This window comes from Channa argus, chromosome 11, assembly GCF_033026475.1.
Source record: "Channa argus isolate prfri chromosome 11, Channa argus male v1.0, whole genome shotgun sequence".
Classification (NCBI taxonomy): Eukaryota; Metazoa; Chordata; class Actinopteri; order Anabantiformes; family Channidae; genus Channa; species Channa argus.
Window position 1 is genome coordinate 26227814 of NC_090207.1, and position 113567 is coordinate 26341380.

Genomic DNA, 113567 nt, shown 5'->3' on the forward strand with positions numbered 1-113567 from the left:
ACAGTTTTACTTTACTATAAGCAAATCATTCCAGCAAAACAGCAACACCAAATGAGCAACCAAAATGATAAGAGAGGAGGGGTTGGTGCTGTTTGAGTCGTGTTAATCATTTGATACAGTTAATAGTGATGTTCTTATTTCGAAACTGTCTAAATTTAAGTTTTCACTGAGATGGATGGCTTCATATTATTGGAATAGTGTGTGTTAAATGAATTGTACTATGAGGGTTCCTCAAGGATCAATGTTAGGCCCTCAGCTATTTAAACATTATGATCTTCCACAACATTGTGGTGGGGTTGACTTTTTGGATGTGTGCTGATGACACTTTTGTATCTGCACATGTGAAAACACTTGAGCTACCAGCTAAAAAGTTAAAGTGCCGTGGACAGGACCATAAAATGGCTTGATGAATTTTTGATGTGACCTGCCGGGGGGACTGCAGATGAAAATTGGCTTTAGGCTAACTTTTGTGCAGTAACTTCCATCCAATCATCCATTATCTGTCACTGATTATCCTGTTTAGGGTCACGGGGAGCTGGAGCCTATCCCAGCTGTCATTGGGGGAGAGGCGGGGTCCAACCCTGACAGGTCTCAAGTCTATCTCAGGCCAAAGAGTGACACACACACACACAGCTAGACAACCATTCACACTCAAATTCACACCTACAGGCAATTTAGATTGACCTCTCAACCCAACGTGCATGTCTTTGGACAAGAAGAACATACAAACTCCACAAAGAAAGGTGACAGTTGGGGAAGTGAACCTGCAACCCTCTTATTTATTTTTGACTGAAAAATTCAAAAAAATCTATAAGAGAGGCAAATCAACTTCTTTCAAAAAAAGAAAGCACACACTGGTGAGCTTGGGAACATCAAAGGCTGGACAACGATGGAAAGAAGACTTCCTCTTGTGCATCAGTTTTCAGATTTCACATGTTAACCCGCTGCGATGTTCACGGCAGGACGACATGGACAACCTTCACTGACAGCTTTAAAACAACATCTTTAATATCACGCCGTGTCATTCCTGTGTTCGCAGGAGTCACAGTCTGGATCATGGATGGTGCATTCATGTCACATGGGGAAAACGGGAGAGAAGACTTTCCAAGTTACAAATGCTATTTAAATCAAGTTAATCAAGTTATCAAATCATCCCAAAATCTGTAGTTTTCTGTACATCAGCCACCAACAACCAAACAACAAAGATTTGTATAAAAAAAAAAAATTTCCATTATCTAAACCTTCGGTTTGTTTACACATTAGTTACTTTATTACATTAGGATTTATTACATTTTGAAATGTCTAGGTCATGTTTCAGTAATAGTCTGTGTTAATAAAACACAATGTAAACTTATTTAATGAAAGAATGATGATAACAACATGATTATTAAACCCCTAATGTTAACCAAAATGTATTTCTTATTGGTGCACCTCCACAGATCGTAGACGACAATGACCTTGTCAGACATCTTATGCTTGAGAAGACTGCTATCAGCAATCTCATTGGTTGGTACTACAAAATGTTGCACGCTGCACCTTCAAGTAAAAGAAAATTAAGAATGATCACATTAGTACCTGTGATAACAATCAATGCCTTCTAATAAACAATTTGGTCTGATCTAAAAAGTAAAAATAACTACATATAAATACTCAAATATTTAAAAAGATAGTTTCATATGGAGAAATTAGTTGGTGTAGACAAAAATGATGAGCGATTAAATCCTCTATTTTAAATTAAAACACACTGAACAATTAGCAATAAACATTGAAAGAGAATTAAAATTAAGATTAAATGAGTTTGCAGAACTCTGCAGTGACTCCTTTATGGGGAAGCCGAAGTCCAGCGTGTAGAGGCTGAGTGAATGTGGTCTGGACTCTGTGGAGGAGAGTCATGCTTTCAGAGATGCTGTAGAAGGAAAGAAGACCTGCACTGTGATCCAGGTACACTCCAACTCTGGAGGACTGAGGACCTGAGACAGGAGTAGGGATACTGTTGGACCAAAATTGATAAGTGTTCTTGTAACAATCTAATGCCCACGATTTGTTATTGTGTCCAAATCTCCAGTCAGTTCCTCGTCCTGCTCTGCTGAAACTCTTATATGAAACTGCTACATAACCTCCTACACCTGTCCACTCCACCTCCCAGTAACAACGTCCAGTCACACTCTCTCTGCTCAGGACCTGACAACAATCAGTGAATCTGTCTGGATGACTTGAATAAGACTGTTGTTGATCCATTAATGTTGCTTTTCTGTTCCCCTCAGATAAAAACAGATGAGTGTTTGCTGTGTTTGGATCCAGTGTGATTTCACGTGAATATTTGAAGAACCCAGCTCTGGTCTTAGGTTCTCCTTGTGACAGTAAAACCTCCACTTCACTGACTGTCAGTGAGATGTTAGTCAACATCTTTCTCAGAACATCCTGCATTTGATCTCTGAGCTCTGACACAGCTGCTGTCACATCCTCAAAGTATCTCAGAGGACGTATGTTGATGCTGGATGAGTCTGTAGGTTCACTGAGTGCTGACAGTGAGGGGTAGCTGTGCAGAAACTGAATGTGATCCTCTGTGAGTGAGAGCTGCTCCAGTGAAGCGTCCTTCCTCTTCAGCTCAGTGATCTCCTGCTCCAGCTTCTCCTGAAGCTCTTTGACTTGACTCACTTCAGTCCCCTGCTGGGATCTGATCTGCCGCTTCACATCAGACCTTCTTTTCTCCATGAGACGGATCAGTTCAGTGAAGTTCTTCTCACTGTCCTCAACTGCTTTATCAGCAGAGAGACTGATGGCCTCAACCTCCTGTTGAAGCAGCTTCACGTCTTTCTCTCTCTCCTGGATTCTCTGCTGGAGTTTTTGTCGGCTCCCCTCGAGCTCTCTATGCCTCTCAGTCCTCTCTGCTGCAGTTGACACTGTGTTGTGGCCTTTATGTTCGTCCATGAAGCAGAGATAACAGATGCACTGCTGATCCGTACAGCAGAAAATCTTAATCACCTCATCATGAAGTGGGCAGATGTTCTCTTGCGGCTTCTTGCAGGGGTCGGCCAGTTTATGTTTCTTTAAGGGGGCAACATCGTAATGAGGCTGGAGGTGATTCTCACAGTAAGAAGCCAGACACACCAGACAGGACTTAAAGGCTTTTCTCTTGCTCCCAGTACAGAAATCACAGGCCACATCATCAGCCCCGGCATAGCAGTGATCAGCAGGAGTTGCTTGGAGTCCAGTCTTCTTCAGCTCCTCCTCTAAATCTGCTAACACCGTGCTTTTCACCAGGACAGGTCTCGATGTGAAGGTCTGTCTACACTGAGGGCAGCTGTGACTATTCTTGCCGTCTTCTTTATCCCAAAGACTGTTAATACAGTTCATGCAGTAGCTGTGTCCACAGGGAATAGTCACAGGATCCTTCAGTAGATCCAGACAGATCAAACAAGAGAACGTTTTCTGGTCCAAATTAACTCCTTTCTGCGCCATTTTACCCCTCAGTGGAAATGGCTGAGTTTCACTTGTTTACCGAAACTGGAGATGTAAAGGGGAGGGATCATGTAGATAGGGTGAAGCTTCCTGTTTTTGAGAACATGAAGAAGAAGGAGGGGTTTCACAAATGAATGCTCCTTTGTTATCGATCTCCTTCAGTAACTTTTCAGTCTGAGTGAATGAGTAAAGCAAATACACTACAATCCACATTTTCTAATATTGTGGGATCCTTGCACAAAAAAATCAAATGGTGGAAGAGAAAATCTTTCAATGTAAACTGCTGTACATGACTTTCATTAACACCTTTAAGAGCTCAGTAACACTACCTTCCCCAATAATATGAGAATATAGTGATGCAGCTAATTCGCTGTTGCTTCAGTATCAACAAACATCATTACATTTTTAGCTACAGTAGGTATCAATGTCATATACAGGTTTTGTTCATAAAACATGTATTTAAGCCAAGGAACACGCAGAGAGATGGGCTTTGAAATCTATCATCGACAGAACAATAAACAGGAATGGAATGTAGTCAATAAATCAAAATATAAAGTAGTTAGTAGTTACAGTAGTAGATAGTTTTGATAAGGTAAAGTTTCGATATTTGCCAATTATTATTCTGATAAACTCAAATTCCAGTCAGTTAATATTAAATTCTGGGATCTTATAAATATGAAGTAATGAAAATATCCTTGCTGTGCCAATGATACCTGTCTTAAATAGTAATATCCTCCTTATTCTCTCCGCTTTGTTACAAATACAAACAAATCAATAATATCCACATCTCACATGTTAACTTACTAGCCAGGCCAACTTTATTTATAACTTTGTTTCTAAAGCACTTGTGTGTGTGTCTACACATATAAATATATATACGTATATATATATGTATGTACATACACACACACACACACATATATATATAATAATAAAGGATAAAAAGAATAGAAATATAATAAAATAGTACAGTCACCTACTCATACTGGGTCAAAAAGCCAGGGAGAAAAAGTAAGTGCAGAGTCAGTGAATTCCACAAATTGGGGCCTGCAACAGCAAATACTCTGTCTCGGCTGAGCTTCCGCCGTGTCCTAGGCACGTCCAGAAGCAGCTGGTCAGCTGACCTCAGCGACCTGGAGGGGGAATGCACATATAGTAACTCAGACAGTTAGGGTGGAGCAAGACCATTTAAAGACTTAAAAACAAATAAAATTATTTTAAAATGAACTCTAAGATTGACAGGCAGCCAGTTCAGCAAGAATGGAGCCAAGGGGAGCAGATAGTGGGAAAAAAGCAGAGGGCCAAGAATTGAGCCCTGCAGAACCCCGTATAACAGAGGAACAGAAGAGGACTGGACATTATCAATTTTTACGCAAAAAGTTCTCCGTGCCAAGTCTGACCTAAATCATTTCAGAGCAGTTCCACTGATGCCTATCCACTGGTCTAAACGAGAAACCAAAATGCTATGATCTACTGTGTCAAAGGCAGCAGTAAGATCCAGTAGCACCAAGACCACAGAGTCCCCGGCGTCTGTAGCTAAGAGGATGTCGTTAAAACCTCTCAGCAGTGCCGATTCAGTGCTGTGGAGCGATTTAAAGCCAGACTGGAAAACCTCAAGAATGCTGTTTTCCTCTAAAAACTCCTTCAATTGGACATATACATCTTTCTCCAGAATTATTGACAGTAAGGCAAGTTTAGAAATGGGCATAAAATTGGACAACACAGAGGCCTGGGATCCAGGCCTGGCTTTTTAATCAGTGGCTGCACTGTAGCATGTTTGCAGTGACTTGGGAAGACACCGGAGCCAAGGCTGCTGTTAATAACACCAAGCACAGAAGGCCCCAGAGTAGTGATAACCTCTTTAAAAAACTGTGGTGGAACCACATCAGTGGGGGAACCTGACGGCTTCAGATGTCTAATAGTCTCATATGAAAAAAGACAAAGTCACAGGCTCAAACTGGTAAAACGTTACAGGGCGCAACAGAGACACTGAAGGGTCAGAAGCAGGTGGTGATATGGGAGCCCTCACCATGTCAAGTTTAACATGCTGCCAGGGAAGGTTCAACACAAACAGTCCTCGGGGCATTAAGAACAACATCTAGTGCTGGTCAAATAATTAGAATATCTTCACAAAGTTGATGTATTTCACTAATTCCATTCAAGAAGTGAAACTTGTATAATGTATACAATCATTCCACACAGACCGATGTATTTCAAGTGTTTATTTCTTTTAATTTTGACGATTATAACTGACAACTAATGAAAACCCCAAATTCAGTATCTCAGAAAATTTGAATATTACTTAACACCAATAAAAAGAAAGGATTTTTCCACACTCTAATTAGCTAATTAACACAAAACATCTGCGAAGGCCTTTAACTGTACTCTCAGTCTAGTTCTGTAGGCTACACAATCATGGGGAAGACTGCTGATTTGACAGTTGTCCAAGAGACGACCATTGACACCTTGCGCAAGGAGGGCGAGACACAAAAGTCATTGCAAAAGAGGCTGGCTGTTCACAGAGCTCTGTGTCCAAGCACATTGATAGAGAGGCGAACGGAAGTTAAAGATGTGGTAGAAAAAAGTGTACAAGCTACAGAATTTTGAAACGAAACACATTCAACAATGTGGGGGAGATTCACAAAGAGTGGACTGCAGCTGGAGCCAGTGCTTCAAGAACCACTACGCACAGACGTATGCAAGACCTGGGTTTCAGCTGTCGCATTCCGTGAGTCAAGCCACTCTTGAACAACGGACAGCGTCAGAAGCGTCTCGCCTGGGCTAAAGACAAAAAGGACTGGACTGCTGCTGAGTGGTCCAAAGTTATGTCCTCTGGTGAAAGTAAATTTTGCATTTCCTTTGGAAATCTGGGTCCCAGAGTCTGGAGGAAGAGAGGAGAAGCACAGAATCCAGTGTAAAGTTTCCACAGTCAGTGATGGTTTGGTGCCATGTCATTTGCTGGTGTCGCCCCACTGTGTTTTCTGAGGTCAAAGGTCAACGCAGCTGTGTACCAGGACGTTTTAGAGCAGTTCATGCTTCCTGCTGCTGACCAACTTTCACGGAGATGCAGATTTCATTTTCCCACAGGACTTGGCACCTGCACACAGTGCCAAATCTACCAGTACCTGGTTTAAGGACCATGACATCCCTCTTCTTGATTGGCCAGCAAACTCGCCTGACCTTAACCCCAAATTTGGGGTTTTCATTAGTTGTAATCATCAAAATTAAAAGAAATAAACACTTGAAATATATCAGTCAGTGTGGAATGAATGTATACAAGCTACAAGGTTCACTTCTTGAATGGAATTAGTGAAATACATCAACTTAGTGAAGATATTCTAATTATTTGACCAGCACCTGTATAGTGTATAGAAAATTTAAAGAGTCAATAAGGCTTAAAAAGTCCTTGGACATTGTTTTGTTCAGACAGCACACATGCACATTAAAATCTCAAACGATAAGGACTCGATCATACTTAGGCAAGATTTCAGCCAAAAATTCAGAAAATTCATTAAGAAATTCCTTACTGTATTTGGGTGGACGATAGATAACTGCACACAGCACAAGTACTACAGAGAGAGTGTTTTCTATAAGACATGTAGGTGAAAAAGCAACATGTCATATACTCCTGATAAGGTTCAACCTTTGACCAACACCAGATCCTCTATTGAAACTTATCAACGTAACTGTGACTGATGGACACTTGGAAGGACAGAATACAGATGCTATTATGTATTATTGTATCCGGGGACCTTTTACCTACCCCACCATGTGCTGCCCTGTTTACTCAAAGACAATTCAATAATAACACTGTACAAGTTTCTTTTCTTTCTTATAACAGATAACTGTTACTGTGTACGAACATTTATTATCTTCCTTACAACAAAAATAACTCAATCTCAAATACCAAGCCGAGAACCCTCAAAATTATCCACTACACCAGGCTGAGTGTTTGACTCTTGTCTGTTTGACTTGGATGGCGAGAGGAGGGGAAATGAAAAAAGGATTTTATTAACGAACACAACACAAACCAAAACTCACTCCAAACCAAGGACAGTAAAAACACTAAGAGAGGTAACAATAATCGACAAACTATGGTGTAACAAGTTTAACCTTGAATATGAGATAAGAAATGAGAAAACTAATCTCTAACAGATTTGTTGTGTATTACGGATAGAAATGTTTCTGATCAATTTTTTTACCCAACAAGTTTGAAGCAGCCGATGGTTTAGAGAGAAAGCGAAAGCTTGACCAACAGCGTTATAAATGTTTTTTTGTGTTGTTTCCTGAATATTTTAAACCAACTTCATAATCATTTGATTGGACCCATTACATAGAGAGGATTTGATTTTGGAATAATATCATGTAACGTACACTTAAAAGGTGTTTTCGCCAATAGCCTCCTTTTTTATTTATTTTTTTTTTACTATAGTACAAACTACTTTTATTGCCATCTAAGCCCCTCCCCACTATATGCAAAACTCCTAGAGTTTGAATGAAAAACATTCATTGTGCTCAAATAAGCTGTTATAGTCTGTTTTTTTATTAATAGTTTTGACACTTTGTCTAAAATCTATCAAAGTTACGGTCTTGTCTGAATTCTGTCAGTCTTGTATGTGTACACGCTGTTTGTTTGAATAGCTGTCCTGTCTGTCGTTTACCCTGTACGTGTCCAGTCTGTCGTTTTATTACCTTCTGTTCTGTAAGTTTATTAGCTTCCTCGTGGAGTAATTTTTAGTTGTGTTAACTCCTCCAGTGTCTTTATAAATAAATACCCCTTTTCTTTGTACCTCTTCTTGCTGTCATCTTACTTGCTAAATTACTTTACAAACCGTAATATTACGAACTGGCCACAAAAGGACCCAGAAACGTGCAAGAGTTTTTGTTTTTTTTCTCTCCCTTTCCCCATGGATGCCACAGAGGCCTTTTTGGGGTCTTTAGATTCCCTCATGAACAGGCATCAGCCTCTGAACTGCGCAAACAACTCCCTGTAATCATAGACCTGCTCATACCTCTGGGACTCCTGTATGCGTGCTACTTGGCCAAGGCCAGGCAGGTAAAGCAAGTGGTCAGCTTGTGACCCTGGTTGTGTAGCCCGCCTGGTGCCCCGGAGTTGTTGGAGATGCTGGGCATCTATAGAGGTAAGGGGAGACAGTCACTCCTGCACTGGCTCAGCCGCACCTTCCCCGGCTCCCAGCCTGATCGCCTACAGCTGTTGGAAGGGGCTCGCCCAGGTCGACGCTGCTATCTTGGTTCTGCTTCCAGTGGGGGTCGACTCCGCCAGCGGTTTGGAGAGGTTCGCCCAGGTTGGCGCCGCAACCTTGGTTCTGCTTCCAGTGGGGGTCAACACCGCCTGCGGTTTGGAGAAGTTTTGGTCCAGCTTCCTGGGAGAGTGGACACAGCCTCTGGGGATCCTGCTCTGGCTCACCCAAACCCGACCTCAGCTCCTTCTCCGGCTCCAGCTTCTGCTCCTGCTCCGACACCGAGGTCCACTGCCTGCCCTGTCGGCGGTGTGGCTGGCGTCCCACCCGCTCCTAAGCGGGCTCTACGTACTCTGGCCTCCGGAGGGGTTCCGCTATCGCCGGTCCGTCCCCCGGAGGGGTTCAGCCTCCGCAGGCGGCCTCCAGCCCGTCCCCGGAGGGCTTCTGCCGCTGGCTTGCCGCCAGTCCGCTCCCCTGAGGGATTCAGCCGCTTCTGCCGGCTTCCTGCTCTGGGCTCTGAATGTACTGTTTGCCTATGGGCTCTTGGACCTAGACCCCCGCGGGTCCTCTGCTTTGGACTTGCACGTTTCGGATTCATGTCATGGTTTTGCTCTGTGGTTTGGTTATTCCTTGTTACGTTTTCCATTAGTTTATCCTCCACCTGTTTGTTTTATCCTGCTCCTTGTGTTAGTTTCAACTATTTAGCTCAGTTCTTTTGTTCCTGTTAATTTATCCCTTTACCTGTGTGTTAATATTAGTTACAGTCTTGTCTGAATTCTGTCTGTCTTGTAAGTGTACACCCCATTTGTTTGAATAGCTGTCCTGTCTGTCATTTACTCTGTACGTGTACAGTCTGTCATTTGTTACCTTTTGTTCTGTAGGTTTATTACCCTACACCGGATGCCCTTCCGGACACAACCCTCTGCATTTATCCAGACTTGGGACTGGCACAACAAGACACTGGCTTGTGGCCCCTTTGTGGTTGCATTAGACCTTTTGCTTACATACGGCATTTAAACTGATAATTTAAAAGTATTTGCTTATAATTCTCTTTTTGTCTGAACATTTTCTAATAACATTTAAATTTACAATATTGGACTATACAGCAGTTATGGAAAAATTCCACTGCAGCAGGTGCTTAAGTAAAAATGCTGTGAATTTCTGAGCGGCTGTGAAACGAATTTATGCCCCACTAACTCCCTAAAGAGCCTGCAATTAATCCAAAATGCTGCAGCAAGAGTGCTGACTGGAACTAGCAAGAGAGATCATATTTCACCTTCACTAGCTTCTCTCCATTGGCTTCCCATTAAATTTAGAATAGAATTTAAAACCCTGCTTCTTACATATAAAGCTCTGAATGGTCAGGCTCCATCATATATAGAAGACCTCATAGCACCATATCATCCCAGTAGACCACTTCGCTCTCAGAATGCAGGCCTACTTGTGGTTCCCAGAATTTCCAAAAGTAGAATGGGAGCCAGAGCCTTTAGCTATCAAGCTCCTCTCCTGTGGAACCAGCTCCCAGGTCAGATTCGGGAAGCAGACACCCTCTCTACTTTTAAGTCTAAGCTTAAAACCTTCCTCTTTAATAAAGCATATAGTTAGTTATAGTTATGCTGCCATAGGCTTAGACTGCTGGGGGACCCACCCCCCAATGCACTGAGCTCCTTTCCTCCTCTTGACCATCTCTCCTCTCCTCTCACCCCGCAATTCTCACCACTGTATGTCATTAACTCTGTGTGCTCTCTCCCGTAGTTGTCTTTGTCTTCCTCTGTCCCCCTCTCTCTGTCCCTTTCTGCAGGTGTCCCCCGGCTTTGAAGCTGTGTGTCTTCCAGCGTGCAGCTACTGGTCCTACCAATCTGCCCGATGTTTTGTTGTTGCTTTTTGTTGCTCTGTTCTTTTCTCTCTCCCCTTTCCACTCACCCCAACCGGTCGAGGCAGATGGCCGTCCACCCTGAGCCTGGTTCTGCTGGAGGTTTCTTCTGTTAAAGGGAGTTTTTCCTCTCCACTGTTGCCTATGGCTTGCTCCAGGGGGAATTGTTGGGTTCTCTTTATATATCTTTATAATCTTGACTTTATTCTGTAAAGTGCCCTGAGATGACTTTGTTGTGAATTGGCGCTATATAAATAAAGTTGAATTGAATTGAATTGAATTGAATTTAAAGAAATATTTCTTTCATAATTTGCTTCGCCATGTTTTAATACAATAGAGAGTAGCCACCTTAACTTTACTCCTGTACAAGTTGATTATCTTGTTAATAATTCTGCACCCTCACTACGTACAATACCTGATAGTGTTGCCCCTCTGAAAAAGAAGGCAGTAAACCAGAAGAGGCGAACTCCATTTGATATAGTTCATAAACCTCGCAACTTAAAACAGGCAACACGAAAGTTAGAAAGGGGACTGTAGCCAGGCCAAAAGCCATAGTTCTGTTGAGCCTAGTATTTCCTTAATTCTGAGCAGCAATGACTTTCCTTATGAATGAAATTGTAGCTATTAGAGAAAGAATTCACCAGATCCTCCCTCCAAATATGACAGATCTCCATGTACAACAGTGCTACAATCATTAATAAGGCCCTTTTCCCTCTTAGACTGCATTTTACCCATAGATCTCACTTAGCTAACTTCAACTAATATCTATCTGTCATCTAAACTAACAACCTGACTGCTAGATCCTATTCCAACTACGCTGCTCAAGGAAGCTTTACCCTTAATAAATATGTTTGTACTTGATATCATCAATCTATCTTTAGAAACAGGCTATGTACCACAGGCCTATAAGGTACTGTCACTACGTACAATACTCGATCACTTCATACAATACTCGATAGTGTTGCCCCTCTGAAAAAGAATGCAGTAAACCAGAAGAGGTGATCTCCATGGTATAGTTCACAAACACGCAACTTAAAACAGGAAACACGAAAGTTGGAAAGGAAGTGTTGTTCCAGAAATTTAGATCAATCTCATTTAGCCTGGAAAAATAGTTTAAAAATGTACAAAAAAGCTCTCAGTGATGCCAGAACAGCATATTATTCATCATTAATAGAAGAAAACAAGAACAACCCCCAGTTTCTGTTCAGCACTGTAGCCAGGCTGACTAAGAGCCATAGTTCTGTTGAGCCTAGTTTTCCCTTAACTCTGAACAACAATGACTTCATGACTTTCTTTATGAATAAAATTGTAGCTATTAGAGAAAGAATTCACCAGATCCTCCCCCCAAATATTACAGATAGTTCTTCACATACAGAAGTGCTAGAATAATCGATAAGGCCCCAATCCCTGTTAGACTGCTTTTTACCCATAGATCTCTCTGAGCTAACTTCAATTATTACCTCATCTAAACCAACAACCTGTCTGCTAGACCCTATTCCAACTACAATGCTCAAGGAAGCTTTATCCTTAGTAGATACATTCATATTAGATATCATAAATCTATCTTTAGAAACAGGCTATGTACCACAGGCCTATAAGGTAGCTGTAATTAAACCATTACTTAAAAAACCCTGTCTTGACCCCGGTATTTTAGCCAATTACAGACCAAAATTTAATCTCCCCTTTATTTCTAAAATAATTGAAAAAGTAGTTGCAAAACAATTATGTGATCACCTTCATAGGATTAATTTGTATGAAGACTTTCAGTCAGGATTTAGAGTTCATCATAGTACAGAAACAGCACTGGTAAAAGTCACCAACGATCTTCTCATGGCCTCAGATAATGGACTCGTCTCTATACTTGTTCTGTTAGATCTTAGTGCTGCATTTGATACCATTGATCATAACATTTTATTACAGAGACTGGAACATGAAATTGGGATTAAACAAACTGCACTAAGTTGGCTTAAATCTTATCTATCTGATAGATTTCAATTTGTTCATGTTAATGATGAATCCTCCATGCACACAAAGGTTAGCTATGGAGTTCCACAAGGCTCTGTGTTAGGACCAATACTTTTTACTTTGTATATGTCTCCTTTAGGAAACATTATTAGAAAACACTCCATAAATTTCCTCTGTTATGCTGATGATACCCAGCTGTATCAAAGCTCTGTCTCTTGCCTACAGAGCAGTCAACTCAACAGCTCGTGCTTACCTCAACTCTTTCATTCGTGTCTACAATCCTTCCCGTCCACTGTGATCTCCCAACGAACAACGTGTGGTGGTTCCAGCAAAACTCTTCAGCTCAGTGATCGATGATAACAAGCTACCAAACTCTACACGATTATCAACGTCACTCCCAATATTCATAAAACTGCTTACAACTCTTTCGCACCTTCATATAAACTCAATCTTAAAAAAAAAAAAAAAAAAACAAACTAACTTCCTTTCAGATCAGAATGATTAGCTGTACTGTTGCTGCAGATAGCAGGTATTCTTGAGGATGAGGAAGCTGAGTCCATCCCTCCAATCTTTCTGCAGATGAAGAAGAAGAGAATAAGGGTGAGTTCTGTGAGCGATAATGAAGACACTGCTCTAAATCTTTGTTGGATTCTGGTTATAAGTCCATCTCATCAGAGGTAAATGAGGATGATCATGAAGGGGAGGGTGGTAATGGTGATGAAGAGTCAGAGCGAGGAGTGAGGTTTGTTCTTTATGTTGACAACCTTGAACCTGCAGAATTTGTCATCCAGATGGCATCTCATCCCCACATTGACCACAGCAGCAGCTGGAACTTGGTGAAGAAGATAACATGGGATGGAACTTCTTGTTGTCTGATGTCAACCCTGATTCCCTCTACTTGTGACCCTACCACCTCCACCAAAAGGAGCAATGAGGAGCCACATCCTGTAAAGAGGCAGAGAAAAAATAAGCAAAACCCCAGAGAGGAGCACACTCCCTCAACCTCCAGCCTCGGCATCTCCCCCAAGAGGAGCAGGGATGGATGGTGGAAAGAACCTGCAAAAAGACAACAGTTCTCTGATGACAGTGACTCAGATTAGGACCAGTAGCTCTTCATAATTCAGAACTGAGTATCCATCTGCAAACATTGTACTTGGTGGCTGGCAGCTAGTATTTATAAATCTGACAGCTGGCTCTGCGACTTGTAGGCTTGAAAATGCCTTAGATAGTTTTTTTTTTTTTTATGAGAATAGCAAGATTGGGATTGTCGTTAACCTCAAGGTTGATGGTTAGCTCCACCCACCCATCATATGTGACTGGTTGTCGGTTTGCACCACAAAGGTCATGGCTTTCTCCTGGTTCTAAAAGCTCTTGTAATGGTTTCACTGTGTGGTTGGGGATAAAAGTCTCTCTCCATGACCTGTCAATGTGGTGGTGATAGGTGTTGTTTTGGCTTATAGATGTTGTGATGTACGCTAGATTTTGAGTTACTTATAGCCTTAAAGTATTGTGACTTCTAACGTGGCTGATCATGATTATGGTAAACTGGACTGCACGTTGGCCTGTAGTGTTGATGTCTGTGATGAGGCTATAGCACTGTTGTGTTTGCGTTCTGGTATGGCAGGCACTGGGGTAGTGGATGTTTTAGAAAGTGTTACTAATGTGTCTGGGTTTGCTGATGGTTGTGTAGTGTGAAGCGATTTCTTAACTCGTAAAGTGAGCGCAAGTGTGTCCTGCATTTGTGTTACCCCATCTGCAACAACTGTGGTACGGTTTTCAATGACACTAAGGACCAGGTAATTTAATGCTAACAACTGACTCATTCCTTCATCTTCAGATTTTCATAAGGTGCATGTAACAGAGCATATAGTCCACACAAGTTTCCTCATCAGTTGGGTCCAAGTCCTCTGCCCTTGACTGTCTATTGCAATTTCTTTTGCAAGCTGGTAAGCTTGAAGGTTTGTTCTTTTTGATGTACCAAACAAGTTCTTTGTGTTTGGTTTGGACATGTTCTGAGAAAGAAATTGTGAATATATCGGTAGAAGGATGCTGAAGTTGGAGCTGCCAGGCAGGAGGTCTAGAGGAAGACCAAAGAGGAGATTTATGGATGTAGTGTGAGAGGACATGAAGTTAGTTGGTGTGAGTGAAGAGGATGCAGAGGACAGGCTTAGATGGAGACATATGATTCGCTGTGGCGACCCCTGAAAGGGAACAAGTTCTTTGCGTGGCTTGTTGATGACTCACTCGATCCAATGATGCAGCAGTGTTGTTCCTTTGGTGGAATAAAGAACCGTGTATACCAGCACCAGTAAGCAGATTATCACTCATTTGTACTTTGTGCATCTCTAAACAGGTCATTTAGCTTAACAAGATACAATAAACAGTGGTCACACAATTTTGACTGTGCCACTCTACGACAGTAACTATAGTGACAAAATGTTGTGATGAGCTAAATTTGACATTAGATGCTGTCATGATCCGAGACTCCCGTTACACTTCCTCCCTTTGGACTTTTATTTTGTAGCCCCCTTTTCCCCACTTCCGGTTCCTAGTCCTGTTCTTCAGCTTTACCCTTCGTTTTCCCTCTTTATTGTTTGCACCTGTTCCCCTCAGTATTTAGGTCATCATCATCTTTCCCCTTGTCTACACACTGAACTCTTGGTTTGCCTGACCCGAGTAATCCTGGCTCTCCTGAATCGGACTCTAGTCTCAAGCAGCTTTTGTTCTGAGGTTTGGTGTGTTTCTGTTTTTAGTTTCCTTAGTTTTATCCCATGTGTTCATTCTGATTCAGTATATGTTTCTCACCCATGTCGTATTTTATTTGGTGTGTTCCTGTTGTTAGGTTCCTTAGTCTTTTCCAGTGTGTTTGCTTTTTGGTTTTAGCAGTTTATGTTTCACATCCTTGTTTTATTTTATTTCTCAGCAGTTTTTGCTAGTGTTATTTTGGTTAACTATTTTTCTCTCCGGTTGTCGACGTTTAGTTAATTTCCCTAGTTTTAGTCGAGTTGATAGTTTATGTTTAGCCTTTGTTCAGCGTTCACTGTCTGCCATTTGCCTTTTTCTTGTACCCTCCTGCTTTGTTTAGTCAATCCCTCTCGCAGTCTCCTCACTTGGGTCCACCTTTGCCATAATTGTGATAGATGCCTTATATTGCTGATAACTGTGTACTAAATGTTGATGACTTATTTGCTGATGTCAAAACAGGACTGGGATGGCTGAGAGAGGACACAGAGCAAATGACTGGTCCTTCCAGACCCCAATCCAGCAGATGATGGAACCAGTCAAGAATAGACATTTTCACACTTCTGCATAAACTGCCTAAATCGGGCTGCTTAACTTCCTGTGTAAGTTATTACATATGGGCAATTGCATATTCTAAAAAATGTAAGCTTTTGTAATGTACCCGAAGGTTCGTGTTCGGTGCGAAAACAGCCATCCTCTATAGTTCACCCATTGCCAAAAGATCCACAACTTAGTGAAAGGGGAAAAGCGTGACCTTTGTCACAGTGTCTGTGTTTGTAGAGGTGAAGTGCTTTTTAAACAGCTTCTCCAGTTAAACAGCAGCTGTTGCACAAAACCAGATTAGCTGGTTGCCCAGGATTTATTCAGCCTTTGTTTGAAGCCTCACTTCAGGTTAAATCCATGTACTAACCTCTGCAGCACGACTGACCTGCTTCAGAGCAGATTAGCTTCAGAGGATCAGGAACATTAATAAACCTGTCAGCCCTCCAAGTACTGACCAATCAGATATTCTCACCTACAGGATCCTGAAAATGACAAATAAGTTTCCAATACAGTAACAAATCATAAAGATTAACGTTTTATTTGCAAAGGTACAGCAGTAAATGTGCATGCACAGATCTTTCAGTCCAATTTTGAAAGTCTGGATATAAAGCACAAATTGTGCATAACAATATAAAAGAAATAACAGATAAGAATACAACTTATCAGGTCTTGCACCCAGTAATATATGAATATACAGTATCCTGCTTATTGAACCTGGATGGGCAATTTAAGGTAATTTAAGTATTAGACATTTTTAAAATTTTGGTATTTAGTAAAAGGTAATGATTTCTTTCTATTGTTTCCTAAACATTGTTTTTTTATGCAATATTTACTACATTTAACACATATCCAGCAGCTATGAAACTTAAATTTTGAAGTTTAAAGTTTATCGACAGCCAGATATGAAAACCTCGCCAGAGCCAGCGGATAAAAAGCTTTGTGCTACTGATTACACCGGGATGTCAGTGTTATGCTTAATAAGAGTCAGACTAAGCTGAAATGCCTTTGTAGTACCTCCTTGTAGTAAATCCACCATAGTCAAATTTGAGCAGCTCTTGGATTTTCAGCAAGTCTGAGTATCGATCACATATCCCCGGGATTTATGATCTCACTGATAATGGCTTCAGCACTGGAAACACTACGGCATGTACAGTTGTGTGCAAACATTTAGGAACCAATGGACAATGTCCATATTTTTCATTTATAAAAATTTGGCTGTTTGGATCAGCAATTTCATTTTGATCTATCAAATAACTGAAGGACACAGTAATATTTCAGCAGTGAAATGAGGTTTATTGGATTAACAGAAAATGTGCAATATGCATCAAAACGAAATTAGACAGGTGCATAATTTTGGACACCCCAACAGAAAAATCATATCAATATTTAGTAGAGCCTCCTTTAGCAGAAATAACAGCCTCTAGATGCTTCCTATAGCCTGTAATGACTGTCTGGATTCGGGATGAATGTATTTTGAACCATTACTCCTTACAAAACATCTCCAGTTCAGTTAGATTTGATGGTTGACGAGCATGGACAGCCCGCTTCAAATCACCCCACAGATGGTCACATTTGTATTTCTTCAAGAATCCCAGCTCCCTTTGCTCAAAGCTCTTGACAGCATTTATTAACTGATCTTCAGTCTAATATTTAAATGTTATGTTCTGCACTTAAATAGCACTTTTCTACCTATTGGCACTCAAAGCACTTTACACTGCTTATCCATTCACACTCACAATCTCACACACCGATGGGGGAGCTGCTATGCAGCTTGCCAACACTCACCAGGAACAACTAAGTTGGGGTTCAGTGTCTTGCTCAAGGACACTTCGACATGTGACCAGAGGAGCCAGGGATTGAACCAACAACTATGAGATTGGTGGACAACCGCTCTACCTTCCTGCACCACAGTCGCCCCCATTTAGAGTTTTCAGTTGTTCAAGATCTAATTTTATTTACAAAACAGGGCAGTGGATAAATGTAATAAACAGATAAATGCATGTAAAATAAAACATGAATTGCTGATTTATTTATTTTTTTTTTACCTATTTACTGGGAAAATGCGTTGCAGGTATTGGTGCCCAAAAGGAACACAGAACAGTCGGAAAGGCAAACAAACAAATAAATGTGATTAATTATAAATAAATAAAAATCTTTTGAAAACTGCCCAATAAAATAAATAAATGTGCTTTATTTATATGTATTCATGTATTTCTGAATTAAGCATTTGTTTAATTTCCATATTTGACTTACTTCGTCCCCGACCAGCTAAAAGGGCGACATCTGCTGGTACATCATAGGTATAACATCAATAACTGGTAGACTTGTAATAAATATCAAAGGCCAACCAAGTGTTTTTATACTTTGCATGCTGTTATATTACAGAAGCGAACATCTTGTGGAGTGACTGTAGTATTTTGCATTTGAAATCATTTGAGAGTGACAGGCGAAGTCACATGTTGATTCGGCGAATCAGGCCTTCTCCACGCAAGTCACGTGACCCTTGTGGCCATAACATCTACCAGCTGATGTCGAGTCCTCTGCTTAGAGTCGAACATCACCACCAAACAGATACGCACAACATGGATTTCAACGTAAAGAAACTAGCATCGGGTGCTGGACTGTTTTTCACACGAGCTGTTCAGGTGATGAAGTAGCTGTGCTAATAACGCTCACGTAACGTTAACGTTACAAGTGGCTCTGCTGACGCTTCCTTTCTTTTTGACAGCCAGCTTAAAGGTTAGCTAACTGTTAACCAGTTAACTGTTACTAACCTTCAAGTTTAGCGTCGATGTTCGTAGTGCTGCATTGCTTGGCGAACGTAAAGATGTAAATTAGCAGCAGACACTCGACTTATTATTCTGCTGCGCCCTGATGGGAGTTAAGGCCTAACCGAGCTCGCGTCACATCGAAGTTGAACACAGCGCTGTCCAAATGCTAGTACTGAAAGTGGTGGTAGCCACTAACGGTGTCGTTTTACCGTAACGTTATCTCAGAGGGGAAGCTAGGTTACGAGTAACGGGTAAATAATAGTCAATTCTATTTAATATATGTATTACCTTTTTATTAATTTGTGTAACTTTGAGGGTATCAAGGGAGAGGATAATCGAGCTAGAACAGGTCGTGAACTGGACCCCGCATGACGTCACGACATGGCGGCGCTTTATCCAAGAATTGAGGGAAGCGCCGAGACAGTAGTTCACCTGTGCGGAGTTTGACTGGTGTGTTTGCTCTGCCTCAGTACACAGAGGAGAAGCTGGGCCAGGCGGAAAAGACTGAGTTGGACGCTCATTTCGAGAACCTCATGAGCCGTGCAGACTGCACCAAAACCTGGACTGAGAAAATCTACAGACAGACTGAGGTCCTGCTGCAGCCCAACCCAAGTATGACATCAGTGTAGCAATCCTTTAATAAGATGTGGGAAGAGTATTCTAGGGTAGATATTATCTTCATCTGCTACTTAGCTGATTTTTACTTAATTATAAGATGGGGAACTGTTGGGCTATTGTTTTTAGCATGGAGTTAATGTTAATAAGGAACCAAAATATAACAACAAAGTAACGCTGGACTTGGCACACTGGTGGAAAAATGGTTAATTCAGAGAACTTATTAGCATCAGATTTATATATATCTGTCATACTGGAGAATAGGGAGCTCTAACATGTGACTTTTTGATTCTCCATGCTACAGTTGACCATACTGGTGAGTATTCTGCCTCTCAAATTTTAGTGCCCTGCTGTGGAAAGCTTTAATAAATGTAAAATATTAGTACATAGAGTTAGTGAACATCAGCACCAAATCAGCACCTAATTCTTTAATATTGAGACCAGATCTGGCTGTAAGACTTTGTGTTCTGCTCAGACTCCAAGCATGAGTGTGACTATGAGGGCTGAGATGACTAAGGGTAAATCCTAAAATGGCCCACAAATGATTGTGAGTCAGCACAATCATTTGCAAATGATAGTTTGTGCAAAATGGGTGATACATTGAGATACAAACTCTTGCCCTCCTGTATAATTTAATGTTAACCTCTGTGCAACTGGCCTCGGCCAGTGTGTTTTGTGTATTAGGGTGGGGATCTTGATTAAGCTTGTCTTCACCTGGCTATTAACTGAAGAATTATATTTTGGTTTTCTGTCCATATTTAAGCATAGAATGTTGAGCTCTACCCAAGGTTGTCTTTCCTGTATCAAGATATCTCACTTAGATCATCATCATCACAGGAGATGATAATGACCACTATAAAAACTTTTAAGTAATAACTTTACACTCAGAATTGCGACTTTAAATTCAGAATTATCGCTTTTCTTTTCTCAGAAGTAAGTCAGTCAGATGTTTAAAGTCAGTGCTCAGTTTTCTTTCTCAGTTCTCTTAAGTTTTTTTGTTTTGTCAAGTTGGCTTTAGTTCATTGACAAAATTACAGCTAAAAAATATCATTTTATAGGGCTTAAAATGGAAGATTGCACAAAGAAATCTGAAATTATAACCTCTTTAAAATCAACACTTAATACAATATACCAGAAATAATTATTGTCACATCACCTCTCGAACTAAGTACCTTTTTAATGATTTCCTATTGTAGACAAAGGGCAAGGCCCCTACAAAGGGCAATTCAAGGTAGCACTAGCATGAGGCTTGAAATCAATCAATCTCTACCCAGCCTTCCCTCTGCATGCTACAATTCAGTCACATCCTGCTACACGTCCAGGCATTAGTCATTATTAAATTATATAACAGTGAGCCTCTATCTAAAAGTTTTCCACTGCTGTCTGAATCTGACTGAGGGTTGTTGATTTGCACTAAACAATATTTTGAAAATGTTACATCTAATAATGCTAGGGCTTTACTTAAAATTGTGACAGATTAAAAATGTTACAGTAAGTTTCAGTTTTGAAGCCATATGCAGTTGCTAGTACAATATTTGCAAAGCTCCAAAAGCACTTCCACACTTCCCATTAAGGTAGTGTCTTTTTAAAATCCTTTTTAATGATTGTACATTCAAGATTGATTGTATTGAAGGACGTAGTATATGGACAGAAAACCACACTATAATTTTTAACCTTACAGAAGGTCTGATAAAAGAAGCCCTTTATGAGCGATTTACCTAAGGTGTGAAGAGCAGAACCTAATTCTGAAACAGGTCAGGATTTACTCTGTAACCCTGGGACTATAGCTACCCATATTTCTACTCTTTATATTTTTATTTTTTGTCAAGTCTCTTCACCTCATCTCCTACTATTTGAACATCTTATCCTCATTACTTCATATAGCAATCTGCCATCATGTCTGTGTTGGTGGAACATTGAAACCATACTTAGCTATTACTACTACTTTCTGTACGTAGCATGCATGATGTATATTTCTGTTGTTTTAAGAGATTTTCACGAGTACAATAGGACCACGTGTTAGTACATTAGTATTTAATTAACAGTAGATTTTAGTTTGTAATGTTACCAAAAAAAAAACAAAACCTACAATTTGGTACATAAGGACAGTTTGCTTATTGCCAAGCCTGTTAGCAATAGCTGTAGGGATGATGTATTTTTGCAGGCCATCCTGGAAATTACCCTTTTTTTTATCACCTTTTTTTTTTTTTAATTGTCATTTTGCCACTTACCAAGTGCATAGAATTAAATGTGAAAATCCCTTAAACATGTTATCCATAGGCCCTATTTAAAGTATCTAACCATTTTAGGTATCTAACCAAAGGCCCATTCTCGAGATCCAGAAGTGAAAAATGCTAACTGATTTCCAAGTCCATTTTTAAATGATCTAATTCACTTAACTTTACAAAAATCAAACTGGTACTACACACACTGGTAGCACAACTGACCTTTTGGGTCCAGACCACACAGTAGTTGTGCAGTTTGATGAGGAAATACTACAAAGTACTGTGATTCAAGTTTTACATGCTAAAAAAAGTAAAACTACAGGAATAAAACCAGTAGCTTTTATCGGTTTATAAAAGCTGCATACAGAAGAAAAAACTGCCCTCTGTACCAGTTCTCTCTGGTACACTTGCACACAGTTTTTTCAAGGTTTTGTCCCAAATCTGTGAATTTATTCTTTCTCAGTTTCTTCAGTCTCGTCATGTAATTCCACACCAGGTTTTTTTTGACTCAGAATTGGTATGAAGTGGAATCAAAGTCCTGATCATATACACAGTCATACATACATGTGTAACATGCCTTTTTTAAAGTTTCTTTAGCAAACAATTTTTGTAAGAGAGAAAATAAAAATTAAATCTATTCACAATCACATTCACTTTTGTACTTGGATTTTAAATAATTTTACAGTTACAATATGGCAGCAATTAATTATTGGAATTTTCCATCCAGGCCTCATTCTACCTTCATAATATTAGGTAGGTAAATAATGATAGAACTAAACTAAATAAATGTTTAAGAGTTTTGCATAGCAGCCTACTTTGTGTTTTAATGACTTGGCGAAAACCAAAAAAGGCATCATATTAAAACTTAGTTTGTTTACTCTGGTCTAAATGGGTAAACTGGAAAACTTGGTCTGTTTTCCCTTTTGGTTTGGTTTCCAAAAATCCAAGCAAACCAAAACGCTTCCAAGAAGTCACATAAGATTTTACTTGTTCCCCCTTTTAGTAAATGGATTTGGGCCAAGAACACAAAAGTAAATGCAGGTCCTAGCCTGTCCTGTTGTGAACTGGTGAATATTCCAATGAATTAAAAATTGCAGATTTGAAGACAAGCTGTCACCTGGGTGTTGAGCTCAAACTTCCTGTTTTGGGGCCTTCCAGGTTATGACATGTTTTCCCCACAAACAAACCATTACAGAGTTGGTTTATGACATCACTGAGACCCTATTAAATAAAGCGTGCTGCACAAATATTAAAGTGGAAAATGAACCACAGTTGATTTAACTGGGTGTAAAAACACCATTAATTAATCCTCCTCAAGGAAATGTTTTTGCCAAAGATGCTCAGTATACACAGTAAAAACAACTACGCTGTATATGGAAAGTTAAACGGCAGAAGAAATGTTGAATTAATGTGTTTAAACATTAACAGCCCACTGACTTTAGCACATCTTGTTCGTCACTAGTTTCTTACTCACAGTCCTAAAGGATCTGGTTCAGCGCTAAATATTGTTCTGATTAATTAATTTATTAGTGAGTAGAAAAACCCTTTTCACTAAATGGTGAAATGTGAGATCAGCTGATGGTTTTACTAGATAAGTAATTTGAGATAATGAGATTTTCCATTAGTGTTAAATATTGATACCTTTTGGCATCACAAATGATGATAATCTATGGTCTCTTGGACAAAAGTGGGGTTGAAGTGTTTTTCCCCAATGAAAGCAGACACATGAACATAAAGTTTAATTTTGTCCTTGCATTACTTTAATTCAGTAAATAAATAGGACAGATGAACAGACATTAGCATTGTTGACATTAACTTGCAACAGCAATGATGAACACCAGCTAAGAACTGGAAGCTGGCAGCTGAAAGTTTTAATTATCACACTGCTTTGCTAAGAGGAGGAGAAGTTCCTAATGCCACTAGTCTGTAAAATTTAGCAAAACATATCCATGATGTAATGCTCGCACAGCACACAGGTGAAGCTGATGTATGTTGCCACTGAACCTCGAATAAGAAGAAGGAAGTAGTTGGAAACTTGGATTTTCGAAAGGGAGCTTAAAATTTGATGTAGGTGATTGCCTGACAATTCTCTGTGCAGGAAAATCCCTGCAGACTGACCCCATGATTTTAAAAACCGGTGTGTCCCTGGTGGTATTGCGTGACTGATAAGAATCAAGTGTCTAAACTTGCACAGTACTTTATATTTTAGATAATATTTTAGTAATAAACCAAAGATGCCACCCAAGCCTAAGCATCACACTCATCTACACAGACTCATACACCAATGCTGCTATGCAGCTGGCCACCGCTCACTGGGAACAACTAAGTTGGGGTTCAGTGTCTTGCTCAAGGACACTTCAACATGTGACCGGATCAGCCGGGGATTGAACAAACAGCTGCGACATTGGTGGACAACGACTCTACCTTCCTGCACAACTCATTGTGTGGTGTTCATGAAATCATTGGATTACAGACAGTAGAATAGTCTGTAAAAAGTGTAGAAGTAATGAGTCAACTAGTTCTAGTTCCTTTTTTGTCATTTTTGCAAGTTATTATGTCCTTGAGTGAATGTGTTCTTTTGACCATTATCAAAAACAGCAGTACAATCCACCCTGATGTATTGTAAGATATTTGTGTTTTTTCCCCCAGTGTTTTGCTTGGTAACATTTTATTTACAGACACAACAGTTGGGTCCCTCATGTACTGACTACATGAAAACTACATCTAAAATGATTTTCATTCTCTTATTACATCATAACTTAAATGTCCTCAAAGTTTTCTCTTACGTGCCCTAGAAGATAAGAAAAACTACATGAAATAAATACCAACCATACAGCTTAATACGTGTTGAATTGGGTTTTGGATCAATTCTCAGTTGCCAATAAATTTGCTGTTTATAGACTAATTGAAAAGTCATTGCTATAGAGCATGTTATTATTTTTGAGTCTAGTTTTCATTTAATCAGTACCAGGAGTCGAATCAAAGGTATCCAAATGTTTTTTGGTTCTGAGTTATGTCATAAGTGAAACACTTTTTGACTATTCTTGCAGGTGCTAGAATTGAAGAGTTTCTCTATGAAAAGTTGGACAGGAAGGCACCATCCAGAATTACCAATGCAGAGCTGCTGGGTCAGTATATGCAGGATGCTGCAAAGGAATTTGGTCTAGGAAGTCCATATGGTGAGTATGTTCTCACTCAATAACAACCTTTTTAAGAGATGAATCCTTAGGTGACACTGACTCCATTTGCAATCTTTATTAACACATGAAGTGATTTTTGAATCTTATATAGTGTTAATGCATGTACTGGCAGTTGAAATACTAGTACATTGACCAGACCACATCTGGAGATGACCACAGTAGTCTGTGCATGTGACCATATTTTCCCAACATTTTTGAAAACTTCCTGTATGGGGGTGGATCAGTGGGTAGAGAATCGGTGTTGGAATCCCAACCTGGGTTCGGATGCAGAAGGCTGTGGGATTGAATCCCTCCCCACCGGGTGTGGCCCCTCCCAGCCATTAAGGGCCACCTTGGTGCCAGTCCTGAGCCCGGATAAAATGGGAGGGGATGGGAGGAATGATAACTTTTCATGTTTTAAGGCCTGGCAAATGTGGAATTTGTAATGGAGAATCTGGCAAATGGATGTAATGTGTTTCTTCTCAGGGAATACTTTGATGAAGGTGGGGGAATCTGAAAAAAGATTAGGTGCAGTAGAGAAGGAGTTCCTCCAGACATCAGCCATCAGCTTCCTTACTCCTCTCAGGAACTTTCTGGAAGGAGACTGGAGGACCATTTCAGTGAGTCTAAATCTACTGCTACCACTGTCCTGATATCACTAGAAAGGCTATTCACTGTAGTCATTTCAATGTTTGAATTTCAAGGAGAAATATTTAGTAGGAAGTCTATTCATCATAATTCAGGCAATGTACAAAGCTGGGTCATGCTCATGTCTGGCAGCGGTTAATAGTTAAGTTTTTCCAAGCCATACAGTTGTATGTAAAAGTTTTTGAAATAAATTCTTTTAAATTTAAAAGTTGCAAACCCGACTTCTGTAGGACATGGATCATGAAACACAGTTTTCACCAAATATTAATTTGTTAATTAAAGTTGTTTAATGTCTTAAATTGAAAAACATTATTATGGTATCTGCAAAGGTACGTGCACATGTTCGTATTAAGTCTACAATTGGGAATTCGGACACATTCCATGCATGCTCAATGCAAAACATGATGGCAATTGTGGTCAGCAGCAACAATGAGAAGAAATGCTCCGTTGTTTGTTGTGCGTGAACAACGTGAAAAAGTAAACGCGAACTCACTGTCATCTGAAACATGTCAGGGATATAAAAATAACCATCTGTTATTCCTGTGAGTAACCGATTTTCTCCAGAATTAAGTTTTTGTATTAAAAGTAAAAAATAACTAAGAGATTCAATGTGATATCAGTATTTTTAAATATATAAATAACTATCCCCATCGAGAGCCATGCGGTGCTGGTCATAAGCCTGGTAGAAATTAGGAAGGGTTGGGTCAGGAAGAGCATCTGACGTAAGAACCGTGCCAACATGCAGACAAATGATCCACTGTCCACAGAAAGAAGTAGTTCTACAGTACAATAAGCATTAGGATGACTAACCGCTAACTTATCATTTCCCCCAAAAAAAACGTAAATAGATTTTGAAATGTGCAGAATGTTTCTGTTTATCTGTATTTTAAAATATCTCACAAATTTTATTGTGAGTTCCATTTTGTAGTTGGATTCCTGTCTCTTCTCTTCACTTCGAGATAATGTTATTAAATGTCTGTTAACTAAAGCAGTGAGAATGTGACTGAAACTGAAATGACAATACACCAAAGCCATCTTAATGTTACTATCATGCTAACATGCTAATTAGCATTATAACCATCAAAAACTCCACGGAATTAGTACAAAATTACAAACATACACATGTAGTTACCCTATGGCCTAAACTAGGTAGTATTACTTTAAAATGATCACACGGTGTTAACGTAACTTTCCCAATGCAGACTGACATACCAGGAGAAGTACTGCAGTGTTATTGTAAAGTATAAAGACTGCTACTAAAGTATAAGCTGCGAAAAAATCCGGGAATACGATGAATAGCAGAAAAAAAATAACACGTTGATTAAATGTGCATTCGGCATATTGATATAAAACCTGTCTGACTTCACAGGTTATATTTACCAAGCGAATTGATCCAAATACTGAAGACCTTATTCACAATTATGCATCTTAAAACATTAACATAACATCACTACGGCGTCTGTAAGTAATTTATAATAAGATGCATACGGGCACGAGTGTGATTCCACCTTTTTACTACATCTTAATTAATGGAGCAGCTTCCATTTACCTGGAGTTACCAGGTTACAGTCTTTCTCAGGAAAGCTGATTTCTTAAGTGTCATGTGAACAGGAAAGCTGGTTTCCCAAATAGGAGCAGGGGATTAGAGACACCTGGTTTCCCCAGATATACATGTATTTCTGTCAGAGAACGCGTATTACTCTGCCATGTATGCACATCACCAGGTCTTTCAATCTGCTTTCTTCAACTGTGCGTGTGTATAACAAAAGGCTGCAATCAGCAAGTGACATGCAGCTTAGTCAAAAAATTAATGAAAGGAGAGGTTGTTAATGGTAGAAGTCTAAATGAGTAACTTTACCCCATGGATTTTAGAATTTAGATTCAGAATTTCACATAACCACGTTCCTTAAGTGTGTGTAAACACTGTTCCTCTTCTCCTTCCTTTCCTTTGGGCTGTTCCCTTTCAGGGGTCACCTCATGTGCCTCCATCTAACCCTGTCCTCTGCATCCTCTTCAATCACAGCAACTAACTTCATGTCCTCCCTCACTACATCCATAAATCTCCTCTTTGGTCTTCCTCTAGACCTCCTGCCTGGAAGCTCCAACCTCAGCATCCTTCTACCGATATATTCACAGTCTGTCCTCTGAACATGTCCAAAGCCCCTCAATCTGGCCTCTTTGACTTTATCTCAAACACATCTAACATGAGCTGTTCCTCTGATGGAATCATTCCTGATCCTGTCCATCCTTTTTAATTCAACTTTATTTATATAGTGCCAATTCACAAAAAGGTATCTCAAGGTACTTTACAGAATAAAGTCAAGACTACAAAGATGTATAGAGAGAAACCAACAGTTCCCCCTTGAGCAAGCCTTAAGCAACAGTGGAGAGGAAAACCTCCCTTTAACGGAAAAACCTCCAGCAGAACCAGGCTCCGAGTGGGCAGCCATCTGCCTTGACCGGTTGGGGTAAGTTGAAGGTGAAGAGAGAAAATAAATAGAGCAACAAAAGCTGCTCTCTGCTCTCACTACAAATCACAATGTCATCTGCAAACATCATAGTCCATGGAGATTCCTGTCTAACCTCATCTGTCAGACTGTCCATCACCAGAGCAAACAAGAAGGGGCTCAGAGCTGATCCTTGATGCAGACCCACCTCCACCTTGAACTCCTCTGTCCCACCTACAGCACCTCACCACGGTCTTACTCTCATACATGTCCTGCACCACTCTATGATACTTCTCTGCCGCTCCAGACGTCCTCATATAATACCACAGCTCCTCTCTCTGCACCCTGTCATACGCTTTTTTCTAAATCTACAAATGAATTAGCTGATATGAATCTAAGATACAATACAACTATAATACAATACAATACCCTATGACCCTCTGAGCAGCAATATGGCATGAAACCATATTGCTGCTCACAAATGCTCACTTCTGCTCTTAGCTTCCACTACTCTTTCCCACAACTTCATTCTTGAAATGATGAAATTTCAGTTTTCATGATGGTGATAGTATCTTTACCTTGATACAGTATCAGATCACCTACATTTTATCTCTTACAATTGTACAAAAACAGATGGTTTTAATTAAAGAAAATAATTCCTATTATTATGTTACATATCCCTTGTTTTATATGAAGCATGTGATGACACCACTAAATTGTTGGTTTCGCTTTTCTATATAATTTTATGAGCTGTTGTTGCAGCCCTTGTTCAGGTGTTGTATATTGGGAGATTTCTCTTTTCAGTCTCCTGCATGTACAAATGGGTTAAGATCTGGTGATTGATTTGGCCAGTTAATCACGATAAAATAGTACAAATTTTAAGTCTCTTGTTGAACAGATCTTCCACCACACTTTTGCCTTTTCATCAGTTTGGTGAAGTGTGGTGCAGGAAGGTAGAGCGGTCGTCCACCAATCCCGCAGTTGTTGGTTCGATCCCCGGCTCCTCTGTCACATGTTGAAGTATACTTGGGCAAGACCCTGAACCCCAACTTACTTGCTCCTGGTGAGCGTTGGCCCCCCATCAGTGTGTGATTGTGAGTGCAAATGGGGGATTAAGAAGCCGTGTAAAGAGCTTTGAGTGCCAATAGGTAGAAAAGCATTTACCGCAGAAGACCATATACCATTCCAGAACTTTTATGGCTCATCTCTGCTTTCCAGGCTAAATCCAGCCTGGCTTTTCAATATGGTACTACTGGAGATGGATCTGCATCTTGTGGCATCTGTATTTCTACTTATAAAGTTTTCCCCAATGGTGGATTGTAAAACTTTCACCCCTGCTTTTGTAATGAGTAGTTGTAGTATTGTTTGGTTGCCATATTCTATGTATGTTGCTTATTACACCAGCTGTATTACTTTCTTTCTAAGGACATTGGTTCAAAACCACCGTGACTGAAAGAATGAAGAAATTTAGTATAGATACATACAGTATGTTTGTTTGTTTGTCCTTTCGGCTTATCCCGTGGGTTCAGGGTCGCCACAGCGGATCATTGTCCGCATGTTGATTTGGCACAGTTTTTACGCCGGATGCCCGTCCTGACGCAACCCTCCCCAATTTCTACCGGACCGGCACTGCTGGGGGAGGGTAATGGGCTGTTATGGGTTCAGTGTCTTGCCCAGGGACACTTTGACATATAGCCAGGGCCAGGGATCAAACCACTCACCCTGTGGTCCGTGGACTTTAACAACTGAGCTACAGCCGCCCCTATAGATACATACAGTATGCGAAGTATAAATCCAGTTTAAGAGATTTAATAGAAAATATAAGAAAACATAACCTACATTATTTTTAAGTCTGTATCTTTGAGACATGTACCTAACCACTAGAGGTCAGCATGGTTGTTTACAGTTTGGCAACACCTTATAGTGAAGTTTGCAATGCCAATAGCATAGCTTGAATGGTTGCGGTTGCTTACAGACTAACTAACCCACGCCTTCATTGTCTTTGCATGTATGTACTGTAGAAAGAACGCCGTCTTCTGGAGAATCTTCGCCTCGACTTGGATGCCTGTAAAGCACGTCTGAAGAAAGCCAAGGTGGCTGAAGCTAAAGCTGCTGTGAGTATTGTAGTGCCTCCCAAACCACAGCCTGCATCCCCACAGTTCTTCCATAAATAACTACTGCAGGAAAACTTGTGCTGCATGTGTTAACCATGACTAACTGTCTGTGTATTCACATGCTTTGCAGTGCGAGGGCGAAGTGAGTATTAAAGACGTTTCTAAAAACTTGCAGAAAGGTGCATTCTGGTTATTATTCCTGTGTTACTTGCTCTGTAGGTTTTTCTGTGCCAGTCCGTCATCGGTGGCCAGAAACTATAAAGCAAAGCTTTCTTGTCTTCAGTAACAAATCATGAGGATTTTGGGAAAAAAAAAAAAAAACATCTTCGACCTGAAGGTGACTCTTTGCAGAGTAAGCTTGATATGAATGTTTTGTCTGTATGACACAAGTACCCAAGAATAGTTACAAATGGGTAATGTGTCTGGGAATGTAGTTAACTACAGACTGACGTGGTTAAAATTATAGTTCTCCATGCATTAGGACCTTTCAAGCTAAAGACCAGTCTTTACTCTTCAAAGATCAATCTATATCTCACCAATTCACAAACCATAGTTTCTATTCAGTTTATTGTCTTCATTGTACAAACACACCAAGCCGACATCAAAAAACTAGTAGGATGTGGTGTTTGTCTGGGCCACGAAACGCATCTTAACACACCGTACAGACTACAAAGAACACCCAATTACACCCAAGTATCACTTCCTTCATCTGTGAAAGATGAAGGAAGACCTAGAAATGTGCCTATATAAACTGTAAACGATGCATTTGCTTACTATTTTCACACAACTCTTGCTCACCATAGATGGTTTATAGATAGTCCTGAGAATATGTCTGATAATTTGTAAATGGCCCAATGATAGTTGTCACCCTTTCTCTTTTCAATCACTGATTTCCTAAGCTAAACAGCGCTTTCTTACTGATGGGATTGCCCCAGATTTAAAAAAACAAGACCGGCCCGAAAACAGACTGTCGGCTTGGTGTGTCACTGCCCCTAGAAAACCCAGTTTTCCTCATTCATGGGCCTTAGATGTTTCCCCACTCAGAATGTAATAGTTTTGGCAGCAGGTGGATGTGCAGCCCTGACAGAAATTGGCCCAAAGACGTTAGTATTAAAGTCTGACTTCCTTTTCTCATTGTTTTGACTTCTGCCCAAAACGATTTATATGCCTGAAACAGAAGGTCCTAATTGATAATGTTTCTTGAATAACAAAGATATAGTATGAATATAAAAATTAAAACCTTTTTTTTCAGTTTTGAGCAGAAAGGCTTTCTCTAAACGTTCAGTATGATTGTGACAAAGCCTTACAAATATAACTTGTATGCATGTTAGCATGAGCATGGTGATATGCCACTAACTGGCTTTTAAGCTGGTCGCATTTTCAGTAAATATTTCAGGTCAAAGACCTATTCAAGTTAGTCACAAGTTTCAGTCAGTATTTACATTTAGGGTTGCATCACCTTGTTGCACCTGTCTTTTTGAGTTTGAGACACACCTAATGTAAAATTGTGCTGGCAGGTGTACACTGCCAACTGCTTCTAATCTACAAGGGGTGTTACACTAAGGCACATAACTTTCATTTTAAAAGTAAAATAAACTGCTCTACCTAAAATAATATTAAATACACAAAGCAATGAAAATAAAACATCTACAGGTTTTCAGACTTTTCCACTCTGCAAGAACCTCATGATTGGAGGTGGACCACATAGCTCATAAATCAGTAAAATATTAATGTATAGCATTTCATTAAATACGTTTTATGATATTGGAAAACAGAATTAACGCCTGCTAACAAGCACTGATTGAGCCATTCACACAGTATCTGTACAGCTTTGTACCTCACGATCATCAAGATCATGGTTGTATTTCTGCAGTGTTCTGATTGATTTGTTTGCATTTCTTGCATAAAGTTTGTTAAAGTGCCACACACAAGTGCACATGAATTACAGAATTGTAGAAGTACTAAATGACTCTTCTCTCTCTGTAGATGGCTCCAGATTTTCAGGAAACCAGACCACGCAATTACGTGCTTTCTGCCAGTGCTTCTGCGGTAAGGAAACCGTTTTCATTTATTAAGCAAAACGAGACGTACAGTTTTCTTTTTAACAATAATGCAGTATTTTTAGGCTCTGTCTAAATTCTCTAAAAAACAGCACTTGAAATGTTTGAAACTTTTAAAGTCGTCGTCTACAAAAGGCTGACATGTTTAGCCAAAACTTGTATTTCTTATGTTTTTCTTTTGGTACTTGTGTTTCTTCGATGGGCAAGAACGGATGGGTAGAATACTTTTTACTACAGTATTTTCAAGTTGCTAGAAAACTATGCTTTATTAATGTTTAAACAGGATGTATTTCCTTCTCGTAAGAACAGTGAGTGAGTTTAGAATCACATACCAGGGCTCTGTGTCATGTCTGGTTTTATGTGGTAATGATGAAAGTTGGCATCCTATTGATAAGTAGTGTTTTAACAACCAGAAAGATGTTGCTCATTAACTTATCTTAATCTCTTTTATACTTTTTATTGCTCTGGGGCTTACATTTACTTACTTGTTCAACAGTAAAACCTAAAATAATTTTTTTGTTTTGGCCCTCCATTGTTTAAAAAACAGTTAGCTTGTTATTACAGTAGATTAATATATTTTTGTTTAAGCAATCTTCTTAAAACTGTATCTCATGATCACAGCAAACAAGCGTATTTATGTATTTGTATTTGTGTATGTATTTATTACTGCAAAGTACAAAGCATTCAAGTAAAGTCTACACCAGGCTGAAAAGCAATGTGGCACTGTCCTTTTAAAAGTTACAAGTCTGACCACACCCAGAAACGCCGGAGCTCACTGAAACATGATTTTCAGGTAGTCTTAAATTACTCTTTACTCACTCCTTAAAAAAGGTGGATGGCCACCCACCCAGAGCATGTTTTTTCTTTTTTTTTTCCTAAAGGTTCTTCCGTTAAAGGGAGTTTTTCCTTTTGGTTATCGTTTCTCAGTTTTTAAGACGAAACTGTCAGAAAAGTGATCATTATTGAGGCCATAGTGGGGATAAGGTGGACTTGGGTGCATTATATTGAAAGGTTGTTCTAATTTTTTTTGCTATTTTAAATGAAGGCCCACCACCATAATATAATGCAATTTTAGTATAAACATCAGGAGAGGAGAGACCTTTATTTAACCCCAAACTTGGACTACACTCAAATTTTAACTTCTAAGATACACCTACACTACCACCACTGACAGGATGTGGTCTAGGGAGTAAGCAATTTATTTTTAGACTTCAGTCATAAACTGTCCTTTGGCTACACCGTACATTACACTAAATAATGTAGTGAGTCGGTCTTTGGAATAATCATTGCAATAGCATTGTTTATTTATTTATTTTTTTTCAAAATCTCCTTTTTGCTTGCCCTTTCAGCTGTGGAGTGAGGAAGTGGAAAAAGTGAGTAGGAGTTTTTAGTAGTTGCATTACTAAGATTAGTCATTATTTTTACTGTTTATTACCAATCACAGCATGATTTGTTTAGTCATACCGGCACATCATAAGCAAAAGAACTAATTGTTCCTATTGTTGTAGGCTGAACATGAACTGCGAGTGGCCCAAACAGAGTTTGACCGCCAAGCTGAGGTTACACGGCTGCTTTTGGAAGGCATCAGTAGTACACATGTATGAAAGACACCACTTTTATTTCTAACATATGTATGTATGTCACTTTTTTAACCACCTCGGGGAGATTTTCAAAAGGTTCCACACTGTTCTTTTTATCAAATACATGTTGATGTGATTGAATTGAACTTATGTGTACATATATTCTATATGATATGTAATTATGGCTGCTGCATTTATACACCTTTTTTTTAAGCCTTTAGAGAATGTGTGCTGCAGCATGACTAGTCTTTGCTTGTTGGTATCAAGATACTAGCTCTCTTAACTTTGAATTATAAGAACATGTTGGAAAAATGAATTTTAGATCATTTCTAGTTTGGACATTAAATTATTTTGCATTTTTCCCATTTTTGTCTGATGCAAGAATCTAGCTGCTCAACAGTACTGTACCTTTGTTGCTGGATTTTACATTTTATAATGAGCCAGATGTTTTCTATTGCTGAATGGTCTGAACAGCAGGCAGGCCAGTTCAGCACCTGAACTGTTCTTCTGCGAAGCCATGGATGCAGTATGTGGTTTAGCATAATCTTGCTGAAAAAGTCTTCCCTGAAAGAGACCTTTTCTGAATGGGAGCATATGTTGCTCTAAACCTATGTACCTTTCAGCATTGTTGGAGCCTTTCTACGTAAGCTGCCCACATCATAGGCACTAACGCACCCCCCATATCATCAGAGATGCAGACTTTTGAACTGTCCGCTGATAATAAGCTGGATGGTCCCTCTCCTCTTTAGTCCACAGGGCACGATGTCCATGTTTTCCAAAACAAACTTCAAATTGTGATTCATGTGACCAACAGTTTTCAGTTTTACTTCAGACTGTTTTAAATGAGCTCTGGCCCGTAGAACACTGCAGTGTTGTGTTGGATCATGTTCACATATGGCTTCTTCTTTGCATGATACAGCTTTAACTTACATTTGTGGTTTGCACAGCGAAGTGTGTTCATAGACAGTTATTTGTGTTCTTGAGGCCATGCAGGGATCTACAGTAGAGAATCATGCCTGTTTTTAATGCAGTGCCGCTTGAAGGCCACAAAATCACGCGTATTTAGTTTTAATCTTCGGCCTTTTCCCTTGAATACAGAGATTGTTCCTGATTTTCTAAATCTTTTGAGGATATTCAGGGTCAGTAGTTTGATCTCCGGTCCTGGCTATATGCGGAAGTGTCTCTGGGCAAGACACTGAACCCCTAACAGGCCATTCCCCTCCCCAGCTGTGCTGTGCCCGGTAGAAATTTGGGGAGGGTTGCATCGAGAAGGGCATCCGGCATAAAAACACATGCCACATCAACATGTGGAACAGGTCCTTTTGTTTTTTAATTTTATTCAAATTACAATTAAAAAAAAAAAAGAAGACGCTAATAAACGTACTAATACACAGAAATCTTTACTGATTTTTAGGTGGAATAGGCAAGACGGAAAAGGGCAGTTCTAAAAGAAATGCTCCAACAGTTAATATAGTGAGGTACAAAGCGGCACGCTCATTTAACAGCATCTTGCCTATTGTGCCTTTCTGTCCAATGATTTCTTTTTAATTAGTACGTTTATTAGCTTCCTTTTTTTTTTTAATTGGAATTTGATAACTACAACATCCTGAAGGGGTTTGTATAATGTGGTGGAGCATAACAAGCAAATTAAAGCTGTTTTAGAGTAATGAGGCACAGGACTGGTTGAGCAGAGAAAGTTGATTTCCAGTCTTGCGTAGCACTAGCTTAACATGCACACTGCAACTTGAATAAAAGAAGAGAGTATAATCAACTTTATTGATCGCACTTTAAATGATTCTCCATAAATTACTTTATATATAACCTTGTATATTTCACATGAACTGAAATGTATACAGTCATTAAAATCAACTCCAGTTATTATCAGTTATTATCATTTATATAGAAAGAGTAATTCTGCCTAAAGGGAACTTGTACTTTTATTTTGTGCTGATACTTTGTACCCAAGTATAATTTTCAACGCAGGACTTTTGTTATGGTATTGATAGTAAATAAATTATGTACTTCTGAGTGAGTACTTCTGCGACTACTGCACACTGAATGTGTCGTTGTTTATCTCCAGGTGAACCACCTGCGATGCCTGCATGAGTTTGTGGAGGCCCAAGCAGCTTATTATAAGCAGTGTCATCTCCACATGCAGGAACTACAGAAAGAGCTGGCAAGGTGAGAACCAGATGACAAGCCTTGCTTTTTGTGACTCATCTTCAATGTTTGTACTCTCTGATGTTCTCAAATTACTAAATATTTGTATTGCAGTGATAAAGGTTGTAGGCTACACAAGCTACAGTGCCACATTCTCAGTTAAATGTGTTAACTAATAACCAGTGATGGATAATCACCTTCTATTAGCACCCTTTTTAAGCATCTACACATAGCCATTGGGATAACTGAATAGTGTGTAGGTATTAAAATATTATTCCATTTTATATATAATACAGTTTAAATGTGAAGCAAATCTCACAGTGCTACAAGGAAGATGCAGAACAAAACTGTAAAAATGTCTACAATGAAAACAATACAATAATCTGAAAAGATCTAAGAAAACAGTCTAGCTAAAATATGCTTAGGGGATAGGGGCAATGTGATGGTATTTCCACACTGTCAACAGGACCCTGGCAACACGGTTTTGTACGCATTGGAGTGTTTAAAGGGTCCTGCCAAGAATCCTGATAAGGAGCGTGTTCCAGTGGTCCAGCCTAGAGGAAACAAAGGCATAGGGGAAGGGGTTTTCTGCAGCAGGGACTGAAAGGGAAAGGCAGAGTTTGGCAATAATACGGAGACTGAATGACTTATGTTTCAGAGCTATTAAGCTACAGGGGGTTTTGCCTCATCCAGGCCTCTATCTCCACCAGTCAGGAGGTCATGCATGTGACTATGGCAGAGGGGGTGGAGGAGGGGGTGACCTTAATGTAAAACTGTCATCAGCATAGCAGTGGAAAAAGATTCCATGCCTGAGAGACCCTTTGTCCTTCTGTGAAATACAAGTGGAGCCAGAGGAGGGCAGTGTCGAAGAGAGTCCAATGTAGTGCTAAAGACGGGGAAGGAGGATGTGAGGATCTACAGTGTCAAATGCAGCAGTGAGGTTGAGAAGGATGAGAAGAGATGGGTTGGCTGCAGTCAGAGGCCATCAGTAAGTTGCTGATGACTCTGATGAGAGCTGTTTCAGTGCTATATGAACCTCAGAAACCAGATTGGAAGTTTTTGTAACCACTATATAATATGATGTGGTTGTGGAGTTTTTCTAAAACCTTAGAAATTAATAGAATGTTGGAGATGGGCCTGTAATTGGGCAGGACTTCAGGATCTAAGGAGGATTTCTTGAGATTAACTTTGAGCAGGGGGGAGGTGAGGGCACAGGTGGATGGTTTTGATCAGAACTCCTGCTGCATAATGAGGAACAAGTGTGATTGATACTGTGAGATGACCTCAATAGTGTTGTCAATGATTGGAATGGGGATGTTTGAGGATGAAAGAGAGAGACGGAGTTACAAAATTATATCAAATAATATCTTCTGCTTGTCACAAGGCTTACAGAATGTCCCGAAAAATCAAAATACCAATGTTAAAATCCTATTGACTTGTTGTCAAGGTAATCAGTTAGATGCTAACTTCTGGCTGTGTCTACTAAAACATTTCATCTCATTGGAACTCTCTCTCTTGCAGTAATGATTCAGGTAATTCACTTTTGTGCCCATAATTTTAGCGTTTAATAACATTTAATAAGTCAATTCTGATTAATCAGCATGGGCCATCCATCCATCTATGCATGCATCCACACATACATCTTTTTCTTTTTTTTTTTTCTGGCTTTGTCAAATAATGTCATCATCTTCCTTATCTCCGTGCTCTCAGTTTGGATGAGGATGTGTGAGTATAACCCACGATGTGCTTGTCGTCTTGTGTGTAGCGTTGATTTTATCTTTTTCTTTATCCACCTGTTCTGAGCTACACTGATGCATCCCAAACAGCGCATATTAAAAAGTGCTGGAAACTGGACATTGTTGCATTAGGCATTATTCCTTATTTGAGTTCAAAATGGCACTGAGGTCAGTTTTGTGGTTCTGTTTTTGTGGTGGTGCAACAGTGCATTTTTTTTCAACAAATGCCACCAAGCTCTTGTAAAAATAATGAAGCACACCTCTTACCCCTATCTGCCAGGTTGTTTTTACTGGGTGCTGGAGCTCACTAATATTATATATCACGACATTCCTCCATGCTTTGTTTTATTCTTGACGTGCATTACTCTGCTGCTTTACATTTTACGTCATAATGTGTCACTTTACAACACAAGAGGCTGAATAAAGTGTTGGTTTGACTAGTAAGTCGGCTTAAACAAGCAATTTTTAAAAATTCTATAATTCTGTTGATCTCTTAATAGTTAACATAATTCCTCTGTGCTCAAGGTGATTTACTGCAACGATGTCTTTCAAGTTGTTGATTCTATAGGTTTCTTACTTCACTATGACTGAAAATGTGACTGAAAGTACATTAATTTCTCATCACATCCCCTGTTGTTTCTTATCGTTTGTGCATCTTTGTCTTTTCCACTGCTGCAACCACAAACCAAATAAAGATGTGATAGACTGTAATATTTGTTTTCCTTGAAACCAGTTTTGCTTGACAAATATATTTGTTTTTCAGTCTGCAGTGTCGTCATTTCCAGTATAGACGTGTTTGACTTACTTTTGTTATGCATCATTTCTTGTTTTTTTTGATGATATTAAGTGTTTTGTAGGTTTGTATTCTATTGTACTACATGTTCTGGTATAAAAAAAACTTCTGCCTGCTTTTACACAGGCTTCCCAATGCATTTGCACTGAACTCCACTCATTCCTTGGCTACTGATGGCAATGAAGCAGAAGGCATCAGCAGCCCTGTGGAGACAGATGCACTAAAGATTGAGGAAGTTCAGGCACCAGCCACAGGAAGTCGCAAAGCCAAAGTCCTTTACGATTATGATGCTGCTGACTCCAGTGAGCTTTCCCTTCTGGCTGATGAGGTGAGATATTATTATCATCATCCGCATCCTACAGTAAGTGGCCCAGCAATGACTATTACCCCAAGTTAGCATGTAACACTAATGCTGTATAACATCATTAGCTCTGATGGCCACGTGCTAGCAACTACATTAACTCCCTGCAGTAACATGCTCGGATTTTCAGCTTGTGTCTGATATAATGCAATAAAACCCACACATATACAAAACTGAAGATGCCATCTGGAAAGTTAAGGGAACCCTAAGTTTCCTAAGAATATTTTTGTATGTGTGAAAAGAAAATTTGCTAAGACTTGTCAAATTACTGCTCTACCATTCAGTTTGGAGGGACGGCCTTACTCGGGCAGAGTTGTGGGTATAACCAAACACCCTGTGTTCTTAAGTATAGATTTAACTTTGCTCCTATAGATGGACAGATATAACTGTACGAATTTCTTGACTTGTGTCTTTCCTCAGACCCTCTTGAAAGTGCTTGACCACCAAAGTAGACCAAAAAAAGCCAATCTGCATATCAAACATTTTGTAAAATAGCCTTGTATTCAGTTTTCACAAACAGAATATTACCTTTACAACTTTAAGGTGTCCCTGAACTTTACCCCAATTGCAGAATTTGAAGCTGTGAACCAGATGCCAAATTGTGCTTATTTTAGTTATGAGGTCAACTGCTACTTTCAATTTGTGTCAAGCTTTCAGTCCAAGTTAGAGTAATACATTAAATAAACTGCATTAAGACAGGTTCAAAACAGACATCTCCTAGATGTGAGTGCTCTGCTTTGACCACAAAACCACCGTAGCACATTATGTTCTCCCATAGAGACGTCTAAAACTATAATGCTGGGGGCTGCACCTTGCTGAGGCCTGTTTTAATTATGTTACAATTATTGAAGATACCACTACACAGCTGCACTGATCTTTCCAGTTTTAAAGACATTTTAGCCTGCTATAAACTTACTGAAATTATTAATCATTGGTTCGCAGATTTAGCAGAGAAAATGGAATATGCCATGCAGACACATTCTGCCTGGAATCACAAAGCAGTTTTAGGCTCAAACATCTGTAGGCGTTTAAAGGCACTTTTACTCAATTTTACCCACATTTTGTTCATGTTACAACCACAAATGTTAATGAATTTCATCGGGATTGTATGTGATAGACCAACACAAAGCGTCACATATTCGTGAACTGAAAAGAAAATGATAAACTGTTATACAAATATTTTACAAATAAATATCTAAAAAGTGTGACGTGAATTCATGGTGGGGATGGTGTGTTCAGGGTGATGTGCAGTGTTAGGTTTCAGCCACACATAGCATTTAGCATTTAAGCCAAAACATTAAATTGTGGTCTCATCTGACTAGAGCACCTCCTTCTACATGTTTGCTGTGTCCTCCACATGGCTTGTGGGGATTTCTTATGTCTGTCTTTCAACAATGGCTTTCTTCTTCCCACTCGTCCATAAAGGACACATTTGTGGACAGATGCATCTCTGATTAATGCTCTCCTTGCCTGTCAGTTTAGGTCGATGGCCATGTGTTTGTAGGTTTGCAGTTGTGCCAAACCATGTTTCCATTTAGGGATGATAGATTGTACAGTGCTCTGTCAGATGTTCAAAGCTTGGGAAATACTTCTATAACCTAACCCTGTTTTAAACTACTCCACAACTTTTGAATTGCAGTTAGTGGTATCAGAGAAAAGGGGGCTGAGTACATATGTGCGTGACACTTTTCAGATATTTATTTGTAAAACAATTTTTAAACATTTATCATTTTCCTTTCACTTAACATTTATGTGCCCTTTTTTTTTTTTTGTGGTAGTCCATCACAAAAAATCTCAATAAAATACATGTTTTTGTGGTTGTAACGTGGCAAAATGTGGAAAAGTTCAAGGGGTATGAACACTTTTTCAAGGCACTGTAGATGATTTTACAGCACAGACTTTATTCTAAAAGCAGATATTACGTTATTGGCATGCATTCTTCAGAGCTTAAAATACAATTTGTTTTGGCAAAGTTTTGTTTGTTTTTTTTTGCCAGAAAGACTTTAACTTCCCCACCCCATCCACTTGTCACATCTGGACTGGATTAACAGGGATAATTTGAAGGCTAAAACACAGTTTCAGTTGAACAATGCATGCACACAAAAACCATGCGATGCGTTGCCCTCATGCCGTCTTTAATCATATGCATACACAGTTTTCTCAAGGCAGCTGTAGGTTAACTCATGGAAAGGGGATTGTTGCTAGAAATTAACCGGTCAAAATATTTTAGTGACTTCAGTTTGTCTCTGCGTCCACAAATTCAAGTTAAAATGCTACCATATAAAAAATTTTTTAAAAAACAACCAAATATTAACAAGATCTAGATCATTGATGTCCTCTCTTGGAAGCAGTGACTTGAGTTTCTTTACAAATAACATCAAGAGGGGGGAAAAATACATGATTGTTATTTAATTTGCTGGCACATCTTGTAAGTATGTTGAATCCAGTGTAGAAATGGTAGAGTTTGTCGATAGCTTAGAAATCTGTAATAAGGGTTTACTTGACTACTGGTGAAATGCATTGAACAGAAAATGCTTAGCATAAATAATAGTATGATAGGTGAATGATTCTACAAAAATCTTCACAGAGTTGAACCTTAACTAGCCCCACATTTTCTAGGTTGTTATCTGCAGCTCTGATCAGCTGCCCATTGCCCATCCATGAAACCAGAGGCTTGTCCCAGTTGTCTCCTAAACATTTTATCGTTGTCTATTTATTCCCCTTAACCTGAAAATCGTTTATGGAGTTGCACATTTTGAATGTCTTCGAATGATTCCTCTTCATGTCCTATGTTTCAGCTCATTACAGTTTACACGGTGCCGGGAATGGACTCTGATTGGTTGATTGGAGAGAGGGGAAACCAGAAAGGAAAAGTGCCTGTCACATACCTGGAGCTTCTCAGCTAAACAACATGCATACAGTACACTCCCACACACATGCATGCTGATCTTAATATAGTTGTGAGGATTATTAATTTAATTGACTTGATGCATTCCCAAAACCCTCCCCCTGATGTTGACTATACCAACTGAATGCCTAATCCTAACCTTCCCCAACCTCAAACAGACCTTAAAAGTTATAAGGAGGAGCCAAAACGTCCTCATAAACAATGGTACTAAACTAAAAATTGTCCGCACAACCATAGGAAGACACAAATACACAAGTGCATGTGTGTGAGTAATAAGGGTATTTGATTCACTTATTTTCATAGTTACATATTACTTTCAATATCACTCACCCACAGTGTGTGTGAACACATGTACACTCCTCCATGTACTTCTCATAACACACAAGCGATAATGTAGATATTGTTACAGTGAATACAGGAAAACATGGGGGATGGGTAACATGTCTGTGTGTGTGTGTGTGTGTGTGTGTGTGTGTGTTTGTTTGTTTGTTTGTTTTCGCAACATTCTTCCCTATTTATTTTTGCACATACCAAAGGTCCAGGTAGACCTTTCCACTGTTCCACATTAAATTAAGCTGTGACACACTGTCTACAGTGTTTGGTGTTTGTTTGTCTGTTATTGTCACCACTTGTCTTGAGAAAGCAGCAACATAGAGAAAATAAACATGCAATAAACCTGCCTTCTTTATTCTGCTGGTTTAAAGGGTGATAACAACACAGATCCTTCATTTAGGGACTTTTCATCTTGACGTTGACAAACATAAAAAAAAAAAGACGAGGATGACTGACAGGTCATTATGTTGCTGTTACACTTTCAGATTAATAGACACCACTTCAAATCCGTGAATAAAAAAATGCATCCTAGTTTTATTGCAGAAATGTTTTCTTCTCTTCCCCTTTCTCCTAAGACAACCATGACCAGATTTGCATTTACTGTATTCCTTTTTATTTATTCTTGATGTGCGCAAATATGAGAGATCACCTATAACTACTATATTGTTATAGTTGTCGTCAACAACAACAACAGGAAATATGTTTTTGTTTGTTACCTTAACCTCTTGGAAGGCAGATTTGCCTTTATTATTGAAATGAATTGAAATGAATGTGAATAACTCAAACAGTTTAGCCCTGCATGGGCTTATTTTTATTTTATTTTATTTTATTTTATTTTATTTTGAGGGGGCAGGGGGCAAGATATCTGTTTGAAGAGTAATAAACATGAAGAGCCCCATCCTAGCTGCCTTAAGACGATGGGAGGGAACTGCTAAAGTTATCTGCTGCAAACCAGAGAATGCTCTTCACAACCAAATATTAAAAACTTTAACGTAGACCACGTTCGGCATGCAAGGCTGTACTGTAACTCCTAATCATGTGTGTCTGGTTTGTGTGGTTTTTGGTCTGCTCTTTTTAGGTTTACAGTGTTCCTGATTTTTGCTTTTTTTTTTTTTTTTTTTGGGTCTGTTAATACTTTAAAGTGTCTTCAGTCTTAGTGCTGCATGGGCTACAGCTAGCCTCTCCTGCTGAAAGTGTAATGTGTGTGTACAAATATACAAGTTAACTCTGTTTCACCTTTGTTTAGTTTCTTTGCCAGCCTGCCCTCGTGTTTTTTTTTCTTTTATAATTTTGCAACATTTTACAAAAATGTTTTATTACTCTTGTTGTGATTCAGTTGTACCTCATCTTGTATTATTATTATTATTATTATTATTATTATTATTTTTGTCAAATATGTATTGCCTGTTCCTTAACCATCCCAAATCAATTAAACTTATGGGATTTAATAAAAAGTCTGAATTATTTGAGTTTGGTTTGAGGTAGGATGTGCCCTTCACTCTTCACCAAGGCTTTCTATGTACAATTACAGGTAATCATTAAGCAGAGGCTTTTGGAATGTTGCCTGGTGGAATTGGGAAGTAAACCACTGACCCTGTGTTTCTTTATCATGTCTGTGTAAAACTAACATCATCATCATCATCATCAGTTATCTCTCCCACATGGGAGAGATAACCCTGGGTCTCCCCTCAGGGTCTCCAATGTTGTTGTGCCCTTTAAGGTGCTTGAACAACTTCAGTTATTATTATAACCGAAGATTATTTCTGAATCATTCGGAGATTTCCCCCACTAGCAACCGCTTGATTCTAATCTTTCATAGGTGACAGTGGGAATGAAGACCAACCAGTAATTCAGAAGCTTCTGTCTGGATGTTTGTAGCTGTAGCGGCTCCCACTCAATAATCATTTTTGCCAGTATTGGTGAAACACAGAGGGGCTCGGTAGCATAACAGCTCCAGGCGTGTTATTTCTGTTCAGCTTTCCATGTAGCCGTGCCCTGTGCATGCAGAGTTGAAAGTAATTCAACAAGTTCGGGACAAGATAAAGATCGAACGAGCAATTCCAGGCTGCAGCCTCACAATTCCGTCTCCGTACCCGTATCGTGTCACGTCCTGTTTCTGCACGCTCTTCAGGTTTCTATAGAACTGTTTACTGATTAATTGCAGCTCTTATTTTACTTAAATAAGTGACTTCTCCACACAAGAATTTATAATTGGGACGTGACATGTGGTTGTGTTGCACAAGCGCCTGTTCTTGTAAAAACGTAACTAGCTAACGTTTATTAATTCCACATTTTACCCATTTTAGCTTCGCTAGCTTAGCAGTTAACCCTAATCGGTTACGGTTCGTAAGAGATCTGATGCCAAACAGACGCCCGACGTTCTCCACCAGTCGGTTCACGTTTCTAATCGGTTTTTCTCCACCCAGTGACTCATTTGCTGAGAAATCAACTCTGGTAATTGGCAGCTCCATAGTCAGAAACGTGAAGTTAGAGACTCCAGCGGCCGTAGTCAGATGTTTTGAAACTCTTGGCTAAAGATAAAGGTAAATATAGTAAGATTATTATTCACGTGGGAGTTGATGACGCACGATTACACAAATCGGAGGTCACTAAAATACAAGTTGAATCGCTGTGTAACTTTGCCAAAACAATGTCGGACTACGTCATTTTCTCTGGAGCCCTGCCAAATGTGACCAGTGACGACATGTGCAGCTGCGTGTCGTCATTCAGGGGAAAAAAATCCACTACAGCTAAAAAAGCTGTGAACAATTTTAAAGAAACACTTTTTTAAATCATTTGCTTTTTTAAAATCATCGATACGGTGGGAAGGAGCCACTGGTACAATATTGGATAGAGTTGCCCCTCAGAAAAAGAAGGCAGCAAAAATTCCTGTTTGATGTCATAACAGCATGTTATTCATCAATAATAAGGAAAAACAAGAACAAAACCCCGGTTTATTTTCAACACTGGAGCCAGGCTGACTAAGAGCCATAGTTCTGATGAGCCTAGTTTTCCCTTATCTCTGAGCAGCAATGACTTCATGACTTTTTTATGAACAGACTTCTCCCCACACTTGTCACCACTGTATGACATTAATACTCTGTGTGGTGTTTTCTCCCGTAATTGTCTTTCACCCAGGTGTCTCCGGCTTTAAAGCTGTGTGTTTTCCAGGGTGCAGCTGATGGGTTTTCCATCCTGCCAGATGTTTTCTTGTTGCTCTTTTCTTTTCTCTCTTCACTTCCCACTCACCCCAACAGGTCAAAGCAGATAGCCACCCACCCTCAGCCTGGTTCAGCTGGAGGTTTCTTCCATTAAAGGGAGTTTTTCCTCTCTACTGTTGCCTACGGCTTGCTCAAGCGGGAATTGTTGGGTTTTCTCTTTTTAGTCTTGACTTTATTCTGTAAAGTGCCTTGAGATGACTGTTGTGAATTGGCGCTATATAAATAAAGTTGACTTGAAGTGAACATATGAAGGAAGCCAAATAAAAACTTTAAGTCTTGAGACGAAGAATTCGGTGACACCCTGTGATTGTCATTGGTGCCAGTATCACTCCAGACTATCACATTTGCTCAAAATTTAATGGGCAGTATATTGTGAAAAGCTGGGAACATTCTTTATTATTTTTACCTGCAAGTCCTGTAAAAAAAAATGTCTCCTACTGTGTATCAAGCGTCATAGTATATAGAATGCTGTGAAAAAAACAATTGGGTGTCTTGGGTGTTCATCAGATTCTCTGGTACAGAGCAGGATTCATATTTACCTTGATGATGACAAATTGCTATTTTCCTGGTGCGGCAGAGTTTCCCAACACATTAGACTAAGACCAGCCTGCCTCGTTGTAGGGACTGTATGGTTTCATTTAGTGAAATTCTGTGCTTGATTTACTCACGGTGATAATCGTCTGGATCTGCACTGGTTTTCCCATGACCACTCTCTCATGGACGTTGGTTCTACTTTGTGTCTTAGAGTTGCGGAGTCGTTAAAACTTGTGAGAGGTCGTCGGTTCACTGGGTGCTTTTCCTAGATCTTTGTGACTTCCTGGTTCAGATATTTCTGGGAAGTTTCACTATTGTTGCAGGTCTTGTCCATTAGAAAAATTAGTTCCAGTGGACGTGTGGAGTCACTTTATGGTGTGTTTGCTTAGTTTCTTTCTTTTATGTTTACATTTAGTTTACAGATTGGAAACAGACAAGTGAAGAAGTTGTTATCGATATTGTTTTCATAACTCTATAGTTTCTAGTTTTCTCCACTCAAAGACTTTACAAAGACTATCCAAACCTTAGCCGTGAGTCACTGATCTACACTGATTCAGACACACACGGCCCTGCTGTTTCAAATTGTCAGTGGTTCCCAGTCTGGTGGTTGTGTGGTGATTAAGCTCAAAAAGTGCTTAATCATCGACTTAAAAGCGGAAATAAACTTATTTTGCTGACAGACAGTGGCCTGTAGCTTGTCCTTATACCTACTACTGTTATGTGATCTACATATTCTTAGACTTAATAGGCAGGTGTAGCAGGAGCATCCAGTGTCAAATATTAAGGTTTGTCCAGGTGAGGGTGTCCTTCAGGGGCATGTTTCTGACTCTCACAGCCTCTCCACCATCATGCCACAGCGCTTAGTTTGTGGTCCTGTTCTTACATCCCTGGGTTCTATATCCTACCATGTGACTTTTCCTTTAATTGCTATGTTGATGACTCACAGCTCTTCCAGTTATTGCCACCAAATGACTTCACTGTTTCATTACAAATTTCTGCCTGTCTCACTTCCATCTCTGCTTGGATGAGAGAGATCTTTAACTGAGCCCTTTAAAAACACAACACAACACATTGGTTTAAAACTCGGGCCCTTTCCTACAGAGTCTCAACTTCATTCATGTCTCCAATCCATTCTGCCAATGTACTCTCCCAATGAACAGCATCTGGAGGTTCCATCACCTCGCCTTACAAATCCCATTGCAGGGATTTTTTCGCCCACCAAGTCTCTGTTCTATCGATATGATTAGGAAAATATAGAAAAGTTCATCACCGCCCTAGTGTTTTGGGTCACAGGAGGTCATCCACCAATCCTGCAGTTGTTGGTTCGACCCCCGGCTCCTCCGGTCACATGTAGAACTTTTCTTGATCAAGACAATGAAACCCAAATTAGTTGCTCTTGGTGAGTGTTGGCCAGACCATTTGCCATAACAGTGAAATACCTTTAGTCTTATTGCTCATAAATGAGACTGAGACAGAAGCCAAGGTTTAATACCTGTTCATGTCCAGTACTATTAGTTCGATTTACTTTTTTTTTTTTAAAGAAGTCACGCGGCCATTTGAACACTGAAGCCAGTTGTACTTGATGTAATAATAATAATAATAATTATTATTATTATTATCATTATTATTCCTACTATTATTTAAAAAGATGGGGGAGAAAATCCACAGTCAAGAATATGTTCGAATTTTTATCTAACAGACTTGTCTCAACCTGTCAAATCCCTCTTACTAACCCAACAAAGAAACTAGAAAAGGGATTTTTACTATCAAAACATTGGAAGAAATCCAGCTGATTTATTTATCTATTGAACATAATCTATTTAAGGCCCAATAAAAGGTGGAGGTCAGAATGACAGTGAGGAATGGTTACAACCATAAAAGCCTCTTTCAGTGTTGTTTTTCACCTAACTACTGTGGAGGTACTATGCTGAGCACTTTATGTATTTGATGATAGATTGATAATTAATTTGCTACTGGGAGTCAGTGAATATGAATCAACTCTCCTCCTCCCTAAATTTGCTTTGACTTGTCCTCTGTAATTACTTGCGTTCCATGCTTCCTTTTTACACAGCTACACTCCTGGTTCCCTTTCAAACAATCAATAGGAAAAATGATTTGTGACCTTTAAATGACCTCACCAGCAAATACATCTACTGAAAAAAAGCTTACTGTGACAGTTTCATACCAATGCAGTAGTATATTATTTCACAACTGTTTTGGTTCCTCTTATGAAGTTCTTCTGTCTGTTTTTAAAAAAGCAGCCTCCAGTTTAACACTAGTTCAAAGAATCAGACTTTTTTCCTAAGCCAGTTACTTAGAGAATTCTTTTATCCAAATGTCTTTACTGCCCATAGTTCTGTTTTCATATATTTGTGTCTTTTGTCTGCATCAAATAATTAACATTATCATGGAATTATTTGATCTTTTCCAAAAACTGCACAAAGCACAACATGAACAAGCATGTGACAAATCCTGACAAAACCTTGCAGCTGCAGTTGTGCGTAAGATCTATGCTGAATCAGCCGTCACCCACACATTTCAGAAATTCCCAGAATAAGATGCTTCCTAGTTAAATGGGATTCGAAGTATCTCACTGCAGCTACTGTATAGTCAATTTAAGTCAAGTCAAGACAAACTCACACGTCTTAATTCACCAAGGAAGGTGACTCATGTAGTCTGTTATAAGACTAGAGCTTTCAACTTGGCATTGGATGAAACGCAGTAAAAATCTACACTGCAGATTGTGTCAAATAATAAACACATGAAATCCATGAAACCATTTTGTGATATTTGCTGTTTTTCTGCACCTGCGAATGCATTACACATGAACTTATCATTCGTATTATCACATTTGCAATGCAAAACATCAAACATATTCCCATACCCTGAACAGCAAATGATGGTCAAGGTCTTAATCATTTCTATGTGATTCAAATTGTGAAAAAAAAAATACACTGGTAAAAAATATGTAAACGGCAATTACCAGTTCATGGCCAATCAATGTGGCCTCACATTGTGTGGCTTCTCCTTACAGAACACAGCATGAGAGACCCTGAACACCATCAACAGGTCCAATAAAAAAAGGTCTACCAGCCACTTGTTTCTCACAACCAAAGGTCACTGACACTGTTCATGTGAAACATTTAGTTTTCCTTCTTTTTTATGATATTTTCTACCAACAACAGCAACTTGAAGAGGGAAAACACTCATTGTTTTTGCTAGAATTGCTACTTCTCTCCATGAGACTTTAATTTTACTTTTTCTGAGGGCTGAGATTTTTTGACTACAACCCACTAATGTACAGAAATATACACTACACATTACCATGTGCAGCCGTATGCAGCTATATGACTATAGGTGCATTCGTGCACAACATGACAGCTGAAGACTGGATCATTGCCCCTGATGCACTACCTCCACTCAGACATCATCAATGATCTTGTCTTTGGAGCAAATGCATCAAAGTTGTTTTAATTCACAATTCATTTAATTCCCAAGCCAGCAACCTGAGAGCTCATCCTGTAGACTGGGATTCCTGTTATGGTTCGCTTTTATTTTTTATTTATTATTGACTTTGAAATAAATGTTGACAAACAATACCTAGTTAGAAAAAACCTCAGAATCTAATCAGTTTAATATTATTCATATATATGCAGCAAAATGTGAATTTCATAGCTTTTGCTGATTGCCTCTTGTCATTTTCTGTCATCTGTGGAGACACCGGCTTGTTTGATCCTTCTAGGACCAAGACTAATCCTTAGGCTTCAAAGTACACAGCATACACTATGGAACGATTTCCCTATCTTAATTCTAGAGCATATTTCTCAGTTTGAGAGCACGCTTTAGTCATTTCAATGCTCGGATTTTTTGCCTTCGCACTCAAAATGCCCCTGCTTGTATTTAGTTTTACTCTGCTCTATTACACTCAACACCAGTATTCATGCTGCATTGACCAATCACGGAATGGGGGGATGGAAAGGGGGGTCGAACAGACAAGCGAGGGTGGTCTAAGCCCCATGTCCCATCTGTGATTATGGGCAACGTGAGGTCTCTGGAGAACAAGTTGGACGGGATGAGTGCACTGGTGAGGAAGTATAATATCTTTTTAGAATGCAGACCGATGTGTTTCACGGAGACATGGCTGCAGGACAACAGGACTTTCCGATCTCTGGTGACTTTAATCAAGCAACCCTCTCCAAGACCCTCCCCCCTCTTCACACCCCCATCATGAAAGTATTGGAGAGACTGGTCTTGGACTTCCTCCGGCCTCTGGTGAAATCATCTCTAGACCCCTTTCCAGTTTGCTTATCAGCCTCAGGTGGGGGTGGAGGTTGCTTTCATCCACCTGTTACACCGCATCTACACCCACCTTTCAATCCTGGACAATCCCTGCCACCCACTCCACTGTGTGCTGGCTGCGAAGAGCACTTTCAGCCAGAGACTGATCACAGTCAAGTGCTCCACAAAACGCCAAATTGTTCAACTCATCTCTCTTCTGTTAAAAGGAGGGGGACTAAATGGACAAATAGTATTTTTTTTTTTTCATTTACGTTTACTCCTCCAGCTGGGTTTTTTCTTAATTGTTGATCAGTAGTTTGCACTTGTACTTTTCTATTGTGTTGGTTTGGACGTTTTGTTCCATAAACATAAATCATTGTGCACCACCCTGTCTCCAGGTCCTTAAGTCAAGTCAAGTCAAGTGGCTTTTATTGTCATTTCTACTATACACAGTGGTACACAGTACACAGTAGAAACGAGATAATGTTCCTCCAGAACTATAGTGATACAAAACAACACAAGCTATGTAAAGTGCATCGAGTGCAACCTAATGCAAACAGTGCAGACGAAAAACAGTACAGACAGACAGTGTAGACAGACAACACAAAATAATACTGGACAGGACACAGAACCTAAGACAGAGCCGACCAGTAAACCAGTACAGTGCAGTCAAGTGTGCTAAAGGTGCAAAAAGAGCAGCATGTAAACAGTATAGTGCATTTGAATGTCCAGCATGTAAACAGTGCAATTGCAGTGGAATAGTGCAAAAACAGCAGGTAAACAGTGCAGTGCGGTTAAGTATAGAATAATAAAAATAAATAAATAAATAAGTGATGGTGGAATGAATTGAGATGAGTAGTGAGTGATGAGGATGTGTTGAGTTCGGGTTGTTGTGTGTAAGTTCCATTTCAGTTCTGTGTTTAGGAGCCTGATGGCTTGCAGGAAAAAACTGTTGCATAGTCTGGATGTGGCGGCCCGAATGCTTCGGAACCTCTTTCCTGATGGCAGGAGTGTGAAGAGTGATGGTGATGGTGTGTGGGGTCGTCCACAATGCTGTTGGCTTTGCAGGTGGATCGTGTTGGGTAAATGTGCATAATAGAGGGGAGAGAGACTCCAATGATCTTCTCAGCTGTCCTCACTATCCTCTGTAGGGTCTTGCGATCCGCGACGGTGCAGTTCCCAAACCAGGCAGTGATGCAGCTGCTCAGGATGCTCTCAATGGTCCCCTGTAGAACATGGTGAGGATGGGGGGGAGGGAGATGGGCTTTCCTCAGCCTTCTCAGGAAGTAGAGACGCTGCTGGGCCTTCTTGGTGATGGAGCTGGTGTTGACTGACCAGGTGAGGTTGTCCACCAGATGAACACCAAGGAATCTGATGCTCTTGACGATCTCCACTGAGGATACATCGATGATCAATGGAGAACGGTCACTCTGTGCTCTCCTGAAGTCCACAACCATCTCTTTAGTTTTGTCAATGTTCTGAGACTGGTTGTTTGCTCCCCACCAGGCTGTTAACCGTTGCACTTCCTCTCTGTAAGCTGACTCGTCATTCTTGCTGATTAAACCCACCATGGTTGTGTCATCGGCAAACTTGACCATGTGGTTCGAGCTGTGCATTGCTACACAGTCGTCAGTCGGCAGAGTGAACAGCAGAGGGCTGAGCACACAGCCCTGAGGGGCCCCAGTGCTCAGTGTGGTGGTGCTGGAGATGTTGTTCCCGATCCGGACTGACTGAGGTCTCTCAGTCAGGAAGTCCAGAATCCAGTTGCAGAGGGAGGTGTTCAGGCCTAGTATGCTCAACTTCTCGATCAGGTGCTGAGGGATGATTGTTTTGAATGCTGAGCTGAAGTCAATGAACAGCATTCGTACGTATGAGTCCTTGTTGTCCAGGTGGGTGAGAGCCAGATGGCCCATCGTGGAGATGGCTCTTCACCTCTCTAATGGCACGGGACAGTTTGGCCCTTGCTGTTCTTAAGGCCGTCTTGTCCCCTGTTCTGAAGGCAGAGTCTCTTTGTTTTAGCAGCGCACACACATTAGCATTTCACCACGGCTTCCTGTTGGAGCGTGTAGTGATGGTCTTGGAGATGGTCACGTCATCAACGCACTTGCTGATGTAGCCGGTTACTGTTGACGTGTGTTCCTCCAAGTTGATGGAATCGCCGTTGGTTGCAGCCTCCCTAAACATGTCCCAGTTATTAGCAAGACCTAAAACAACCAACCTAAAAACGTAATTATACTGTTATACCCGCAGGTGATCAAACATTTAAAACTGCTAAATAGTTTGGAAAACAAATCTGAACACGATCAACTTCTAGGGGATATATTTGCTGCAGGACTGATTAGACTGAAATAACTACTTGGATCTGCCAACTATTGTTACAGTACCAGGTGAGTGTAGTTCTTCATAAAATACATCAACGAACACATATTTCAACTTACCGACACTGATAGGTGTAGCCCGCTGTTGTTCACATTTTCTGTCATCTTGGTTTGAAGTTTCTGTTCCTATTGCAGTAAATCCCCACTTTAAATTTACATGCACTTACAGTAAGAAACATTCTTATTGGAGATTCAAGTATACATGCAGCAGCAGAGTTCCTGATTTCTCCTCCACCCCTGACTTCTTTTAGAAGCCTGGATCACAGATTTTGTATAGAGACCTGTATAGAAACCTGGTTACACGTTTCACTAATCGACCACATTCGTTTGCACAAAAACCAGCTTTTCCGTTTACCTGACATTTAAGGAATCAACTTTGCAGAGTAAGTCCATGTAAATACACTCACTGACTCTTACTTTTTACTTACTACTGTGGCCGTGTTGCCACTTTACTCCATGACTCACTGATAAGAACATAGCTGTCAGTTAATAGGTGACAAACTGGGCCATGCCAGTGACCTAATAACACTTGATAACACGTAATGCAGTGGCATAGTAAGCTTTGAATCAGCTGCTTCAGGCAGTAGTCAGCATTATGAGATTATAATAAAGGTTCCAAACCTTAGTAATCCGGCAGAAATAATTGAATTTTAGAAACGTAAACGTAATATTTCTGTACCACTGTGTGATTGTGGGTCACAGAAGACTTTGACAGCACTTCTCTCTATATCGAGATACATTTTGGAAAATGTTTTTAAAAAAGTTACATAGTGTTGCAAATACTGTACGAAGACAAATTAATTTGATTGCAGAGCTTTTGCAAAACATGCAACACTTCAAATACAAAACGGACATGTGTCCCGGTCTGTAATAATAAATAGCCCACAGTGACTTCAGTTGTTAGCTGTAGTGCAAAAACATTTCCAAAAAAGTTGGGATAATTTGAAATCTATGCAATAATTTGCACATCATTTCAAGCCAATTTTTAGGACATGGTATGTCTTAAATGTTGAAACTGAAACTTTGTTTTTTATATTTGAATCGGTCAGACTGACGCTGCTTCAGGTCTGTCTACACGCGAAGATGATGCAGGGGGAATTTGACATAACTGATGTTTCTGCTGCGCACACCCATGTTCTCAGGACAATTAGTGCACAAAGCTTCCAAAAACATAAAGTGTAGGTGGCACAGAAAGTGACTACAAGCATCAGGAAATGTTCTCTTCCTCAGAACACCCAGTCTCTGTTTGGGTTTTGATGAGACCAACCGGCTGTTGATCCTGTATTCGTGGAGGAAAAAGAAAGCATGACAGAGCATTGCTTGTGTGTTCTCATGACTCATTTTAAAACAATTTCACTGGTCCTATAAACATTAGAGAAAGCATTTTACAGCATAACTAGAAACAAAGGAAAAACAAATATTTGTATGTTATAAATAGAATAAAAGAGTCGGGAAACAATTTGTGTTTCCTAGCAACAAAATATTATGCACTTCCTTTGTGTTTTTTTTTATTTCATATGAAGCACTAGTTTAACGGTGTGGTGTGGTGTGGTGTGTGGCCCAGCCCACACACGGAGGAACGCACTCTAAATACCTGAAATAGTGGCGCTGCGCTTTGTACAAAATGTGTAGGTGGGAAGTGAAACCTAGGAATCAGGATCAGTGACCTGATCAACTGGTATCAATGCATTTGATAAAAGTATAGTTGTAAAACCTGGAATGTCCCTCCTCAGCATTCACTCTCACATCTGAAGCTAGTAAAACCTGTGATGTAATCAGTGTTTGACTGAATTTGTCGAAACCTCCTGCACTTTCATTTGGAAATGTGTCTGTCAAAACACAAATGCTGAAGCAGCAGTCAGACACAGTTTAAACAAGTAAACAAGTATTGTGAATTATAATAATATTATGATTATTATCATTATTGCTGATGCCATGTTAGCACATAACATGCTTAAAATCAGGTCCAGCTTTACCAACCCTTATTCTTTATTAATTACTTTACTTTGATTTTGTCTTTTGGCTAATCGTATATATTCAGGGGGCCACAGATTTTGTACATTTTTATGCCGGATCCCCTTCCTTTCCAGTTTTACTGGGTTTGGGACCAGCGATCCAGAGCTGTGGGGAACAGCCGGGCACGAACCTCTGATCCTATGGTCGGTGGGCAAGTTTTATTAATTACTGTACATGTTTTGCCATAATTACCAGAAACAGTGGGGTTTGAACTACAGTTGCAGTTGTTAAAATGTACAGTCCACTTAATGTTTTTACTTGAGTAAAATATTTAAAGCTGTATTTTAGTGGGGTTTCTTTTTTTTTTTTTTTGAGGTCAACACTGACATTCCTGCTTGAGTATTGAGTTTTTGTGTATGCAGCTGTGCGGCTGCCGGCCGCTCAGAATGACCCATTGAGCCTTTGTCTATGACAATCAGTGGTAATGTTGTGGCTGACTGGTATTACCAGCACTTTTAATTCTTTATTTTTCGTCTGCTTTTGGCTTCATTTTGCAACACATATGATGCAATCTACCAACATATTCCAGGAAGAAGGATCTTAAAAACAACAAGCTGCCTCACCAACTGTTGAATTAACCATTGGAATGCCTAAAACGCTAAGCTAAGAAATGCTGCATGCATCGTGGATTTTCACCGGTGTAATATTCCTCAAAATGCACAGCTAAACCCAGCACTGTAGTGCCAATGATAATTCAGATGAGTCATGTTAATAGGGGTTAATATGTATACAATCGTTTATGTTAAGTGAACGAGACATCAGTTTTCACCTTTAAAGAATCTTTTTTTGTAATTTTGTGTCCAAAAAACGAAATAAATTGGCTATGATTCAATGTTGAGGTAACTTTGGGATAAAAATAGGTAATTAATAAGCTGCACTTATATAACACTTTTCTACATGTTGGCACTCAAAGTGCTTTACACTGCTTCTCATTAACCCATTTGCACTCACAATGACACACACACTCAACAATGGCAAACATATATAACCAACAGCTGTGGGATTGGTGGACACGTGTTCTACCTCCTGTGCCACTAAGGATGTAGTAGTATTTGGTAGACTGCCAATAGAAAACCCATTAATACTTCCTAAAGTTGGACAGCTCTGCTCTACAATAATACTTATTATTGGTCTTCTGATCCCCAGAGATCCCATCTGAAAGAGATTTATAGAGAGTGATTTCATACATACCCAGGCAGGAAATGTATCACACATTACAATGAGCAACACTGCGGAAGCGTGGGTTGACCACAATTTCATCATTCTACAAAACAATGGACAATAAATAGTCTTTTTATTATTTTAACCTTTTAAGATCACCACAGCACAGATCTCCTGCAGGTACAAAAGTAAAGTTTAAGTGTGATGCCAGTGAAAATGACCCGCCTCCACCCATTCCCAAACTATTACGCATCTTTCAAGTCTGAACACTGAGTGTCTGTCAGATTCTCTGGCTCAGGAAAGTATGCAAAATGAGAGAGAGAGAGACAGGATAATAGTAGGCTGTTACAGTAAACTGAAAAGTGGTGTCAGAGAAGCAGGAATGGTGCACTACAGACTATTGTTAGCTGACTCATTAAGCCTTTTGAAAACTGACTGCATTCTCATGTTTTATGTCTGTAGAAATTACTTTTTATTCTCTAAGACCAACTGAGATCTGCTGCAGCGACAAACTGAACTTTTGTAAATGTTCCTCCTTTGTTAGCATAAAAAAAAAAAACTTCAAATCCCGATGTGTATCCCAAAATGTAACTGCACTGTAACTTGGTTTTACACTAATAATATTCAACAACACACATTTGCCTGCAGTAAACTGAAGCTAGACTCATGCTTCCTGCAGGAGGTTGCACTGATCCCCACATGCTCCGCAATTGCGTCATCATAATCACCACAAGGGCCTCTCTCTGTTTTTGAAATGCTGATGTAAATGTGATTCATGGGTGTCAAGTTAAAATAACAAAGATTCTGGAGACACCAAAAAAATCATAAAAAACAAGAAAATAAAAAAAACGCGCTGTTACTCTTCAAACACATGTTCTTGCATTATATATGATTCATAAAAACATCTGGTTTATTCATTTACAGTCAACAGAAAAGAAAACTCCCTGTTACAAATGTTTAGCAACAAACTACTGGAGCTGTAAATACTGGATGTTTTTTCCAGCTGGGTTAAATTTCTATCAGCATGATGGTTGCAAAGCTGAACATGTTTTCACCATGTTATCTAATTGTGCAGCATGACAGATTTATTAGTTGTTTTATGGATTCATTTAAATTCGTTTAATACCGTTTAAAGCACGGCAGTAGAAACAGTAGAAACTGAAGCATTTCTTCCCATAGCACTTCGCTTTCATCTGTACCTCACTAGTATTAAATGAAATTTAATTCAACTTTATTTATATAGCGCCAATTCACATCAAAGTCATCTAAAGGCACTTTACAGAATAAAGTCAAGACTAAAAAGATGTATAGACGATTCCCCCTGGAGCAAGCTATAGGCAACAGTGGAGAGGAAAAACTCCCTTCAACAAAAGAAACCTCCAGCAGAACCAGGCTCAGGGTGGGCGGCCATCTGCCTCGACCGGTTGGGGTGAGTGGAAAGTGAAGAGAGAAAAGAAAAAGAGCAATAAAAAGAAACAACAAAACATTGGGCAGGTTGGTAGGACCAGTAGCAGCACAATGTAAAACACACAGCTTCAAAGCCGGGGGACACCTGCAGAAAGGGACAGAGAGAGGGAGACAGAGAGGGACAAAGACAACTACGGGAGAAAACACACAGAGTTAATGACATACAGTGGTGACAATTGCGGGATGAGAAGGGAGAAGAAAGGGACAAGAGAAGGAAAGGAGCTCAGTGCATCAGGGGGGTTGGGTCCCCCAGCTGTTTAAGCCTATAGCACCATGACTATAACTAACTATAAGCTTTATCAGAGAGGAAGGTTTTAAGCCTAGACTTAAAAGTAGGGTTAAAAAGGGTGTCTGCTTCCCGAATCTGAACTGGGAGCTGGTTCCACAGGAGAGAAGCTTGATAGCTAAAGGCTCTACCTCCCATTCTACCTTTGGAAATTCTGGGAACCACAAGTAGGCCTGCATTCTGAGAACGAAGTGGTCTACTGGGATGATATGGTGCTATGAGGTCTTCTATATATGATGGAGCCTGACCATTCAGAGCTTTATATGTAAGAAGCAGCGTTTTAAATTCTATTCTAGATTTAATGGGAAGCCAATGGAGAGAAGCTAGTGAAGGTGAAATATGATCTCTCTTGCTATTTCCAGTCAGCACTCTTGCTGCAGCATTTTGGATTAATCGCAGGCTCTTTAGGGAGTTACTGGGGCATCCTGAAAGTAGGGAATTATAGTAGTCCAACCTAGAGGTAACAAATGCATGGACTAGTTTTTCGGCATCACTTTGAGACAGGATGCTCCTGATTTTGGCAATGTTCCGTAGGTGGAAGAAGGCTGTTCTAGAGATTTGTTTTATATGTGAGTTAAAGGACAAATCCTGGTCAAAAATAACTCCAAGGTTCCTTGCAGTAGTACTGGAGGCCAGACTTATGCCATCTAGGGTAACAATATGGTTGGACCTCATATCTCTGAGATTTTTGGGCCCAAATACTATGACTTCAGTTTTGTCTGAGTTTAGAAGTAAAAGATTGTGGGACATCCAGGCCTTTATGTCATTTACAAGCTTTATTAACTGATTATTTTCATCTGGTTCCATAGATAAATATAACTGGGTATCATCAGCATAACAGTGGAAATTTATGGAGTGTTTTCTAATAATGTTGCCTAAAGGAGACATATATAAAGTAAAAAGTATTGGTCCTAACACGGAGCCTTGTTGAACTCCATAGCTAACCTTTGTGTACATGGAGGATTCATCATTAACATGAACAAATTGAAATCTATCAGACAGATAAGATTTAAACCAACCTAGCGCAGTTGCTTTAATCCCAATTTCATGTTCCAGTCTCTGTAATAAAATGTCATGATCAATGGTATCAAATGCAGCACTAAGATCTAACCGAATAAATATAGAGTCTAGTCCATTATGGTAAATGTTCTGCACTTATATAGCGCTTTTCTACCTATTGGCACTCAAAGCACTTTACACTGCTTCCTATTCACCTATTCACCCATTCACACTCACAATCACACACACACTCATACACCGATGGGGGAGCTGCTATGCAGCTGCCCAACACTCACCGGGAGCAACTAAGTTGGGGTTCAGTGTCCCCAACTTGTCTTGCTCAAATACGCTTTGACATGTGACTGGAGGAGCCGAGGATTGAACCAACAATTGTGAGATTGGTGGACAACCGCTCTACCTTCCTGCACCACAGTCGCCCCGCATTATCTGAGGCCCTGAGAAGATTGTTGGTAACTTTTACCAGTGCTGTTTCTGTACTATGATGAACTCTAAATCCTAACTGAAAGTCTTCATTCCTGTACAGGTGGTCACATAATTGTTTTGTGACTACCATTTCAAGGATTTTATTAATAAAGATGAGATTAGATATTGGTCTATAATTGGCTAAAACACCAAGGGTCAAGATTTGGGGGGAGGATCTGGTGAATTCTTTCTCTAATAGCTACAATTGTATCTCATGAAGAAAGGCATGATGTCATTGCTGCTCAGAGTTAAGGGAAAACTAGGCTCAACAGAACTATGGCTCTTAGTCATCCTGGCTACAGTGCTGAACAGAAACTGGGGGTTGTTCTTGTTTTCTTCTATTAATGTTGAATAATATGTTGTTCTGGCATCACTGAGAGCTTTTTTGTGCATTTTTAAACTGTTTTTCCAGGCATAATGAGATTCTTCTAAATTTCTGGAACTTCCTTTCTAACTTTCGTGTTGCCTGGTTTACTGCCTTCTTTTTCAGAGGGGCAACCCTTTTTGTAGTGAGACTGTTTTGTTTGTTTACAGCTTTTTCACTTAAGCACTTGCCATACTGGATTTTTTTTCCTAACTGCTAATTCAAATGTTATTAGAAAATGGTCAGACAGAAGAAAGTTGTGAGGAAATATGGTTAAATTATCAGTTTCAATGCCATATGTAAGGACGAGGTCTAAGCTGTGACTAAAACAGTGAGTGGGTTTATTTACATTTTGGGAAAAACCAATTGAATCCAATAATGAATGGTTGAGTTAGTTACTGTCAGCATCTACATGAATGTTAAAGTCACCCACTATAATGACTTTATCTGTACTAAGCACTAAATCAGATAGAAAAAAAACTCTGAATAAGGGACTGGAAGACGGTACACGATAACAAATAATAGTGGTTTTTGGGTTTTCCAGTTTGGGTGTGATAGGCTAAGAGTAAGGCTCCCAAATGAGTTATAACTATGTTTAGGTCTAACATTTATTGGTAAGCGTGAGTGAAAGATTGCGGCTACTCCTCTACCTCAGCCTGTGCTTCTAGGAACATGATAATTAATATGACTTGGGGGGGTTTCATTTAGACTGACATAATCTTCCTGCTGCAACCAAGTTTCAGTAAGACAAAATAAATGTGATAAAAAAAAAACACAAAACAATTCAGTCATTAAATTTTTTCTCTTATACAATCTACAGTTTATTCTTGTAGACTTACGACAACAAGGACCGAATTTGAAGATAAGCATGGAATTTAAAGAACTCCAGGAATTCAGCAAACCAAAGTCTTTTTGTGGGGGGTGGGGAATGCATACATGTGTTTGTGGCCTTAAAAGGAGCTGTGGGAAGCCTGCTGATGTTATTTACAGTACAAGTTAGAAAATTAAAAACATGTGGCAGAGTAACATTAAAAAGAAGTGAGCTGGCCCGAGTTTTTTCTGATGCATGGTCCTGGTTATTTTACAAAGCCTTTAAAAAGTATATTGTAAGAGAATATTGTTTAAATCTCATGACTTCTGCTTTTTAATAATCTTTTCCTTGGTAAGTGGTGTGCACTTATATAGCGCTTACACTGCTTCTCATTCACCCATTCACACTCACAATCACACACACACACCAGTGGGGGAGCTGCTATGCAGCTGGGAACAACAGCTGGGAGCAACTAAGTTGGGGTTCAGTGTTTTGCTCAAGGACAATTCAACATGTGACCAGAGGAGCCGGGGATTGAAGCAACAAGTGTGAGATTGGTGGACAACCGCTCCACCTTCCTGCACCACAGTCGCCTTGGGGTTCATCAGGTTGTTGTTTTGTCTTCATGCTGCAAATGTGGTCCAGATACTGGTCCACCAGGAGGCTGATCTTCCAGACACCGCTGTGTTCATGCTACATTCCTTAAGACACATTCACTGCACTCAGACGATCTTCAGTTAACTCAGAAACCAACTGGCTGCAGTTGGTTGGCTGCAGTTGTGATGATTTGGATGAGTTACGTTAAAGGGGGTGAAGACTTAGGTGGAATAGGTGCTGAAAGGCTTCAGACATCTGTTAAGATGTGTTTTTAGACCTTTAGTACTAAACATAACATTATGCAAAAGACTAGAAAGGTCGTGGTAAAGCACCTCATTTGGTTGGCAGCTGCTGAGCCCTGACGGTTCCCTGAACAATATGAATAATACAGTAGGAATCGAATGAATTTACAGAGAATAAAATATTAAGAAAAACAGTGATAGGATTCGAACTACACTCAATTTTGTGGCATCAGCAGCAGCAGCAGCCCACAGATTTTTTCAGACTTCTACTTTTAGATCTTTACTTCTGCTTTCATAGAATGAAAATGAAAACAGAATAAACAATGACAAGGCGTCCTCATTAAAGATTTCTGTGTATTGGAAGCCTTACAGCTATGACACAGAGGGTGTGGATTAATGGTAAACTGCCTGCTTGCACGAGACTCATAAATTAATTTACAACATATTTTTTTCTTCAGTCAAAGAGCTCTGTGCTTTCTAATAAGGTTTGTTTTACTTTTTTTTTTCCTCAACTACAGTCATTAAAATAGTCAGATGTATCAGTCGAACTGACAACAGGGTTGTAATGTAGGTGAGCAGAATTGCAGAAATATGTTAAAACCGAAAAGATTGATTGAGTTCAGTTATATTGGTTGGTATTTAATAGATCACATTCTTGCATTTGATGCATATAATCAGTTGAACAACAGTCTGAATTTAAGCCTGAACTCTGAGTTGACTAACCGTGCGATGGGAAATCCCAAGAGGAGCTGATGAGGATTAAGCCAGTCACCTCGAAATCTGTTCACTCTATAAAAAAACATCACAAGTCTAGAGCCGAAACTATGATTCACCGGGGCAATGGGTGAATAAACATCAGAGGCATTATTTTAATCTAGCAGAAATAAAAAATGCTAATAAATATGTTTTTCTCTAAAGTCTCCAAAGAGTCAATAAACAAACACTGTTATACTTTCCTCAAAATGTTCTTAATGCATGTTTGAATGCTGGAATCACATTGTTTCTTACAATAATTCTGTTATATTCATTTGTTGTTGTTCATCAAGTCAGCGTAACAATTTAGACATTTAAAAGTTGTGCACAACAACATTTAAAGACTTTAAAACAGAGTAGCAGCTCAACAACTATTTTTAAGATGGGAAAACTTGATCTACAAGGGGGAAATTAGAATAAGCCCAGTGATCAAATAGATATGCCATGTTTAATATATTGGCCTACATAAAACAATACGCCTTCAGCATCTGAGTGCAAAATGTTTGCAGTGTTTAGTCATCAGCTACATTCCATCCAGATCCTGTATACAGTAGGCCCCACAATATGCATTATGCTGTCAATCAAGCAGAATCAGGGGTGAATAGGAATAGTAGCAGCTTCATAATGCAGTGTGAGAAAGTGAGGGAGAGACAGGTATTTTCAATTTACAATGGCATTTGTTCAAATATCCACACAGGGAAGAGATTTGCTTCTGAGCTAAATACACACTATGTAATAGTGAGACTGTCACTGTTGTTTTTGGTCTATGAAGCACAGTGGAGGTAGTGTCATGGCTTCTGAAACAGGAAACAGGTTGGAAAGTGAGAGAGAAAAGAAAAGGGCAACAAAAGCAACAACAAAACATCGGGCAGGTTGACCAGTAGCTGCACACTGGAAAACATGCAAAGGCAGAGAAGGAAAAGGACAAGTAGTGGAAAAAACACACAGAGTTAATGTCATACAATGCCGACATTTGTGGGGTTAGAGGAGAGGAGACAGGGTCAAGTCTATTCATAAAAAAGGTCATGAAGTCATTGCTGCTCAGAGATGAAGGAATACAAGGCTCATCAGAACTATGGCTCTTAGTCAGCCTGGCTCCAGTGCTGAAAAGAAACCGGGGGTTGTTCTTGTTTTCCCCTATTACTGATAATATGCTGTTCTGGCATCACGGAGGACTTTTTGCTGCCTTCTTTTTCAGAGGGGCAACACTATCCAATATTTTACGTAGTGAGGCTGCAGAACTGTCAACAAGATAAACAACTTGTGCAGGAGTAACATTAAGGAGACTACTTTTCATTGTATTGATTTAAGGTAATGATGAAAAAAAAAATGTTTCTTTAAATGTATTTACAGCTTTTCCACACAAGCACCAGCTATAGTGGATTTTTTTCCTAACTGCTGTAAGGTTCATTATTGTAAATTAGAATGTTATTAGAAAATGGTCTGACAGAGGAGAGTTATGAGGAAATATTGTTAAATTATCCGTCAGTACTGTAGGATTTTTAATAAATCAAAGTGCAAAAGCTGGAATTCCGAACTTTTGTCCCATGTCCATAGATGCAAATGAAGTGACCTTGCTGCTCTAATACATTTATAGGAACTGTAGAATTTTATGATATTTTATAAACAGACTGATAAAAACAAGAAATGGTTACAGTAAAATGTAGTTTGGTAGTTAACTATGCACAAATTCACAGCTATGCCAGCTCTTCATCAAGAAACGACAATGACAACTGTGGTTGCAGTCAGTTCCAATTTCTATCTGCAGCTGTTGGTGACAAGACCAAATACCACCCTGATCATATGATGCTTGTGCACATATGATGTTATAGTTGCAGCCACCTGCACTGGGAAGCAGCTGTTAAATCGTCATCTCATCACACCATATGCAGTCTGTTGAAACTGTCAGTAATTTTAACCATGTAGGTGAATAGCATTTAAGCAGGAGGTGCGTCTGTTTTGATTGGTGAGGCCTTTTAAAGTGACTCATATGACAGTTTCTGAACTGCTAGCAGCTAAAATCCAGGTCTGGTTACGATTGCTAAGTCTGCAACACACATTTTGGCATCATACCACACCCATTAATATTCCTGCCACACATGAAAGCATTACATACATCCAGGTATGTCAGGTTTCACTAAAAGCAAACAAGAAGAATATACAGTACATGGGAGAACAAATACGTAGGCTGGAAATATCACATAATCTTTTCATGTTTATATGTTTATCATCATGTTAGTAAGTGAACCAAATACCAAAGGCTCATTTCACATTAGAACTGTAATAACATCTTTAACAAAAACCAAAATACCACAAAGGAAAGTCTGAAGTATAAATGAGCAGGAAGAGTGTACTTCCTGAATTCTTAGAGTACAATCTGTGCTGTCTGCTTTGCTTACAAACTTCATCCATCTTGTTTTCCGGCTCCTGGGCTTTTACAAATCCTGAGCATTGTGATTTTGGAAGTTCCCATTACTATGTTTTGTAACACTTTTTCCATTTGAGTGTGATACATACTTTAAGGGCTGTTCTGATCTTTGTACTGAAAAACATGGATTTAACTGAAGCAAGTTATTAGCAGGTCAGCAGAATAATAGACTTGAGTCACTAGACTTTAGTACCAGTGACTCAAGACTTGAACTTTAGCATTTTGATTTGGAATGACTTCCTCTCTTCTTCTCCCCAGACATAAACGTATGATACAAAAATGTGTGCAATGAATCAGATGATGGCACTGCATGACTGAAGGGTGTGTCCCGAAAACTCCGAGAGAGAACGTTTTGCAGTCCACATAAGCTACTTGTTCCTAAACTAAAGGATTTTACGTTAAAATGCCACATAAAATATGAAGCAACATATGTACTGATGAAGATTTTCTTGTAGGCCCCTAACTCGCACTTATGTCATGTCCATATTCTTAGCTGCAAAACCAAATTCTTGTGAATCTGGCCGCCGCTGTTTGCATCTATTCATTTACAGTTTTTACCAACTGCTTACGCACAAAAACTTCTCATGTCACACGATTTTTGAAACCTCTAACTCAAAGTGCAAGACTACGTGCCAAGTTATTTCTCAGCCTTTGACTCACTTTTCAATTGCATAAAACACTTTTTTCAAAGCACTACGCACATTTCTCCTCCTAAAACACAAAGATCTATCAGGAAGTGACTTGCTTTCCTTTTTCCAAACACAACCAATCAAAATGCTACACTTACTCAACAGGTCACACAGAAACACTCCTCAGATGTGCAAAGACTAATTGCATTTCTGATCACTAACCAATAAATAGGTCAAAGGTCAGATTACTTGTTTTGAACAATAGATGCTAACAATGAACAGAGAACAATCGGAGTAGGAGGAAGAGGCAGGGGACAACGAGGACAAATACCAAGACAAGGAGGAGGAGGAAGGAGAGCCATCTATGATGAGATTAGGGCAACACTTGTTGACGCATCTGACGACATAGAGGTTGCCTCTGTCCAAGGTTGGATACGCCATGCTAGGAGATACTTCCCTTGATATTTGGCAAGAGAAAATGTATCCTGTGATGCGGAAGAAGTATTGTGGCCAGACCCAGCTCTGAGAAGACACAAAGCTTAGCACTGGGGACAGCACCGCCCCTGCCAATTCCTGGACCGGGACCGCAAACACAATTGACTGTTATTTACTGTGAAGAATATACTTTTGGTTTACGTGTTTATAGTTTTGTTGTATGCTAATGTATACAACAGTAATGTTTGGCCTAATATAAAAATTTTCTGTTTCTACATTGCATTGGTGTTATCGGTGTACTTGTTACCCCTCTCAGCGTGTTACTTTCACTGTAGAACACTGTATTGAAATGTAGATATAAGCCCATTAAAGGCCAAAGAGCTTTAGATTTAGAACAGCAGTGTTTACATGCTGTATCCAGAAATGTATTATTATGAAAGAAGTGTTTGCCATTTGATTCAAATGCTTCATTCTGACTTGTGTTTATGGCATTTTGGATGCAGTGTTGCATTTTGAAGGAGATGTGAGGCATTTTGCATTTTGTGTGTGCAGTTTTGAAAAAAGGAGACTCGGTCTGGAAAACGCGTGTAAGCAATTGGTAAAAAATGTAAAACATGTTGGATGTTAAAAGTCACTTTATCTTATTGATGCTTCAAGAAATAGTTTATTCTGTTCTTTTTTATCTGTGGAATGTGAACAGCACTGTGCCATTTTGTGCCTCACACCCTAAACAGAAAAAAAGCGTTTAGATCATCGATTACTGGGTGGAACACTTTCTTTCATTTCTAAATCATCTAAATAAAATAAAACAAGGTTACAACAGTGAATCATTGAGTTATCCAGGGCTTTGTAAAATTCTGTAAAATTCCAAACTTATTCAAAGGAATATCGGCTAGTCATTTTGACTCTTTCACTTAAGCAAAAAAAGCACTTTTGCCTCTCGTTCCTATTGAGTCACACATCATGTTAGACACGGGGTCTCACATACGAGGAGAAACACCCTGTGTTTGGTGGATGACCCAGCTGAACCCGAAACACCCAAACTGTTTATTCTGAAATAATATTCGAAAAAGTAGTGATTAGTAGTAGTCATTTCTAACCTATACTTGTTAAACTGAAATCAAACTACAGTTTTAAAAACCTAAAACAGCAGTTATTTGACATATTAATATAATATAATATAATATAATATAATAATTAATGATGACTTTAACTATGACTTGAAACATAATATTTTATACCGAACCAACAACTTCGGGATAGCTGGACGACCGCTCTACCTTCCTGTGCCACAGTCGTTCCCATGGCAACCAGCCATTATGTTACTTTAATGTCCATTAAACCCACTTTCATTTACAACAGGCCCTGTCTCTGTTCTTGTCCATCATTACACAAGTCGTGACACTTTTTTCAACCTTTACAAGTTTTCTACAGACAGCTTTCTGAGCAGGTGATTGCAGTTTTTCAAAGTAATGGGTTACAAATAAAAGTAGAGGAGAATTGACGGTTTGTGAATGATATCACATCACAATGCGCTTTAATGATTGAAGCTAACCAGCATATAACAAAGCAGAGAGTTTCCTGGCTGGTAATACATCTTAGCAGTCCTCTCTACCCAAGCTCAACCATTGGATTAAAGCCCGAAAATGATTCACTTCCCAGGGAAATGGAAGGATTAGTGGTAGTGAGAACAGACAGAGAAATAAATGCAACACAGAGAGAGGTGCAGAAAATCCCAACTTAAGGACTGAGTCACTCAGAAAGTAAAAGGCTGCAGGGAATGATAATAACTGCTGTAAGATTAATCGGCAATGATACCAGAACATCCTGTTTTCCAACATATTTCGAGTACAGAGCAAAAGAAATCTGATTCGCTAAGAGACCTTTAAAGAGAGGTTTGATTTACAGCTCTGAAATAAATATGGATAAACGCCTATTTTTCTTCTCTGACATATACAGTAATAGAGTTTGCCACTTCCGCCTGACTTGACAACCACCCAGGCAGCTTTCTGAAAAAAGATTTACATTCATTTGAAAATAAACATGCTGCACTGGTAGAAGGAGGGAGGCTGGTTTACTGTAGAGGTTAATGGTTGTTTTAGCTATTTACAGCAATTAACCAACTTTGACCTCACTATGGTTCAAGCAGATCCTTACGGAGGATAGAGACCACACCCAGAGGTGGCATTACCATTTTTCCAGAGATTTATCCTTGTTTGATGGGTGTTTCATAGCATGGGAGTCTCACCTCAGCTTGGCTATGTTTCCGATCCCACGAGTATCCAGCTGGAGCTTCACTGTAAGTGTGCGTGAGGAGGAGCTGCACCCACCTCCATTACACAGAGAACAGATCCTGTCACATGTCGAAGTGTTCTTGAGCAAGACACTGACCCTCTACTTAGTTGCTCCCGGTGAGTGTTAGTAAAATAAGGGAGTTAGTCAGTGTTGCTGCCCTGTCGCTCACAGACTGGTGAGACAATGAGTCATAACAGATGAGTAAGAGGGTCAAAAAAAATGTGTGGCGTTTAAAGGAAATTGCAGGTAGCAGGGTGGTGGAGTGGTCAGTGCTCCAAATAAGGCGGTTTCCTGCCACAGTCCAAACACATGCATGTTATGTTAAGTGGTGAATGTGCGTGTGAATGGTTGTGGGTGTCTCTGCAACAGACTGGAGACCTGTCCAGGCCTCAATTGAGTGGGTCCTTCCACTTGTGGTAAGCAGGGTTCTGTCCCATTTTGTTCAATTTGGAAGCCAGAGTTTACATGGTGCCTTGAAAAATGCAATTCAACTAAAGTTAGGTTTAATAGTTAGTTTAACATCTGTTTTTTGTTCTTCGTACTGACATGAAGAACGTCCAGCTATAGCTGCTGAAGTCTTTTTGTACCAAAATTTCTTAAATTCTCAGTGTCTGCTGGTATATTGAAAAAAAAAAATCAACTTTATATCACTTTGTATCACGAAAGTTGAGTGTTTTCTTTAAAGTAAAAATGTTTTCTATGCCACCACTGTATGACATTAGATTTGTGTCTTCTTTCTCCCGTTGCTGTATCTCTCTCTCTGTCTCTTTCTGCAGGTGTCCCTCGCTTTGGAGTTGTGGGTTTTCCAGTGTGCAGCTACCAACCTGCCCGATGTTTTGTTGTTACTTTCTGTTGCTCTTTTCTCCAACCGGTCAATGCAGATGGGCGTCCACCCTGAGCCTGGTTCTGCTGGAGGTTTCTTCCGTTAAAGGGAGTTTTTCCTCTCCACTGTTGCTCAAGGGGGAATTGTTGGCGTCTCTCTATATGTCTTTATAGTCTTGACTTTATTCTGTAAAGTGCCTAGAGGTGACTTTGTTGTGAACTGGTGCTATATAAATAAAGTTGAATTGAATTGATGAGCCTTTGAAGAGTTTTAAACTTTAAAACTTAAAATGTTGAAGGATCTCAAGTCAGCTCTATGGTTGTAAAGGGCTCTTAGAATTCAAACTACAAGTTCTACAGTAAACCAAACTTGACATTAACAAAATTTGCGTATTTATTTTAATCAGAGGTGGATGAAGTATTTAAAAATTATACTTAAGTAAAAGTACAAATAAACATACAATAATGTACTCAGTACAAATACAAAGTATTAGTACCCAGTGAAATGTTAACTTAAATAAAAGTAAGTAAGCATAAAATGTATGTTTTAATTAAGGTATTAAAATTTAAAAGTACTTGACAATTTTTTGGATTTGATGCTTTTTTCAGTTTTATTTCTAAACTACTCATATTGAGTGAAAAGAAGAGGCTAGCAGATGGTGTTGGCTGTGGTCAGGGCTGTTCTCCATCCCTTACAAAGATGATTTTCCTTCCAGCCACACATCAAGACCTGATCGTGTCACCAGTGGGAGCTGCTGATGAGCAGCTGCTAATGTTCTGGGACAGAGTGGACATTTTTGAAAGCCACTCTTGATAGTCCAGATGTATCCTCATCAAACTGCTGCCAAAGCTTGTCCTGCTTTTTTGAAAACCATTTGATATGATGTCTCTGGACAATTGTGCTTGGAGTTGAAGTGTTGGACTCTTGCAAGTTCTGGATTCTGTGAGGTGTCACCAGGTGTTGGTCCTGTCCGTTGTGCTGCAGTCAACAAGCGTTTCATGGCCCGATGCATTATTAGTCCTCTTTTGTAGATAAACCTTATAGATTTTGTTGACGGTCCATTTTCAATGATCATCATCATTATGTCCATCATTATGTAGTTTGGGGGAGGCTCAATCTGGCTTCTGTTGATCCATAATTATCTAAACCCTGCATTATCTTGGACTGTGGGAGGAAACTGAAGTTCCTGGACGGAACCCACACGAGCACGGGAAGAACAGGGTAAACTCCACACAGGGCGCAAACCCCCCAACCTTCTAGCTGTGAGGTGGCAGCACTGACCACTCCTCCACCGTGCTGATTATATGAATTTACATTTAGATTGAGTGCATTTACTGTCTTGCGAATGTTATGGATAATTCAACATCTGGACCAAAGCAACCGAGAAAACTGAAATTTAAACTTTGTCCTGTTTCTGTCAGTTCATGAGTCCATTTCAGCTTCATTCAATTGATCATTTCTAGTCAAATCTTTGGAGTCCCACAAGGGTCTGATGTTTGATCAGCGTGAGGATGATTTTTATCAGAAATTTGAAAAACAATTTGAAGCTAATTGCATCGCTTTGTTGATGGGGTTACCAGTATCCACAATCAAACCCTCCAATTAGATCCACAATGCGTCAGCATGCCTCATCGTTAATCAGCGTCAAAGGACTCATGTCACACCACTCTTCAGATCTTTACACTGGCTTCCTGTAGCTGCTCGCATCAGATTCGAAGCTCTGTCTCTTGCCTACAGGGTGATCACAACAGCTTCCGCTTACCTCAATTCCCTCAATCAGGTCTACAATCCTTCCCGTCTGCTGCGTTCTGAAATCAGCCATGACGTGCTCCTTTTTTTTAATGACTCAATCTGACTGAGGATAACTAGAGGTTCTTACCAATTGCTCTCATGAGATATTGCAACATACCTTGGGACCTTTGACAAATTTCCAACCATAAAGGCAAGGTTATTAAAGAAGTTTATGACAGTTACATTTAAGAGGCTTTTACAATCGTGATTTTTGCAGGTAGGAATGTCCTGAAAAACTATTTCATGCTTGAGTTTCCCCGCATAAAGTGCCTTAAAAGTAATTACCCCCTGGAGGTTTTTGTCTTTTATTTTATTAATCACCATAGATTTCCTTTTTTAAAAAAAATGACACATTTTTTTTTTTTTGGATTGTATAAGCATTTACGTAACTCGTTACTGGTGCAACCCAATTAGCCTCAAGTGTCATATAAGTAGTTAATGGAGATCAGCTGAGTGCAGTGAATGTGTTTAAAGGATTTTAGCATATGTTGCACCTGTGTTTGCAAGGTCCAGTTATGATGAATCATCCTGGCCAAAATCTACACTATGAAGAAAAAACAACACTCCAATTAACTCTGGGAACTTTACTTTTCCTAAAGTTAATCAATCTTTTCACAACATAATGAACTTACAATGGTGTGATACCTCGATTGATTGCAATTTTGTGTCGAGAAATACTCTTTTGGAACTGACAAAAATGGTCAATAATAAAAACATTGAAAATTCTCAAATGAATTAACAGTTCAGACTTTAGAGCTTTTGCATTTCAGAAGAAAACTCACATCATGTCTTAAAAGTACGTTTGCAATTTTTATAGTTTTTTTCCCCAATAAAAAGGCGGATATCACAAATATTATACATATTGCATGAATATTTATTATCATGTTTTTCAATACACATCTTTATTCAACCTTATTGAAGCTTAGCAATACAAAGCAAATATTCTTAATTTGACTCTCAGTCACTTAGCTAGTCCTTATATAAAGGTTAACTAATCTTAATATCTTGAGGAACATTTCACATCTGTGAGGAAAATCTTAAAACACAGCCAGGATAGGTTGGAACAAAATTGGTTGGAAAAAAATTCCACATTGTGATTCATGTTGATGATTAAATGATCATGTGTTGAGGACAATCCACTTAAATAATCTTGAGTTAGCCCAACAGTAAACCCACACATAGTAATAATTACTTATCTTTTAGCAAAACATATATGCATAGAAATAGAAATACACAAATATTATTTTTTTTCATAGCAGGAACAAGTTGATTTGTATAGCACCAACTCGTAGTGCCCAGCAAGCAACAAATTAAATAATTAAATAAAACACATACACACACACACACACACACGCACGCACACACACACACACTTGACAGAAAAATGTCTATATGTGTATACTTGTAGATTAGCGCCTTGCACATAATAAAAATAACGAGAAAACTCTTTCCATATAGATTTTTATCAGCTTAGCATGAACCCTATGGTGAAAGAGTGAAATTCATTCATGTACAAAAAATTGAAACAAAAAAAGTGATAATCAGTAAATTCAGTGCACACGTTTGCCTTATCCTGACCATATGTGGGGCAACTACACACGGCTCACACGCTAATGTGCTATTTTAAATGGGATTCTAAATACATTTGAACAGAAAATAAACTGCAAGGTTTTTGTAAGGGACAACGGGTTTGTTGATGATTTGGAAGTGGTGAAAGTAGTTATGCAGTTGTCAGATTTATTAGCTAATAAAACATATTTAGAAATCTGACACAAATGTCATCAAGGCAGCAGCATTGTGGGCATGACTTGGGTTTATTTGCTGGTTTTCTTCAAACCTTATTTACTAAGCCCACTGAGTTGGTCACGGTAACATATTATACATCATGTGCAAAGAACCATATAGTAATTCAGCCTGTTCCACACAGGCTTACAATACTTCAATGCTTATTCAAATCTCAACAATCTTCAAATAATGATGTGTGCTAGCTTAGCTTTATTGGTGCTGTGGGTAAATGACCATGAATTGACTTGACTTTTCTTAAAACTAACACAAATGTTGTAGCACATTTCTGTAACCCTTCAGCTTCTACAACCTTACAGAAAACAGACGTATGGGCTAAATAACACAATTGTTTATTTCTCTGCTGAATGTCTGCTATTTTTTATTGCGCCTTTCCCTCATTTGGCTGATTCTTTTCCTGCTCAGGTACGTTTGAGGCCTTAAATCCTGCTCAGTAAATATTTTGCTTAGTAACAGCAAGTTTGTTATTCAGTCTCTGGAGTCCATCCAAAGGAGTGATTGCCAATCCTATAAACAATCTGATATTCTTTTAAAATATAAAACTGTACAGTAACAAAAATTCAGACAAATTACAACACAGCACTGTGGAATCTAAGGGAATTTACTTATTGTTACATGACATTTTGGGCTGAGGTGATGCATACTTATGTCCTGGGAACAGGCCAAAAGCAGCATGTTTTAAATGTTACAGGAACTTGTTCCCTCTTACAATAACAGAAAAAAATCCTATTACACTACAATCTTCAAAGGTCAGGAAAAACCAACGGATTTCGGAACAATTGGAACATTTTTCAGTTGGGTATTTGTTAAAAACAAGACCTTTAAACCTGTAAAATTTGTCTGGGAAAACTTGAGGAGGTCTGGTGGAATTCCCTGTGCAAATTTGTTTTCCTTCGAGCTCGATCTTAATTCCTTGGCTAACCCTTTAATTTACACGAATGCCAGACACAGAATTCCAAATCAATCTGTTCACTAGTTTTGGCTAAATAACTTTATTTCAGTCCAAAAAATTAAAAAAGGACCATCGCTATTTCCAAAGCCTAACCACCAATCCAAATCACAAAGAAATGTAATAAACTGAGTCAATTCAACTTTATTTACAGTGCCACTTCGCAACAAAAAAATAATAATCTTAAGGCACTTTACATAGTACGAAAAACTACTAACTTGCTTTTTTTTTTTTTTAAATAATAAAATATTTTGTTGACTTATTTTCTGATTATTAATTTTGTGACTAATTGTTCCTGGAATGGGAACATTTCATATAAAAGACAGTGCTTATAATACCAGAAGGAAGCATAGTTAAGACCTCTCAGAAGCTAAAAACTGTAGAAGAAATCCATAAGGTTACGGAGGAAGAAGTTGAGCACCAAAGAACACCTGTTCTTCATGGGAAACAATAAGTTCAGGGTGTAATGACTGCACACGCAATTTGCTATTAGCCTCCAGGTGTATCAAGCCAGATGTATAGAGGGATTTTGTCCAAGATTTCTTTCTGCAACTCACTGTGTCAGTTGATTCCAGGAAACGCACATCTTCTTTGTAACCATCTGAGTATGTATACACCGTGAGTGAGAGAGTCACATCATCTTTACATGTATTAATCTCATAGGTCATCTGCAGGAAGACTCTGTAGATTCCAGTTTTGGGCACCACCAGGGCCCCATTGGAGTAGCTGAAACCACCATTACAGTAGGCATTCCCTAGATTACTTTCCCATTGGAGGTAACGCCCAGTACTTCTGTTGTTGGGAACTAAGGACAGGAAAGAGAAGAATTAGATTATGAGTATGAGAAGTATCTTCTCAGTGTATCTGTCTATTTATATAAAAAAACTAGTGATTTAGTGGAAATACATGGCTGTGGGCAACATTAGGTGCATATTACCGAAAGGACAAAAAAAAACCCCAAAAACAAACAAAACACTGGTAGAGTGGGCAATAAATCACAAGTCTTATGCTTGTTTGTTCCCTTGTGAAGACATCTGAGGTGTTTTTGTAAAAACAAAAAGAAAAACAGGTCTAGTCATCGCATGGCCTTTGCATTAGTCAAATACAACCTCAGACGAATAACACACCAGATGAATACTTACATAAACCTTTATTTATTTAAGAGAAATTAAGCCAAAAAGACATCTCTAAAAGCACAAGTGTTGGCAGTTTGCTTGTCTGGAGCATTCATGCGTGTGGCCAATTTGCCAATAGGGAATGATATAAGCAATGGTCTTAATGTAGCAGTTATTGCTGAGCATCAATCAAAGGCTTAGAAAACCAGTTCTAACAAATTTGCTGTTCAATGTTCTACAGTGAGAAAGACAATTCGCAAGAGGAACGCTTTCATGGCAGTTTCCAGTTTTCCTAGGAGTGGACGTCCCAGCACGCTCAGCCCAAGGTCAGACTCCAATTCTTAGAGACATTTTAAAAAACTCAAGAGCTCCATCTCAGACCCTACAAGCCTCAACTAAGCATGTTAAATGTTAAAATCCCCGACACTTCAATTAGTAGAAGAGTGTTTGAAGGGTTGCCAGAACAATATGTCTTCTGTCTTAAAAGAACATGAAAGCAAAACTAAGGTTGGCAAAACTGCATCTGAATAAACAACAAGACTTCTAGAGCAATGTCCCATGGACAGATGAAACACTCATACCCAGTGTCAAGCTCAGTGGTGGAGAGGTGATGATTTGGGCTTGTTTTGCAGCCACAGGACTTGAGCACCTTCCAGTCAGTTATTCAATCACGAACTCCTGACAGGAGGTTACAAGAAAACAGGCTCGGAACAGGTAAGACACAGACAATCCACAGAACCAGAACATGAGGGGAGTTTACTTAATAGAAAATAAGAAGACAACAGAAACTAATTGGCTATAATAAACACAAGACTCGGAAATAAACAAGACTGGAAAATCTAATAACTTAAATGACCACACGGAAGGAAACAGGGAAACAGAGATAAGCAAATGAGACTCAGATAACAAGAATTACTAAAACAGGAGAGAAACTAAAAACTAAGCACGGATAACAACAACTACAAAACTAGAATGAACACATGGGACAGAAGAAGAATGGGAAGAAAACCAATGAGAGGGAACATGCCAAACTAAATAGGACACCAGGTATGGAAATAAACCAACAAAACAATGAACCAACGGGAAAAGACTAAGAAACAAATCAAACCGGGATCGAATCAACAACTGGGGGACGTGAGGACAACTGCTCTACCTTCCTGCGCCGCAGTCGCTCCAGTATGAGGCCATATGTTCACCAGCTAAAGCTTGATCGATATTGAGTGACATAACAGGACAAGTAATTCTAGAATGACCTAATCAAGGTCAGGGCTTCAACTTAAAGTGGTGGGACTTTAGGAGCACTGTGCATAAGTAAATGCTCAACAACCTTAATGAACTGTAGCAATGGTATGAAAACAAATGGGCAAAAACTTCTCCAGATGTGAGAGACTGACAAAGTCACACGGGAAACAATTATTTCTCGTAACTGCTACTGAAGTGTGGATATTATCAGCTACTGAAATACAGGGGTAATCAGTATTGCCCAAGAGGTGGTACTGACTTCTGCGCGACTGTAAACAACCCCAATGAAAAGTGCTAGGATTGTATATTATTAGTTTATTGTATATTACATATGAAAAACATTTGGCAAGTGCAGTGAATGCTGAGTAAAACAAATAAGAAATACCACATTCACCAATGCATTTTGTTTTACCTGTTAGCATGGCGCTTGGATAGTCCACATTTTTAGATTGCTCTACAAAGAAGATTCAGAAAGTGTTATTATGCACAATGATTAATGATTGCAAATTATTAACTGGATTCTTGAACAACATATTTACCTGATGTGCAGTTTGCAGGCTGCTTAATAGGCTGTAAGGAAACAAATTCACTTTAATTACCATTTGTGTGAACAGTGATGATAGAGGTGCAGCCATAAGTACAGAATTGGTCCTACTTTAAAAATATTTATGTAAATGTAAATGTAATGTACTTTGCATGGAAACAAACACATAAAAGGAAGCCGTTTCTGACTCATGTAAGAAAAGATTTAATGATTCTGTTTAGGTTTGGCCATCGTACTTCAAATCATAAGCAAATAACTTGACACACTGTGCCAGTGAGGTATGCAAATAGAGAGCCGAAGTGCAATGTGCGCTTTTAATTTATTTTCTACGGAGCCCGGGAGTGGACAAACAAGTCCTGCAACTTTAACGCCCAGAGGCCACGTTTTGCTACAGCGTACCTCGTTCCCAAGTTTCTGTTAAATGGGGCGACCAAGATAAGATGTCTAAGCCAAAAATCAATGAGTCTTGACTCATTGATTCTGACTTGAGGATGTTATACCCGTATATGTCAGAAATTAAATGGGATCATGGAGAACACCAAATTAGCGTGATTCCCAACGGTAGCACTAAATTTGAATTAGATATCATCTGGCTGTTCACCATAATTTAAACAGTAAAAAGAAAACAAATTAGGCTGAATTCTTTTGATAAAGCAATAATCGTAATGTGTTTAGAGCAGGGGCGAGTTTTTACACACTGAGCAATCTGCTATAATAAAATGTATGAATACCATATTTCTTTACCTCGTTACTTCAGTTTAAGAAACTCCAAAGACTAAACAAAAAAAAAAAACAACAACGCTGTTTACACATGTTGCAGGGAAAATTTTTCCCATGATCCAGGTTTTTGCCAAAGGCGGTGGCAGCGTTGCGTCTTGGAAGCCTTTATGTCACCAATGACCTACGGATCAATCCAGCCACCGCGTCAGGGTAAATCCCAGTGACATAATTGATTGGAATCCCACTGCTGAACCGAGCCACAGGTTTTTAATTTGGACATACTCGTTGCTGCAGTGTGATGGTTACGTAGGTTTAGTAGAATTAATTCATGGATTTTCAGTGACACGTGAACATGGAATTAGGGAAGTGAACGCGGTTGGAGTCGACAGTATGCGCACTTCCGTCCACTAAAAGCGCACACACGGTGTCTTTTACGCTCCCACTGACCTGTATACAGCGGGATAAAACGTCTCCAAAACCCGTCTTTCAAACGTTGTCCTGCGAGCTGAAGCAGTCAACCCTTGCTGTTTGTTATCTTTTAACAGTGTGGCTGTGGCTCGTGCGGCAGGACTCGATGGGCGTTGTGCCTGGTGTCAATGTTAGGGTCTGAACACTTTTCTGCCAACGTAAATCGTGTGCAATAGCTCGTGCGGTGCCAGAAGCAACTCGAGCGCACGTTCTAGTAAAACGTGCGCGTATTAGCTTACGCATTTTCTCTCCGCGGCTTCGTCATTTCCCACACACAGCCTGTTTTTTTTTCCCTTTCTTTTTTTTTTTTTTTTTTTTTTTTTTAATAGGAGCAGAAATGGCTCGTTATGGACACATTTCAATAGGAAACGAAAAGGCTGAAAAAGTGAACTTTTACTAAACAACGAAACAAATAAATTAAAAGGTACTTTGTGCTGTCGCTACTAAATGATAAATTTAGCTCCCAAATCTATACCTATGGGTGCTTTCTTTGTTCTACTAAAAGTTTTCATAAAAAAAAAAAAAAAAATGTAGCCTAAATGTTCACATCCGAGAGGACCGCATTGCTAGAAGCTGCGATACCAGAGCGCGAGCACACAGTAGGTCAACATCATGCGCGTGCGGCGAGGGAAAATGTTTATAAACACTTTCAATAAAAGTCGGGCGTCTGAGCAGTCGGGTTTAACTTTTAGCAATCACTGCAGCAGGTAATAAGGAAATAAACGTTGTCCCACTTACAATGCAGAATGTCATAATATTCTCTTACTACAACACAACACGAGTTAAAGCAGCAAATTCAAACGATTTCTCGTGCATAAACTAGGCTTTTCAATCCAATCCCAAAGTGGGTTGTGCTGTTTTTCTTATTAAGAATCCATACTCGTATTTATTTTTGCTCAAACCCCAGCTACATCAGCGTCCGCACTACTATTCAGATGATGAAAGAATGTTACCTGGCATTGAAAACCTCGCACTCCAAGTACAACCGCGACCATTGAAGCCATAGCGAGTAAAATCAGGAGAAAAGCCGCCACGGCAAAACATATACCCGTGCGCCGTAGACTTGACTCTTTCTTGCGGAGAAGCTGAATTAAAGTGTGTTGCCGATGTAATCCAGCTTCTCCCTCGCAGCAGCAGCAACAGCAGCCTTCTTCCCCCATGCCGCTTGTTTCCCACTGACTGAGAAGTCTCCGGTCAAACATCTCCATTTATCAGCGTTGTGTCGCCCACGTTGAAAAACCGCAACGCTACTGGTAGAGTCTCGATTTAACGGAGTTTCACTGAGTGAGACTCCAACACGAACTTCCTTTTTTTTTTTTTTTTTTTTTTAGGTTAGTTTTCCACAGACTACAAACATTTCATACTCAGCATGACACACAGAATGTACCGCAGCTGTCTTCATTTTTAGTATGGCACAGAGTACTGGTCCAACCCAAACATCCGTCACTTCTGGCTCCCTGCTGCTGCCTGACATAAGCACGTTAACAGTCTAAGATTATTATTATTAATACTAGTGGTAGATCCTTAGTGAAAGAGAGGCACTTTCGTCAATGAAGAGTGTGTGAATCAAGAAGCCCCCTGTTGCTAGACCATTTCCACTTTAATGACCACCGTGGCTTAAAATGTACGCAACTGCATTAATTAGTAAATCCACAATAATATCACTTTCCTTTCAAAAGCTGAGATTCTCTGGTTTTAGCCCTCAGTGTTGGCTTTTTATTGCTCCAAATTAAAGGGGCAATTAGTGGTTTTAAAGTGGTTCTCACTGAATAAACTAAACTAACTAACTCTGCAGACAGCAAGAGACACACTTGCACTAGACATTTACAATTATGCTATCAACAGGATCAAGTTGTTTAAATTCTTTTCATTTTCAAAAGGATGCTCAGAGAAATCACTTACTTGTACTTTTGTCTTAAAGTACAAATTTGGGACATGTAGTTTGCACCTCAACTTGAAGACTATATGAAGTACTTCTTCTACTTGTAGTTAAGTAGGCAAATGCTTACTAGAGTATTGAGTTTGGGAAGTTCTACAAACTCTTGTAGTGTGTTACAGCTTTAAGCAGTGTGACAACATTTTTATAACTACTAAAGTATTTCCAAAGTAATTATGTGCCCTTGATTTCAGAAAAAAACATCTTCAACAAGCAAAACCCAAACACACTGCAGAATAAAGTTCAGCTCCCTCCACTGTCGTAGGAGGCAGCAAATGAATGGCAATTAATCACAGTATTACTACTAGTGATGTCAATGTTGTGACTGTTCAGCGTAGCTCTGTGGATAAGTTTCATATCCTAAAGACCTGAAAAGAGACTTCAATGTACATTACTCAAACGTATACAAAGTTAAATATTCAACTATGTCTGCTTTATGTTCTCATGTCAATATAATCCATTTGCATTATTCAGAAATAAGCACCCACTTGTAAACAGAAATGGCAATATTTATGGGAAAGGTTTACACAAGCCACCCTGTCAACATTCAAGAGTGAGAGGTGTGTATATGCGTGATACGAAATTGGAAATTGAGTGAAGAGCTGGACATCACAGGAAAAGGTGGAAATGTCACAATAATCTGTGGCTCTCTACTAAATGATGATATTGGCAGCATTCCACCGGCTGCAACAAATGTCAGCCTTCCTCTAGAGAATCACTTGTAAAGAGGAAGAACTAGGTAACGGTAACTTCGGTGGGACAGAACAACGTATACAGTGCTTTGATAACTCGCTGACATATTGAAACTGTTTAAAAATTTCAAACTAAATCTAGCATAAAGCAAAGGCAACCTGAGCAAACAGAAAACACAGTAAAAAAAAAAATTCAATGTATCAAAGTCACCCTTCTTAGTTACAACATACAGAAGGGTTGCAAAGCAGTTTCTTACGCTCCAAAGCTCCACAGGTACACCGTTGCCTAAATGCATAAGATTTGAGAGTATGGTGAAACTTCCCAGAAGTGTCTTTACTTCCAAAATTATTCAAGGGCAAGACAACAACTGCTCAAAGATGTCACAAAGATCCAAGAAAAACATCCAAGGAACAGATGTTTAAAGAGATCACATTCTGAAAGACAAATAAAAGCTAAACCTAGAATATCCTCACACCTTTTATGGAGTAATGAGCTAAAAAATGTTTGGAGGAAACAGGTCTGGACTAAACCAAACACAGAATTCCACAAAAAAAAAAACATCATACCAACAATCAAGTGTGCTATTTTTAGTGTGATGATAAGTGGATAATTTGCTATGTGAGAGCAATTTGTTGTGACTGAAGGAAGCACTGAAGGAATCAGGAGTGAAATGTTTTTCGCAGCACTGTATTATTTGTATTAGTACAATTTTGAGGTTCTTTTATAGCACCTGGAGTATTTCCATTTTATTTAACTCAACATTACTCAGATTCAATTGTACTTTTTACTCCACTACTTTTATTTGACAACTGTAACAGTCAAAGTACAGCCGGTTATCAATTATTATTCTGGATAAATCAGACCTTAATTTTAATTTTTTTCAGGCTACACCGTGTAAAAGAAGCCAGTCTATGTCAGCGTTTTTTTATTCACTACTACAAATAGACTTTACCACAAGTTTGTAACCTTGCCGTGCTAGACAGACAAATCTGGACTAGACTTGTACATTAACACTATGCTATTAAGATCAATACCGTTTAAAGTACCATCTTTTAATGTGGAGTACTTTTGTACTTTGTGTGCATTTTAGAGCATTCACTTTGTACTTAAACATGAGTAAAGTATTTAATTTGTAACATACTCGTAAAGGGTAAAGGATTGCTTTTTTAGATAAGTACTAGCACTTTGCTTGAGAGGGACACAAGTGGCAGTGACCGTCTATCGACCCTAGTGTCGGCAGTTTGTGCGCTGGCCACATGTTGAAGTGTTCCTGGAAAAGACAGTCAAACCACTAAAACTGCCCAACCACAGCCTAGAGGTGTCACACGCCATCGTAAATCCGAGCCTCGATTCCGGGTCTGAAGAAAAGCCGGGGAGGGTTGCATCAGGAAAAGCATCCGGCATAAAAACCTGTGCCAATTTAATGTGCAGACCACATGATCCACTGCGGCGATCCTCTAGCTCATTGGACAAGCTGAACGAGTTTGGAAAAGTCTACTCTGATTTGCTATACATGGAAAGAATCGAATGTTTGTGATCCCTCAAATCTCAGTTTAAATCTTACTTTAAGATTTTTGTCATAGTTCACTGTGCAACTTGCATAAATGTGGAACCTCGAAACCCTCAGTACCGATATAGACCAAGGAGGAACTTTACAGTTTCGTGGACATTTAGTATATCATTTTCTGTATTTCTCAATGAGGACAAGGACAACAGTTAAACCCATTTTTATTTGAGAGTTGAGCTCTGACTTTGGAGTATTTACATCATTGTATCTTGTGTTTTAAATTCTTGGTGTTCTGCATTTTAGCCGCATATATAGCAAAGTCCACTGATGATAATAAATACAAATTAAAAATACAAAAAGCTGTGGGCTGACTGAAACATCACACCCTTGAGGGTGAAGTTCTGGGAGCTTGTTGGGTGACAGTGTACACACAGTATTCTACCTGTACAATAATAGTGCTACTATTCACATTCATCTGTACAATAATCATATTTACAGTGATTACATTAGGGAAAGAACCAGTACCTGAGGAGTTAGTTCCATAATTAGCTTTACTCATTTACTGTGGTAAAAATAAGTGCACCCCTCCAGGGGCTAAACAACAAAGTAAAAATGGGAGGTTGACGTGATTATACAGTTACTCACTGCTCTTACTGCTACCAGTTACCACTAAACTGAGGTCATTTTTTTATTACCAAGTGCAGGCTGGTTTTCCTCCATAACAACAGTATCAACAGAATATTGTTTGTATGTTTTAGACACCAAATTGCCCTATCATAACCCAGCTCTTTTTTTTTTTTTTTCAAATTGTTATGCTTTTGCTGAGGTAGCCAGCAAAAAGCAGATTAGATTATGGAGAGTTTATGGTGTTAGTCACTGTTATGCAGTAGCATTGGACTGTGAGTTTATGAAAGGTAGATATAGTTTCTTTGAAAAAAACACTCCTCTTAGATACATCAGGTGAGCTGGCACGCTTTAACAAAAGACCGGAAGCTATAAATAATAGACGAGGTCATTTAAACACCTGTGCCAGCAACTTTCATCTTTCCCTAGGACTCTCACCAAAGCACATAAACTATGCTTGAGAACATATTTGTCATTTCAAGTTACCATTAACAACACATAAGATAAAACACCATGGATAAACACGTCGTATGAGTGCAGCATTTCTCCCCAGATTGAAACGTCAACCAATAAATAACTAAATAAAAACCAATTAAATAACAATCATTGTCTCAGTCTAAGATCACAGTTCAAGTGATCCATTTATAACTTAAAACAGTCAAAAGTCCATTTGAAAAATATCTGAAATGCTAGGCTCCCATATGTCCTTCAACCAGAACTGTTTTGCAACACCTCGTACCGCCGTCGTTCCTGGCTCATGCCAAACCAATTGCTCAACTAATCTGCTATACAAACCAAACACTTTTTCTTTGGACCCTCTGCACTGATCCCTGTCCTGCGCTTAATCATATCAAAAAAAAAAAGGAACAGGTTTAAGGGGCAAACTCCGCATCACTTTTCCATATCTTTCTCCAATTCTGCTTGCTTTGACTGTTAGTTCACGAAGTGTTATAAAGTGCTGCAGACGGGCAGTAACACGAGTAACAACAAGCAGTCGTACATAAAGGAGCTTTGGATTTGGTACTTTCCAGCAGCTTTGTGTCATTTTTGTAAATTTAGGTGTCCAGTGTAGCAATGGATGTAATGCTAAGCCTTATAGCAGTTGCCCTGTGTGGTGAGTGCCAGTTGGCCGTTGGGTGCCACCTCGTTGGCTTCGTCCTCCAACAGGCCTGACACGTCGGCATTGGGGATACTGTCATGGTAACTGCTGAAGCTGATGTTGTCCTCTTTTAGCTCGATGGTCCAGAACGGTGCGTTGAGCTTACGGTTCTGGTACTCCCGGTAGGTGTATACGCCTCCAACAAAGCCCAGCAGCAGCAGCACCACCATAATGATGACGGCCAGGATGATGATGTTGAACTGCGTCCAGGACACTTCTGTCAGAGCTGCCGTGGTGTTGTCAGTGGGACTGCTCAGACTGGTAAGCAGGGCCTGGATGTTTGCCGTGGTGAGCGAGGCGGTGCTCATGTTACTGCTGGATGTGGAGGCTGGGATGCCTCTTGCTGCGTGGGTAGTCAAAGTGGTGCTAGTGGTGGATGTAGAAGAGGATCTACTTGATGTGTGGGCCTCTGTTGTGGTTGTTACGGCTTGTGTGGGATTGAGCCGAAGTGCTGAGGAAAGAAAAGCACATATTTTATGTCATTTCACAACTCTGTTTAATTCAAACTCCTGATAGACAAATTCAGTGCAGGCCTGTAACTACTGAATAAGGACAAGCAGGTTGTTGGTAACTGGTGCCACCTAGTGGCAATAAGACACAACTTGGAACTGACTGAGGAATTGATTGTAACCTTGTTTCACAGTACAGGAGAGAAAACGGTCCAAAAAGGTGAAATTATTTTCTATCCTAACAAATAATATAGGAAGCACAGCTCTCTTATAGTATTAAAAATACTGAGAATAATAATTAGTTTATGTCAAAAGCATGTTATTACAAGAGTCATGCAGTGGCTAAAAAAAAGAAAATGAGGGCAGGTTACTTTTTTTTTTTTAACTGTCCTTAAATGAAAACAAGATTGATGCTCAGGTATTTATCCAATGAGAATCCAATATTAAAATTGCATATTAGTTCTGACTGATTTCAGTCTTCTTGGTCATCTTATTTACATTTACTGTTCAACAAATTTTCAACGGCTTTACTTAAAATAAAAAATAAAAAAAAAAGATATATTTTCTAGTAGCTACATTAAATGACCTGATCTAGAACTAAAAGTTGATCTCCTTGATTTATTGACATGCTATAACCAAAAAACTGATTCTAAAAGTGAAATCCCTGTTCAGTGTCCCTACAGAAGACGTCTCACAAGATACTTCTTATCTCATAAACAATCTTTGGTTTAATCTTTTGGAATATCACCACTAAAAATGTGTAAATATGTCCTCTTGAAGATGATATGGATAGGAAGTAGTAGTAGTATAAATTAACCTACTTCACTAATACTATATTTGATTTTGATTATTCGATTTTTGTAACAATGTCAATCAAATAGCAGCTTAAGAACATCAGTTTCATTGATTGGAATGTTGTGTCCAAAAACCACTGATTTCTTTTTTCCAAACAACAGGTGCATGCTGCATTCATGCCATTACCACTGGTGCTTCTCCTGCTATGTGAGATCAAAGTGAAAAAGAACTTCTTCAGATTTGGCACTAACGTCCACTTGGCCTCAGCGATAAGCTGATTAGATTTTGTTGATCAAAGGTCACTGCAACCTCGTGTCGGTTCCACCTTCATCTACACAATATCTCAGGAACCCCTGGAGAGAATTTCACTACATCTGGCACAAATGTCCACTTGGAGTCATGGGTGAACAGATGAAAACATGAATCTGGACAGACATGAACATAAACTGCACCTTCACTGGTTGGCAGAGGCATAGAACCACAATGCGGTTTCTTTTTGATTGCTTTGATTTACCACCTAACTCCAAAAACAAAGATTTTAGTCGGCAGGCTGACACTGTTCTTCTCAAACAATAGACTAAATTGTCTTTCAGCTGGAACAAATCTGCCATGATGCTCTTAAGGTGGTTCCATTTCCTTAGAAAAAAAAAAAAAAGTGTAATGAAAGCAACAATTTTTTTCAAAGGACGCTGTAATTCAGTCTTACTTGGACGCGTGCAGTTATGTGCTAGGGCATCCCCTATAAATCCAGGAGCACAAAGCTGGCAATGGGGTCCGGTGGTGTTGTATCTGCAGCTTAGGCAGACGCCGGTGTCGGGGTGACAAAGCTGAGCAGGACCCTGAGGGTCTGCATTCCCACTGCAGTCACATGGAACACAGGCCCCAGATGTTTTGTAGAAGCCAGCGCTGCACTTGTCACAGTTAGGGCCACTGTAGCGGGGGCGGCACTGGTCACACACTGGGGCGTCACTGGGATCTGCACAGGAATAGAAACAGATTTTTGCTGGATTCCACCTAATGCATATCAGAACAATATACTGCTATATTCCTGGGAACAAACAAATGTGCACAAAACCCTTATATTCTACAGTCTGTTCTAGATTAATAATCAACACTCACATCTAATCTTAAAATTCACCATTAGACTATATCACAAATCAGACTCTTCAGAAATTTGAGATGGTACAATTACAGTAAATGCCAATTCAACCAATCCCAAAACATTCTGCTATTTTTCCCCCAATCACGGCAATTGTTTCTGTAAATTTGACCTACACATCGTGCCGTCTCTGAGTGCTTCAAGTACAGCACAGCAGAGCTGTGGATGGGTGCTTGTTGAAGCTTCTTTACATTTTTAAACCTACACCTACAAAGTACAATGCAAATCATTTTTATGCTATTTAATATTTGATTAAAATATGTTAAATGATTTGGTTTATTTGCCAAATGTTCTGATTATAGCATTTTGCGTGTTGGGGAAAATGATTCCAACATGCATAAGCTATTTTTTAAGCCACTGTGCCACTAGCGCCGTTCCACTAGGTGGCTCAAGATGGCAGTGTATTAACAGTGTCAACAAATCTCACAAGGCAGCGGAAACATTGGCAGTGCTGTTACACCTCAGAAGGACATGTCATACCATGGCATTTTACTGGCACAGTTTGGGGCCATGTATCCCCAGATGACTGGGTCACTAACACAAAGCTGTTTGGAATGAACAAATGATACCTTTATTTTATGATAAAATGTAGAATGTCAACCCCTTGTCTACTGAATGAGGTCCTTCTGATGGCTATAAAAACCATATGACTCATAAACTTTAGTCACACCTGCTGTATGCAGCACTTTCCAACATCGTCTTCAAAACGCAAAACCCTCAATCAACTGTTCATCCACACATTTGGAGATGCTAACGCACCCCTGAAGCTGTTCTTGGGCTCATTGTGGAACATCACCTTGTTGTTGCCTCTCTAGCTGTACAGTTCTTTTGTTTGTCATTGTGTGTGCATAGTGGCAGGAAAGTAGAGCTTTCCTCCATTAATCTCGCAGTGGTTGGATCGATCCCCGGCTTCCTCCAGTCGCATGTTGAAATGTCACATTAAAGGCCTAGCTTTGTCCTGCAGCCTCCTGTCTATGGTACTTTGATGCCACAACAGCTTCTGCTTGTCAAACAGGAACTACGGCGTGACAGAACAGAGCCTGCAGCACCACCATGTATCCGTGGGTAAACATCTCAATTTATGTCTGATAGTGACAAAGTAGCAAACATCAGATGAAGTTTGTCATAAAGCAACTCACAAAACCATTCCAATCATTCCTAGACCTTATAACTAATCAATCAAACTATAGCAACCTTGACTTTAAAGCAGGGCTTAACATTATAAAGGTTTAATAAGGAGTTCATGCACACTGTTGAAGAGCAGGTTTACAACACATGAAACAGGCAAGAATGCAGAATATCATCCAGGAAGGTCAAGCCCCCTTTGCTTGGTCAGTTTGACTCTCAGCTGCTTCCTGATATCTGAGCTTCTCACCCTTATTGATTTGCATATTGTCATGAGTATGAGATGTGTGTACCTCTATACACCACACTAGAATTAGGGAAGCTGGGGCCCCTTCCTGGAGCCTGCACCTGGAAACAAAGCTCAGCTGGGTCTAGCCAGTACTCCTATATGAATGTGGATGCTTTGCAAGTAGGACAGCGGATGAAGAGAAATACTGTCACATAGTGTGATTCTAAATGTATATTTAGTGCTATGGTGACAACTAAACAAAATTTATATTAAACAGTCAACTGTTAGCCTCAAACTCCAGATGTGAGCACAGCAGAGCGTCCGTGTTAAATAATGGTTTAGAAACAGATCGCTGCTTTCCACTAACCTAGATGTTGGTCCATCTAGTGAGCTCATGTGACTGTTCTGTTTTCCAGCGTGAAGCAGACTGCTCCTGATAAGCTTGATTTAACCTCTGCTGGGGTTTCAAACTCAGCTGACCCTATGGGTTATATAACCAAGAGAATATGAGCTGTTTTGCATCAGACAGGACTGGAGAAGATGACCTGTTTGTTTACCCATCATCTTCCACTGTGCTATGACACACAGTGGCCTGGTTACTGCTGGTGAGATGCACACCGACAAACAGACACACAAACACTGAGAACGAAGCAAACATGTTAAAATGAACACAGATATCTGATAAAGCTCAGGACAAACTGAATAAGCCTAGACAACCTGTACCTCTGAGTAAAGCTACACTCATACATGGACGATTTAATATGTGTGACCCATATTCGGAACTGGTGACATACTCCATTTCATCTGTGTGTGTGTCAGTATGGAGAGATTTCAGTCACCAAAACAGGCCTCATCAGCACGTTTAGAGAGCAGCTATCCTACAGTGTGAAGCAATGATACTGCATTGTGGCTTCTTCCCATTTCCCACTGTTGCCAGGGCAACCTCTACTTCTCATTCCCGCTCCAGTGTTCCATCTAAAACATCCTCCACAGCCACAAACTATTACCATATTAACAGCTCTCTGACAATGTCCTGAGCATATGTCTGATCATTACCCGATCTTCCTGTGGTGTTGCTGTCTGCACAGAGAATTTGATGTTGCCAATCCCCCCTCCCCCTCAGTGTGTTGCCGCCTGACTAGCGCTGGAATGACCCAGCTGTGCTAATGCTGTCCCAGCTCAACTCAGTCTGCTTCATGTCCCTTCCCTTCCCTCCTGTCTTCTCTGCTGGCACTAGCGCGGGCAAACATAAACTGAAAGCTTCTACGCGTACATCTATATGTTTGTCGCCATGCAGGCCACTGCCAATGGGTGAGTGCCATGATTAGTCCAGAAAAGAGGGTGAGACGGGGGAATAACAGTAAAGGGTAAATGTAGTGATGCAATTTTGAATGAAACCCTCAATAAGCATAGGAAGCACTTGTGTGGGCAGTTTGACGTGGTTAAGTTGTGATCTATGCCACTGTGTCATGGTATCATGTGTGAGGCAGCTGAACTCCAAGCACAAAAGGCTATTAGAGGCCACAATCACACACTCAACACTGTGTGACACAGCTCCTGGATAAACTGTAATTAAGGTCTTAGAAGTTGAAGTTAATCTTTTTGGGATTCAGTGCCCTGTAACACAACCTGCACCTTCAGAGTCCTGTCCAACAGCAAAACAGTATGAAAATGTTTTACAAAATGTTTTTAATTTTGACTTGTACAGGAGGAGTTCATACACAGCTGGAAGTTTTAAATTGAGAGTGTAGATTGGAAAGGTAGTGTTTGCTCTGATGAATTCTAGTGTCTGTTGCGACATGCCAGTGGCTGGGAGTAACATGATTTCAGGAATTCCTCCTAATTCACTTATCAAAGGAGCAGGGTGTGCTGCTCTGAGATGCGTTTTCCTGCCTCACACTAAGCTCCTTCAGTATTTTAAGTGTTAATATTGACACAGTAAATCGCTTCATGGTTTTTTAAGTCAGTTAACCTTAAATGTTAGATAAAACAATTGTTCAACTTGGACCTCGATTCAATAGAGACCTTTGGGCATAACTAGGTAAGTAGGACAGCAGCAGCCTGGAGGTGAGAGAAGCAAGGTCGCTGGTAATGCCAGACAGTGTGGAAAGGAGATGGAAAACATTCTGGTTTACCGCTCTGGAAATTAGAAAGCTTATTCCTTACCAAAAGTTTATAGTTACAGCTGGCTTGGAGAGTCTGAACCAGCTCTTAGTTACGTTGATATAGACTGCTGGAAGACCGCGCAATGTACACAGTTGGAAATCGGTTTTGTAAATAAAAGTTTAATCAAAATGCATACATTGATTTGTCAGGGATTGCTGTGAATGCAACATCTTCAGATGTTGCTGTGAATCCACAGGAACAGTCAAAGGAAACAGATGTACTCTGTGCATCTGCCTCTTTGGAAACGTAAGCGTCAATAGCACAGTCAGTTTGGTGGCAGCATGCTGAATCCATTCCTGGATGCACACGCACTCTGAGGCAGATATGTAATTTCACCACCCTCCCTGACTAAATCAGGACAGCTGAATAGCTGAATTCTAGTTTTTTCTTTAATAAAATTAAGAAATGTGTTGAGTAATGGCTGCGAGCAGCAGGGACTGACCGGTGTGGCAGGTGCCAGTGGAGGTGGAGTTGGAGCAGGGACATGGTACACAGGCTTTGGTCAAGGCCGTTCCAGGGCTGCGGTAGAAACCTGGCTTGCAGTCTTCACAGTTGGATCCCTGTGTGTTACCCTCGCAGTTCAGACACACTCCTAGAGGACAGAACAAAGATCACATGATTGCAGCAGTGTTCCGTTGATTTTTCCTTGATAAATTAAATAAAGGTCAACATATATGTCTGATAACAATAATGGTTGTTGAATGTGTATTATATATGTTACACAATGAAAAATTTCTTTGATTTACCTTTTCTTGCCATTTGAAAATAAGGGCATGCAAACTTTTGCATCCAATTGCAGGCCTGTGGGGAATGTCTGAAATGTCTAGCTGTGCATCTGCAAGTGTTTCTCTGATGCTACATTATTAAAACAGTCCCTTATGAACAACTAGCTGACTTGTGTGTGCAGGGCAGCACACACCGACGAGTTTCTCATAGAATTAATTGACATTATTACCCCCATGTTGTCCGTAACTTTTTTTACATACCCTGGCTCTAAAAGCTCCATAAAATGGCCAAAATCAAAATTTCAACCTCTGCCAGAAGTTCCACAAGGCTATAGCATCCTTATGATGCTTGCAAATCATAAACAATATCGGGGAAATCTGATGCTACTGTGTGTCTACTTTATGTTAAGAAAGTAACTTGACTGGGCTCTTTGGAAGTTTTCTTTCCAAAGAGCTCAGAACTTTAAGCTGTTCAAATGCAGCACAATAAAACTACATGACGATTGGAAGTGGATCAGCTTTATTTTGCCTGGATTGCTGGCGATACTGATATATAGTATGGGATCCTAATAGCTCTAATATATACTGCATATGCTGCATATACTGTGTGTTGTCTAGTGTCTGAAATGGCATATTACTTGCATTTGTAGTGTGTAAGCAGCCCAGGGGCCGTGGTCAGCCTTTAAAAGGAGCTGTCAAACCTGAGCTATGTTAATCCACACTATTAAATACTGAGCCCAGGAAAGGCTACAGCCCTCCATCTGCCTGCATTATAATGGCAAAACATATGGCTGCTAAAACTGCTTGGCCAACACCCCCACCCTTTCCCCCTCAACCTTTCCTCCTTTGCAAGTCAGTCACTAGCTGGGCATTTTAAGTCTTTAAGCCTGACTGCTGGGAGATGAGCAAAAAAACTGTGCCCCCCATAACATGTATGGGATTACATGTTATTGGGGCAAAGAGAAAGATAATTCCACCTTAAATAACGCCAATCAGAATTGAAACTGGATTTTACATCTTTAAATCTGTGTGTTTAGTTTGCATCATTTATGGGGAATTTCATAGGAATAGAAAGAACCATTAGGCTTCAGGTTTCCCATTCAATGTCCATCAGCAAAGGAGCTGCCCCTTTCATCCAAGAAGAAATAAACACAGTGGATCCACGAGGCAACTTACACTTTTATATACTGTGGTTCATTTATTTTTACTTGATCAGCATTTAGACTAAAATGTCATCAGTTTTCTCCTCCAGTGGCTAATATCAGTGTTCATGATTCCACCATCAGGAAAACGTTGAACAACTGTGCCGTTCACAGCAGAGCTGCAAGGAGGAAGCCACTGCTCTCCAAAAAAGTACATATGCTGCCTGTTCAAGTCCTTGTAGATAAACCAGAAGGTGTTGGAAAGAGATTAAACAAGGTAACTGTGAAATATGGTGGAGGCAGTATCATTAGTAGGGATCTGCTTTGCTGCCTCTGGACCAGGATGGCTTACCATCTTACTAAAGCTCACCAGAAGGTGGATCGTGCAACATGACAATGGCCCAAAACACACAAGTGTTTCTACAAAAAAGGTTAAAGCTGAATCCATGTCATGTTTTAATAAGGAAGAGTCAAAGTATTGGCATACAGGAAGCCAACCTACACCCGTGACTCGAAGCTGCTCTTTGAGGAGGAATGGACTAAAATCCCCTGAGCTGATGTGCAGGGCTGATAAACAGTTGCCACAGACAAATACTTAAAATTGTAACAATGTCCAGTTTGTTTTTTCCTTATTTGTTTCATTTTGTTTCCCTTATTTACATTTAGGACTTGTAGCACACGCCTTAATTCTAACAATCTCTTTACATGGAATATTATTTCATTCTTAAAGGTTTTAAAATAAAGACCGTGGGACCTTCAACTTGGCCACGTTGGTCAATTAGTCATGTGACTGAACAGATACTACTATTGCTCATTTGAAGACAAAGACCTTTCAGCTTGACCAAAGTTTCAGTTTCAAGGAAGGTAAAATAATAAAAAAAGGTAAAATAATAAAAAAAATAACCAATTCAACATTTACCAAATTAACCAGTGAAAGCATAAGAACAGAGGTCATTGAAAGTAAACAGACTCATTGGTAACTCAGCAATATTAGTACGATTTTTAGGATTCGCTTGCTTTTGCTATGAGCTACCAGGGGCTTTGGTTAAAGCTCCAGCAGCAAACTTGGGGTTACGTGTTCCTGCTGCTTTCTGACACTATTCTCATCATTCTAACATGACTGTTTTACCAGCACATGTTCTGCGTCATCTTATTGTACTGGGATTAACCGATGATTTTAATCCCACCTCAGACCTACAGTACGTGCAAGTTTATTCCAGTAATCATTTGAGAGGAAGGTTCCTTCAACTCCTCTATTGGTTCAGTGTTTAGTTACATCAAATTCAGAGCCAACTAAACATGTCTAGGTCCAACAGATTTGCGGTTGTAATTCACACGTTACTGTGGCCCAACCCCACACAGCATCTTCATCAAGGTTTAATGTTTAGCTTTTGTTGACACTGATGAAATTTTACCTTGATGCGTTTCTCCCAGCTTATATTAGTGTAATCATTGTAATGTACAATGAAATGCACTAAACTGAAAACTTTAACAAGTGGTAATGAAGCATTAAAATATAAAAAAATAGCAAAAAAAAAATAATTAATGCTGGAGATTTATTATGGCAGCATTGCTTTTCGGCATCCTTCATTCAGCACGCTGACTGGTCAGAAGTTGAAAGTCCTATTTACAATCCTTCTGATCTCTTCAAATCTTTTTTTGCAAAACTGAAACACATGGCAAATGTGTTAAAACCTATATATTCATAAACAGATTTGCACCTGCAACAAAATGCACAAACCTGTAAAATATTTACGTTTAAAAACTATGTTTACAGATACAAAATTAAGTTTATGCAATTGACAACAAATTCTCAATTGACAAATTGGTTATAGGGAGACAGTTGGATTTTTATAACTGGGGTCTGGAATTAATTAACATTAATTACAGTGTGTGATAGCAATATTATACAAGTGCCTATAAACTCTACTTATTTATTTTAATGAATGAATGTATTTTTGTAGTTTCCATAAATAATTTTTGGGATGGTCTTTCTGGTTTAGAGTCTAGAGCTTGATGCTAATAAGTGCAGAAGCAAAACAAATCACAAAAACAAAGTTAAAGATGTTTAGTCTCACTATGAACCTAAAATGATGAGGCATAGGAGAAAACCTTGCTCTCTCTTAGAGCCACAGTATGGAAAAGCTCAAACACCATCAGATGTAAAATCATTGGCCGTTTTAAATATTGTTTTCAACAAGAGCAAGCAGACTGTTTAATCATCATATTGCTATTGTGCTCCACTGTGTTAGAGCTGTCTTCAGCAAACTCACCAGACTGTGGATGGCAGTTGCTGGTGTGGTTGTGACACTGACAGGGCCGGCAGCCAGTGCTGCTGAAGTGGAAGAAACCCGGGTGGCACTCATCACACTTCGGTCCATACACTCCCATCTTGCATACACAAATCCCTGAGCTGAAAGAAACACAACAATACAATATGAGAATGGGGCACAATACATGGTCATAGAAAGCATTTCATTTAAAGCAAACACAACACTCAAGAAGGCAGAGATGTAACTAGATATCTGTATGCGCTTGTTTTTTTGGATCGCAGTCACGACAGCTGATATCCAGACTGTTGCGGTGATTCCACACAACTTCCTGCAGGTTCTGGTATCCATCCATCTGTTTCTTTAACTCTGTTCCAGGTATGAAGCATCTAGGCTGCCAGTTATGCTTTAGAGCTGCCTAGTCTGCTCATTAGTTCCTCCCTTCACATTAGGAAAAGTTGAAGATTGGAGACGTGAACCCTGTTGCATATTACTGATCGACAAACCCATTTGTCAGGGTAAGTAAATTTAAGTGATCGGTTAATGTAAATCACAAATAACTATCAGTCTATTATCTTGGTGTTGATTCATCTGGTCTAGTTGGGAGATGTCTCTGAAATGTCTGTTGCCCTACAATCGCAACAAATGGTTTTGAATTCAGTATGATGATCCACAGTATTACACAGGCTAATCCACAAATCGGGTTTTATTTTGATTGGAACTACTGTCTACCAAAGTAATACAACTCATTTAGACTTTAACACAACGTGGGTGCTCTAATACCCAAAAGGTGTAAATGTATCCACTTGTCAAAGACACATCTTCACATATGGATATGTCATTTCCTGAAAATAAAATATTAAAGCCACAAAAAGGAAGTGACCCATCATTTTCAGAAAGGAGTTTTGTTGTGGTGACGCATGATGTGAATTATTTGAATGGAAGAAGCTGAGTGGTTATAAAGACAAGCAGAACAATTGTCCTGCTATTATTTCACCCAACCAAGGTTTTTCTGTTAGTTTATTTGTACTAGTTATCTTGACAAATTAGTATTTAACTAACATTATTGTCATTTACCAAACAGTTTCAGGGACAATACCACCACTGTGCCAGAACATGGTTGAAACTGGTTTCCACAGAGCCTAGTCACAAAACAAACTGAGATTAGATTTAAATCTGACTAATGGAAAGTGGTGGCATCAGGACACAAAAGTGCAAGTACATGCCTAAAAAAAACACTGCACTACAAGTACCACTTCAAATTCTTTACGCAAGTTGCAGTACTAGGTACACAATCTAAAATGTACTTAAAGTACAAAGTAGAAGTACTTAACAAGTACTTATGTATGACATCAGCAGTACCAGGGAACTACTGGTGCTACCGTTGAATGACACAGGAAGTAGTAATGATGACTTTTCGATTTAGGCATTTTTCTAAAAACACTGGTGTCTCCCAGAGAACACAGATTAAGTTTGGTCACAATTCTTTAAGTACTTTAATTACCGCTCTATGGTGTCAAGCTGCAGGTAAGATTCATGTCGGTCCAGGCTTATTGCTTCATCAATGAGTCCAAGTGGATGTTTGTACCAGATGTAATAAAATTCTCTTCATAAACACTGAACAAACATAAGGTCACGGTGACCTTTGATGACCAACAGTCAGTGCATTCTTGAAGCCAAGTAGAAGGCTATGCCAATTTTGAAGAAATTACCTCAAGATGATATAATGGAAACAAAAAAGGTCACAATGATGCTCACCAATATGTAAATCAGTTGATTCTTTAGTCCAAATAATTATAAATAATGTAAGGGTTTAAGAAATTCACAGTGCAGGTAGTGCTTACATACAACATTCACAAACATGGGAAAAATGGATGTAGGGTCACACTAACCTTGACCTTTGATCTCTGACCACAGTAATCCAATCAACTCATCACTGAAGCCAACTGGATCATTGTGCCAATTGTGATGAAATTCCTTAAAATTGTTACTGACATATCAGGTTCACAAGAATGAAACAAATGGACAGACAAGATAATAATGCTGCTGCATGTATTTATAAAATAGGGAAACAAATTAAAAATGCTTGTTTAAAAATAAGATCACCGAGCTTTTATTTATTTCATGAGTTTTACATAACTGAGTTAGAAATGTGAAGGAAATCTCAGTGGATAATGCCTCCGGCCGAGTTAAACATCAGCTACATTTAAACTCCTCGGCAGTAATGCATCTCCCCCAGACTAGATGTGCACTCCACTATTATGTTTAATGCACTCATATGCAAAGGAAGAGGGAGAAGCATTGAGAGGTTTATTTGTTCGCAGACAAGAATCCTCTGTGGCCCTCTAATCCCTTCCCACACTTAAATTAATTTTCGAGAAAAGTGCGATGCTAAGTCAAGCTTGATCAGCCCTCAAAGCCAGACAACGGGCTCAAAAACATAATCTGGGGACAATAATTGCTGAACAATTGAAGTAAATCGAGAGTGACTGGAGCATTTTCCATAAGTGTGTGTGTGGGTCTTTAGACAATCAAGGCTTTGTTAAAACAATTGCACTTAATGCAAATATGGGGGCTTGTGGTGATGCTTAGTGGGGCATGGGCACAGCTGAGGACAAGACATCAACAGTCCTCAATCCTTAGGCTAAACACATTAAACACACGCACACACACACACACACACACACACTTAGGCTAAACACATTAAACACACACACTCAAAATACAACAAATGCAGTGCCACATTCATAATACAGCAAATTCCCAAAGATAATGTCTAACTGTAACTATTCTCCACTCACTCTAAGTTAATTGCTGGATTTTAAGTCCATGCTGTGCTTTTTGAGAAATCCATTTGGTTACCTGATAAGTAACCTGAGGAGTAGTAACTGTATTAGACAGTGAAGGTCTTCAGGTCAGATGTACAGCACCTCTTTACATTGCTTATCTCCCCTTACTAATGAAAAAGACATCAGACATTAAACTTTTCAAAAAAAGCAGAAAAACCTTCCTGCAGACGACTGCATGCAAGCTCTGAAAACTCTGAACTTTGATTTCTGGGATTTAATAACAGATAAAGAACCGAACACTTCCTCGATGAATTTGTGACGTTTTGATGATGAAAATCAAACAAGTCCAGCCTAATCTCTGCACTAATTTTCTATTTTGTCCAATTGCTGCAAATTTGATCTGCACTTTCAGTACAGTCCCTAGAGCTTGCTACTGCTACGTTGTGTTGCTTCCTTAATGTAAAATGCACACACATAAGCAAAAGACAAAATGCCTAGAAACACTGCAACATGCAAATAATAAAAAAACAAAAAGTTAAAGCAAAATGAGGCAATGTAAATCACAACAATCCCGAAAAGAATCAAACAGCATTAAAACAGCTTCTAACAAGGAGAAGCAGGACTTGCTGTCCTTGTCATTTTCTAATGACACAAACCAGAACATCCAGACCAACATGGAATCAAGACACACACAGACGCACACAGTATGTTTTTTTGCCATAATACACTCCCTAGCTGAACGTTTTACCTGAGTATCACAAAATCCTCTTCATTTGATGGATCACATTAGCTGCATTTGGACCCTAATTTTCAACTAATAATTGAAATAAACTAATCAAAATAAAATTTTATAGATTGCTGCTTAGATTAGAAACAACAGAAGCAAATATTGTTCCTTGACATGATAGATATAGAGAGAGAGATACTTCCATCTAAAGATTTTAGGATCCAATACTTTGACTGTAGAAATCATGCTGGAAATAACTGGTCTGCGGTCAGACGCTGACCTGTGGCAGTGTAACAATCTCTTATCTGTGTGAGCCTTAGTTTAACACCATGACCTGCAGCCTGCAACCCACCAGTTTCACAGCTGGAACAGTAGAGGGGGACTGCAGGGGGATGTAGGTGATCCTTGTAAGAGCAAAAATATTCTCTCTCAGTGATCAGTAATCTGGCAATTAATTCCTGCGTTCTTAGCACAGGAGGAGGGGTTTGTTATTGTTCTGGTGTGACCTCAGTACTGTGCTGGTCCTGCCAGTCTGCATTAGTGCTGTATAGGTTAAGTAGGCCAGTGTTACATGGGCGACTAAGCCTAACCCCATTCTGAGGTTACGTGTGTTGGATCAGGGCAGACGGTCACATATCTCTGCAACATGCTGATCGCCTGTTTAATAACTAAAAGGAGAATGGTTGTCAGAAATCAACAGGGAAATAACACTAAGCAGGTTTAGTTGCATTGCTGGGTATGAATGCAAATGCAGAAAGTGTTTATTCATCAGTGGTGGTAAAATTTTGTTGCATTCTAAGTCATATCCTCTAGCTTTTTATTCTCATTATTTCATAGATTTAGTGAGTGTGATGGAACAGATCATACAATGTTTAAAGCTCCTTTTCCAAATGCCCATACAGACACTGAAACAGACACTACACTGTCTGTATTCACAGTCTCAAGCCTGGGTTTACGTAGCTTGTTCACATGTGCTGTAGATCTCTGCAAGTGTCCACACATAAGCAACATGTTTCTTCATTCAAAAGCACTCGGTTGTGAACGTTAACATTTTGCTTTACAAACAGGTGAAATGAGTGGAGTCTGGGTGTCTGGTTAATTTCTTTTTGTTTTGGACAATAATGGAGGTCTACAGCACAGATTAACAAACTAACCCGGGCTGGAGACTGACAGATTCCCCATGAGTAGCAGCAATTCATTGTTGGTTAGTTACCTTTAAAAAGATCTGGAGCCAGGTACCAACAAACAAAAGATAAACTGCATCTTCTAAAAAGACCATTCAGTTTAGTCAAAACCTATCTAAACAAGTCGGTGGAGGTTGTGAGTGAACCAGGTCTTGTCACTTTAAAAAAAAAAACTAGACTGTCAAGAACCTGAAGTGAGTCAAGTCGCCATCAAATAGAAAGTTTTAGAGTATCTGGGTGACCAACCTTCTCCATAAACAACTGAGCACTTTGAGTGAAGGAAAACACTGGAAATTAAATAATATACTACTCTCTTAGGCCTCAAACATGGTTCATGGTAGTACATAAAATCTTTCAAGGGCAATTCCATACTTTGCTGCTCTTGAGTGTGTCAAGTGGAAAAATCTTAAATTGATACAAGCATGAGCTTCAGTCTAAGCATTAAACAGTGTTTGGGTATTTACCTATTTGAAGAACAAATGAACATCATCGCCTTTATGAAGATGCAATGATCTACTTCAGTATTATTTTCCCAATTTTCCCAAATCACACACTATTCCTTCAATCAATTTAAACAAATAAATAAAGAAAAATCTGAAAATCTAATAACTAAGAGATATTTAATCAAAGGCCGTCATCAACTGAAATGTATACACATGGGCCAGTGCAGAGAATCAGCGATTGCCCACCAGTCAGAATTCAGGTGTGTGGCTCAAACCCTGCAGCCCTGGGAATTTTGGGACATTTTGCTTTGAACCAATGAACTATTCCTGAACCTTCTAATTAGAAACACAAAACAAGTATAAGGAAGAATACGTATCGGTATAAAACTCCGTATTTTGTCTAGTAGCTGTACCCGGTGCCCACATCACCCCATTGCAGTGACATATGATGCAAACCTCTGCACCCACCATCAATATTTCATTACAGACTGGTGCCTTCCATACAGTACTCTAAAATGTCATGCCTTCAAGACAATGCCTGGAGGAGCTGACCCACATACAGTACTGATAAAATACTACAGCTCTTTTGTCAATTATTGACATGTCCTTACCGAATGCATTGGGTAATGTGTCCATTTTATATCACTTGACTTGTAGACCGAATGGGGGTCAAACGTCTGCTGTGAGCAAAACTGAAAAAAATGATACAATTACAGATGCCATTTGAGTTCTTAAGACTAAATTTCATTAATCTTGGTTTCAGTGAAGTCCCAGAAAAGGTAGAATTCAATAGTTGATGCCTATCGGGTCCAACAATTTGTTGGACTAGACTGTTGGAGGGATCACCATGGATAGTAGCACAGGTACATGAAATTAAAAAAAAAAAAAAAAAAACTAGCCATACTCAGACTTTTAGCCAGCACAAACATAAAAGTAACACCTGTAAAACATTCTAAAAGAGTCACTGCAGTTTGACTTGGATGCTAATTGAAGCATTTTTGCTTATCCCGCCAACAGGGCTATAGAGTTCACTCCAAACCGACTCCAAAAGCCAGGACAGCAGTGGCTATTCATTGCGAATGGAAACTGATGCAAAAAAGGTCCCACGCACACTAGTGAGATCTTGAGTGACAGTGAGATCTGCTCCCCTAACACCTTCCTGATGTCACTGACATTGATTGTGGTTTCGGGACAGCTGCAAAAAGCAGACAAGCAACACCGAGCAGGCAAAACAATAAAAGCAATTAGGTTTAACTGAGGTTTAAATCCAAGCATGGATTTGAAGAATCATTACACCACTACAAAACACACACTGCATCACAGCTTGCTGTGTATGGGGCAGCAGACCAGTTAGAGGGGCCGTGTGGGCGCCTGTCCTCCACAACCTTCTAACCACCAGGTGATATTAGGTCATTTATATAGCAACATACATACAAAAAGCTTTGTCCACTTGGGATTTGCACAGTGATCAGAAAAAAAATATGAACTAGCATAACTTGGCTCTTGTTCTTTCAAATCCATAAAAAAACTTTATTAATATAGCTCCAATTCAAATCAATTAATCTCAATGCACTTTACATCATAAAGTCAAGATTATACATATATGTAAAGAAAACCCAACAAATCCCTCTTGAGCAAGCCTTAGTCACCAGTGGAGAGGAAAAACTCCCCTTAACGGAAGAAACCTCCAGCAGAACCAGGCTCAGGGTGGGCAGCCACTGCCTTGTTCAAGTGGGGATGAGTGGAAAGTGGAGAGAAAGTCATGTAAATTCACGATCACTTATTTTTTTAAAAAAAATTGCGTGATACCTCCTTATCCTACAGGATTCAACGGTCATTCTTTCAAATGTGAGGGAGACTGTGAATATCAAGCTAATTATTTGACTAATCCACAGTCAAATAAATACAAGCACAAGTGCTTTTAGCAACAATTAAAAGAAGTCGGATGCCAAACACCACCAATCAATAATTTAAGGTTGCCATCATACAGGGAAATGTTTGTGTTCTCACACACACACACACACACACACACACACACACACACACACACACACACACACACACACACACACACACACACACACACACACACACACACACACACACACACACACACACACACACACACACACACACACACACACACACACACACACACACACACACACACACACACACACACACACACACACACGTCAGCTGGGGCAATGAGCACACCATCTTATCGTTATCAGTTTTTCTTATCCAATTGAGTTACTTAACAACCCTGGGCTATAAACAGAGCTTAGTTCTTGTTTGTACTGAAGCTTGGCCATTTCCCCATTTAATATAACCGCTGGGAACTAGGCTGGTAAAAACCACAGCAGGTTGTTTTGCAGCCAAAACTTTCAATTTAAAATAGACAGTAATGAATGCAATCTAATAGAATGGGAGAATACAGGAAGACAAACTTTTAAAAAAAAATTTTAAGCATCACTGCACAGGATTTTGATCAAATTGATCTTATTTTTCTTGACAGTAGAAATATTCTGTGCTGTGACTGTCACAGCAAATAAACATAAAGCTACTTATGATGCACACAGGTTTTATTTTTTAGGAGAATCTAGTTTGTTGCAAAGTTTAAAAATATTGAGAGATCATTACTCATATACAAGATGTCTTGCTGCTTCTAGGCATCCTGCTTCTTTGAGGTTATGAGAACAAACTGATCCTCAGGGTGTGATACTACTGAATGACTCTGCAAATTATTTGCTCTAGATAGAAGCTCTTGCACTTTGATGCTAGAACTGATGCAGAATTATGACATTCACATTAATGTTTTAGCTGGATAAAAATAGGTTAGATCAATTCCAATCAGGGTTATCAGATGGAAATATCTCCTTTTAATGTCATGTCATTTTTTATATAGCCAGCAAAGCAATTAAAACAATATCAAACAAAAGCAGTAAGTCAAGAACAAATCGAAATATTTGGTTTTCACATCAAATAGAACCTTTTACAAGGGAGGTCTGTCTGCCATAGAGTTATATATATTGTTCTTCAGTTATGTAATGCTACCTCAGCCAAAATGTAGCACTGCTTCATCACAGCAAACACTGGAAAAGAGCTCAGACTCAGCTGCACCTGTGTGATTGTGTATGTGTATGTACAACTTTTATCCTTTCTATTATGATTTGCTCTGTAACTATCTGAGCAAAGCTGTGACAAAGAGCCAGGATGTAACACTGTTACACAAAAAGTAACAGAACTATAGGTTGAAATTGACGAACACTAACAATGTCTTCTCACCTTAGGGTAGGAGGTGGACAACTCCCACATTTTCCCAAAACACATGAAAGCACAACTAAACTAATGCAACATTATTGTCAAATTGACTGGAAATAATGTGGCAAACAGTAATTTCCCTAAAACTAGGCTCCATAACATAACAACTTGATCATTTTCCTGTATTGTTTTTCCATATCACATGTTACTATGCCATGTTTATTATTTAAATTGTTCTTTGTTTCTGGTTATGAACAAATGCTAAAACAGTTATAGATTCTATGAATAACATTGACAATAATAATAGTAATAATAATAATACTTAAATATCTTTGTGTTTCAATTGCTGGATGGATTTTCATGTAAAACTGTACAGCAGTGGAAGTACGAATGAGCATGAGTCCTGATAAAAGAAGAGGTGATGGTTAAAACATTAACTAATGCATCACATTTGAAGTCTAAATTGGTCATCGCTGGGAACATGTGACAGCAGACAAAGCTAAAGCACTGAGCTTTATCTGAGCTTATTACTTAATGGGAAAGATACGTAAAGCAGCATCCTGGGGGGTCGGAAGGCAATCTGTCTAACTAGTAATATAAACTCCAGAGGGAGGGGGGCTAGACAAAGCTAACAGGGTTAGCAGTGATCAGGCTAAAATGGACTCTAATAAGGTGTTTTTCACTGTTCGAAAGCTTGAAGACCTAAAATGTTCACTGAGCCTGCACATTCACCTGATTTCCACTAAGCTCAAGCAGCAACATTCCAAGCTTCAGAAAAATGAAAACGACATCCCTTGTTTCCATGAAAGGAGTATACCTATTAGGATTTATCTTACGCAAGTCCATACTGTGACGTATTTTCCAGAGAATGACAACACAAATCCTCCACACACTGCACACACTGTCTCGAGCTGCCGAAAAGCAACAGCATTCCTTTTCATGGTTAGAGGCAGAAAGTACTGCTATTTTTACCATGTCCCTAACCCACACATGCAGCTCCTTACCCTAGTGAATGTTCCGGTGACTAGTGGATAAACTGCATCCAAGGATCTTTCTTTACCTTTTATTTCTTAGGCTTTGAATCCGAGAAGTTAGCAGAGGGTGAGAATTTTGCTACCCTCAGGGATGTCTGACAGGATGATAACCTTGCTCAATGGGCGGGAAAAATATTCTGTAGGTCAATGGCATTATGACAAACATAATGTCTGAGCAAAGCTGAGACCCAGAACATCTTGTCCCAGTCTTTAGAAGACACTGTAATAAAAACTAAGTCACAGCAGACAATCTGTTTACCTAGGCACTTTTACACACCACACATGACACATACTGTACCTGAAAACATTAACTAACACTCAAATAAAGATCAGCAGTGACAGGATTTGTTTCCAAGTTGAGGTCACAGTGAAATAATCAGCTCTCTTGTTTTCGCTGACATTATCTCAGTGACTCATGTGTACTTCCATGGCCATTAAGGCTAGTATTTATCCAATCATGTACTTTGATGTAAATCAGTCAAATCACGTGTTTGCTATGCAAATAACTTCACGTTCAACTAGTGTGTTGGGTTTACAGCAATACTCAAGCTCCAAATAGAGATGTGGATACACAACAGCGCTTGGTTGCCAATTGCTTAATGTACAGGACTCTTTATAGTCTTATATAGTGGTTTTCTACCCATTGGTACTCAGAGCGCTTTACACCGCTTCTCTTTCAAACATTCACACTCACACACATGCACACGAGGCAGCTGACCATCACTCACCAGCTGCGACGAAGTTAAGGTTCAGTTCAGTGTCTTGCTCACATCATGAAGTGTTTAGTGACACTTCAAGATGTGACCAGAGAAGCAGGGGATCAAACCAACAACTATGGAATTGATGGACGACTGCTCTACCTCCTTGCGCCACAGTCCCCCCAATATTCTCTATTCTATTCCATCTATTCTTTCTTATTAATATGTAAAGACCTTACAAGACATGTAACAGGACAATGACAAATCCATCTCAGAGACACAAGTTGTGTTTTCATGAGTTCAGTCAGGGAAAGGAAAGGACATGCGTGGCATGGAAGGTTTGTTTTGGTGGCAGATTCAGGAAATGAAATTACTTCAAAATTGTAATGGAGGAACAAAAAAAAATGGTGCTAATACGGTCTGTGTGATGTTTGGTGTTGGGCCACATCATTAAAACAAGTCACTAAAATGCAGTGATGATAAAATTAAATACAGTCTTTTAATTCAGTGTTATTGTAAATGCACTGATTTGTGCAGCTTTAACCGATGCATATACTGTAATGCTTAGCAAACATATACACTTTTACCTGTCACAGAGGTGGTCCACTGCACCGAAGGAGTCGCAGGAGCAGGGTAGGCAGCCACTGGTGCCATTGGTGAAGTGTCCCTCCTCACACTCCTCACACTGCAGACCAGTGTAGCCCGAGATACACGAGCATTGACCTGTGACCAGGTCGCACTCATCTGGTTCCAAAATCCCCTCGCCGCCAGTGCTGCAGTTACAAAGGGCCTCTGAATGGATGGAGAGGGGTGTCAGAATGAAACAGGAAATACAAGATATGTGGAATACTGGGACATATTGGCAGTGAAGTCTGAAAAACATTTTTTTTTGTTTTCGCTATTATGACTTTGTTCTGTAGTTTGGGGGGAAAAAATACTAATTTGGACCATGATCTGAAACTAAGCAAATAAAATAATTTTACAAAAGATTAACAGAGAAGTAGCAAAGCCAAGTCAAACAACCCCTGTGTTCAAATTACAGAGGAGTCAGGAAACCTGACCTCCTCCAGAAGTAGTGCTACATAAGCTGTTTTATAGCTGCCTGGCAGATCATTTCGCCATCAATAGATATTTCCCGACACCACTTTTTCCCAGACTGGGTACAAGTACATCATTTTGAGTACTCCCCAATACTGAGTACCGATACAAGTGTTTTGCTTCTAGAGTTGCTGCACAAGTTGCTGCAAATCCTGTAAGAACTGAAAATCTTGAGCGCAACTTTCTGTGAAAAGAAAAAAAAGAGAAGAAAAAGCACAAACAAAGCAAACATTTTGGCTGAGATCCTGATAGAGAAGTGCAGAAAACATAGAGGAATATCAAGGTACAATGAATTTCTAAAGCAAAGTGAACTACAGGCAAGATTCTAGTTAGTTAAAACCCTGGGTTTTCAATTGTCAATTATTTAAAAAGAGTTCTAAACTACAGATATTATTCTACCTTCTATTTACCTGTCGGGGTTAGCGTCGTGTCAGGGTCAGTATGACTACAAGTACATAAAGGCAGGATTGGAGGACTGGACTCGCAAAAGCCTTGAACATTGTTTTTTAAATTACAAAATGTGCTGGTTTATCTGGTCAATGTTAATGTCAATTAAAGTTGGACAAACTAAGAAATAAGAAATCATCTTACTTTACACGTATACGGTTATTATATGTGGTCACACAGAATCATTTCTGTACGTTTAAACAACAATTGAAGAACAAAGCTGTGTGTTTCAGAGTGATGTGCTCGCTTGCACCAGCAGAGTTTCCCTTTGCTCTTTGAATTTACACAAGAAACTGCAATACCAGTATAAAACCTGCAGAACTGGTTCCAAAGACTTTTGAAACTGTTTATTTAACTGTCAATATTAACTTATTTACACTAAAACTGCATCATAGTCAAATTGTTCATAGATGATGATCAGCATGATATATTATGACAAATCCTGCCCATTAAAAAAACTGGACATGATGGCATGTTTACATACCTGCCATAACAGGGGTATCTCACATGTGCCTATAAACACTACAGGGATGGTAGTGGTCAAGGTCAAGCTCGCACACTGAAAAAGGTTCATTCCAAACACAGAGAATGTTCTGCTGCCATATAAAGAGAGCGTGGCAACAAACAAGATTGGGCTCAAACTTCTGCGATTTCTTTTTTGAAGTTGTGTGGGAAATTGAATTTCATCCTCTGCGTTTCCCCAGCTTTTCTGTTGCGGAGCTGGGAGGCTGTGTTCTGACTTCTGACTGTTCTGACTCTGTGGTGAATGTTACAAGTGTCATCACAATATAGCTAATTAAATCATGTCTGGCAAGGAGCAACTGGTCTCCATCTAATTTGAACAATTTTAACATTTATTGCCAAAGACAAGATTACAGGTAACCCACACCTGTATAGGTATACCCATCCTGTAGCAGGCACATGTAAACAGACTGAACAGATCACAAGATGGCACCCACATCCCCCCAACAGTTAACACAGCATCACTGAACTATACCTTCTCTATATAATAACATATTGTGGTAAATTCTTTTTCACCCACACAACGGAAGCACTGACCAGCTCTGCACTATCATTCGTTTAAATCTGCCTTGTTTGTTGGTATCAACAGCCCCCTGGGAGCTGTAATTCACTTTCCTTATACATTTCTCTCACCGATCCAGGAGAACACGTTTCCTCACCAGCCTGCTTCTACTGGACATAAATAGAGCAAAGCATGATTTGCGCTCTTAAAAACAGATGCATTATTTTGTATTGGAAGTCCCATAATCATTATTTATGTCAGTCTGAAGCAAAGCTGATGAACCTTCTAAACCAGCTGTGTTGCAGATGAAGGATTCTGTGTTCAAACTGGTCCACCCTGAGAAACCAGAGTATATAATGACAGATATGTGGATGTGCATGTAGAGTACAGAGTGATAATCTATTATTCATCTGATCTCAGGTTAGGTGTGGCTAGTGATGACTGGAGGCCAATATGCCTTCACTCTGCGCTTTCCTGACAGACAAAGAAAATAGGCAGAACAAAAATGTTTATTGTGGTGTGCACAGATAGAATACACTCCCTTCGCTAGCAGTTAGATGAAGAGTTGAATTTGAATGTATTTTTGCCCCTGCTTCCCACTCAAATGATGATACTCTTTCACTGTTGCCTGAAGCTTTATGTAACTACGATAGGCATAGTTATGCAAGGCTGAGGAGTATACAGTCAGACCCTTTGCTACAGTGACATCCACTCAAGAACTGTCAGTCCTGATTATGACTGAGTTTGAGAGAGATCGAGCCACTGAATGTCTACTGTATAACCTCAACACACACTCTACACTTCATTCTAAAAATCATTTTCTACTAAGTGTGGGAGAGGGGCACTGTGGGGGGTCTGTAAAGCCTCACAACAGGTTTGATGTAGATAGGACTAGACCTATGTGTATTAGAGAGACAAGAGGTGAAAAACAGGCCCAGCTCACATCCCTCCTATCTAAAGTGGTGTGACAGCATGGCTGGTATTCAGTCACAGAATGTACAGAACAAATCATGTCTCAAAACTTCTCTCCTGCCTGTACAGTTAATTAAAAAAAAAAAAAAAAAAAAACGAGCAGTGGGTGGCATGCCTGCATGGCAACAATTACCCTACTTTGCATTTTGGTTCTAGCGTCACATCACATTATTAGCTGTCAGTATTGTAAGATGTTTCACATGCTCTATACTGTCTCTGCAGGTCTTTCCCCTGTCAGAGAATGTAATGGCAACTGGGAGAGGCGTTAACCCAGGTCACACCTTTGTTGATGTGATAATCACGGGTGGACTAAATGACTGGTATAGAGATTCTTGCTTTCAGTACCATGGCGTTTCATGTATGAGCTAAAATAAAGATGAGGCTTTCATTTTGATTTCAGGGTGCAAATAAATGATAGTAACACTGATTAAATGAGGGAAATGCTAGACACCCCATACTTCATAATTCACCTACAATAAGGACAACAAAACATGAAAGCAAATAGAATGTTGGCAATTTGTTTTCAATTTTTTAGAAAATCTGCCATTTGCTTAAATTATGTTTAAAAATGGTGAAATGCCCATCAACAACAATTTCCTAAAGCACACGGTGCTTTCTTGTAAACCTAAACATGTTTAGTTTTTAATCACATGAGATAAAGAAGCAAATCTTCACAACTGAGAAGCTCTAAACAATGAACGCTTGCAGAAAGAAAAAACCTTTCTACTAATGTGAATATTTAGTTAAAATGTAAAGACGGTTTGAATTGAACAATTAATCAAAGTCACAGAGAGCATTGACTTATAAATTACATCATAGAGTAAATATTCAGAAGCATTAAATTTCTATCAAAAAAATATTAGACCGACTGTCTGGCTTAGGATTAAATGTATTATTATTATTATTTATGAATTCAGTTTACTAGAATGTTTGGTACAATCAACATTATCATCAGACCAATCTATAGCCTCCTCCAGAGCTGCTTCTTTGAAATCAGGAGACAAACCAGCATTTGAAACATTTATGACCGTAGGATACTAAAAGCAGCAGTTTTGATCTGCTTCGTATCCCCCTGCTTATAGTATGGTGTAGCGATCAAAGAGTCAAACTAAAAACCTTGAACTGACTAGACCCCTGATGTAAGTGGCCAATGTCACTATGAAATAAAACAGGCCAGATTTTAGCTTCTAGCTTGGGGGCATGAACAATTAGAACATACTGTGTGCTGGGAAGAAAATGTACGTTTTGACAGAGAAGAACAGCATTTCTAAACACTATTCTTCATCCTATAGCGCTATAGGATTAATGAGCTCCAACTCTTGATAAGAAAAGGGAATGTGGCCTTATTTTCTCTGCTAATACACATCTATGGCCTGTGCAGACTTTGACAACCATTAAAGGACCATGTTGGACAAGGTCCCCCACTCTGGGCGGCCGTGTTGCCTGGAGAACAACACATCCACATGGAGACTGGGATGTGTGAGAGGAGGGGCTGTACTGTCATTGCTCATTCAAGGCTTAGCCTGCCTGGCCATTTTGGTTGGATGGCCTTGTTCTCTATCTGCCATTTAAACAACAATAGAGGGGCTAAAGCCTCTATCTGAGCAGCTCACTGCAATTTGCAATCAACATTAAACATGTGCAGTATAACACAAGAGGATAGTGGATATGTAGGGATGCTATGTGTCAATGATTGATTGGATAAAATGACTGAACAACAACAGAATCAACGTTACACCCCCTCATGGCCCCCCTTTTTCCAGCCCACTGTAATATGTGGCACACTCATGCTATAATAAAAGCCCCATTGCGAGATAATACAGGCTACACAGTAACGTCCACATTGGAAAATTGTAAATGTTGAATTTATTAAAGTGGGATTTGAGGATTTACTGATTCTTTAAAAGGGGTACACTATGCAATTTGAGGGGTCTGCCCATTGTTGCAATCTGGTTTGTTCGGTCGCTCTCTGCGTCAAAAGCCATAGCGCGGCTATCTAGCCTACACTGGATGCTTTCTGTTTTCGCTTTCTGAACGTGACATATCAATAGTATTTCAAGCAGTCCTATGTTTTTTTTTGTTTTTTTTTACCATTGCTGAGCACAATTTACAACAGCTGAAACATCTGAATGATTTTGTTATCATTGTTAGGTGTACGTATTCAGAATGAACGCACTCACCTTGATTATTCTCTATTGAGGTAATGGATGTGCCAGTATTATCTGCAGCCCAAGCATCGTTGGCTGTGCGCTGGGAAACCATGGACACCATGGTCTGCAGCGTTTTCTCCGGAGCAAAAAGTGATGTTTGAGCATCGGCGGATCTTTTGTGTACGCCAGTTAGCCTGGAAATCGGCGCCGCTATTTGCTCATTAGTAGCTGAAATGATCCGAGTAGGTGGAGGAGAATGGAAGGTGCTTGCAGGTTTAGATAGGGGGCTGGTAGCGGTAGCGATCGGGCCGAAAGAAACAATGGCAGGCTGCGGCGTGAGTGCGGTTAGAGGCCCGAGAGCAGGTTCGCTCTCGGGTATAGAACGAGGCATATCGGTGTGGAAGTTCTCCCAGGTGACGGAGGCTGAGCCGGGCTTCCTGGAGATAGGCGACGCATCATAAGGGCTGATGCGAGGTGCAGCTTCAGAAAATCCAATATATACATGCAAAATAAATAGCAAAGCCAGAGATATGTACATCATTAATGACGTTAACCTCATATTCGGTTTCAGCTCTCCATGTAAGCCCCAGTGATGGTCTCTATCAGACCTTTCCCTGAATGGATACGTACTCCACCATTGACGTCCCCTGGCGACGTACGCTACTGTTTGTTGCCCTATGAACCACCGTCAACAGTTCACCTGCTTTGCAACCTACCATGAGCGACTCGAGATTGACGTGTGTTTAAGCCAATGAGAGCCTTCGAACAAATCCCAAAGGCGTCCTTTCATTGGTTAGTTGGACAGTCGTTACAATACTTCACAGAGATATAAACATTACCGTCTCCCTCCGCTTAAAATCATCAAACCATAACTTCTAATAATAAATTGACTGTTGATCTCAGGGAATCACTTTTGTAAAGTTCGTCTGAACATCGGTGTTTCTCCATATGTCATAAAAGTTCCCGGTTGTGCTTTATCGTAGGCCGATTTCTATTCCCTCTTTAAGAATTAAGTGCACTTTCCTTCGTGTACCCCCAGTTGTTAGGGTTTGGAAAAGATTTGGTTCAGACTGGCGTTCCGAGGAAACACATTTCGATTCGAAACAGACTGACACAACACTTTGGGTTGGGTGTTTAATTCCCTCTAGTGGTCACAGTGTGTACGGATATCTAATTTTACAGGTTTAGTTTGAAATTGATCACCGGATATTGGGCTAGACAATGGTTTTGGACTATGGATGTGTTGCATTTATGACAGAATTCAGGATTCCCCGTTATTAACTGTTGTAGGCATTCAGTTACTACTTAGAGATACAGTAGAGATACCGGAAATGCTCACAGAAGAAAACATTTTATTTCAGATGTCGCCAAGGAATCTTGAGTCAGTGATTGGAAAATAAGGCAAATAGATTTGTCAGCTGTTCCACCTTGGTTCCTCCAACCAGTTTTCCTATTCTTCATAAAGTGAATTCAACCAGAAAATAATTTAACTGGCAAGTTTATGAGAGCTCGACATTTATATTGTTTATTAACTGGCATATATTAATATATATATATCTACATCAGAGGTACAGACAATGGTAACACAAATGCATTTTTTGTGTTGAAGGTTACAGTTACAAAGAGAACTGATTATCATAACTATTCAATAGAAATTATACAATTTAATAGCTTAAATGAGTGTTTCTTTCTCGTGACATCAAACAATAATTGAAATCAAGTCAAATAAAGTGTCATTAAGTGAAAAAAAACGTTCGTCATTTGAAGACACGTTAAAAAATCTATGGGATGTAGATTTTTTAAATAAAAAGGCATCCAGCGTGCAGGAGTGTAATGGTTACTGAGAAAAAATTGAAACGAAAACTTCAACCATAGGATTAGAATAAATTGAACTTGTCCTCAAACTGGTATCTAACTGAAAACTTTGAGGCCTGCATTCATGGATTTTTGTTGTTTATGAGAAATGAACAGACAGAGAAGAAAGAGGACCTGGACACAGTCTACAAAGCTGGCACACATCAGGTGACGCTAAAAAAAATCTTATTGTGTGTCCAAACAAGCGGCAGAAAAAGTTGACATCTTGTCAAAGAGATGTTTGGTTTTGATGACAAAGTCATAAAAAAAAACAAAGTATGAAACTGTTGGTCATTGTAAAGTACACCTCCCAGCTCAGACAGGAGCCCCTGACTGTCCTGAGCTGCTCCTCCACCTGTGATGATGATGATTATTATTATTATTATTTACGAGTTAAAATGACTCCAACTCTTCCAGCCAATAAGCTCAACACTCATGAGCTCATGTCACATTTAATGTTTGTGACTCTATGAGCAGAGGTGCTACAAGTACACAAACTCAGTACTTAATTCACCCAGCACATATTTGCAGTATAAAAGTACTCTATTACACTACAAGTAGAAGTACCACTTTAAATATTTTACTCAAGCCGAAGTAAAAAGTATTTGCTCTAAAATGTACTTCAATTATAAAGTACAAGTACCCCACAAAGAATTAGAATTAGAATTAGAATTTACTGGGAACCTGACTTATACTAAGTATTTTTAAAACTATTAAACTTAATGCTGTTGATAACATGAATGTACAAGTCAGGCCCAGGGTTGTTCCACATGTGAGAAATGTTCAGGAAAAGTCCAAAGTATTAGCACTAACACACACTTCAATTAGGAAAAGAAAAAGTAATCATGATGCAAAAGGATACTGCAGTACTGATGGATTTATATGTAAGCATCAGCAGATTTGAACCACTTCATGTACTGACAGCTGCTTCATCTATAATAGTGGGTAGTGAGTACTTCCTGGGACAAGCAGGACATAACAAGTGACAGTGTTGAAGCTTCTGAAAAAGCTGACATCCTCAGCTTGTCAGAGAAATGTTTGGTTGTGATGACGTCTGTTGATGTGAGTGTGAAACTAAACAGTGTTGATGCTCAGCAAATCTGTTGCGGCTCCAGAAAAAATCCCTCCAGAGGACACAAGGACACAGTTTAGGAGCAGTTGAAACAAACCAAAAGAGTGATTAGTATGAGTTAGTGTTTGAGCTGAAGCAGAGAGGCAGCAGGAATCAGAATGTCTCTGTTTCCTTTATTTGTATTCATCAAGCAGCTGAGTTTAATTTTAGCTGAAGAGAAGCAACTAATGTTTTCCTGCTGAAGTCAGTGGAGACATTAGAGAGGAGACAGTAAGAATCAGTTGCCATTGCCTCCAATTTCCATCCATCTGACGGAATTTCCTCATGTGGGGATGAGATGGGGACACGGTGGGAGGCAGATTGTCTCCGTGTCCCATCCAGGGACCATCCAGAGTACTGCAGCTCCTGTCAGAAAGTATCTACCCCTGAAGACTGAAGTGCATGTGGGAGAGTCTGGATGTTGGTCTCTGTCCCACTGCTGAGAGCAGCAGGAACATGTGACTCCACTCTGCTGAGCCATGAAGGTTTCCTGATGATGTCGGAACTGTTTTCATCAGGAATGTCTGCAAACACAGCTGACAACAAGCCTGGATTTTCAGCAGGGATCAGTTTTTAAAATCCAAAAAGTTTTTACAGAGGTAAAACCACAAATGTCCTATTAGAGACTGGATTTCACATCCACAGTTCTGTGGGACAACAAAACCTCTTTGGTTCAGGCTGAGGAACAATTCTGGTTTTTTGCCACCAACTTTTTCAGATAAGTTTCAGCTTTTTACATTTACTTATATTGTGGATGAGTCTTAACATTAACAAAAGCCACAACAACAAAAAGTGATGTATTTCCAAATGCTCATTTTTTTTTAATCTTACTACCTCTAAAATTTTAAATTAATGGTAAATTGCTTTGAGGGGGTCTTCTGAATTCTTCCACCCACTGGTTCTTCCTCCACTTCATGTTTCACTTTAATGACTGAAAACATCTGATTATTAGAAAAGTAGGGCCGTAGGAGCCATCTGCACTGATCAGCTACAAAATTAGCAGTAGTGGTCTCAAAGTCATGGAGCTCATGGAGCCACTCTGAGCAATCTGCAGCTACACAGCCCCATACAGAGTAACATGTGATACACTGTGTGGAGAGGTGGTACAAGTACACAGAGTCACCACTCAAGGAAAGGTGCAAAGATTGGTCTAAAATAAGTTTCCACTAAAAGTACCACTTCAAATCTTTTATAGATTTTAAAGATTATCTACAGTTTACTTCAAGTTCTAGTAAACATAAGTGAGTAAAAGTACTCCACTAAGAAAACTCTGCATTTTAATTAATACTTATGGTGGAAAATATGGTAAAACATTTATATTGAAAATAAAAATGAAGGGTCAAAAGTCTCTGTTGGTGAAGGTGGAGCCGATTTTATACACTTTCTGTGCTGACAGGTGGTTAACATATAATGATACATCAGCATTTAGCAGGTTTAGAAAATTTAAATAAAAACAGATACCTTTCATATTAGAACGAGTGCATGACCCTCCTAAAGACATATTGTATTCTCCAGTCTTGAGGACAGGTGAGCGTGTTCCAACACAATCATTTGAGAACTAGATAGTTCTGAGCTGTAGATGGTCTCATGCAGTTTGACATAGATATGTTTAAAGTCCAACAAAGTTTCTGACTTCAATTATTGTATCCCTCAACAACAGAAAATCAGACAAAACAACAGAAACAACAGACTACAAAAACAGTGGGTAGGTACCATAGCAAACAAAGACAGCACCAATTGATATTTTGATATATATTTGCCGTTATATTTGTTAAGGTTTGTTTGGTTGTGCCCTGTTGTCTTTTTGTCTTCATACAGTCATCCTCCACAATACAATCCAGCAACCACTCCAGACTACTTTGACCCAAACAGTTTGTCTACAGGGCCAATAGGTCAACTGAGGATGCCATTGATATCACAGACCACACCGCACTGAGTCATCTTGAACAACAAAATAGCTATGTTAAGATGCTCTTTATAGACTTAAGTTCGGCATTTAACACAATAATCCCGGACATTCTGATTGGCAAACTGCAGGATATAGAACTAGCACCGTCCATGCGCAACTGGATTAAGCACTTCCTCACAGACCACCCACAAAGAGTTAAAACTGTCCCCCACTTCTTCCCTACCATCACTCTCAGCACCGGCTCACCACAGGGCTGTGTGCTTAAGTATAATTGTGACTAGTAAAACCAATCTTGTAGATACCTTGAAATTCTTTTTTCTACTAGAGTGTAATTGT

General features: G+C 39.5%; 4 protein-coding genes across 10 annotated transcripts; 1 reads left to right on the forward strand and 3 right to left on the reverse strand.

The window, feature by feature from the left end:
* Positions 1-744: 744 nt before the first annotated feature.
* Positions 745-7501, reverse strand: LOC137135940 (tripartite motif-containing protein 16-like). 4 transcript variants are annotated; one of them, XR_010915527.1, is made up of 4 exons: positions 6990-7500; positions 4443-4595; positions 1458-3552; positions 745-1049 (listed from the first exon to the last, which is right to left on the reverse strand). XR_010915527.1 is itself a non-coding variant. In XM_067520786.1 (3 exons), the coding sequence occupies exon 3, from the start codon at positions 3460-3462 to the stop codon at positions 1789-1791; it is 1674 nt and encodes a 557-aa protein (XP_067376887.1). In that variant the 5' UTR covers positions 3463-3552; positions 4439-4595; positions 6990-7501; the 3' UTR covers positions 745-1788. The 4 variants fall into 4 exon arrangements, 2 of the variants coding, with proteins under 2 accessions (XP_067376887.1, XP_067376886.1); XR_010915526.1 differs by having other exon boundaries at positions 1432-3552; XM_067520786.1 differs by having other exon boundaries at positions 745-3552; positions 4439-4595; positions 6990-7501.
* A 10771-nt stretch (positions 7502-18272) lies between these two features.
* On the forward strand, positions 18273-42417 carry sh3glb2b (SH3-domain GRB2-like endophilin B2b). Of its 4 annotated transcripts, XM_067521444.1 has the most exons (13): positions 18273-18431; positions 19028-19169; positions 19477-19488; positions 24448-24576; positions 25063-25196; positions 29693-29785; positions 31772-31834; positions 33195-33218; positions 33354-33443; positions 35506-35606; positions 37296-37310; positions 38241-38442; positions 41274-42417. In XM_067521444.1, the coding sequence occupies exons 1-13, from the start codon at positions 18315-18317 to the stop codon at positions 41379-41381; spliced, it is 1230 nt and encodes a 409-aa protein (XP_067377545.1). In that variant the 5' UTR covers positions 18273-18314; the 3' UTR covers positions 41382-42417. The 4 variants fall into 4 exon arrangements, with proteins under 4 accessions (XP_067377545.1, XP_067377547.1, XP_067377546.1 ...); XM_067521446.1 differs by lacking the exon at positions 37296-37310; XM_067521445.1 differs by lacking the exon at positions 19477-19488.
* A 28143-nt stretch (positions 42418-70560) lies between these two features.
* si:ch211-158d24.4 (uncharacterized protein LOC560966 homolog) lies at positions 70561-77907 on the reverse strand. Its single transcript, XM_067521639.1, has 4 exons — positions 77502-77907; positions 75356-75386; positions 75229-75270; positions 70561-73264 (listed from the first exon to the last, which is right to left on the reverse strand). Exons 1-4 carry the CDS (start codon positions 77754-77756, stop codon positions 72858-72860), a joined length of 735 nt encoding a protein of 244 aa, XP_067377740.1. The 5' UTR covers positions 77757-77907; the 3' UTR covers positions 70561-72857.
* A 2981-nt stretch (positions 77908-80888) lies between these two features.
* si:ch211-158d24.2 (multiple epidermal growth factor-like domains protein 9) lies at positions 80889-109030 on the reverse strand. Its single transcript, XM_067521703.1, has 6 exons — positions 108388-109030; positions 103254-103458; positions 92531-92670; positions 88833-88982; positions 84418-84687; positions 80889-82918 (listed from the first exon to the last, which is right to left on the reverse strand). The coding sequence occupies exons 1-6, from the start codon at positions 108914-108916 to the stop codon at positions 82395-82397; spliced, it is 1818 nt and encodes a 605-aa protein (XP_067377804.1). The 5' UTR covers positions 108917-109030; the 3' UTR covers positions 80889-82394.
* Positions 109031-113567: the final 4537 nt, after the last annotated feature.

Excerpts from the sequence above, each read along its gene's own strand:
- si:ch211-158d24.2 (XM_067521703.1), bottom strand. The coding sequence starts at position 108,916 with ATGAGGTTAACGTCATTAATGATGTACATATCTCTGGCTTTGCTATTT. Across the intron at positions 92,671-103,253 it reads GTGGACCACCTCTGTGACAG|CTCAGGGATTTGTGTATGCA; the intron begins GTAAAAGTGTAT and ends TGTTTCTTTCAG. Across the intron at positions 82,919-84,417 it reads ACATAACTGCACGCGTCCAA|CACTTCGGCTCAATCCCACA; the intron begins GTAAGACTGAAT and ends TTCTTTCCTCAG.
- LOC137135940 (XM_067520786.1), bottom strand. The coding sequence starts at position 3,462 with ATGGCGCAGAAAGGAGTTAATTTGGACCAGAAAACGTTCTCTTGTTTG.
- si:ch211-158d24.4 (XM_067521639.1), bottom strand. The coding sequence starts at position 77,756 with ATGGAGATGTTTGACCGGAGACTTCTCAGTCAGTGGGAAACAAGCGGC. Across the intron at positions 75,387-77,501 it reads TGCGAGGTTTTCAATGCCAG|CCTATTAAGCAGCCTGCAAA; the intron begins GTAACATTCTTT and ends GTTTCCTTACAG. Across the intron at positions 75,271-75,355 it reads GCCTGCAAACTGCACATCAG|AGCAATCTAAAAATGTGGAC; the intron begins GTAAATATGTTG and ends TCTTCTTTGTAG.
- sh3glb2b (XM_067521444.1), top strand. The coding sequence starts at position 18,315 with ATGTCGAGTCCTCTGCTTAGAGTCGAACATCACCACCAAACAGATACG. Across the intron at positions 25,197-29,692 it reads GAGACTGGAGGACCATTTCA|AAAGAACGCCGTCTTCTGGA; the intron begins GTGAGTCTAAAT and ends TATGTACTGTAG. Across the intron at positions 33,219-33,353 it reads GGAGTGAGGAAGTGGAAAAA|GCTGAACATGAACTGCGAGT; the intron begins GTGAGTAGGAGT and ends CTATTGTTGTAG.